The sequence below is a fragment of the Dromiciops gliroides genome, chromosome 4 (genome assembly GCF_019393635.1).
Source record: "Dromiciops gliroides isolate mDroGli1 chromosome 4, mDroGli1.pri, whole genome shotgun sequence".
NCBI classification, from domain to species: Eukaryota; Metazoa; Chordata; class Mammalia; order Microbiotheria; family Microbiotheriidae; genus Dromiciops; species Dromiciops gliroides.
The window spans coordinates 180,738,374-180,860,269 of record NC_057864.1 but is presented as its reverse complement, the minus strand read 5'-3'; the positions used below and the strand labels follow the sequence as shown (position 1 = coordinate 180,860,269).

The 121,896-nt window shown below is 43.5% G+C and overlaps 3 protein-coding genes and 1 pseudogene across 5 annotated transcripts in view; 2 read left to right on the top strand and 2 right to left on the bottom strand.

The window, feature by feature from the left end:
* Window positions 1-4,434: 4,434 nt before the first annotated feature.
* Window positions 4,435-74,608, top strand: ODAD4 (outer dynein arm docking complex subunit 4). 3 transcript variants are annotated; one of them, XM_043964538.1, is made up of 13 exons: window positions 4,435-4,632; window positions 6,777-6,908; window positions 7,120-7,270; window positions 8,218-8,279; window positions 8,616-8,778; window positions 9,990-10,214; window positions 10,472-10,679; window positions 21,607-21,693; window positions 59,598-59,794; window positions 61,057-61,157; window positions 64,416-64,500; window positions 70,047-70,147; window positions 74,056-74,608. In XM_043964538.1, exons 1-13 carry the CDS (start codon window positions 4,519-4,521, stop codon window positions 74,059-74,061), a joined length of 1,632 nt encoding a protein of 543 aa, XP_043820473.1. In that variant the 5' UTR covers window positions 4,435-4,518; the 3' UTR covers window positions 74,062-74,608. The 3 variants fall into 3 exon arrangements, with proteins under 3 accessions (XP_043820473.1, XP_043820472.1, XP_043820474.1); XM_043964537.1 differs by lacking the exon at window positions 74,056-74,608 and having other exon boundaries at window positions 70,047-74,041; XM_043964539.1 differs by lacking the exons at window positions 7,120-7,270; window positions 8,218-8,279; window positions 74,056-74,608 and having other exon boundaries at window positions 70,047-74,041.
* LOC122726681 lies at window positions 38,441-38,963 on the bottom strand (annotated as a pseudogene).
* A 4,132-nt stretch (window positions 74,609-78,740) lies between the features above and the next one.
* Window positions 78,741-88,097, top strand: LOC122755508 (2',3'-cyclic nucleotide 3' phosphodiesterase). Its single transcript, XM_044004065.1, is given in 5 exon segments — window positions 78,741-78,899; window positions 82,098-82,767; window positions 85,726-85,838; window positions 85,840-85,866; window positions 86,552-88,097. Coding segments are annotated over 5 exon segments (1,263 nt in total). The 5' UTR covers window positions 78,741-78,896; the 3' UTR covers window positions 87,002-88,097.
* A 1,658-nt stretch (window positions 88,098-89,755) lies between these two features.
* DNAJC7 (DnaJ heat shock protein family (Hsp40) member C7) overlaps window positions 89,756-121,896 on the bottom strand; it is a 32,998-nt gene continuing 857 nt past the window's right edge. The window contains exons 2-14 of the mRNA XM_043963219.1: window positions 107,431-107,519; window positions 106,373-106,497; window positions 106,082-106,195; window positions 105,345-105,419; window positions 101,726-101,844; window positions 100,993-101,146; window positions 99,635-99,799; window positions 97,785-97,876; window positions 91,978-92,051; window positions 91,379-91,525; window positions 91,061-91,213; window positions 90,423-90,485; window positions 89,756-89,984 (exon numbers count right to left, since the gene is read on the bottom strand). Of these exons, the coding sequence (XP_043819154.1) occupies window positions 89,947-89,984; window positions 90,423-90,485; window positions 91,061-91,213; window positions 91,379-91,525; window positions 91,978-92,051; window positions 97,785-97,876; window positions 99,635-99,799; window positions 100,993-101,146; window positions 101,726-101,844; window positions 105,345-105,419; window positions 106,082-106,195; window positions 106,373-106,497; window positions 107,431-107,519 (1,408 nt within the window). The 3' untranslated portion in view covers window positions 89,756-89,946. The remainder of the gene's footprint in view (window positions 89,985-90,422; window positions 90,486-91,060; window positions 91,214-91,378; window positions 91,526-91,977; window positions 92,052-97,784; window positions 97,877-99,634; window positions 99,800-100,992; window positions 101,147-101,725; window positions 101,845-105,344; window positions 105,420-106,081; window positions 106,196-106,372; window positions 106,498-107,430; window positions 107,520-121,896) is intronic.

The following is a 121,896-nucleotide window of genomic DNA, read 5'->3' as shown; positions in this document are numbered from 1 at the left end:
AAAGAAGATAGAGTAAATGTCATGGGAAGGGAGTGGGATGGAGGGAAATAGTTATGATGATTGATTATAATGGCAAAATGTATGGTACCTACTTTGCTGGGCTTTTATGAAAAAAATTCTCTGTCAAGCTTTAAGGTACCATATACAGGTTATAATGAACAGGATACTATCAGAAAAACCTGGAAAGACCTACATGAACTGAAGCAGAGTGTAATGTACTGTATACAAAATAACAGCAATAGTGGGGGATGATCTGCTGGGAAGCATGTGGTTATTTTCAGCAAGGCAATGATCCAATATAACCCTGAAGGACTTATGGAGATTGCAGCCCATCTGCAAAGAAAGAACTGATAGTATCTGAAAACAGATGGAAACACATTTAAAAAAATTTTTTTTTTCCTTTTCCTCTTTGACAATTCCTTAATCTGAAGTTTTGTTTTTTCTGACTGTTTTCTCTCACAACTAGCTAACTTTAAAGATCAGCTAATTCAACCTGTCCATTTTACAGATGAGAACACTGAGTCCCAGAAAGGTTATGATTGGTTTAAAATCACACAGCTAGCTAAAAGAGGTTTAGAAGGAAGATACTAGTTTTAAGCATGCAGGGTTTGAAGTAGCAATTGTTGGCAACCAGGTTGACTCTCAGTTCTATAAATCCAGGCCCCTCAGTTCTATAAATCCTCTCCTGTAAATAGTTAAGAGATGCAGCCATTTCCCAGAGGGAATCCACTCACACAACCCCCACCACAGTCCCAGGCTCTTATAATTTCCTCCCTTGAATTACTGCAGTAACTGGTGTCTTTCTCAGATCTTTCTGCTCCAATCAATCCTCTCCACCAAGAGGTGTTAGACACAACAGTGGTCCACAATGCTCTGGAGTGCTGCCCAAACCAGAATAAAATGTAATTGGGGAAATATTTAACAAAATAATATATTAAAGTATAGATAATGTTAATATGTGGTTTTCTAAGTCAACATGTGGCTTGTATGAATCCCTACATACAGTTTGGTGGACCCCATTTCTATTTGAGTTCGACACCACTCGACACTGCTGCTCAAAGTACGTTACTTCCCATGGGATCAATGACAAACTCCTCTATTTGGCATGAAAAGCTCTTCATGACCTGGCTCTAACCTTGCTTTCCTATTTTATTAAATATTCCTCTCCCCCACAACTCTGCTTTGAACAAACTCATTTCACAGACAATACTTGGTTTCCTTTCTCTAGGCCTTTGTATGGGCTCTGTGTGTCCCATACTTGGCATGCATTCTATCCTCTCCTTTAACCTTTTAGACTTCTACTTCCCTTCAAAGTGCAGCTTGAACATCAGCTTCTCTCTGAGGCTACTTACTTCCCATAAATTACTTTGTATTTTTTTTTATCCATCTTGTATATACTTATAGATGTGCATATTCTCTCCCCCAATAGACTGTAAGCTCCTTGAGGGCACCAAATGTTTCAGTTTTTCTTTGCATCCTGGTTCCTAGGATGTACATAGTAGGTACTTAATAAGTGCTTGTTAAGGCAGCTAGGTGGATAGAGTAGGGGGCCTGGAATCAACTCTGGCCTCAGCTACTTGCTAACTGTGTGACAATGGGCAAGTCACTTAACCCTGTTTGTCTCAGTTTTCTCATCGGTAAAATGAGCTGGAGAAGGAAATGGAAAACCATTTCAGTATCTTTACCAAGAAAGCCCCAAATGGGGTTACCAAGGGTTGGATACAACTGAAAATGACTCAACAACAATAAGTACTTGTTAACTGATAGAGTGTGTATTGCCCTCTGCTTCTGTATGTCTTTTTTTTTTTAATTTAATTTTTTTGCTTCTGTATGTCTGGCTCCCTTAAACTATCTCCCACTATTTGCCTTCTTTGTTCTTACTCTACTGCTTCTGAAGGAAAGTAGGCAACTGTGCAGAAGGGGTCCACTGCAAATCCGTATTATCTAATCTTACCCGAGCCCTTAATGATACACAGAAATCTTTTTATTTTTCCCTGATTGACCATGACATTTCCTAATGTGACTGGTCCAAGCCTTCTGTTCTTTCTTCTTGTCTTCTCCCACCCACCCCCTAGCCCCTTGGCAGATAACCTCACCTGCCACTTTACTGAGAAAACCGAAGTCATCTCTTATGAGCTCCTTTATCCTCTACTTTCAGGCTCTCCTGCTATGAACCTGTATCCAAAGGAGAGGTGACCCTTCATTTTGTCAAGACCAAACACTCTATTGGTGTCCCTGGACCTATCCATTCCTATAAATTGGACCGTAGAGACATAATGCTTTCATTTTACAGATGAAGAAACTGATGGTCAGGGAGGTCAAATTTCTTGACAAAGGTCATCCAGGTACTCCAGAGCCAGTGCTCTGAAATTTGTCTCATCAACAATGGCCTCTTCTCTCATCTTTAATCTTTCCCTGGCTCCTTCCCTGTTGCCTACAAACATGATCTTTCTCTTCTGTCCATAAAACATCTTCACTTCATCTTGCCATCCCCTCAAACTGTCCTTTTATATTTCTCCTTCCTTTCCCAAGCTCCTAGAAAGAACCATTTTCTTACTGCCTTCACTATCTCCACTTTTCTACCCTTAGAATCAAGCTCCTGATTCTAGCACTCTGTGAAAACTAGTTTCTCCAAGGCCATCGATATCTCTTAACTTTAATGGGCTCTTTTTAGTTCTCATACTCCCTGACCTCTCTGCAGCTTGTGTCACTCTTGATCCTGTCCTTCTCCTAGATACCTACCCTTGAAGTGACACTACCTTCTCCTGATTCTCCTCTTTTATGTATGATGGCTCCTTTTCCATTTCCTTCCCTTGTTCTCCCAATCCCTAAGCATTGGCCTGTCTTCAGGCTTAGCTTGGGACAGCTACTCAGTTCCCATGGATTCAAATTGTTGTCTTTAAACAGATGGCTAACAAATCTATATCTAGTCCTAATCTCTTTCAAAAATGCTGGCATAGGGGCAGCTAGGTAGCGCAATGGATAGAGCACCGGCCCTGGAGTCAGGAGTACCTGAGTTAAAATTCAGCATCAGACATTTAACACTTACTAGCTGTGTGACCCCGGGTAAGTCACTTGACCCCAATTGCCTCACTAAAACAAAACAAAACAAAAATTCTGGCATAACCAACTGCCTACTAGACATCTCTACAAACAAAAGGATATCTCACTGGTATCTCAAACTAACTGTGTTCAAACAGAATTCATCATCTTTCCCCCTAAATTGATCTCTTTCCCAAAATTTCCTCTTTCTTTTGAGTGTGCCACCACTGCCCTAATCATACAGTTTGGTAACTTCAGCAGTCATCTTTATTATTTTTTTTTTTAGTGAGGCAATTGGGGTTAAGTGACTTGCCCAGGGTCACACAGCTAGTAAGTGTTAGGTGTCTGAGGCCGAATTTGAACTCAGGTACTCCTGACTCCAGGGCCGGTGCTCTATCCACTGCGCCACCTAGCTGCCCCGCCAGTTATTATTATGAGCTATTTTCACACTCTACAATCAAGCCAAATTGAGAGGCAATATTTTGGACCTAGAGTCAGGAAGACCTGGGTTGAACTGCTCTTCAGATACTTTGACCCAGTGCAAATCACTTAATCTCTTTGGGCCTCTTTCCTCATTTGTTTTTAAAAAAAAAAAGTGAAAGTTGGAGTCTATGACATCTAAAGCCCCTTCTTAAGGTCTTTAAATCTATGATACTCCCTACCAACTCCATTTCCTGAACGTGACATTCCATCTCCGGATTTCTTGAATTTGACCAAGCATGTTTACCCTATGGCTGGAATGAAAGCATCCGTTTCTAGGTTTATTTTCCTTCAAGGCTTAGATCAGGTGCCATCTCCTTCCTGAAGCTCTCCCTAATCCCCAGTAGTTAGAACATTCTACCATCTCCCGTTTTTTTTGTTGTTTTGTTTGGGTTTTTTTTGCGAGGCTACGAGGGTTAAGTGTCTTGTCCAGGGTCACACAGATAGTAAGTGTTTTTTTTCTATTTGTAACCGCAGCAGTCAACAAAGTGCTTTGCAAATTAAATGCAGCATTCATTCATTACTTTGTTCATATGTTAACCTTTCTTTCCCCACCCCCCTCACATCCTTTCCCACTTCCTCCCCCTCCCCGGAGAACGTAACCTCGGGGAGGACAAAGGGCGTTTTCTTTTTGGGTTTCCACCTCCATATTCTACAACCCGGAGAGAGAATAAATCTCCCGCTGCTGGCACAGAAGACCAAAAGCTCCCCGACTTCTACGCCTCCCGGGGAACACGCCCCCGAGAGCAGTCAGGGAGCACGTGGGAAGCACGCAAGCAGCACGTCCAGGCCCACCTCCTCGCATGCGCATCTCTCAGGAGACTGAACGGGGAGAGGGAGGGAGGGAGGAAGGGCGGAATCGGAAGTGATGTTACGCCTCTCGGTTGCTAGGAGACGGATGTTACACAAGCTGGCTGGTTCCCTAAAGGTTCCTGAACTCTCCATTCTTCCCTTCCCTTCCCACTGAGGGTGCTTGATACTGAAAAGCGGGTTAACATGTCGGACTTTGAGCTTGAAGATCTTCGGAGCACCTTCCCCTCCTATATGGCGGAGGGCGAGCGCCTCTACTTATGCGGGGAATACCAGAAGGCGGCTCTCAGCTTCACTAAAGTGAGTCCCCACTCCAGACGATCGATCGATCGCGGATCAACCATCGTGGAAAACACGGGTTTTTAATCGATTCCCGATATGCCCGATTCCGCGTGGATTAGTTTCTGTCAAGTGATCTCTGATAATCCCCCTCCATGCCGGTAGAGTGATCCCCTTCCCCAGGATTGATCGTTCATCATCCCCCTCAATCCATACCCTTTACAATCCTAGAGGAACTGACCCCAATCATCTTCCATTAACTCTCTCTCTCCCTGAGAGACTGCTGTTAATTTGATTACCAATCATCTGTCTCTGAGGCAGAATAATTAAAAAAAAATTTAAATGCTTTAAAATACTTAATATTTACACTCTGAGTAAAGGCCCAGCTTCAGTGTCACTTTCTCCCTGATGGCTTCCAAAATGGCTATGTGCTTTTAGCACCTATTTATTTATTATATGAACTCAGGTCTTCCTGTCTCCTGTCCACTGCACCACCTCGCTGCCACTTGCTTAATACTTGATAAGCAATTTGTTGAATGGTAGAGTACCAGGCCTGAAGTCAAGAAGACTCATCTTCCTGAGTTCAAATCTGGCCTCAGACACTTACCCGCTGTGTGACCTTGGGCAAGCCACTGAACCCTGTTTACCTCAGTTTCCTCATATGTAAAATGAGCTGGAGAAGGAAATGGCAAGCCATTCCAGTATTTTTGCCAAGAAACCCCCAAATGGGATCAGGAAGAGCAGGACAAGACAGAAACGACTGAACAATAAAACACCTGTAACCTCTTTCCCATCCCATTTTAACCATCCACAAGATTCCTAGGAACCTTCTTCTTCCCTCTTCTGTTCAAAAGTAGCCTTAGCATAAATTGCCCCTTCCTTTCAAGTACTGGTTCTTCAGAAGACACAGGAAGTATGGGATTAGATATGTTTTTAAGATAGCATTTGCTACAAAGAATACATTCTTAGGGGCAGCTATGTGATGTAGTGGATAGAATGCTGGCCTGGAGTCAGATAGATCTGAGTTCAAATCAATTGTTGGGTGTCATTGACACCCAAACCCTTTCTTGTACCTCCCAGGCAGATACCACACTCTGAACTTGTAGCTAGGGAGAAACTAGTTTGGTTGAAAATGGTACCCAAGACCCTTGGCTTCTACTCCTCTTAAACCATGAATTCCAGACAGAGGATAAAGGATGCTCAAAGGGGAGGTCGCCTGGGGCTCACCCCAGAATGGCATCTTTCTAAGAAATAGTCATCTTTTGTACTTCTTAGAAATACTTTAAGGAGAGAAGTCAAAGGCCAATAAAAAATATGCTATAGTTTTTGGTCTTGGTATCACTTGTAGAGAGATAGAGGAAGTGATAAGAGGGGCGTGTGTATGTATGAATTTTTTTTATAACTACTTTGTATGTGCAAAAACAATTTCAATCTCTAAAGCCTTTTAATAGACCACTGAACTGTATAGTGAATTCTCAAATATCTATCTAAATGGAGATGCTATGGCTAATCAAAACAGCATTTTGCCTGAAATTCCATTTTGGAATTTATTTCTGTCATAGAAAAAAAATAGCCAGTTAATTTCTTTGTTGAGATTGCTATAACAGAAAATTAGCATGAATTTCTGTTTTCTAAGCATACACCAAGCAGTTAGAAGGGAGAGATGTTTTTGGAACACCTCTGAGACTGGATAAAAAATCAGTGGGAGGGGACAGCGAGGTGGCATAGTGGATAGAGCACCGGCCCTAGAGTCAGGAGGACCTGATTTCAAGTCCAACCTCAGACACTTAACACTTACTAGCTGTGTGACCATGGGCAAGTCACTTAACCCCAATTGCCTCACCAAAATAAAAAAAAAAGCAGTGGGACAACCACATAGAATAGTATTATATTAATGAAGCTTAAATCAGTATGTAGATCGAACTGCTGGTCCATAATTCCAAATTCAGTGAAATAATCCATGTGTAGGTAATCAACAATTTCCTATTCAAAGATCAATCCCGGGTGTTATGCCAATAAGACTCAATTGCCCCTCTTTGTCTCTGGTGAGCTTCCTTGATATTTTTTCAATGCTATTAGAGTTGGGGCATCCCTGCTTCAACTTACAATTTGCTGGGAGAGCCTTGGCCTGTCCTTATCCCAACTGACTGTGCTTTGTCCTCTAGGCTCTTCGCCTTCAGATGGGTGACCGGAACTGCCTGGTTGCTCGATCTAAGTGCTATCTGAAGTTGGGAGATTTGGAGAATTCCCTGAAGGACGTTGAAGAATCTCTCAAAAATGACCAGACTTTCTGCAAGGTAACCATGTGGTAGGACTTGATATCTAGCCTGGAATTCACCCATGTCATTGTTTATGCAGGACCTGGTGTCTGACCCCCTTTCTTTCTCTTCTCAAATTACCTGCTCTATCCCCTTACCTCTACACCCAAAGCATGATTCTCTACCCTGAAGCCACCTATGCCTTGTCCTGTGACCCCTACCATTTTGGTTTGACCTTCTTTCATTCCAGGGAATTTTCCAAAAGGCTGAAACCCTGTATACTATGGGAGACTTTGAGTTTGCCTTGGTGTACTATCACAGAGGCTACAAGCTTCGTCCTGAGCGGGAATTCAAAGTCGGGATTCAGAAAGCTCAGGAAGCCATTAACAACTCAGTAGGAAGTAAGTGGCAGATATCTAAGAAAGTATCTTGGGAACGGAACAGCCCCCATTTCCTCATAACTCCATGGGCCTCTGGTGCTGGAAAGGGGCCAAGCCCAAGAGGTGAATGACCCCATCAAGTCCAGTGGCAATGCTAAAACAAGCAGCTCTGGATTGGGTAACTTCTGATTTGCCATGTGATTGAACCTCCTACACAAGAGGCTCCAGTCTCTGAGCCTTCCTGCTGAGCAGAGTAGTCTTTGATTTATTTTTTTCTTCAAAGACAAGTGATTGGGGGCAGCTAGATGGTGCAGTGGATAGAGCACCGGCCCTGGAGTCAGGAGGACCTGAGTTCAAATCCGGCCTCAGACACTTAACACTTACTAGCTGTGTGACCCTGGGCAAGTCACTTAACCCCAATTGCCTCACTAAAAAAAACACAAAAAAACAAAAACAAAGACAAGTGATTGGCAAAGGCTCCCCAAACAGGTTTACATCTGAGAAGCTACTATAGGGATGGAATGGAGTTAGACTAGGTCTTCAGCCCCTAGAGATGGACCTTTTTAGTTTTTAGCTGCTTTCCTCAGGAAATGAGGTCCTGAGTTGCTGACCCAGCCCTGTGGTCTACTTACTACCCAGACGCAGGAGGAGTGTGTGGAGTTTTTGTGTCTTTAGTTTCTGTAGGAGACAGAGTGTAGAAATGGCACAGGGCTTAGACAACAGCTCTGTATCATTGGCTCCCACCTGCTTGTGTGGAAATAAAGCTGCCATGACCCTGGGCAAGCTAATGGAGGAACTGGAGCGAATCAAACAGCCAACATTCCTGACCCCCAGATTGGCTTGGATTAGCCGAACTACAGCCCCCGGCCTTCCTCTGCCAAAGGCAACCCCTGCTATGCTGGCAACACAATGTCATAGGTCATGGTCAAGGGCCCAGCTAACCCGTGAGTCTGTTTCTATCCTTTCAGGTCCTTCCTCGATTAAGTTGGAGAACAAAGGGGACCTCTTCTTTTTAAGCAAACAGGCAGAGGTAAGGGCCCGAGTATTGTGCCCACTGCCATCAGTGGGAGGAATCCATGTGTGCTTGGGAATCTTATTGAAAGTATTTCGTTCTCTCCCATCATGGGTGCATGCTTAGACCCTTCAACAGTCCCAGATGTTAGAGCACAGCACTCTTGGGGGTCTGGCCATTCCCTAGCCCTGTTCTTGAATAAGCAGCAGTCATGTTCTCTGCCATGGGCTATAGTTTTCAGAACTATAAGGAGATCACAGAGGAGGAGGAGGAGGAGGAGAAGCTCAGGTGTGATGGGAAGCCAAGGCCTGGGGGTTTTCTGCTTCCTGATGAGTCTGTGCTTTGTTCTTCCAGAGTATGAAAGCTCAACAGAAGACTCCCACGAGGCAACTCTGGAAAGACAGTAAGGCAGAAAGTAAACGGAAGAGCACACTGAAGAGTGAGAAGACTGTTCGACAGCTGCTAGGGGAGCTATATGTGGACAAGGAATATCTGGAAAAGCTCCTGAAGGACGAAGGTCTTGTTCATGACAGTTATGGAGATTTGGGATGTGGGGTAGATGTCCCTCCATGAATGTGGGGCCACCGAAGAGAGAAAAGAATCTAGGACCAGAATCAGAAGGTGTGGGCCGCTGCCATTGCTTTCTGCGACCTCCCTTTGTCTGCACAGTGAGGAGAACAATCTTAGCCAGTATTCTAGGAGAAGAAAAAAAACGAGATAGGAATGTGTCATGGTGTAAATGCTCAGACATAAGCCCAGGGATGATTACTGCCATTCAATAATTTGACTGCTCAAATTTGGACAATCTAACCAAGTCCCTTTTCTTTAGAATTGGCTTTCCTGTGATAGAGTAAGATTCCCCCAGGGTCACTTACCTCTCAAGGGTAGCTGTTCTGACACAGATGTGACTTCTTGGTTACGGTGCTGGATGCTCCTGCTCCTAGAAGATATGCCTGTGGGCAGCTAGGTGGCGCAGTGGATAGAGCACCGGCCCTGGAGTCAGGAGGACCTGAGTTCAAATCCGGCCTCAGACACTTAACACTTACTAGCTGTCTGACCCTAGGCAAGTCACTTAACCCCAATTGCCTCACTAAAAAAAAAAAGAAGAAGAAGATATGCCTGTAATGTTGACTCTGCGAAGGGGGGATGGCAAGAAAAGGCTCAGAGCCTGATACAGTCTCCCCAGAGCCTTACTCTTAGCTTTGACCACAATTCTGGGCCAGTTCCCAGAATGTACCATTCCATTTGGAGTTAAGGCCAAGTTGGGATCTCAGATCCAGTGCCCCTGTTTTTCCTACCTGTACCTCAAAGCTCCAGGGACAGGGAAAGAAGTAGCCATTCAAGGGGTCTTGGCTTTGGATTTTAACTGACTATAATAGGAGCCCAGACCATAGTGAGAGCCTGGAAAGGACCCAAGGTTTCCTGGGGCTTCTCTTTCAATTGATTAAGTACCTATTATGTATAATTCACTAGGATACTCCTTTTACTTCTCTGCATAGCTTCAGGTTTCTCCACTCTGGCGATGACTGGAGGTCAGTTTTGACTTAACTCTTGCCCTGAATGGTTTTTCCTTATTTCAGATTTTCTACAATTCTGGCACAGGGAGAACCCCAAAGTATGGGTCTCTGACCGAGAGCTCTACTTTTATAGCCCTGCCCTGGGCAATGTGACTCTCACTGACTGCTGTTCTTTTTGGCTCTTTCCTTCTGCTGCTTCTCATTCCCAAAGACCTGATCAAAGGCACTATCAAGCGTGGAATGACTGTGGAGGACTTGATCATGACTGGCATCAATTACCTAGACACTCGGACTGACTTCTGGAGGCAGCAGAAGCCAATCTATGCTCGGGAGCGGGACCGGAAGCTTATGCAAGAGAAGTGGGTCCGAGATCGGAAGCGCCGCCCCTCTGAGACTGCCCGCTATATTCTCAAGAGCCTGGAGGAAATTGACATGTGTAAGTGGAACAGGTACCCAGGTGTGGGACAGGATCAGATTCTCTCCTCCCTCCTCAGTCACTTGGACTATAAGGGAGGTGGGGAGCAAGGTCTGGACAAAAGGCCTGTGGCTGGAGGTCCTGAGATGCAACCTTTTCTACACGAGGAGGAATCTGTTCATAGTATCATGAACCCCTAGACCTTCTGCCTGGCTGCCTGGCTGCCTGGCTCCAGGGGGACATACCTGATGTCCTACCCTGGCCTCTTTCCTTCCCAGTACTTACCAGTGGGAGTGCTGAGGGGAGCTGCCAGAAAGCGGAGAAGGTGCTGAAGAAGGTGATGGAGTGGGACAAGGAAGAAGTGCCCAACAAAGATGAACTGCTTGGAAATTTATATAGCTGCATTGGGAACGCGCAGATTGAGATGGGGCACATGGCAGCCGCGCTGCAGAGCCATCAGAAAGATTTGGAGATCGCCCGCAAATTGTGAGTGTCCCGCAGAAGTCTGGGAAGCTCCATTGACTGGAGCCTGGATTTGACCTGGGTACAGAACTATTCTTCTAAAATGTAGCATGGACATCTCTGCTCACCACAAGCAGATAATTCTATTTCTTAGCTTCTTCCCTTGGCTTTTACTCTTCGTTTTGCTTTTTAGGGGCAGATGGAATCATAAAATCTCAAAGTTGGAAAGAACCTCAGAGATCATCTAATCCAAATTATGCCTGAACCAGTATCTCATCCACAACACATCTGACAGACAGTCTTTTAGGTTTTGCCCAGTGACCTCTAGTAAGGGAGAACCCATTTCCTCTAAGGTCAGGCTATTCCACTTTGAGATAGCTCTGATTGTTGGAATTTTTCTGCTTTTATCAAGTCTAAATGGCCTCTGCAGCTTCTATGTGTTCATTCTGCTCTTTCCCTTGAGGGCAAACAGAACAAGCTGTCTCTTCCATGTGACAGCTAGCCCTTCAGAGGCAGCTACGTTGGCCCCTTGAACTCTTCTCTAAGCTAAACATGCTAATTCTTTTATGGATCCTCTATTGGCACAAACTTAAGACCCTTGGCCATTCTGACTGTCCTCTTTGACCCCTCTCCATTAATCAATATTCTTTCTAAATAGTGGCATCCAGAAGTAGACACAATACCCTGGATGTGGCCTTCTTCAGGGAGAACACAGCGTGACCATCACCTCCCCAGGCCTTGTGCTTTTCTCAATAGAGTCTAAGATTATGTGATCACAGGGGTGAGACTTTATCCTTATTAAATGTCATCCAGTAGTCGGCTCAATGTTCTTGTAGTTCACATATTTTTGAATCCTGACTGTCACCCTGTGAGTTAGCTGGCCCTCTGGTCTGCATATTTGAGAGGCCGGCCATTTCTGCCTTTATCCTAATTCATTGACAGAAATGATGACCAGGACAGTTCCCTGGGACATGCCAGTAGAGGCTATCTTCCATTCAAGATGACTCTTTGGGTCTAGCTGTTAAGACCATTTAACCCAAATCTCTCCATTTGTTTTACAAGGATAGCATGAAGCACTGTTAAACGCTTTGCTAAAATCTAGGGAAATTATATCTACTGCATTCTTTTGATCCCCCAGGCTAGAAATCCTTTCCAAAAAAGGAAATAAGTGTAATGAGGGGATTGGCCAATGACTGCCCAATAGTAGTTTGGAATAACCTGTTTTTGACGAAGCCATGTTAGCTCTTATGATTGTCACTCCCTTTTCTAGATATTCCCTAACCGTCACTTTAATTCTAGAACTTTACTAAGAATCCAATTCAAGCTCACTGGCCTATAGTTTCCTGATTTCATTCTTTTCACTTTTTGAGGACAATATTTGCCTTTCTCCAGTCTGGTGATATCTCTCTTTCTCCATGATCTTTCAAAGATTAACCACGTTGGCTCAGCCACCATGGCTGCCAATTCTTCTGGTTTAATAATGACTCTGAAATATCATTCATCTGACTGGGTGACTTGCACTCTTACCACCTCCTTACTTATCTTGGCTTTTGATTCCCTTTTAGTTATTTGTGTTCTGTACATTTTGGGGTTTTTTTTGTTTTTTTTTTTTTCTGGGCAATGAGGGTTAAGTGACTTGCCCAGGGTCACATAGCTAGTAAGTGTATAAAGTGTCTGAGGCCGGATTTGAACTCAGGTCCTCCTGAATCCAGGGCCGGTGCTCTATCCACTGCACTACCTAGCTGCCCCGTTCTGTACTTTTTAATACAAAGATAATTTTCCTTGGCAAAGAAGACAAATGAAGTCAATGTTAAATAGCTCTACTTTCTGTCTGTTGAATATATCATTATTCCTTCTAACCCAAGGAACAAGTCTGAACTTTCATTGATCCTCCTGTTTTCTCCAATAGAAACATAGCTTTATGGAGGCACTTTTGGCCATGCTTAACTTTGCTGTCAGCCACAGCTCATTCTGACATTCTTGCAGATCTATGTTTTTGTCTCTTCTCGGTTATCTGCCATCCTTTGTATACATCTTTTAAAAATTTAAATTGCAGATCCTTAGGCATCCACCTCAGTCTCATTGGACAACCCCCTAGCCCAATCTGATTAGTGCCCAGGACCTTGAAGACTAAGCTGGACTGTTGACCTTCTGTCAGAAAGGGGTGAGAACCATTCTGGTCTAAGCTTTCAAAACTGAAAGGCAGGGGCTTTGGAGATGTCGTCTTGTTATCTTCCATACTTAAAGTCCACGGTTATCCTGAAGAAAAATGAATATCAGAGCCCTTGGTCTGAAGAGAATTCAGAGAAAGGGGGTGAAGCATATATGCATGCATCCCCCTGTAGAACATTAACATGCAGCACATTGAGAAGATCTGTTGTCTATTGTCAAGCCCTGCAGTATGAGCTTTACTGCACTACTGAATCCCTATAACCTAGGCCCATGGCTGTGACTGTGGTCCTGACCCTTCCTCCACCTTGATTGCCCCTTCCTTAGCTAAAGTCTTTCACCTCCACAGCTCCCTGACCTAGGGTAGTTGGCACCCATGACAGTTCTGCCACTTGCCTGTGTAAGAACTTCGAGCTCTCAAAACTTGGAAGGTGTCAGTCAGCAGTGTGAAGGAAGCCATCTTGCCAACTTACCGGTACAGCTGTTCTAACTCCAGCCTACTAGGAACAAGGCTGGAGGGCAACAGAAGAGAGATGAACCCAAACAGGGTTTCCAGTTGAGTCTATTGATCTTGATTTGAGAAGGGAAATCCACAATGATCCAGAAGCAGTGTTGTAATACAATGGAAAATATACTATGCTTAGAGGTTTGGGTTTTTTTGTTTTGTTTTGTTGGGCAATGAGGGTTAAATGACTTGCCCAGGGTCACATAGCTAGTAAGCGTCAAGTGTCCAGGGTCGGATTTGAACTCAGGTCCTCCTGAATCCAGGACTGGTGCTTTATCCATTGCGCCACCTAGCAGCCCAATTATGCTTAGAGTTAAAGGACTCAGGTTCATAATCTGGCTCTGCCAATTACCCCCTGTGTGACCTTGGGCAAAGGTTTACTCATTTAAAATAAGGGGGTATGGGGCAGCTAGGTGGCACAGTGGATAGAGCACTGGCCCTAGATTCAGGAGGACCTGAGTTCAAATCTGGCCTCAGACACTTGACACACTTGCTAGCTGTGTGACCCTGGGCAAGTCACTTAACACCAATTGCCTCGGGAAAAAAAATATATATATAAAATAAGGGGGTTGAACTGGATAATCTCTAAAGTTCTTTATAGCTCAGTATTATATGACCCAAGATGGGTACATTGATCTTTCTCTGGCAAAGAGCAGTGGTCTTAGTCTCTTCTGTACACTCTCCCTCATTCTGGGAGTAGGGTATTGACCACTACTGAGCAAAAGAAGTACATTGGGGCTTGAGAACTGGTTGAATGACTAATCAAAGGGTGTTGATTAATGGATTGCTGTCCGACTTGAGGTAGATCTCTACTACAGGACTCCAGGGGTCTGTCTTGGTGGTGGTGGTGGTGGGTGTTTTCCACATTTTTGTCAGTGTAGTCAAAATTCAAGAATGACATAAGGCAGGAAGGGAGAGATGCACAATCAGGATTCTAAAAGATGTTAAAAGATTTTGAGTCAGAGCTAACAAAGTGAAATTCCATAGGAATGAATGTAAAGTCCCAAATTTGATTCAAAAAATCAATTATACGAAGTATAAAATGGAATTAGTGTGTCTAGATAGTCATGCAAGTGAAAAAAAACCCAAAACCTGGAGGTTCCAGTGAATGACAAACTCCATGGGAGTGCACATTGTGATATAGCAGCCAAAAGACCGCATTAATAGAAGTGTGATAGATCCCTTGAACCCTGCCTCAGTCATATCACTGGAGTACTGTGTCCATTTCTGGGATTCATGGTTGTTGGTGGTTTTTGTTGTTGATGCCTTTGTTTTTATATCATAGTAATTGTCTGCCACCTCGGTGTTTCTGCATAGGCTTGCTCTACTTCCCCCATGCCTGGAATGCTCTCACTCTTCTTACTGTTGACCCTTAGAATATGCCTTGCTCCCTGTGGAACTTAGCTCCTATACTACCACCCGCCCTTAAAAGGCCTTGTCTCAGGGCAACTAGGTGGCACAGTGGATAAAGCACTGGCCCTGGATTCAGGAGGACCTGAGTTCACATCTGACCTCAGATACTTGACACTTATTAGATGTGTGACCTTGGGCAAGTCACTTAACCCTCATTGTGCCCCCCCCCCCCAAAAGGCCTTGTCTCATTTTGTCAACTGCTAGTTCCTTTCCTTCCTAACTACCTTATATTTATTCTGTACATTACATATATGTAATATATGTGTACACACATGAATATATGTGCGAATGTAGACAGAAAGAGAAAGCAAGAGCAAGAAAGAAGAGAGAGAAAGAGATATACTGGTTACATTGGCCATGTCCAAAAAAATGTCTCAAATCTACACTCTTTACAATATTGCTGTTTTGTATAAATTTTTTTTTATTTTACTCACATCACTGTATCACTTCATACAAGTGTTCTTATATTTCTCTAATCCCATCCCATTTATCATTTTTTACAACTTAATAGCATTCTGTCATTCATATGTGATAATCGATCAGCCATTCCCCAGTTGATGAGCACTTACTCAGTTTAACATCACAAAAAGGGCTACTATAAATATTTTTGTATGTCCTTAAGAGTTTATTTTGCTTAGGACTGATCCCTCTTTTAATCTACTTTTCCCCTTATTCCCCTTCTCACATCTTTCTGTTGTGAAGTGTATTTCTGTACCCAATTATACATGTGTATATTCTTCCCTCCTGTTACCAGTTCAGATGAGAATGAGGTTCAAGTGTCACCCACTCTCCACATCCTTTCCTCCTTTTTTTCTATAGACTTCTACTTGCTCACCTTAATTATATGAGGTAATTTTCTGCATTCTTCCTCTCCATTTTCCCCTCTTAGCATATTTCTCTTCCCCTTCTTTTCTATTTTATCATTGAAACATAAGAACCATTTTCAGGCCCTCTCTCTAACCTGACTCCCCTCTATGTCCATGAACAATGATAGGGTTTTGAGAGAACACATGCATCCTCTTCCCATATTAGAATGTAAACAGTTTATCCTTGTTTAGTTTTAGTTCCCTTATAATTGTTCATCTTTACCTTTTTTTTTTGGCAATTGGGGTTAAGTGACTTGCCCAGGGTCACACAGCTAGTTAGTGTTAAGTGTCTGAGGCCGGATTTGAATTCAGGTCCTCCTGAATCCAGGGCCAGTGCTCTATCCACTGTGCCACCTAGCTACTCCTCATCTTTACATTTTTAAGTTTCTCTTGACTCCTGTGTTTGCATTTCCAAGTATCTCTGCACTTCTGGTCTTTTCTTCAGGACAGCTTATAAGTCCTCTATTTCATTAAGGAAGGATCCATGGTTTCAAAACTCTGTAGGATTATACTGAGTTTTTCTGGGCAAGTTGTTCTTGGTTGTAAGCCTACAGTTTTTGCCTTCTGGAAGTTTTCTGTTCCTTTAATGGAGTGGCTGCTAAATCATGTGTGATCTGATTATGGCTCCATAGTATTTAAATTCTTTCTTGCTGGCTGTTTGCATTATTTTTTTTCTTTGACCTGGAAGCTCTAGATTTTGACAATAATAATCCTAGGAGTTTTCATTTTGGAGTTTCTTTTAGGAGGTGATTAGTGGATTCTTTCTATTTCTGCTTTGATCTCTGGTTCCAAGATAACTGGGCAATTTTCTGTTATGATTTTTTTTTTTTTTTGCGGGGCAATGAGGGTTAAATGACTTGCCAAGGGTCACACAGCTGGTAAGTGTCAAGTGTCTGAGGCTATATTTGAACTCAGGTCCTCCTGAATCCAGGGCCAGTGTTTTATCCACTGCACTACCTAGTTGCCCTATGATTTCTTAAAATATGATATTTAGGCTCCTTTCATGGTTACAGCTTTCAGATAGTCAAATGATTCTTAAGTTTTCTTCTATTCTTTTTCCAGTCTTTTGAATTTGTTTTTAATATTTCTTGTCTCATGTGGGGTCATTATCTCTTATTTGGTCCATTCTAATTTTCAGGGAGTTTGTTGCTTGAGAAAGGTTGTATACCTCTTGTGCCATACTGCTTATTCCCTTTCTGTTTCTTCACTAGCTTTCATTTCTTCTCCATTTTTTTTTCTAGCATTCTCATTTGACTTTTTTTTTTAATTCACTCTAAAAAAAATCTTGCTTCATCTCTTTTAGGAATTCTAGTTGAATTTGTGCCCAAGTGATGTTTCTCTGTGAGGCTTTGCTTATAGATATGTTGGAGTCATTTTCTTCTTCTGGGTTTAAGTATTGAGTATCCCTGTTACCATAATTGCTTTTTGTAGTGGGATTTTTGGGGGATGGGAGTTATTTGTTCATTCTTCCATCTTCTTTACTTTGGATTTTATGTTAAGGCCAGTTTTGCACATTTCTGGAAGGAATGTCTGGGTGGACTCTATATCCACTAGATTCTTGCTTCTGCTCTCTTGGGGTATTGTGTTATTCCAAGAGCTTAGGGACAGTTTAGGCAAGATTTCAATGCTCCCAAAGTATTCAAATCTAGGGACAGTCTGATCTCTGACCCCCTTGTCTGAGCGCTGTAAGTTCCCAACCTGGGTTTGTGTCTAAGCAAAACACTTGTGTGCTTGCCCTTGCATAGACTTCCAGTAGACTGCCCCTGGACACAGCTGCTCTGTACCTGCTAGAAAGCTCTGCTGATTCAGAGCAACAGAACTTTAGGTAGCCCTCTGTTCTAGGATGTCAGATGAGGATGGAATCTGGAACCGAGACCCTGTTCCACTTGTGGGGTCAGCACCCACCCAATGGATGCTGCTTGCTTCTGAACTTGCTCCTTGCTCAGCACACAGCCCAGGGACCTGGGACTATTCATCATCCTGGAACTGTACTCCTAGGTGCAGTTCTGGCCATCAGTCCTTCCTGGATCTGTGATCTGGAACTAGGTAGTAAATAACAGCTGCTTGGAGGCACCTGTTCCTGTACCCTGCACAAGATTAGGCCCCTCTATATTGGAACTGGTGTCTCTTTTTGCCCTGGTACACAGCTTCTTGTGCTGGAATGTTCTGCATAGTAGCCCTTCCTGGCTAGACCCCACCTCTCCAATGTCCAGAGAACTCTCTGTCTCCCTGTGTTAACCTGGCCTGGGAAAATGATCCTCTGATTTTTCATGGATTTCCTGCTCAGAATTCTAACTTTTGTGTTGAAGAGGTATGCAGGAAAGCTCAGTTCATCTTCTTGTTACTCCCATCTCGGCATCATTTCTTGCTTCTTACCAAGTTTCTCTGAATTCCTCATACTCATTTTTTTTTTTTTAGTGAGGCAATTGGGGTTAAGTGACTTGCCCAGGGTCACACAGCTAGTAAGTGTTAAGTGTCCGAGGCCGGATTTGAACTCAGGCACTCCTGACTCCAGGGCCGGTGCTCCATCCACTGCACCACCCAGCTGCCTCCTCATATTCATTTTTTCTTAAAGTACAATAATATCCCCTTACATTCATACACTGAAATTTGTTTAGCCTTTTTCCAGTCCATAGCCACTTACTTTCCTTCTAGAGTCTTGCTACTATAAAAGATGCTGCCATAAATATTTTTCTATGTATGGGAGCATTCCCTCTGTCTTTGATCTCTGTGGGGTTTATACCTAGTAGGGATACTAATGTGTCAAAGGATATGTGAAGTTGAGTGACTTTTCTAGAATAATTCCAAATCAAATCGATGCTTAAAAGGTGTTTCTTGATTATTTCCCCAAATGGTCTGATCAGTTTAGAGCTCTACCAACATTGTGTGCCTGTCTCCTAACAGCCCCTCTAACTTTTGCCATTTTTGTTTTTCTCATCTTTGCCAACCTGGCAGGTATGCGGTGAAACCTCATAGTCATTCCAATTTATGTTTCTCATATTAGTAGGGATTTGGACCATTTTATCTCAAGGGTAGAGTTTGTTGGTTTTTTTAAACTGACTATTCTTATTCATTTGCTATTCATCTAGTAGGGAATGGGCCTTGTTTTTATATATGAAGTGATGGACAGGACATCTCTCAAGATAAGGAGATCTGTTTGGTCAGCAGCCCCAGTTCTTCCTAAAAAGGAAACTGTATGTCAGAGTTCCTCATCACATAAAGGAACCTGTCTCCCCTGTGACTGATTAAGCTTCTGTTACAGATCTACGCCTTTCTTCTGGTTCCCCATTTCTCAGGCTAGGTCAGACTGGCTCTGCAGTCTTTGCTTTTTTCTGGCATTGCTGGTTTTCTCTCAAAGTCTGGTCTGGCTCTGTTTTTATTCTGCTTCTATTTTGATTCCCACTCCAGGCCTCTCCTGTGCTCTCAGCTTTGGCATTTCATGCCTTCTTCATCTGTCATTAGAAGACATTGTGGGGCAATGGGGGTTAAGTGACTTGCCTAGGGTCACACAGCTAGTAAGTGTCAAGTGTCTGAGTCTGAATTTGAACTCAGGCCCTCCTGAATCCAGGACCAGTGCTTTATCCACTGCGCCACCTAGCTGCCCCTTTCTCATCCAGTATTAACCACCACCTCCTGCCCTGTCCCAGGCCTCAGGCCTGGTCGGCTGACAAATAAGCTTTTGTCTGTTACAGCAGGGTTAGAGAGGCTTTAACATTGTTACTCCCCTTCCCTCCCCCCATCACATTCTCTATATACTCTAATCCATTCTGTATACCCCTACCTCTTTGGTCCAGTGGATGGAATGCTGGGCCTGGAGTCAGGAGGTTCTGAGTTCAAATGTGGCCTTACATACTTGGTAACTCTGTGATTCTGGGGGCAAGTCACTTCACCTCTTCATGCCTCAGTTTCCCCAACAGTAAAATGGGGATAACAATAGCGCTTATTTCACAGGGTTGTTGTGGGAATCAAATGAGATATTTGTAAAAAGTGCTTAGCACAGTGCCTGGCAGGCCCAAAGTATTGTTGTTCAGCTGTTCAGTCATGTCTAATTTTAAGTGACCCCATGGACCACAGCGCACCAGACCTTTCTGGTCGATGGGGTTTTCTTGGTGAAGGTACTGGAGTGGTTTTCCGTTTCCTTCTCCAGTGGACCACCTTTTGTCAGAACTCTTCACTATGACCTGTCCATCTTGGGGAACCCTGCAGGGCATGGATCATAGTTTCACTGAGCTATGAAAGCCCCTCTGCCACAACAAAGCAGTGATCCATGAGGGGTGGCACATAGTAGGCTCTATATAAATGCTTATTCTCTTCCCTACCAGAATGGTTTTCCTCAAATTGTTTGCACGTCATTCCTTTGCTTAAAAAATTTCAGTGGCTCCCTGTACCTTGTGCATCAAGTTCTAACTACTCTACCTAGTTTTTAAGTGCTCTGCACTCAGGCCTTGTACAAGCTATCTAACCCCATGACCTACTTTGGTGTTGCTCCTCACTGCCCTCCCATCCTCACCAAGGTAGTATCCTTCCTTACTATGTGTCCTGTGACCACCATGCTCTTACTCCCTCGTTGCTTTTCCTTTTGTCATATCTCCTCGCCTGGAATACTCCGCATCTTTCCCATTTTTTGAGGTCTGGCTCAAGTCCCAAGTCCTCCATCAGTCTTCCCTAATTACTTTTCCTTCCTCCCTCCCCAATCTCTTCCTTATTATTTCTATCACACAATTAATTGACTTCAGTATCTCAAAAGAGATGCGTGTGGGTGCTACCTTCACCCACACAGACCACATTCTTGTACCTGTAAGTTTCATCCTTGACATGAACAACCAGGTGATTCACTTCTCCAAACTTCTTTAGTAGTCCTTACATGACAATGTATTACCTGACTTACAGTCAAAGCCTTTCTGGACTGATGAGACCTACCAGCACTTGAGATGTCCTGGGATGGGAAGAACCCAAGAATCATCTCCCAACTATGGGGAGGTCACACAATTTAGCACTTAATCATTTACTGTTTGATGTCTCTCATCATTTTGTAATATCGTTTTTGCCTCCCCGGCAAGGTCCTGAGTTTTTTCAGATTAGAAATCATGCCTTCTCACAGGGGCTAGAACAATGCTGGGCAATGCATATATACTGTTAAATGGATAAGGTTGTATACAAAGGGTAAAATCAAATTATGGAGTGCTCTGAAAGCTATTCCAATGAATTTGGACTTCAACCAAAGAGAAATGTGGAGCAATTGGTTTTGAGCAGGAGGGAGATGTGATGAATGTGTTTTAAAAAGTTCAGTCTAGGGGGCAGCTAGGTGGTGCAGTGGTAAAGTACCGGCCCTAGAGTCAGGAGTACCTGAGTTCAGATCTGGCTTCAGACACTTGACACTTACTAGCTGTGTGACCCTGGGCAAGTCACTTAACCCCCATAGCCCTGCAAAAACAAAAACAAAAAGTTCAGTCTAGGGGCAGCTAGGTGGTGCAGTGGATAAAGCACCGGCCCTGGATTCAGGAAGACCTGAGTTCAAATCCGGATTCAGACACTTGGTATTTACTAGCTGTGTGACCCTGGGCAAGTCACTTTACCCCTCATTGCCCTGCCAAAAAAAAAAAAAAATTCAGTCTGGTAGAGGCAGTGATTCAGAGAGAAGAAATCCTGGAAGTAAGGAGACCATTGTTAGGGGACTGCTACTGTAATCCAGGCACAAGATTTTGATCCTTGTCCACCCTAAACATGGTGAGAAGCAACATGGTCCAACGCAAAGAACTCTGGTTCAAATCCTACTGCTGGCATTTATGACCTGTGTGACCTTAGGCAAGTTACCCAACTCACCTGTAAAATGAGATGGTTGGACTATCTTACTTCTGAGGTCCCTCTTACCTCCAGGTGTATGATCCTATCCTACAGGCTGTTAGTGGTGAAAATGGGAGATGGAATGAGAAATCCTTAGGCAGGGCCTGGTTTAGAAAAGTCATATTCCTCAGCATTTTCATCTCCTTCCCCACAGTGAACTGCCTGATGCCAAATCTCGAGCCCTGGATAACATTGGCAGGGTCTTTGCAAGAGTTGGGAAATTCCAGCAAGCCATTGACACGTAAGTAAACAGGCACCCCCAGCCCTGGGCTCCCCACCCTCCCATAGTGCTGTGCTGATCACAGGAACCAGACTGAAAGGAGGAACAGCAGCAGTAAATACAAAGCTCTGCTCATTTTGTTCTATTGTAGGCAGCAAGGGGCCTCAGTGAATACAGTGCTGGACCAGGAGTTAGGAAGACACAGACAAGCTGTGTGACCCTGGGCAAGCCATGGGACCTCTCAACCTGAGTTTCCACATCTATAAAATATGGGTGATAATAATAGCACCTACCTCCCAGAGTTATTATGAAGATCACATGAACTAACATACATAGAATGCTTTGCAAACCTGTAAGCTTTGTGTAAATGCTAGCTATTAACTATTATTATTCTCCAAAAACAGACGTTTATTTCTCAGTATTAGCTCTAGTTTTATGTGAATTTGTTTCAGACACACTATAGTTACTAGAAAAAAAGGCACTAGTGAGGCACAACAGTCCCAGAAGGGCCTATATACAGGAGCCCAATTTCTTAATATCTGATGATTGCCCAAGGGTTAATAAGTACCTATAATGGGATGGCCTCCAGTTCAGTGTGCTGAGTACTAGTCCATGCAGAGCACTAAGCTGGGTACTGAGGGGGACAGGAATAGAATGGTGAATGCCACATGGCCTCTGTCCTCATGGACAATAGAAAATGGGGAAGGAGACATTTCCAGAGGGAAATGGTGAGGAAGTATAGTAGCCAGGAAATAAGCACAGGGAGAATTGAGAGATGCCTGATCACAGCAGCGGTGAGGGAGGTGTAAAAGGCACCTCCATTTGGAAAGGTCACAGGGAAGATCACTCTTCTTCCTCAAACTCAACCACACCAGTGATTTTACAGGACAGATATGCCAAGCCAGAACTGACCCATAAACCACTGGTAAATTGACCAGAAAGATAAAATACAGCTCAAATGCTGGCAAGACCAGAGTCTAAGGCCAGTTATCTCAACAGTGGTGATTGCCAAACCTCCCACCAAAGTCCAGGGTGATTAAATTGTGACAAAAGCCCAAGAATAGGAGCAGAAAACTCAGTGCTTATTTCAAGGCCTAGACCCGGGAGTGGCCAAGCTCTTCTAACACCTGAGGAGGTGGGGTCAGGCAGAGATGGGGTGACCACAGAAGCCTCAACCTTATCATCTAATGTTCAGAATGGTGGTGGGAAAGTCAATCATCAGGTATTGATGGAGTATGCCCTGTGTGCTCCAGATAAGTTCAGGCTGGGAGGTACCTTGTAATTTGCTTGTGTTATTATTATTATAATATCTGAATTGTATATAGTGCTCTAAAGATTGCACAGCACTTTGCTATATGCATGGCACAATCAGAAACTACCAAGACAATATATCCTGATGTGGCAAATTATCCAAAGGTGGTCTTCGACCAGAAGCTTTCTTCATTTCTCCCTCAGGAGAGACCAGTGTTCTAATTTCACCTTTAGAAGACTGCCTCCACCCTGGCCCTTTTCCTTTGTCTATGGTAGGGCTTTGTTTTGCCCATAAGAAATTGAAATACCCAGTCACTTTGTGACTCTGGATAAGCATTGATTGAGGGTCACCGTGTCTGTGAGGGTTTGGAAGTTTATTTGGTTGAACACAGAAAAGGGTTCAGCTATTGAACTGCTACAGAAAAGGGAGGAATAGTCACTTCCTCTCTTCTGTCCCCAACCCTTGGAATATGGACCCTGCCAGTTTTGCCCAGTCATCCCCTTTCTCCTCCCACTAGGTATGACCTATTTTCTAGTTGCCTCTCTTGGTCCCACCCGTACAGAGGGATTTCTTTGCATAAAGCAAACAATGGAGAAGTCAATTGTGACCCCATACAAAGCCTGACACCTTTTAATCTCCCCCAATTAGACTGCCCAAGTGCTTTTTTTTTAAGCCATAAGTTTTAGCACAGGAGAAAAAAAAAAGGACCAGATAGATATGATTTCATCTTTCTCTGCTTTTGGAAAGTTTATAAAATATCATAATATGATTCCATCTCATATAGCTCAGGAGCCCCCAGGTGGGATGTAATTGGTGTCATTTCACTATTCCCAACCTCTATCCACCCCCCCTTCCCTTTACATCTATTTAGTATGTAGATAAAAAACCGTTAAGATTGACCAAATACAGCTGCCATTAATGCTAATTAAGCAGAATCTGTGAATCCTCTTTAAAGCAGGGCTCCTTAAACTTTTTCCACTTGTGACCCCTTTTTGTCCAAGAAATTTTTATGCCACCCCAGGTATATAGGTATATAAAATAAGTATACAAATTAAACATTTATTGCTAAATTTCTCATGACCTCCACATTCAGTTATATGATCCAGTATGGGGTCATGACCCACAGTTTAAGAAGCTTTGCTTTGAAGAACAGGAAAATTTTGGATTTCACATGTATCCTCTTGGAATAACAAGAGAGGGGAAGCAGGCAGGCAAAAAGACTCATAGGTATCTCTTCCCTTTAATAGAAAATCAGCAAACCCTAGTAACTCAGACCTCCTCTGTGGGGGGCCTCTGACTGTCCCAGGGGCTGGCCACCGAAGGTAGAGGGGGTTGTAGCTCACAGAGCACTGGCTGTGGTTCCCCAGCTACTTCCACAGCCAGGCTTTCCACCATTGGTCTCCTTACTCAGATCTGGAACTGAAATCAAAACGGAATGCCTATCTTGCTATGAAGGTTCTCAGGTTCTCCATCAACCCTTTGTGTACTTGCTCACTTCTTGCTCCTCCTCAGGAAATGGTCCCTCTTCTCTTGCTTGAGGATAGTTTTTTCCAGTGGCCCCAAGAGCCCTTCTCTTTCTAAAGACTCTCAGGTGCTGAAGACTTGACTTGCACAGGCCCAAACTGGCCTCCCAATGCCCAGTTAAAATAAGTGTTGTTCTGTTCTTTTTTGGGGGGGGGCAGGGCAATTGGGGTTAAGTGACTTGCCCAAGGTCACACAGCTAGTAAGTGTCAAGGGTCTGAGGCCGAATTTGAACTCAAGTCCTCCTGACTCCAGGGCCAGTGCTCTATCCACCACACCTAGCTACCTTGTTGTTCCGTTCTTAAGGAAACCTCATTCTGGCAGCCTTTGAGTTAAAGGAGGCAGTGTTAGAGGGGAGGGCCATATCTTTTTTCATCCTTACTCATGAATGGAAAGTATAAGCTTCTTGAGGGAAAGGATTGTTTTTTTGTTTTTTCTTTACCTCCTCATGGACTAGCTGAGTGCCTTGCACGTGGTAGGACTTAACAAATGCTTGTAGAATGAATTAGTGAATTAATGAATGGTAGGCACTTAAAGCTTCTTGTTAGGGGGCAGCTAGGTGGCGCAGTGGATAAAGCACCAGCCCTGGATTCAGGAGGACCTGAGTTCAAATCGGGCCTCAGACACTTGACACTTACTAGCTGTGTGACCCTGGGCAAGTCACTTAACCCTCACTGCCCCACCCCCCCAAAAATTTTTTTTAATTTTTAAAAAAAGCTTCTTGTTAAATTGTAATAAATTAGAGAATAATTACATACTAAAGCCTATCATACTACAAGTGCAGTAGGAATTCAGAGAGGGCCGGGACCAAATATTTTAAGTACAATTTTTACTATCTTTTGCCCAGTTCACAGATTAGATTTATACATGTGTGGGATCCTAGATTTAGAGCAGGAAGAAACCTCAGAGGCCATCAAATCCAACCCTCTCATTTTACAGGTGAGGAAACTGAGGCTGAGAGAAAGTGACTTGTCCGTGGTCACATAGATATCAAATAGAATGGGACTTCAATGAAGACTGGGATTTGAACAAGTTTCTAACTCCAAATCCAGGGTCCCTTTCCTCTGTTCTAGAAACTTTCTTCTTATACAGAGATGAAGGGAGCCATAGGGTCTAACACAGGAGGGAAGGAGTCATTAACCTTCTCGTAAAGATGGCAGGGGCAATGCTTCTAGCTAATAGAGGGCAATGAACTCACAAAAGAGCATCTGGGAGCCCCATGCACGAGGAAGAGGCTAACCGTGTAACTTTTTTTTTTTTTTTGCAGGCAATGGGGGTTAAGTGACTTGCCCAGGGTCACACAGCTAGTAAGTGTCAAGTGTCTGAGGCCGGATTTGAACTCAGGTACTCCTGAATTCAGGGCCGGTGCTTTAACCACTGCGCCATCTAGCTGCCCCCACCGTGTAACTTCTTAAAAATTGCTTTTTAAAAAAAATGAATAAGCGGGGTTGGGGGGGGGGACCACTTTTGTAACAAATATACAGACTCAAGCAAAACCAATTCCCTCACTGGCCACGTCCAAACCCTATATGGTACCTTAAGTTCAGTACCTTCTTGTGAGTCCTCTGGTGTCAAAGTTGGTTGTTTTATTGCTCAGAGTTCTCAAGTCTTTCAAAGCTGTTGGTCTTTCTAGTGTTGTGTGAACTGTTCTCCTGGTTCTGTTCACCTCCCTGTGCCTCAGTTCATAAGAGTCTTCTCAGGTTGCTCCACGACCATCCATCCCCTTTGTCATTTTTTATAGCACAGTAGGGTAAAGTGACTATATGCCTGGGAGCAAAGCACAGGTGGTTTGATGACCTTGAAAAACCCAACAAATTCAGTTGTTTAACATATATTGATTAGGCATAAGCATTTATGAAGCATCCTAAAGCACAAGAGGCATAGTTCGAGACCTTGGAGAAACAAAGGCAAGAATGAAACAGTCCCTGCCCAGAAGTTTGTATATGGGAGGAGGGCAGAAAAACACAAATAAATTAGTACAATGCATGATAGAATGGTGTGTGTGTGTGGGGAGGTGCTCAGGAGGAAATATTAGACCTGGAGCTCTAGGATAACTTGAGGAGGGAGAGAATACTAATAAGTGAGATCTCAGGGTAGACCTCATGAAAGAGAGGGCCTTTGATCTGAGCCAATAGGGAAGGGAAGGATTCTGAAAGTCAGAGATGAGGCTGGACTGGATTCCAAGCATAGGGGGAAGTGAATACAGGGGGGCAGGAGATAGAACATCAGGTTGGGCACAGCACGTAGCTGCCACCAAGATTTTCCTTTCGATGTGAGCCTTTGGGAACCATGGGGATTTTCATGTGTTTGTACCTAAAAAGACAGAACTTCTTCCTTTTATTTATTTTTGTTTTCTTTTTTTTTTCCGGGGCAAATAGGGTTAAGTGACTTGCCCAGGCTCTCACAGCTAGTAAGTGTCAAGTGTCTGAGACCGGATTTGAACTCAGGTCCTCCTGAATCCAGGGCCGGTGCTTTATCCACTTTGCCACCTAGCTGCCCCCATTTCTTCCCTTTATCCTGGAGGTTGAGGGAGGGGAGCTTCTATCATTTCCATCAGCTTTGATAGCAGTTAGGTGGCTTAGTAGATAGAACCCTGGGCCTAGAGTCAGGAAAACCTGAGTTCAAATATAACCTCAGACCTTTATTAGCAGTGTGACCTTGGGTAAGTCAATTAACCTTCTCAGCTTGTTTCCTCAGCTGTAAAATAGTAATAATATTAGCACCTTCCCAAGGTTGTTGTGAGGATCAAGTGAGATAATAATCATAAAACACTTTATACCATGCCTGGCACTGTGTAAATATATAATATATGGTAATATAATAAATGTTATATAAATGCTATCATTATCACCTTCTTCTTCATCATCATTATCATATTCTCCAGTATCTCTTTCTTTCTCTGTTACTATTCTATTACAGATATCACTAAGGCTTACATAATTCTGGACTAGTTAACTCGTATCCACTTCTTTTCTAGCCAGGTTTCCCAGCCTCTCACAGCACACAGATGTCCCTCTCCCTCCTTCCCACCATCTGTCTCAGCCAATTGTCCCCATTCTAGTCAAATGTTTTTGTGCTTGGACAGGACATACCCCTCTTTCAGGTGTACTTCCCACCAAGTCTTCTTAGGGCTGAGAAGAACATTTAGGTTGCTTTCCACTTGTTTGTCCATCTCTCAACACATTCCCAGCTCCCCAACTAAGGCTAGACCAGACACACAATTTGCCCTGAGGCTTACAACAATATCAAGAAACAACATGGGATAGGGATAGGACCAAGCTGGTGACTGCTCTGACACAATGGCAAAGACTCCTGTTCCAAAGATATAAAGCTGGAGCACCTTAGAGATCATCTAATCCCAAACATTCTTTTTTGTAGATGAGGAAATTGAAACCCAGACATACTGAGTCACTGTCACCCGACAGTATGTACAAAGCCTGAATTTAAACCCAGAATTTCATAATTGGAAGGGACCTTAGAGACCATCCATTCCCACCAGTATCTGAACAATATTCCCCCCTGCAACATACCACACAAGTCACATCTACTTGTGAGGAAGTTTTTCCTTATTTCACACCTAAGTCTGGCTCCCTCTAACTTCCACCCATTGCTCCTTAGTTTCACCTTCTGGGGCCATTCAGAATAAAAACAATTCCTCTCTAAATCTTGCGTTCATCGTTATCGTAGTAATTGTCCCTGTGGGGAAACTGAGATAGAATGGAGATGAAGGTCATGGGAGTTGGCTTTTGATGAACTAAGAAGCTGAGACATTTGAATGTGAATATTGAAGTCCCCAAAGAAAAGGAGAGTAAGGGTTGGGATAGAGAGGACGAATATCAGTCAGATACTGACATTTTTGGAAAAGGAGACACAGTGACCTGTAGGTTAGAATAGAAGATATAGCATCCTGGTTGCCCTCCTCTGCACACACTCTAGCTTATCACCATGACACAAGCTTGTGCCAGAGGCAGACTTTCAGTGGATTACAATGAAGTAACTGCTCTGCTGCATAGGAAATCCAAACCCAGAAGAGCCAGGCTACACCCAAATGTGTGGTAAGCCCCTTCTGCTTCTGCTCTCCAGCCACTGGGGCCAATGGTCCTCTGCACCAGGCCTGGCTCCTGGAACCACCTTCGATGAGGCACAAAGCCCACCATCTGCAGGTCCAGGGTGCAGAGCTGGTGCCCAGCTCTCTGAAACAAACCAAAGCTCCTCATTACTGTGGTATTATCCTGCATAGGGGGACATTCTTACTAGAGGCCTTCAGTCAAAATTCCACATATGGTTATGTCAAAGGGAAAAAAAATATTACTACTGTACGCAGTAGTACTCTAGTCTTTCAGAAACAATTGAATCAAATCAATTCTGTCTGAGAGAGATCCAAACTACCATAGTCTCCCAAGTCCTCTGACATGACTTCCTTTTTTTTTTTCTTTTTTGCAGGGCAGTGAGGGTTAAGTGACTTACCCAGGGTCACACTGACATGACTTTTTTGGGGGGAGGGGAGGCAATTGGGGTTAAGTGACTTGCCCAGGGTCACACAGCTAGTAAGTGTTAAGTGTCTGAGGCTGGATTTGAACTCAGGTCCTCCTGAATCCAGGGCCAGTGCTCTATCCACTGCGCCACCTAGCTGCCCTGAAATAACTTTCTAAAGACAATTTGAGGTAATATTTATAGTAATATTAAACTAACTCTCTCTCTCTCTTTTCCGTCCAGAGTAAACAAAGGAACCTCCTCCCTTCAATGGGTATCTTAATCCTCAGAGAAGGGTAGGCCCTATCTCCAGGCAATTGCTCTTAGATGGGTATCTTCTGGGATGGGGAAGGCAAGGATAGATACTAGACAAGTGAGACTCTTTATTCAAAGGTTGGTAATCCAACCTTGATCCATTTGCCTAAGAAAAGCCTTTTTGTCCTCAAACTATCAATCTCCTTTACCAGGTATTTTCCCTACCAATCTGGAAAAGGCTTTAAGAGAGAAGTATTGTTATTCATATCTTCAGTTTTACTAAAAAGGAGGTTTTGTAATATGCTTCCACAGTTGTTTTGCTCCATTGGCTCCTCAGCCAAGGACATATACCAAATGTCTAAGCGTCTTCAAGCAGGATTACTATAGAGATATCTCATCATCAGTAAAGTAAAACCAGCTTGTCTCATGACAGTTTAAGCCCAGCTCACATTCTCTATTAGTAAGGGAACAATCCAATTCTTGATGAGTCATGCTTCATAATAATGGGAAGAGCCAATACTGAAGAATCAGAAAGCAATGTCTCTGTGAATGCATGGCTGTCTCAAGCCAGTTATCTCTATGGTAACTTTTCTGAGTGTTCCTGCTTAAAATCCCAAAGATCAGAAGAATCTGCTTTTATAATCTATATTCACCCTGAGAATCCAAGATCAAGGCAGCTTTTGCCCTCTGTTCCATGGGAAGTTTCTGTCTTCCCTGACCCTGCCTTAGGACCCCTGGCTCAGTGTGACAGGCATGCTTACTAGCTGATGCTGCCCTTGGAATGGGTCGTACCCAATGTTACTATGATGGGTACTTAGCACCAGAAGGCAAAATCCTTCTGGACTCCTTTCCTGCTTACCTGGGTGAAGGAAAAAAATTATCAAAACGCCTGTAGCCTCTCTCTCTACTGCTTCCTACAAACACAGAAGAAGCCAGTTTGTTTTTGAGAACTGAGAAGTCAACAGACTATTTAAAAGAAACAAGGAGGGGGCAGCTAGGTGGTGCAGTGGATAAAGCACCAGTTCTGGATTCAGGATGACCTGAGTTCAAATTGGCCTCAGACACTTGACACTTACTACCTGTGTGACCCTTGGCAAGTCACTTAACCCTCATTGTCCCCCCCCTAAGCCCCCTCCCCCCCAAAAAAACCAAGAATAAAGTGAAGAAAGAAAAATCACTTTCATATTGGGGGCAGCTAGGTGGCACAGTGGATAAAGCACCAGCCCTGAATTCAGGAGGACCTGAGTTCAAATCCAGCCTGAGACACTTGACACTTATTAGATGTGTGACCCTGGGCAAGTCACTTAACCCTCATTGCAAAAAAAAAAAAGAAACAAGGAATGGAAAAAAACCAATACAAGGTAGGAGATAGGAGGGTGGAATTTTCATCATGTGATTCATAGCAGACAGGGAACACTAGTCACTAGAGCAGCAAACTCTTGTTCTCATCTTTCTCACTTATTCAGTGGCAGTGGCTATGGCAGCAATGGTGGAATGGCTGTGACACTCTAAGTGATGGGTCTCTTCTCCCTTCTCCCTTCCCTTCCCATGCTCCCTTATGCCCCATGTTCTCCTGAGTACCTTCTGGCTCCCTCCTTTTAGGATGAGAGAAAGGAATTCTATATGGTCAATTCATCAAGTATTTATTAAGTATCTACTATGTGCTTAGTACTACACTGTGCAAATTGATGGGGATACAAAGAAAGGAAAACAAGCCCCTGTTCTCTAGTAGTTCACATATAAAGGGAGAGACAGCATGCAATTGGCTGAGTGAAAGATGAACCAAAATGGGGAGAAACTTGAGAAAGGAAGACTATAGCTCAGAGAGCTATAGCTCTAGTCCAGGTGTAAAGTGATGGGAGCTTGTACCAGGGTGGTAGCAATGTCAGAGGAGAGAAAGTGTCTTCTTAGCAATAGATTGAATATGGCAGGGGGGCAAAGGGTAAGAGAGAGTTAGGGATCAAGAATGACACCTAAATTGTAAGCCTCGGTGACTAGTTGGGGGAGTGGTACCCTGGAGAGCAACAGGGAAGTTAGGAAGAGGGGAAGGTTCAAATGGAAATGAGTTTGGTTTTAGACTTGTTGAATTCAAAATGTCCCCAGGACATCTAGTTTGAGACAGGAGAAAGGTTAGGGCTAGATAAGCAGATTTTAAAATCATTCACATAGGGGCAGCTAGGTGGCGCAGTGGATAAAGCACTGGCCTTGGATTCAGGAGGACCTGAGTTCAAATCCAGCCTCAGACACTTGACACTTAACTAGCTGTGTGACCCTGGGCAAGTCACTTAACCCTCATTGCCCTTCAAAAAAACAAAAAAACAAACAAACAAAAATCATCCATATAGAGATGACAATTAAATCCATGGGAGCTGATGAAATCTTCAAGTGAAATAGTATAAACAAGAGAAAAAAGAGGCCCCAGGACAGAGCCCCAGAACACCAAAGATTAGTGTCCATGACCGGGATGAGATATACTGAAGGACACTGAGGAGTAGTCAGACAGGTAGGAAATGAACCAGGAGAGAGGAGAGTCACAGAAACCTAGAGAGAAAAGAGAGGGTCTAGGAGAAGAGAGAAATCAGCTGTGTCAAAGCCTCTCTTGTGTCTTGACATCTGTGAGAGAAAGCATTTGAATTGGTAATTTTATCATTGGTCACTTTGGAGAAAGCAGTGTCATTGAATGATGGATGAGGTTAGAAGCTAGGCTTCAGACACTTAAAAACTCAGGAAAAGGAAAGGAAATGGACACACTGATTATAGGTGGCTTTTTTTTTAATCATAAAAGCATTTTACTATTTAGATGGCCTTCTCAAAGAATCGGTGCTAGCCAATGGGTGCTGGTTTTTAGAGGATGGGAATGACACGGGCCTATTTGTAAGCACTAAGGAAGCAGGCAGGGAGAGACTGGAGATTAGTGAGGATGATAGAGGGTGCCCTCTGCTGGAGAGTATGGGATGGAATGGGATCACTTGTATACCTGGAGAGGTTTGCTTTGGTAAGGAGAAGGACTATCTCTGCATTTGAGACAGATATGAAGGGAGACATGGTGATAGAAGGCATTTGAATGATATGAAGTGACTAGGAGGAGAGAAGAAAGGGCTGGGGTAGGGTGAGCCATGGGAGGTTTGAGAAGAGATGAAAAGGTTTGGAAAAGCCGATGTGGTGTGTGGTATGGTAGTATGATTAGGGAGATATAAAAGGATTATCTTGCTGCAATGACAGCCCGGTTGAGATCATACATTATTAATTTGAAGTGAACACATTCAGCATAGTCCTCCTTGACTTCTTAATCTTTCCAGCTCTAGTTCTTGAATCAGAGCTTTGTTTTTGTTTGTTTGTTTGTTTTGTCTTTTGTGAAGCAATTGGGTTTAAGTGACTTGCCTAGGGCCACACAGATATTAAGTGTTAAGTGTCTGAGGCCAAATTCGAACTGGGGTCCTCTTGAATCCAGGGCCAATACTCAATCCACTGCTCCACCTAGCTGCCCCTTGAATCAGAGCTTTGTGCCAGGGGCAGCATCTAACCCTGTTGCACTTTTGGGTGAACCGGTCAGCTCGGCTTCATCTCATCCTGAGCCAACAGGCTTCCTGTGTCAGCTTCCACCTCCCAGGGTTGGTCTTCCTGGCTATTTTGAGGCTCAAAGTGTTGGATCTTTAGACCTTCTCTGGTGTCACAAGGCAGAGCCCCTGACTGAGCTTTCCTGGGCACTACCAGGTTGCACTGGTCACTACCTCTTTTGGTGTCTTCAAGTCTTGAGGGCTGCACATATCCCTAGCCTCAATCTGGTCACACACACACACACACACAGGTGCTGACTTTGCTAGCAGCCTCCTTTCCCCAGTTATTGCCTGTGGGCTTCTGGCAGTAGGTCAGGGTAGAAGAAGTCACTTAACCATGGCTTCTCTTTGCTTTTCTTGATCATCATTTGGTGTGGTACAAATTTCAGGGTTTTTTCCAGAGTCAGCTTGTGGGAGCTGTGTGGTCTGTCATCATGCAGGCAGCCAACTTAGCCAGAAATCTCTAGGGTCCTCTCTGGACCTATGTGTCCAAGGTTTTCATATAAAGCTTTCAAGGCCATAAAGCAGTATACTCTGGGTAGCACCAGCTGATTCCTGGTACCATGGATGGGATCAGGGACAATCTAGAATAGTACTTGTTGGACAGCTTTAACTTCCATTTAAAAAATAATAAACTTTTTTATTTATAGTTTTGAGATCCAAATTTTATCCCTCCTTCCCTCCTTCCCCTCCGCCTTCCTTGAAGCAGTAAGCAATCAGATATGGATCATACATGTGCTATTATGTAAAATATTACCATGTTAGTCATTTTGTACAAGAAAACTTGAATAAAAGGAAAAATGAAAGTGTGAAAAAGAACATGCTTCAGTCTGTGGTCCATCAATATCAGTTCTGTGGAGGTGGATAGTGTGCTTCCTCATTAATCTTTTGGGATTGTCATGGATCATTGTATTGCTGAGAATAGTTGTCTTTCACAGTTCTTCATCAAACAGTATTGCTAAAAAAACAACAATATTGCTGTCTCTGCACAACATGGTTCTGCTCACTTCACTATACATCAGTCCATACAAGTCTTTCTGAAATCATCCTGCTTGTCATTTCCTATAGTACAACAATACTACATCACCATCATATACCATAGCTTGTTTAGCCATTCCACAATCGAAGGGCATTCCTTTGCTTTCCAATTCTTATTCTGCCATTTTCCCCCCCAACAGTAAAGTGCAGACTTGACTCATTTGCCATCTGTCATTTCCTGGTTTGTATCACTTCTCACAGTCCTTCCTCAACCATCTGCTAATGCCACCAGTCCCCCACAGACAACTCCAGCAGAGGACATTGGTTTAATGAATCAAGGTTCACATAGAATAGCATGCTGTCTGGAAGTCCCATACTTTTCAGCTGTCTTCCCACTTGCATGTAACCCGACTGCCTGGGTGTCACATCTAGCCTTGACTCTTTTAGGTATCACTATGGCTTCAGTGTTATATGACTTTCAGGATGGGACATCTGAATCTACATTGGTCTTCTCTGGCCGGTAGTGCATGCTTAATTCATAGCAGGCCAGTGTAGCTATCTGTTTCTGGAAAGCAGCATCCCACTTGACACCAGTCAGAGTATATCGGTGGATTGTTGTCAGTCTACACTTGGAATTTCACTGCAAAGACATAGTCCTTGAATTCTCAATGGAAACCCCATTATAAAACCAAGAATTCCAATTTATTTATTGGGATAGTGAGTCTTACTATAACTCAAGCAGGCAAATGCAACGAGTGTCTGATGAACTTGCTCCCTCGATACAGTACATACAGCTGGCATCTATATGCAGGACAAAGGACTTGCTTGAGTTTACATAGGCTGTCACCTATGTGTAAGGCAGCTGACCAAGTCTTTGAAAGTTTGTTCATATATATCCATACATTGGTCTTTGGAAGGCCTAGTAGGTTTTTGTGTGTGTCTGTTTTTGTTTTGTGAGGCAATGAGGGTTAAGTGACTTACCCAGGGTCACACAGCTAGTAAGTGTCAAGTGTCTGAGGTCAGATTTGAACTCAGGTCCTCCTGAATCCAGGGCCGGTGCTTTATCTACTGTGCCACCTAGCTGCCCTCTGGCCTAGTAGGTTTTGAAACAACTTTGTATTTCTTATTTTTCTGTTTCTGGATCTTTTCAATGATACATGAATGAGGGAGGTGATTCAGTTTAGCAATAGCACCATAGTTTTCAACCACTTTATTATAGTAATTGCCAAATCCTTGAAAAGTCTTGGCCAAACCTGAAATACTCCTGTCTTCTCTGGGTCCATGCTGACATTTTGCTGAGACACTATGTGACCTACTTACTTGACAGAGGCCTTACAAATTGTCTGTCAATTGAAAGCTTTAGGCCATTTTCTTTCAGCTGATCTAACATTTTTTTAAAATCAGCGTCTTTATACATACTTGGGAAGATTTAGAATGTCACCATCTGATACAGAGGAAATTGACATTCTCCCTTATCTTGCCTGGGAAAAAAGCCTGAGGGGTGCACAGGGCAGGGCCCCTTGTCACAGCCCGGGTATGGGGGGAAGGGAAGGAAGAGGAGCACCTGCTGCCACAGTGTGTGCAGGGTTCCCATTCCAGCCCTTGTGTTCAATATTCAAGTCAAAAACTCAGGATGTAGGCGTGGCTGCTGAACTCATCCTGGATACCTGTGCTAGACAAGAGCCAGTAGAGTACCAGCAGACAACTTGTAGCACAAGGCAAGAACAGAAGTCGAGACAGTGAAAAGAGCAAGCTTTATTGAGGGAAGATACCAAATGAAGGAGTGCAGAGGGGGGATGGGTACAGGGCATGGGATCTTGGACGAAGTGAGACTCCCAACATGGGCGAAGCAAGTTGTCATAGGGTTCTTGTTGGGGTCAAATAGTACTGGAATGGAGGGCAGGGAGCTTAGACCTGTGAGGTTCAGGACTGGTGCTAACTCCTGCTTGGGGGGAATGTTGGGGAAGTTGGTAGTAATAGATAGTCACCGTCCCTGTCAGCAGAGAAAGGGGGCTCCTGAGGTTACTGATGAGTTGACTCAGAAAGCTTTGAGCTTCCCTGGAGCTGCTTGAGGAAATCACTGTATTCCTTACAATTAGCTTCTCATGTCCTTTGGGAGTCTTCCCAAAGACCATTTTGTTATCAAGGAACATTTACTACCTGCAGGTAGTTCATATCTCCCAACTATTTTCTCCGTAAGTCTCTGGAAAGTGGCAGGTGCCCCTGAAACACCTTGGGACATAAAGTCAAACTCAAAATCCAGCTAGACCCTTGAAAGCAGTTCTCTCTCTGTTATAGGAATCTGCTCAAAGCCCCTGGATGAGTCTAACACTGAGAACCCAAACTAACTAACCAGGAAGCTAGGGCACCTGGGGCATAGTCTATATTAACCCAGTTTGGGTCTATTATTCATAGTCTGGTGGTCTACATAGAAACTGGTTTTTCCATTCTTTTCCATTGCCACCAATATAGGTGATGCATATAGGCTGCTGAACTCTATAATGATACCATTGACCAGCATCATTTATCACAGACAAGGGAATTTTTTTAGATCATTCCTGGAATGGTTGGAAAACAGTGGTTTGGGTTTGTTTTGGGCTACATCCTACATCTCACTCTTGCAGTGACAACATGTCTGTCTTCTTTCTTGCTTAGCTTCTTCCTCAACTGCTCCTTCCATTCTCCTAGTCCTGGGGAGTCAACCAAAGTGACATTTCTTAGGATTCAGCAATCCTCTGATGTTCATTGTGACCACTTGCCTCTGTTCTCCTTTAAGCATCTACACAAGGGGCAGCTAGGTGGCGCAGTGGATAGAGCACCAGCCCTGGAGTCAGGAGTACCTGAGTTCAAATCTGGCTTCAGACACTTAACACTTACTAGCTGTGTGACCCTGGGCAAGTCACTTAACCCCAATTGCCTCACTTAAAAACAAACAAACAAACAAAAAAAACAAAAGCATCTACACAAGCTACATAGATAGTGAAAGTCTTTGGGTGGTGAGCCCCAGCTTATAGTTTGCAGTATCCTGCAACAATCCTGAATAGGTTGGAATTAGTTCTAATTAATGCTATTGCTCCATTGGTATTGGATCTGGACATATCAGAGCCAAAGTGTCCACTACCCTGTTGATACGCTCAGTTTCCTTAGGAAATTCCGAATTCACTTTGATATATCCTAGAAATGGGGAGTTTTTATCACTCACTCCTCCAAGTTCAAGCCTAGTCAAAGGCTAAGTAGGTATTTTCTCAAATGTCTCTCATAGAGTGACCAGAATACAATGGTAACTTTCACCCCATTGTGAAGTCTGTTCCACAAATTCAGATGGAATAGATTCATAAGGAATTGATGATGAATTCATGCGCACTACTTTTAGGGTCCAGGGTGACCTCCTTCCCTGGCCTTGCCTCCTTTCCCCAGTTCTGGTCCTATAGCTCTCAGCTTCTGTACCTCCAAAGCCACATTCTTTTTTCTTTTCTTTTCAAATCTGGATCTCCCTGCCTTGTTCATCTATAATTCAGGAACTGCTCACAAGTCAGGTCCCACTACTGATCATCAGAGGAGCTTTGACCTGCTCCATTTCCAAACTAGGCCAGTTGACTTCCTTAGTCAACCTGGTGGCGATGACCTCCCAAGATGTCATCATACTGATTGCAAACTGGAATTCAGGACTCCTGAGTACAAGCCTCAGGCTCCTCAGTAGCTGGGATTATAGACACCGTCAAAGCTACATTCTCCTGAGTGTGTATGACTTTCTTCTCTACATTATAACAGAAGGTAGTTCTGCCTTTTCAGTTTACTGCTGGTTGCCAGTGTTCCTGTATCAGTCTGTCATGATGATGTTCCTTCATCCCTTTATCTTTATTCTTTTTTTTTTTTGTGGGGCAATGGGGGTTAAGTGACTTGCCCAGGGTCACACAGCTAGTAAGTGTCAAGTGTCTGAGGCTGGATTTGAACTCAGGGAGTCCTGAATCCAGGGCTACTGCACCACCTAGCTGCCCCATCCCTTTATCTTTAAAGAAGAGTTTTTCCTAGGTCTACCTCTCACTAGATTTTCTGTTGTATTTCAGAGGTCAAATTTGCATCTGTAGGGTCACTCTCCTGCTTAGTTTCATGGTCCATAGAGGAGAAGATGATCTTCTGGTGACTGGAATTAAGTTTTTGTGATGTAAGTTATCTACAATTGCTTAAATGCTTTCACAAGGCCCATTAACTTGTCACAAGTCAAGGACTATTTCAATGCTTTAGTGGTCTTTAGGAATAACCTTAAGTCAGGTGAACTCTGTAGTCCTTTTGCTCCTTAGACTAACCTGAGGGGTCATCAGCCTTCACTTGGCTCTGAATTACCTTGCAGTAATCTAGAAAACCTAGAGGCTCTTCTTGTTCAGTCGTTTCTGACCCTTCCTGACCCCATTTGGGATTTTGTTGGCAAAGATACTAGAGTGATTTGCCTTTTTCTTTTTTCTTTTCTTTCTTTCTTTCTTTCTTTTTTCTTGGGGGGTCAGCAGCGAGTCAGCTTTATTCTTTTTTTTTTTTTTTTTAGTGAGGCAATTGGGGTTAAGTGACTTGCCCAGGGTCACACAGCTAGTAAGTGTCAAGTGTCTGAGGTCAGATTTGAACTCAGGTACTCCTGACTCCAGGGCCAGTGCTCTATCCACTGCGCCACCTAGCTGCCCCAGCTTTATTCTTTATTCTTTATTGTGGGCCTGTTGGCCTTCCTGTGGGCTTGCTCTTCCTAGTTGTGCTTCAGGTGCAGCCTCTCCAACAGGTGTTCTCCCAGCCGGGGCTGGGGGTCAGCAGGGTAGTCAGGTGGTCGCCCAGGTGCTTCAGCCTTTCACTTCTTCGCCCAGTTAGTGCCTCTCCAGGAAGTCGCAGAGTTGTGGATCCCCTTGGCTGGAGCCCAGGGCGTGCAGCTTCAGGAGGGCCTGGTTCAGGCCCTTCTCCAGTCTCAGGGCAGCCTCCATGCCATCCAAGCTGCAGCCCCACTCGTCATGGGCAGGTTTCTGCACAGCCTGGAGGAGGAACCGGCCCCCACGTTGGTTCTGGAACCACATAAGGTGCTCGGCGCCCTCGTGTTTGTCCTTCGCCAGGTCCCAGAAAAAATGCGACACCCTAGGCAGAGAGACATCATCCCTGTCGAAATAGAAACCTAGGGACAGGTAGGAGTAGGAGGCCTGCAGGTAGAGGTTGGCCAGGTGGTTGACTGTGGCCTCGGCCTCGGAGGAGAAGTTTTGGCGGATCTGGGAGGTGGAGCTCATGGCACTGACGACAAAGGGAGGAGGCAGCTGGTCCGAAAGTGGGGGTCAAGTGGTCCCTTGGGCTGGTGGGCTGCAGAAGGGCAAAGATCTAGTGTGAGGGGAGCTGGGGGAACCCTGGGACTGTTCTGTCCAAACACTGTTGAAGCAAGAATCAGAGCCAGGCCACAAGGTCTGAGATTTGCCATTTTCTTCTCCGACTCATTATATAGATGAGGAAACTGAGGCAAAACAGGGTTAAGTGACTTGCCCAGGGTCACACAGCTTGTAAGTGTCAAGTATCTGAGGCCTGATTTGCACTCAGGTCTTCCTGAATCCAGGGCCAGTGCTCTATCCACTGCACCACCTACCTGCTCCCCTGTGTTTCTAATTTTTAAAAATCACAATACTTTTCAGCTAACACCCCCATCTGGCCAGTGCTGTGTTCTGTGATGTCCAGAATTCAAAAAGCCAACCATAAAACAAGGTAAAGGGGATGTGCAGCATCATAAACCAGTACAAGAAACAAAGTTCTGAAGTCAGTGGCAGTTAGCAGATAATGGCAGTGTTGGTATGCAAATTAACATGAACACAAAAACAACATTCCATTTATATTTCAATAGGAACTAGATCACAACTAGGGTTTCAACTTAAACCCTTAAATAACAACCCTTCGTATGCAAGGCTGCTGTGGGCTGGAGGCATCTACCCAGAAAGAGGCCAAATGCAAAGCAAAACTAGAGCAAAACAGAAAGGTCAAAAATAGAGACATGATTAAAAAGAAAATCAAGCTGAAAACTTCTGAGAGAGAAAAAGAAAGTAAAATACATTGAAGGAAATAAAAGTATACCTCAAAAGGACACAAAGATATGTCAAAATTATAAAAAGGCAGCATATTTTTCTAGTAAGAGTGAGCTAAATTATTTTTTAAAAATTCAATTTTATCTTGTTTTTCAGTTTCAGATTCTCTCACTCTTCCCTCTCCTTTCCTCAGCTGTTGAAAAAGCAAGAAAAACATAATCTGTTATAAATATGTATAGTGAAGCAAAACAAATTCCCTCATTAGCCATGTCTAAAAAGAACTATACTTCAATCTGCACGCTTAGTCTGTCACCACTCTATCTGGAGGTGGGACAGTGTGTTTCATCGTGAGTCCTTTTTTTTTTTGCAGGGCAATGGGGGTTAAGTGACTTGCCCAGGGTCACACAGCTAGTAAGTGTCAAATGTCTGAGGCCAGATTTGAACTCAGCTACTTCTGAATCCAGGGCCAGTGCTTTATCCACTGTGCCACCTAGCCGCCCCCCATCATGAGTCCCATGAAACTGTGATTGGTCCTCGTGTTGATCAGAGTTCCTAAGCCTTTCAAAGTTGTTTGTCTTTACAATGTTGTTATTGTGTAAATTGTTCTCCTGGTTCTGTTCACTTCACTTTGTATCAGTTCATACAAGTCTTCCCAGGGTTCTCTGAAACCATCCCCTTTATCATTTGTTCTGGCACATTACATCACATTCATATAACCATAACTTGTTTAGCCATTTCCCAATTGATGGGAATCCCCTCAGTTTCCAATTCTTTGTCATCACAAAAAGAACTGCAATTAATATTTTTGTACATATGGATTCTTTTTCTCTTAAAAAAATATTTTTGAGGTATAGACCTCAAATATAGACACAGTTTAATAGCTTTGGGGGCACAGTTCCAAAATGCTTTATTGAATTGTTGGACTAGTTTATGGTTCCATCACAATGCATTAATGTGCCTGTTTTCCCACAGCTGCACCAACATTTATCACTTTCCCTTTTTGTCAACTTTGCCAACCTGATGGGTGTGGTAGTACCTCAGAGCTATTTTAATTCGCATTTCTCTAGTTATTAGTGATTTAGAGCACCTTTTCATCTGGCTATTGATTGCTTGGATTTCTTCTGCCCAGTCTATCTGCCTAGTCATCTCATTGGACAATTTACCAAGTAGGGAATGGCAGTGAGCTAAATTCAACTCTGAACTATAATCATCAAAGGAAAAATGGGGGCAGGGGAAGAGACATGGCTTAAAAGATGAATTTTTTTAAATCACAATTTTAATTTTTGTACTACAGGTATCCTATTTAGTTATAGTAGTAATGCTAGAAAGTTCTACTTTTAAAAAAGCAGGAGGAAAGAATTAAAACCGTATTTAAATACTAAAAGCAGAGAGGGAAAAAAAATCCCATTATAAACCTCCACATATAACATGTAGCATATGTAGCATGGGTTGGTGGTGCTTTGGCTCTCACTGTCTTGTGCAGAGACATGGTTATATACTCTAATCTTCAGGTGTGATTTTTTTTTTTTTTGTATTGTCATGAGCCCTCAGCTCCCTCTGCTAGAGTGAGGGTTCTTTTTTTTTTTTTTTTTGGTGAGGCAATCGGGGTTAAGTGACTTGCCCAGGGTCACACAGCTAGTAAGTGTCAAGGGTCTGAGGCCGGATTGGAACTTAGGTCCTCCCGAATCCAGGGCTGGTGCTCTATCCACTGTGCCACCTAGCTGCCCCTAGAGTGAGGGTTCTTTAAACGTGTGTGGGAAGAACAAAAGGACATCCTAGGTGCCCAAGGCAACTGGCTCTGGGGGAAGGCCTCCTCCTCCTTATTTGCTAAGCCTCTTTTCCCCTAACACCACAGTTTAGTTCCATGGTGCCTAGGAAAATCCATGCGGTCCAGAGTAGCCTTTTTCCTTTTTTCCAGTACTTTGGGAGATATCATACCACTTATCAATCAGATCTTGTTGGTTCTTGCCAAAGCCCCAGCCAGACATCCAGCAATTTGGAAAGAGTGTTTCCTTCTCCGTGTATATATTTCAGACAGACCAAACTCTAGCCTTTCAATCTGCTGCTTCCTTTAATTCCTCCAATGACACTCCTCCCCCCCTTCCCTCCCCCGATACAGAATGTTATCTTAGAGAAACCAGTTTTTTTTCTTGAGTACACTTGGCCAACACAGAGCAAACACACTGTTGAAATAAGGAAGGTGAAAGTCCATTCTGTAAGAGTCAGGCAGCACAATGGGAGACCGACAGTGATAAGAGTTTCCCCAGGGTGCTGACCCACAGGGAGCAGCTGTAGTCTCTTGCTTTCTCCACTCTTTCTGTCCTGCAGGTTTGTGGTTATGGAAAGTTTTGGCAGTGGGTGGGGGGGCGGCGGGGAGGGGGGCTTTGAGACATCTGGCTCTCCAACTGCTTCTTTATACCTTATGTTGGATCAGTCAGGAAACAATTTTTATGTCTTGTTACATATCTGCCACGTCTGCCCTCTGAGAAATGAAATTTGCATCCTTGAGATTATTACCCTACCCTCACCCCCTTTCTTGGCCTGGACTCTTCCTCATAAACCTTCACTGTGCAGTTACTCATTCTCCAAGGACCAGTAGGGAACAACACCAATGACAGATCCACAGATATATGTTCTTTAATGGCACACTCACTAATAGAAGTCCCAAATATTCAGCTATGCGCTCTCTCTCTCTCTCTCTCTTTGTGGGGCATTGAGGATTAAGTGTCTTGCCCAAGGTCACACAGCTAGTAAGTGTCAAGTGGCTGAGGTCATTTTTGAATTCAGGTCTTCCTGAATCCAGGGCTGGTGCTTTATCCACTGCGCCACCTAGCTGCCCCCCAATGCTCTTTTAAAAATTTTGTTATTGATATCTTTTGTTTTTATATCATCTTCATTTCTGACTGTATCCCTCCAGAGATCCCTCTCTAGTGAATCATCCCTTGTGACAAATAATTTTAAAAAGGAAAAAAGGGGCAGCTAAGTGGCACAGTGGATAAAGCACAGGCCCTGGATTCAGGAGGACCTGAGTTCAAATTCAACCTCAGACACTTGACACTTACCAGCTGTGTAACCCTAGGCAAGTCACTTAACCCTCACTGCCCCACAAAAAAGAGAGAGAGAAAGCAATTTAACAAAGCCAACCAATATCGACTGGGTCTTAGAGTACATGTGACTTCCACATCTATAGTTCTCAACCTCTGAAAGGAGGGAAATATGTTTTCTCAGCTCTCCTCCAAGGCCAAGTTTCTTGATAATTGTGGTTTTGGATACACCGGATTTTTGTGTGGTGGTCCAACACAGCTACAGGAGACAATATGGTATTAAGGAAAGAGCATTGGCACCGAAGCCAGAGGAACTGGGTTTAAATCCTGTCTCTGAGGCTTACTGCCCCTTTGACCTTGAGCAGACCTCTCCACTTTCCAGGACTTTAGTTTCCTCTTCTATAAAATCAGGACAAAGTTGAACTAGAGGAACTTCTAAGGTTTTATCCAACTCTAGATCCATAAGCTCCCTCCCTGTCTGTTGCAGGTCATTTTCATGCCTTCTATGGGCATCATTACCAGGCTGATGGGATAACCCACATTCTTTTTTTTTTTTTTTTTTGGTGGGGCAGTGAGGGTTAAGTGACTTGCCCAGGGTCACACAGCTAGTAAGTATCAACTGTCTGAGGCTGGATTTGAACTCAGGTCCTCTTGAATCCAGGGCCAGTGCTTTATCCACTGCACCACCTAGCTGCCCCCCCCCATTATTCTTCACTTAGTGAAGCACACTGGCTAATTCCTCCATCCATCTCTGATGGGCAGCATCCAACTGAACATTCCTTGAGATATGTTAGTGGGTCGTTTGTCTGCCCAAACTGAAACTTGATTGAGCATCATATTTATGTAGCTTAGAAACTAAAGCCTTCTTCAGAGCCCAGACCTGAATGCAGACCTGGGATAATGAGTTACTGAATTCAGTGTTAGGGCTTAAAGGGACCTTAGAGGCCATCAAGAGTCACCCATCAGATGAGGAGGAACTTGAGGACTAGGGAGATGAGTGATTTGCCCAGCGTCACACAGCTAATACACAGCAGAGACAGGCTTTGAACTCGGGACTTTTGACTTTGGTTTTGTTTTTGCAGGGCAATGAGGGTTAAGTGACTTGCCCAGGGTCACACAGCTAGTTAAGTGCCGAGTGTCTGAGGCTGGATTTGAACTTAGGTCCTCCTGAATCCAAGGCCAGTGCTTTATCTACTGCGCCATCTAGCTGCCCTGATAACCACTATTCTGAAAGAAATGTTCCCAGGCTGTAACATAAAGGGCTTTTTTTGATCTTGGAAAAAAAAAATGGTGTGAGGGCTCATTACCTCATGCCTGGACTATTACAGTGGCCTGTTAGTGGTCCTCACTGTGGTCTATCCTCCATTCAGCTGTCAAAGTAATCTACCTAAAGCACAGATCTGACCACATCAAATCTTCCCCCCACCCCCCACTTAACTCCCGTGGCTTTCTCTTGGCTTCAGGGTCAAATGTAAAGTCCTCTGACATTCAGAGCCCTTAATAACCTGCCCCACCCACCCTGGCCAAGACATCTCCAGTGTTTGTACATTGTGCTCATCCCGCCATACTTTGGCCTCCTTGCTGTCCCTCACACTAAACACTCCATTTCCTGGCTCTGGGCATTTTTTCTGGGTGCCCCTCATTCCTGGAATGCTCTGCCTCCTCATCCCCACTCCTTCAAGTGCCAGATAAAATCCCACCTTCTACAAGAAGCCTTTCCCAACCCCCTGTTGGCTAGTGCCTTCTCTCGGTTGATCATCTCTAATGTATCCTGAAGATATCTTGATTTTTGTATATAATAGCTTGCATGTGTTCTCCCTAGTTAGACAGTGAGCTTCTTAGAGCAGGGACTGTTTTTTATCTTTCTTTGTATCCCCAGCCCTCAGCATAGTACCCAGCACTACGCTTGATACATCTTTACTGATTGACTAAGTCCTTGGAAGCCTACTAGCCTTTCTTATCCCAGCAACCCCAAAATGGTGCTAGAGGGTTTGAACTGGCTTGCTCCTTTCTGTCCTTCTGCTTCCAGTTCTCATCCATTTGCCCAGATACTCAGTGATGATGACCTACTTCTTCACAAATTTCTGATAGTAGCCACCAAATTCTAGAGAAGTCTTTGGCTCTGGGTCTTTTTCCCAAAGAGATCATAAAAAAGGGGAAAGGACCCATATGTACAAAAATATTTATAGCTGCTCTTTTTGTGGTGGCAAGGAATTGGAAATTGAGGGGTTGCCCATCAATTGGGGAATGGCTGAACAAGTTGTGGTATATGAATGTAATGGAATTCTATTGCGCTGTAAGAAACGATGAGCAGGAGGAGTTCAGAGAAACCTGGAGGGTCTTGGGTGGGCTGATGATGAGTGAGATGAGCAGAACCAGAAGAACATTGTACACAGTATCATCAACATTGTGTGTTGATCTACTGTGATGGACTATATTCTTCTCACCAATGCAATGGTACAGAAGAGTTCCAGGGAACTCATGATAGAAAAGGATCTCCAAATCCAGGGAAAAAAATAAAAAGAAAAAAAGAACTGTAGAATATGGATACTGATTGAACCATACTATTTCTTTTGTTTTTGGTGCTGTTGTTTTTCTTTTTTGAGGTTTTTCCTTTTTTGATCTGATTCTTCTCTTATAACATGACTAATGCAGAAAAAAAAGAAGTCGTTGGCTCTCTAAGATTTTTCAGATATGGTCAGGTGACTCGTGCTTTCTTTAACTCTTGAGATTGGTACTTTGTTCTGTCCTAAGATGCTGGGTGACCCACATATTTATTATGAGATATTGGATACTTTTCCCCATTTTTTTCAGCCTATTGACTTTGTTTTAATATTTCTTATTGCCTTATGAAGTTATTGGTTTCTATTTGGTCCATTATAATCCTCAGGGAGTTTGTTGCTTGGACAAGGTTTTGTACCTCTTATGACAAACTGTTAATTCCTTTTCCAATTCCTTCTTCCCTGGTTCTCATTTCTTTTCCAATTTTTCCCTCATTTGTTCTCATTCCATTTAGAAAAAACACTTTAACATTCTTAAATGCTTACCTCATGTCTTTTAGGAATTCTAATTGAGTTTGTTCCCAGGCCTGGACCTTATGTATTCTCCTAGGCACTATTAGGCTAAACAGTGGTATTAGGGGACAAGAGGCTTAGCAAGTAAGGAGGAGGAACCACTTCCTCCAGTCAGTTGCCTTTTTCTTTGAGGCTTTGCTTGTAGATGTTTTTCAGTCATTCTCTTCTGATTGTGTCTTGAGCATCCCTGTCACCATAATTGCATTTTATGGTGGGATTCTTGACTTAGGACTTGATGTTAGGCCTGGGCTCTGCCATACTTCTCGAGGAAAAGTCTGGCCTGATCCTGTTGTTGCTTTCTTGGGGTTTTGAGTGCCCGGAATGTCAAGGACAGACTGAGAACCTGCATGCTTTCAGTGCTTCCATTCCCAGAGTGGTATGATCCAGTGCAAAGTCTGATTGCTGCCCCCTGGTCTGAGCTCTGTAAGTTCCTGACTTGGGTTTGGGTTCTTGCCAGTCTATTGCTGCTGGATTCTGCCCCTGTTAACCAACTCAAAAGCTCTAGTGATTCAAGGTAGCAGAATCCTAAGTGACGCCCCCTCCCCCCCACTTTGTTCTGGAATTCCTGCCTTGGTTATTTCTCTGCAGGCTATTCCTTGGGCTAGATGCTGGAAGTAAGACCCTCCTCTGGGCTTGGGGTCTGAGAAGCTGTGCTGCTGCTGCTGCTGGCTTCTGAACTTTCTCCTTTCTTGCAACACTGCCCAAAGGTCTTCTTCTCACTCTGCCCTAGATCTGTAACCCGGAACTGGGGAGTGACAAAGCCGCCAGTTGGCACCTGCCCCCATTGCAGTACTTCAGTATGGATGTAGTAGAGTCATGGTATGGTCTGGAACCTCCTCTTAGCCTGGAGCACAGAATCTCCCAGGCTGCTGAAGTGCTCCATTAGCATGCTCCTGCCCCAGCCCTGTCCCCAGTGTCCAGAGAGAGACCTCCCTGTCTGTTTCCTTATCCTGAACTGGGCCAGACAAATGACTCACAGAGACTTTTTCTAAACTTCCCCATCAGGATTTGGTATGGTACATTTTCTAGATCTGATTAGAGGATTTTGTGGAAGGGAGCTTGCTATACTATTTCCTACCACTGCTATCTTGGCCCCCCTACCTCTCTCTCCCCATACTTAGAAAGGTTCTGCATCACTGGCATTTGTCAATGGATAGCTTTAGACTAGGGCTGCCTTGCCTACCTAACACTTTCCTTATGCTCTTCCATTGTCTCCCAAATATAATGAGAACATCCAAAAATACCCACACCTCCAGTAATTCATGTCATCATCTACCTTCTCCATGAACTATTAGAAGGTGACATGAATCCCAGAGGTTTCTTGGAGCATGTGTTCAAAATGGTAGAATCTCACTAGATCTTTTTCCTTATCTCTCTGCCATGGGTATCTGTTGGTACCCACAGAGTAAGTCCAACACTGAAAATTCCTGATGACCTAGTAGATATGCCAGGCATTTTGAACTTATGGTATGGTGTACTGATCCACATTAATTCCCTTGTTCAAAGTCTGATAGTCTGAATCTTCCTGGGCTTTGAAAGGACCACTACTCTGGGTGAGGTATCCCCACTATAAGACTCGCTGATGATCTTACAGAACAATTCCTGCAGAGAGTTTCTGAGGGCTTTGGTCTCAAAGAGAGCAATTTTCCGAGTCAAAAAGATTAGGTGCCTATCTCTTCCTCTTGTTTCTCATTCTCCCCTCTCTTTCCATCCTGTTGCCCTATGGAGTGAAGTGTGTGTGTGTGTGTGTGTGTGTGTGTGTGTGTGTGTGTGTGTGTGCGCGCGCGCATGTGTGTGCATTCTTCCTTCCTTCAATTAGTTCAGATGAGAGTGATTCAAGTTTCAGCCACTCTTCCTCCTAGTTTGTGTAAACTTCTAATTGTTTACCCCAATTATCTGAGATAATTTCCCCATTCTTCCTCTCCATTTTCCCCTCCTAGTGCATTCCTCTTCCCCTCCCTTTCCATTCTTCTTTTAAGATCATCAAGATATAACAGAACTTAAGACCCTTCGTCTAACTTGGCTTTCTCTGTGACCTTAGATGAGGATAACCATCTCTCTATATTAGAATATAAACAGGGACAGCTAGATGGTGCAGTGGATAGAGCACTGGCCCTGGAGTCAGGAGTACCTGAGTTCAAATCTGGCCTCAGACACTTAACACTTACTAGCTGTGTGACCCTGGGCAAGTCACTTAACCCCAATTGCCTCACTAAAAAAAAAAATAAAAAGAATATAAACAGTTTATACTTGTGTTTAGTCCCTTATGATTCATGTTTACTTTATGTTTCTCTTGATTTTTGTGTTTGCACTTCAGAGTTTCTTTTCAGCTCTGGTCTTTTCATTAGGAATGTTTGGAAGTCTCCCATTTCATTAAAAATCCATTTTTTTTTCCTCTGTAGGATTTTACTGAGTTTTTCTGGGTAAGTTCTTGTTGTAAGCCTATAGTTTTTGCCTTCTGGAATATCATATTCCCAGCTCTTTTTCTTTTTTGAGGTGGCAGCTAAATCATGTGTGATCCTGACTCTGGCTCCACGGTACTTGAACTCTTTCTTTCTTTTTTTTTTTTAAATTTTTTGAGAGACAATGGGGGTTAAGTGACTTGCCCAGGGTCACACAGCTAGTAAGTGTTAAGTGTCTGAGGCTGGCTTTGAACTCATGTCCTCCTGAGTCCAGGGCTGGTGCTTTATCCACTGCACCACCTAGCTGCCCCTACTTGAACTCTTTCTTGCTGGCTGTTTGTAATATTTTTTCTTTGACTTGGAAGCTGTGGAGTTTCTATTTTTGATGTTTCTGTCAGGAGGTGACTGATGGATTCTTTCTATTTCTATTTTGCCCTCTGGTTCTAAGACATCTGGGTAGATTTTTTTTAAAGGATTTCTTAAAATATGATGTTTAGGATCATAGTTATAGATTTCAGGTACTCCAATGATTTTTTTTTTAAGTGGGGCAGTGAGGGTTAAGTGACTTGCCCAGGGTCACACAGCTAGTGTCAAATGTCTGAGGTCTAATTTGAACTCAGGTCCTCCTGAATCCAGGGCCGGTGCTTTATCCACTGCGCCACCTAGCTGCCCCCTAGTCCAATGATTCTTAAATTTTCTCTCAATCTATTTTCCAGGTCAGTTTTTTCCTTTTTTTTTTTTTTTTAGCGTTTTGACCGTGTTTTATTATTTCTTATCATGTTGTAGAGTCATTATTTTCTACTGTATCTGGTCCATTCTAATTTCAGGGAGTTTATTGCTTATATAATGTTTTACTCTTGTGTCATGCTATTAATTTTCTTTCCAATTATTTCTTCCACAGCTCTCATTTCGTCTTCCCTTCCCCCCTCTAGCATTCTCATTTCAGTTATAAAAACATTTTTTTGTTTGTTTTGTTTTGGGTTTTTTTGTGGGGCAATGGGGGTTAAGTGACTTGCCCAGAGTCACACAGCTAGTAAGTGTCAAGTGTCTGAGGCCGGATTTGAACTCAGGTACTCCTGAATCCAGAGCCAGTGCTTTATCCACTGCGCCACCTAGCTGCCCCAGTTATAAAAACATTTTAAACTTTTAAAAAATTCTTGATTCTAATGTATAACCTATATCAGATTACTTACCATCTCAGGGAGGGGCAAGGGGAGGAAAGGAAAGGAAATTTGTAACTCAAAATTTAAAAAAAAAGAATGTTAAAAATTGTTTTTATATGTATCTGGGGGGAAATATTATTTTAGCAATTCTTGCTTTATGTCTTCCAGAAATTCTAGTTGAATTTGTGACCAAGCTGTGTTTTTCTATTACTTATAGATATTTTGGAGTCATTCTTATCTTCTATGTTTATGTCTTGAGGGTCCCTTTCACTATAATTGCTTTTCATGTTAGGATTCTTTTTTTGTTTGTTGGCTCATTCTCCCAGCCAACTACTTCCTTTTTGACTTTGGACTTTATGTTAAAGCCAGGCTCTGCACACTTCTAGAAGAAATGACTGGGCTAGTCCTACTTCTGATTTCTTGGGGTATTGAGTATTATGGCATTTCAAGACCTCAGGTTAGGCTAGGGATCTGGATGTTTTCGGTGCCACCAAACTGGTTCATCCAGGGCAAAGACTTATCACTACCCTCCTCTTCTAAGCTCTGCAAATTCTTGACCTCTGTTTGTGGGCCTACCCCCGGTTAGACTGCTATCAGACTTGGCCACTATCAGCCAGCTGGAAAGCTCTGCTGTTTCAAAGTGACAGAATCATAAGTGTTCCTTTGATGTGGGATTCCTGCCCTGATTATTTTTCTGTAGGCTTTAGCTTAGGCTAGAAGCTGGAACTGAGATCCTGCCCCACTCCTGGGGTCAGAGCCACACAGGTGTTGCTTGCTTCTTGCTTCTGAATTCACTTCTTGCTCAGAATACTAGTCTAGGGCATTGTAACTACTTCTCACCTCTGGGCTCCACCCCTGGGCACAGGTCCCCTCACCAGTCTTTCTTGGATTGAGGGACAGACAGCCTGGAGGCACCTGTTTTTGCACAAGTTTAGGCCTCTCTATGCTGGATCCAGGGCCTCTTTTTGCCCTGGTGCACAGTCTCTCCTTGTACTGGAATGCTCCAGTGCACTCCTGGCTGAACCCCATTGCTAATGTCCATAGATCTCTTTGCCCATCTCCCTATGCCAAGAAATAAGTCAGTGGAAAAATAAGTTGGAAAAATAAGTCAGGGTGACTTTGTTTTGGACTTCCTGTTTAGGCCTGGTGTATTTTCTAGATCTGCTTTGAGGAGTTGGGGTGGGATAAACCTTGTTAAACTTCTTCCTGGTCCTCCACCATCTTGGCTTCTGCCACTGGTGTTTATTTTCTTTCAAGCTTCCATATTAGAGGCATGGATTGTCAGGGTGTTCAGATACTGAGCCCTAATTTACTTCCTAGAACATGTTGCCAGTTCTTTGAACAGCCTGGAATTGGTCCCAATCAATGCTGATAATCCAGTGATGTTTATTTTCTAGCTTTTGGCATAGCAGGGTTGCCTTCTTGTTGACACCCACAGCTTCCCTAGTGAACTTTAAGTTCACTTTGATACAGCAGAAGTAGACTGACCTGAGGTTACTGCAGGTCAAGGTAAAAGTAGTTATCAGGTAAAGTACCACATACAAATCCAACCCATGGGTTTAATCAGAGTTACATGTGGAGGCCTTGACATGAGTCCCAACTGAGCTCACAAGAATAAGAAGAGGCTCCTCACCCAGCCAAGAGGGGCCCAACCTCATGTAGGGTGCAGGAGGGGAGCCAGCTGGTCACAGAATCGGGCCTGACTGAAGAGCAGCCCTGTGTCTGGGGGGTGGGGGGTGGAATCCAAAGCAAGGAGCAAATTCAGAAGCAAGAAACAGCTTGGGGCTCTGACCCCTGGGAGTAGAGCAGGGTCTCAGGTCCAGCTTCTAGCCCCATCTAAAGCCTGCAAAAGAATAACCAGGGCAGGGATCCCAGACCAAAGGAGCTCTGAGCTAACAGAATTTCCCTTCTGCCTATAGTGGCTGAATTCAATTGCCATCTAGTACAAGTAGAATGAAAATGGGCAGGTTGTGAAGGATCTTTAATGACAAACAGATCCTAGAGACAATAGGGAGTCACTGGATTTTATAATGTGGTGAAGTCCAAACTTTAAGAAAATCACTTTGGTGGCTGGCTTGGTGGAAGACAAGATTGAAGAGGGGAAAGAGACATGGGGCGGGGTGTCGGGGGGAACTCTACTCTCTCTAACTCTGCTGCCTTAACAGGAAAAAATAAATAAATAAAGCTCTTCCTTGTAACAAATCATGCAAAACAGATCCACATATTGGCTGTGCCCCAAAAGATTTGTCTCATTCTGAGCCTCTAGTCTGTCATTGCTCTGCCAGGAAGTGAGAAGCAACACGGTTCATCCTTAGGCTTCTGAGGTCAGGATTAGTCACTGCAATTATTAGGCTTCATATGTTTTCCACAGTTGTTTTTCTTTATGTTGTAGTCACCATACAAGCTATTCTCCTGATTGTGTTCACTTCATGCTGCACCAATTCACACAAATCCTCTCAGGTTTCTCTGAATCCCTCCCTTTGCTAGTTTCTTATGGCATAATACTATCCCATTGTATTCATATGTCATAATTTGTATAGCCATGCCCCACTTGGTGGTCATCCACTCTGTTTTCAGTCTTGCTGTTTGTCCTTTGTTCTCAAAGAGGACCTTGACACTGGGCTGATGTTATGACTTGTAGTGAACTGGATTTAAGTGAGGGAGGGCTGTGCAAGGTCACCAACCTCACTCTCTCCTTCAGAGATATCTATGTCCAGTGGTAAGATATATATCAGGATGATTGGAGATGGCCCCGGATGTTTAAGGCAATTGGGGTTAAGTGATTTGCCAGGGTCACACAGCTAATAATTGTCTGAGGTGAGATTTAAACTCAGGTCCTCCCAACTTCAGGGCCAGTGCTCTTTCCACTGCATCACCTAGCTGTCCCCTTTCGGTCCTGTAAAGTTGGCTCAGAGCGTATACATAGTTTATTGAGTTTTGGGGGGTATTGTTCCAAATGGCTTCCCAAAATGGTTGAATTACTTCACTATTCCTCCCACAGTCTGTTTATCAGTACAGTGCTCCTCTCTAACAGTTATTGTTTTTCTTTCTTTCCATTTTTCCCCCCATGGCTAATCCGATAGTTATGAGGGAGAAACTCAAGACTTTTTCTTACTACTAGTGATTTGGAGCATTTTTCACATGGTTATTGACAGCTTTCTTCTTTTGTGAACTTCTTGTCCATAGCTTTTGACCTTTTACATTTTGAGGACTTGCTATTGTTCTTATATGTTTGTAACAATTCCCAATTTATCCTCAGACCTTTATTAGAGAAATTTACTACAAAGATTTCCCTCTAGATAACATTTTCCTTTTCCATTTTAATTCTCTTCCAATTCTTCATTTATATAATCAAAATTGTCCATTTTTTAATCTCCTCTGATACCCTCTATCCCTTATCTGGTTAAGAATTCTTCAGCTTGGGACAGCTAGGTGGTGCAGTGGATAAAGCACCAGCTTTGGATTCAGGAGGACCTGAGTTCAAATTCGACCGTAGACACTTGACAAGTATTAGCTGAGTGACCCTGGGCAAGTCACTTAACCCTCATTGCCCTGCAAAAACAAAAAACTAAAAAACAAACAAACAAACAACAAAAAGAATTCTTCAGCTTCCCATAGCTATGAAAAGTAACTTTTAACTTGTTCCTCCAGTTTGTTTACATGTTTTATATTTACGTCATATGTCCATGTGGAACTTAATTGTGACAGTGTGAGATGTTGTTTTAAACCTAATGTCTGCTAGACTATTTTCCAACTTTGCCAATAATTTTTTTTTAGTTTTTTTAAAATAAAAGTATTTTATTATTTTCAAGTTACATGTAAAGATAGCTTTCAGCATTTGTTTACATAAGATTTCCAATTTCAAATTTTTCTCCCTCCCTCCCCCCGCTCCTCCAGACAGCAGGCAATCTGATATAGGTTATATTTATATATATATTTATATATACACTAAAGGAATTGACAGTTGTTTTTGTTTGTTTGTTTGTTTTGCAGGGCAATGAGGGTTAAGTGACCTGTCCAGGGTCACACAGCTAGTAAGTGTCAAGTGTCTGAGGCCGGATTTGAACTCAAGTCCTCCTGAATCCAGGGCTGGTGCTTTATCTACTGCACCACCTAGCTGCCCTTTGCCAATAATTTTTAGCAATTAATAAGGCCTCACACCTTTACTATAGTTGATTGCATCTGGGTCTTATGTAGCTTTCTGTTTTTTTTTCAACCAGTTGTAAAGAATCTGATAATCACTATTTGTAATATAGTTTGAGATCTGGTACTGATAGGCTTTCTTCCTTCCCACTTTCTCCCCATTGTTTCTTTTGGAATTTGTGGCCTTTTGTTCCTCCAGATGAATCTTATTTTTTCTAGTTTTGTAATATAAACCACTGGTAGTTTGATTGATATAGCATTGAATCTTCAAATTAATCTAGGTAGAATTGTCATTTTTATTATATTGGCATGACGGAACCATGAGTAGTTAATGTCTCTCCAATTATTTAGGTCACTTTATTTCTGTAAAAGAGTGTTTTGTACTTATAAGTCTGTCATTATTTTTTTTAAAGAATGTTTTGGATTTGCACGTATTTTATATATTCTCTAATTTTTTTTTGGTGAGGCAATTGGGGTTAAGTGACTTGCGTAGGATCACACAGCTAGTAAGTGTTAAGTGTCTGAGGCTGGATTTGAACTCAGGTCCTCCTGACTCCAGGGCTGGTGCTCTATCCACTGTGCCACCTAGCTGCCCCTCTCTAATTATTTTGGGTTTGCTTTTGTTTGGTTTGGGTTTTTTTTTTTTTTGCCAGGCAATAAGGGTTAAGTGACTTGCCCAGGGTCACACAGCTAGCAAGTGTCAAGTGTCTGAGGTAGGATTTGAACTCAGGTCCTCCTGAATCCAGGGCTGGTGCTTTATCCACTGTGCCACCTAGCTGCCCTTCTCTAATTATTTTGAGCAGAATTTCTTTTCCTTTTTGGGGGGTGTTAAAGATTGATTATTTTTTTGTGGGCTTATTTTCTATCCTGTACTTTACTCATGTTTGTAATTGTTTTAATTAATTTTTGGTTGGTTTTATTGTTATTACTAGAATTTCTGGAACTACGTTAAATTACAGTGGTAGTGGGGGCAGCTAGATGGCGCAGTGGATAAAGCACTGGCCCAGGATTCAGGAGGACCTGAGTTCAAATTTGGCTTCAGACACTTGACACTTACTAGCTGTGTGACCCTGGGCAAGTCAATTAACCCTCATTACGCCACCAAAAAAAAAAATTCAAAAATAAAATAAATTATAATGGTGGCAATGGACATCCTTGCTTTACTGTTGAACTTACTAAAAGGCCAGTAGCATGTCTTCATTATAGTTATTTCTTTTTGTTGATCAGTTCTTTGTTTCAGTCATAGCCAACTCTTCATGACCTCATTTTGGGGTTTTCTTGGCAGAGATACTGGAGTGGTTTATCATTCCTTCTCCAGCTCATTCTACAGATGAACAACTGAGGCAAACAGGGTGAAGGGACTTGCCCAGGGTCACAGGGCCAGCTGAGTGTCTGAAGCCACATTTGAACTCAGGAAGATGATGGGTCTTCCTGATTCCAAGTCCAAATTCTGATTCCAAGTTGTCATCCACTATGCCACCTAGCTGCTCCAACAATAACAACAAAATTTACCATATTAAGCCTGGCTCCAGAATGGATGAGGTCATTTATGTGTGGGAGTTTTTTCAAGGCAATGAGGGTTCAGTGACTTGCCCAGGGTCATACAGCTAGTAAGTGTCAAGTGTCTGATGTCGGATTTGAACTCATATCCTCCTGAATTCAGGGCTGTTGCTTTATCCACTTAGCTGTCCCCAGAATGACCTTTTAAATATGTTGAGGTAGATGTTTTACTAAAATTTTATTAAATGGTTTTGTGTCAATTTTCATTAGAGATATTGGCCTGTGATTTACTTTCTTTCTTTCTTTCTTTTTTTGGTGAGGCAGTTGGGGTTAAATGACTTGTCCAAGGTCACACAGCTAGTAAGTATCAAGTGGCTGAGGTCACATTTGAATTCAGGTCCTCCTGAATCCAGGGCTGGTGCTCTATCCACTGTGCCACCTAGCTGTCCCCTGTGATTTATTTTCTCTTCATTACCTTCTCCTGGCTTAGGAATCAAGGACCATATTTGTCTCATAGAAAGGAATTGTAGCATCCCGTCTTTACCTGTGTTTTTTCCCCCCCAAATATTTTGTGCAATATTGATATTAATTGTTCTTTGAATGTGTGATAGCATTCACTTGTAAATCCATCTGGTCCTAAGGTTTTTCCTTTGGAATTCCTCCATTAATTGATCAATTTCTTTTTCTGAGATTGGGGTTACTTAAATTCCCTATTTCTCACTTTGTTAATCTGAAGTTTATATTTTACAAGGTTTTTTATTTAAAGTTTATATTTTTACAGATATTCATTTTATTTATTATTCTGTTGGCATATAATTAAACTAGTTTCTAATATTTTGTTATCTCTTAATGTATTGTGAATTTTCCTGTTTCATTTTTTATATTGGCAATTTGGTTTTAAGTTTTTTTATGGTTTACATATTTAATTAGTTTTTTCTCTCAGAAAACCAGTTCCTACTTTTATTTATCCATTCAATGGATAACAATTAGTTGCATGCTCAGCCAATTGAATTATTTCTCTAATTTTCTGGTGAAAGTATTTAGAGATATAAATTTTCCCTCAAGGACTGCTTTGGGTGCATCCTGAAACTTTTGGTATGTTGCCCCAATGTTGTCATTTTCTTTTTTTGTTGTTGTCATTTTCTTTAAAGAATTCTCTTTTCCCAGTGAGAGAGAGCTTCAGTAGATTTCCAGATAATTGAAATCCTCTATCAGTACAATATAATTTCTCCAGGTTATACTAATGACCTGTTTCCCAACTTCTGTCTCTTTTTTTTTATCCAGGGGGTCTCTGATATACTCCAGTGACAACATTGTTTTTGTTTTTACCACAGTTAATCTCCATAGATCCAAATCCTTTCTATTCTGCTTCCTTTAGCTGGTTACTGCATTGCCTCAAGTAATTTTATTCTACTCTCCTACTCCCACCCCTTTTATCTATCTTGCTGCTTGAATAAAGGACTCCTCCAGAGCCATCTTCATGGGTTTTATTCCCCCAAATCTCATTCTCTCTCTGTCTCTCTGTCTCTCTTGTCTCCCCAACCCTCCACTGGCAATCAGGGTTAAATGACTTGCCCAGGGTCACAAAGCTAGTCAGTGTCAAATGTCCGAGGCCAGATTCAAACTTAGATCCTCCTGACTCCAGAGCCTGTGCTCCATCTCAGGGCTTCTTGAACTTTTTCCATTTGCAACTCCTTTTTGCCTGAGAAATTTTTATGCAACCCCAGTTATATAGGTATATAAAATAGGTATACATAAGCTTTTACCCTTGCCAAGTTTTTTGTGACCCCCATTGTTCCTCAACCCCATTTGGGGTTGCAGCCCACAGTTTAAGAAGCTTTGCTCTATCCATGGAGCCACCTAGCTGCCCTCCCTCCACTTTTTTCTTTTTGAGGCAATTGGGGTCCCAAATCTTAATGATACTTATAGGTCAATTTAAACAATTTACATTAAGATCATTTGTCCACTTTGGTCAGTATTTACACTTTGTGCATTTTTGTATTGGCCAATACAAAGGTCTAGGCTGATACTGGGGCCTCCTTTCCTAGGTTTTAGTTCCAGTGATTTTCTAGATGTTTATATTGCTATTCTTCTTCCTACATTGTATCTACCCTGTATGGTAAGACCATGAAATCATAGATTTCTAAGGAGAAGGGACCTGTGAGATCATTTAGCCCGTTTTACATTTGTAGAAGCAGAAGCCCAGCAAGGTTAAGTGACTTTCCAGAGATTATATAGGTTAGTGGGAAGAAGGAGAATTTGAGCCTAGTTTCTTTGACTCCCAAATCCAGCACTCTTTATGCTATACTAGACACCTAGTTGGGGGACTCTAAGTGAGATTGCACTGGCGTCTTATGAAGAATGAGCTCCTTTCAGATTTGAAAGGTACCTCACCAAGGATCTGAGCAGCTCATTTGCTTATGAGAAAGCCAGGAAAGCTGCTAAGCAGTCCCCAGGGATAGAGAACTTGTCCCCAGTGCAACCATTGCTTGGACCAACTGGAGAGATGAAGATTTGGGAATGTCCTGGATGGACACCATAAGTTAGGGTGAAGTTTCTCACTTAGGTGACTCAGCTGTCAGTGGAAGAAAAAGGAAAGACTAATCCTCATAGGGCACTAGTTTATTGGGATGACCCTGCTCTTTTACTTGTATGGACGATTTTTTGGGGGGGGCGGGGCAATGAGGGTTAAGTGACTTGCCCAGGGTCACACAGCTAGTAAGTGTCAAGTGTCTGAAGCTGGATTTGAACTGAGGTATTCCTGAATCCAGGGCCGGTGCTTTATCCACTGTGCCACCTAGCTGCCTGGGATTCTTTTTCTAAGGGTGTAAAACATACATACAAATAAAATGCTCCAAGGGACAAAAAAATAAAAACAAACAACCTAATTAATTAATTAGCTAGTAAATAAGGGCATAGGGAAAGTCCATTTGCTTTTCTCTGTTTTAAATGTATACTATAGCTTAATAACAGTTTTAACCACAAGTCTGGGTGCATTTATTGGAAATAAATAAATATTGAAGGAAGACGATTGAGGAGGGTGCAGCCTCAAAGAAGAATGAGAGATATAGAACACTGAGTGTTTTACCAGAGCACTATCTTTGGCTGGAGGCACAGAGCTGAGAAAAAGAGAGACAGAGACAGAGAGAGATGGAGAAAGAGAAAAAAGAAAGAAAGAGGAGGTGGAGGGAGAGAGAGAATTATACTTTCTTTATACAGCTCTCTAGAGCAGAAAAAAGGTGTTTAAAATGGAAAACCCATCTAGATCAGGACTTCTTAAACTTTTTCCACTCATACCCCATTTTTGCCCCAGAAATTTTTATGCAAATCTAGGTATATAAGCATATAAAATAGGTATACGTAACCTTTTACTGTTGCCAAATTTTTCGTGACCTCCACATTCAGTTGTGACCCCATATGGGGTCTCAACCTACAATTTAAGAAGGTAGGATATAGACAATGGATCAGTAATAGGGTGAGACAGGACAAATAGAAATGGCTGAAACAATCCCACTCACCACACCAGACCACTTCTGCTACATAGGTAAGCAGGTTTCTTTCTCTGCCTTCTTTTTCAGAGATCTAAGTCTGAATTCTGGTTCTAACACTCACTATTTGTGTTATCTTGGGCAAGTCACTTAACCTGACTGAGCAGATGGGGGCAAATCACACTTAAAATCCCAATCTCACTGTGAGGAAGGCACTTGGCAAACCTTCAAGTAGTGTCTAAATGTGAGCTGCTCTTGTCTCAGTGTCCAGGGATTCTGGCCCGGAGCAGAGAGAAGCTAGAAGCAGGAAAGCCAGTCAGGCTGCTATTGCATTGATTCAGTCCAAAGACTTCAGGAGGTTCTGTACCTGGGCGGTATCAGAACAATTAGGAAGGGTGTGGGTGGCAGATTTGAGTGGCATTTTTGATGTAGAATTAGCCAGAGTTCACAACTAGTTGGACTTGGGAGTGAGGGAGGGGGAAGAGTCAAAGATAAGCACCAGGAGGATGAAGGATTGTTTTCACATTTGTAAAAGGAGCGTCTTCAGAGTATTCTTTCTTCTTTGGAGGATAGACTATGCAAAAGGGGGTATTGGGGGCAGCTAGGTGGCACAGTGGATAGAGCACCAGCCCTGGAGTCAGGAGGACCTGAGTTCAAATCCGGCCTCAGTCACTTAACCCCAATTGCCTCACCAAAAAATAAAAAATTAAAAAAAAAGGGGGGGGTATGTACTATGGCAGGAGTGTAGGTTAGATTTCAGAAAGAACTTCCTAAACAAGAAGTATAAGATAATAGGACAGGTGAGCAAGGAATCTAGATTATCTTTTTTTAAAAAAAGGGGAGAGGTTCCCACCTACAAGGATAAATTTTGTTTTACCTTGAGGGCAAGAGGCTAAAAAAAGATCACTTTCCCTATGATAACTTTGTGGTACTTAATGAGTATTCACTCAGCTTCTGGGACATAACATGGCTCCAGGGTCCTGTGGATGTGGGAGAGGGCTAGGGGTCAGAAGCTCACCCCCCTCACCCTGGCTTTGTCTTAGGTGGGAGGAGAAGATCCCGCTTGCAAAAACCAGTCTGGAGAAGACTTGGCTGTTCCATGAGATCGGCCGTTGCTACCTGGAACTAAACCGGCCTTGGGAAGCTCAGGAGTATGGGGAGAAGTCCCAGGTGTGCGCTGAAGAGGAGGGTGATGTCGAGTGGCAGCTCAATGCCAGTGTTCTGGTGGCCCAGGCACAAGGTACAGGCAGATACCCCAACTCACCCTTCCCCCCCCCCAACACAAGCCACAATTCCTGCATACGCCATCCAACCGTCCGGACCAGGCTGAAGATTCACTGGGCCATCTCATGGTGTTGTCCAGTCTGACTCTGACTGTGAGGACACTGTCCCATGGCCTTGTGTCTCTGGCTGGAATGATCCAAACTTAGTCAACTCATCATTGAGCAGCTACTATGTACTGGGTATGATGGGCTTGGGGGAGGGGGAGGGAAGAGGGCAAGAAAGGGTCCCTGTCCTCATGAAGCTTATACTGGGAGGATTTAACTTGGATAAGAAGAAGCAGGTAAAACAAGTGATTCAGCAATGAAGAGTAAGTGCCAAGTCTCATAAACACACCGCACCACCCCTCCCTCCCCACTGCCTTTTTTGTTTGGTGTCTGTTTTCAGGTTCCCCAGAACCCCTCCTCAGTGTGCCCATCCCTGTTCAGGAGGCTCACCCAGTGTCATGAAACAGCTCCTGCACTCAGGGACTCATGGTCAGGCAGGGAACTAGGAGGGAGGGACACACAGACATAGCTGAAGAACACTTCATGGGCCACATGTAAGTGCTGAGGAACACGGGGTGATGAGTCTGCACGTGCTGAAGGGATGCAGAGCAACGGGAGACTTGGGGTGAGGTGAGGAGGCAGCACTGCCCTCCTCTCAGCATGCACTGAGTCCTGAGCCAGTGGGGAGCCTGGTTATTTTCAGAAAGCCTCTTTTCTGATCGGTGGATTTGCTCCTTGTCAGCTTTGGTTTGCCAGGTCGGGGCAGGGATGGAGATGGGAAGTGGCACGGAGCGGGGGGAAAGTACACTGGCTTTGGGCACCTGGGTTCAATTGCCAGCTTTGCCTCTCATTCGTTCAGTGATTCTAGGAAGGTCACTTTGCCTTTGTTCCCTCAGATCTGTAAAACGAGGTAGCTGGATGGAATCGTCTCTAAGGCTTCTCCAGCACTATGGTTCCTAAGATCAAAGACTTGGGAAAAGATGGGATGCAGTTGAAAAGGAGGGTGCCAGCTAGCTCATTGTGCCTGGAGGCCAACTAGATTAATCCAGTTAGCTTGAAGGCAGTGCTATGTGGTCCCCTGCTTTTTTTGGCCCCCAGTCTTGGTGCAACATGCTAAGTCCTTAGTACCCAGCCCTGGATGACCTGACCTGCACATCAAATCTGAGGAGCCACAGGGCCTTCATGGTGCTGTCTGTTGTTAATAACTACTTCCCTTTCTCCCCTTTTTTTACAGTTAAGCTGAAGGACTACGAGGCTGCAGTGAGCAACTTTGAAAAAGCCTTGGAGAGGGCAAAGCTTGTCCACAACAATGAGGCCCAAAATGCCATCATCAGTGTAAGCCTGCCCCTCCTGTTTCTAGCATCCAGAAGGGAGACAAAGGGGTTGCCAGCAGACCAGCCTTGCATTTTCCCACTCTTCTTGTCTCTGCACTCCCACTTCCTAGCACATAGTAGGCACTTAAGAAATACCTGTTGGTTGATTCCTTGATTGATCCATCTCAAGCAATCAACTGTTCTATTCCTTTCCTATCGTTCAAGCCTTGTCTCTTTGGTGTCCCATTCAGGATTTTATTGGCAAAGATCCTGGAGTGGTTTGTCATTTCCTTCTCCAGCTCATTTTATAGAAGAGGAAATGGAGGCAAACAGTGTTAAGTGACTTGTCCAGGGTCCCACAGCTTGTAAATTTGAGAAGGCGAAAGGAAATCCAGATTTGTGGAGCAGCAAGGGGGAGTGGGGAGTAGAAGGAGTAGGGTTGTAGAAGCAGGATAGAGTCCAGAGAGCCTTGAAAGCAAGGCCCAGGGGAGTCAGTCAATGAAAGTTGAGGCAGGATGATTGGGCAGCTAGATGGTGCCATATTGCACAGAGTGCTGGGCCTGGAGTCAGGAAGACTCATCTTCCTGAGTTCAAATCTGGCCTCAGACACTTACTTGCTGGGTGACCTGGGCCAGTCACTTAACCCTGTTTACCTCAGTTTCTTCATCTGTCAAATGAGCTGGAGAAGGAAATGGCAAACCACTGCAAGATGTTTGCCAAGAAAACCCCAAATGGGCTCACAAAGAGTTGGACACAACTGAAATGACTGAACAACAACTACAAAAACAGGAAGATTAGTCTGGTATCTGCCTGAATCTATTTGTGGGATAAATGGGGGTGGGGAGATGCAAAGAGAGCTCAGTCTAATGGGGAAGACAATTCATAGCAGTGGGTATTTTATAGTATAGTTGAGTTCATAGGACCATACAGTTATTTCTGGGGCAACATTTTGAATTTCAACCAACCTCCCCCCATTACTTTGTAAATTTCTGGGTCATTCAGGTCCTTCTATCATCAGATGATGTGTGCTTAAAGACTGTAAATTTCATTTTCGTGATGTCAGCCTGAGACAAGCAGCATTAGAAGAGAAATATTTTATAGTGGCCGAAATACCCCAACAAAGAACAATACTTACCTAAACAAATGTAATTTGGTTTTGGATTATATTGTTTGATATTTTGGGGCAGCTAGGTGGCGCAGTGGATAAAGCACCGTCCCTGGATTCAGGAGAACCTGAGTTCAAATCCGACTTCAGACACTTAACAATTACTAGCTGTGTGACCCTGGGCAAGTCACTTAACCCCAATTGCCTCACCAAAAATAAAAAATAAATTTAAAAAATATGTGTTTTATAATTCTATCTCAATATATGTCAGTGGACCCATGATCTCACTGTTATTAGTACTTCCTGCATGAGTGCAGACCACGACCTATCTGTGCCTTCTTCCTGTGCAAGTTTTTCCTATGATCTTTCACAAATCTAGAAGTTCTGTACATTGTACTGGGGACCTTCTTCTAGGGCTTTAAATATTTCACGGCTACCTTCACTTGTTTTGCTATTTCATTTCATCCTTCCTGCCTGCTATATAACCAACCTACCTCTTTTTTCCCCTAATATGTGTCTTGGATCTTATCTTTTATGCCATATTTTGTATGGAAGTTATTGTTAATGTGTTATAGCCAGGGCTATACCGGTAAACGTTTAACAAATGACTCTGGAAAAAAGATGTACTCAGGACACACTGTTTTTTGGGATTTTTTTGGGTGCCGAAACCCTGAACGAACCAAGGACACACTTTTAAGCTTAATCTGCATTATTATTTCCTCCATCACTTTCTTAAGTCTAGACAATTAGCAAAGCAATAAACCAAGCCCTGATTGTAGCATATGCTGATTTCTGAGGTGTGAATACTCACACTGAAAACAGTTGGCTCCCCTTGAGCCTGTAGGAGCTAGCTCCAGCACATCCCTGGTCAGAACCCACTACTTGTACCCACCATAGTTCTCCCCAGTACTCTTTAGTGGTCAAAGTGTTTGATAATTCCTAGTCTTATAACATCTCTGGGAGAATACTGATATTGTGTTAGCAAGCTATTTGACATCATATCAATGAAAGAGCTGTGTAATTTCCCAGACTTCCATCTAGTCTGATCTTCAGTTATTCATGGCCAGGTCCAGCACATTGCCCATTTGGAGTACCCATCCAAGATGCAGTGTTAGGGGTGACACCCTCTCCCCTTCCACATACACACAGATCCTATCTTATTTACTTGTTTTACCCCTACCTGGAGTTACCTCCAGGAAATCTTAGAAAATAGCTCAAATACAGTTTGTGTCTAGGTCTCCAGAGATGTGAGTAAAAGGGTCCCCTCTTCTTATAGCACAAGCACTCAAAGAAACAATGCATAGCAGGAACTTTCAGCCCATAGACGATACATAAATTATTTTCAGTTGCCCTTAAACTAACAAGGCAATCATCTTTCTCTGGTAAGTCTCACTTTTCCCCAGGGTCCTACATAGTTTCCCAGATTCACAGAATCAGCCTCTTAGGGAGAGCATGACTCGGGTTCAATGTTGGGAAGAAATGAGGTACTCATAGGTCACTGAACAGTTAACAAAAAGAGGCTTACTTAGCCCTAACATAGAAAGCAGGGTCAACAAGGATAGAGCAACAGTTAGCCTGGGCATATTTGACACCCCTGTCTCCAAATGGAAATATGTTTGGTCATCAGGGCAGAGGATGGGGATAATTGTCCTATCACATGCCCTGTGGTTTAGTCTCCCCTTAGAATGGAAACAAGCTTGATGCTGCTAAAAAAAAAAGGAACTTTCTGACATTCCAGAGACCCACATACACCTATAGGCCATGTAGAAATTCTCTGAAAGCTTTGACTTCCCCCAGTACTTGAGGTTGCTAGAAAGGCAACCCTGCCCCCTCCCATCACCCATCACACCTGTACTGTCTGAAGAATACATGGTAATAGTTGGGGGGGGGTGTGCAAAGCTTTGGTCTTTAACTCCCCTATATTTTCCTTAGTCCTCTACTACTATTCAAAATCTGAAAAGCACATATTCTTCTTTCTCTCTCTCTCTTTTTTTTTTTGTAAGGCAATTGGGGTTAAGTGACTTGTCCAGGATCACACAGCCAGTAAGTGTTAAGTGTCTGAGGCCGGATTTGAACTCAGGTCCTCCTGACTCCAGGGCCGTTGCTCTATCCACTGTGCTATCTAGCTGCCCCTGAAAAGCACATATTCTTACCAGTTACTTCTGCCACCTCTAGGCTTTGGACGACGCCAACAAGGGCATCATTGAAGAACTGAGAGCGACACGAAACTCTGAGAATGTCAAAGACAAGAAAGACAAAGGTGGGAGTTCCTGGAAGCCAAAAGAGAGCTCTTGGGGACGAAGGAAGTGGGGAGAAGAGGAGAGAAGGCTTTATTTCTGGTCCCTAACCAATTCTTTTCTGTTCACTTTCCCCAAAAAGGTGCTTTGTTGTGTTCTTCTGCTTTCATTCCTGTTAGGCCTGGGCTGGTATTTTAGCGGCTTTAGCCAAAGTGTTTTCTTCTGGCCCTTCTGGGCTTTGGCGGCCTAGCCAGGGAGGGGCCCTCCAATTCTTCCCCTGCTTTCAGAGCATAGAACTAGAGAATCAGAGCTGAAAAAGATCCCAGAAACAATCTGGCTCAACTTCATTTTCTAGGAGAGGAAACTGAGGGCTGGAGAGGTGTGTGAATTGGCCGGGCTAGTAAGTGACAAAGTCAGTATCTGGAGCCAGGTCTAATGACACCAAAAACCAGCTCTAACTGTGAAACCAAATCATGTGTCAAAAGTGCTTTATAACGGGAAAGCACGATACAAATGGGAAATCTTATTCTCTGTGTCCTAGGCTGGCTCCATGCAACCTCACTTCTGCAGGTCATGGAAGAGGCCAGGACTTGGGGGGGGGGTGGACTCGTCAGAGATGGTTCATTCCCTGGCCATGTGTGGGCTACGATGAAATCCATTCAGTGAGAGCCATGAGAGCAGCCCCTCGGGCATTCTCTTATCCTGCCTTTTATTCCTACCAAATTGCAGCTCACGAGGGGCAGAGGTGGCATTTATATCCTCAAGGATAGAATCTGTGTGGGAGGTGTGGATGTGCCCAGCCTGGGTGCCCAAAGACCCTGATGTGATTATTCTGTCATACAACAACGTTCTTTCAAGAAGCATTTATTTGTGCCCTCTCTGTGCCAGGGAATCATGACCAGCAACCCCTCAAACATCGGGGAGAACCAGTGGAGGGTAAAAAGCGTTTGAAGAAAACTTGGCAATATAGTCACTGAGCAAAGTCAAAAATGGCATTCAGGGATGACTATGTAAAGAGGACTAGAAACAGAAGAAAAAGGGAAAAGATTTGGAAAAAAACCATCTCAACAAAGTTTTCTCCATCAAGGATGGTGTAGCCATCACACCTGGACCCACCGTGGTAGTCCCTGAGGGTACTAAGAGAGAACAAAGACAGGAAAAATAGCCAGCTTAGATCAGGATTTCTTAAACTTTTACCACTTGAGGCCTCTTTTCTCCCAAGGAATGTTTCCTTGACCCCAGGCATATAGGTATATTTAAAAAATATATATATATAAGGGGCAGCTAGGTGGCGCAGTGGATAAAGCACCGGCCCTGGAGTCAGAAGGACCTGAGTTCAAATCCAGCATCAGATACTTAATACTTACCAGCTGTGTGACCCTGGGCAAGTCACTTAACCCCAATTGCCTCACTAAAAAACAAAAACAAACAAACAAACAAACAAACAAAATATATATATATAATTAATATATTATATATATACATATATAAAAATATATATTACTGTTGCCAAATTTTTCATGACCCCCACATTCAGTTACTCACAGTTTAAGCAGCTTTGGGTTAGATCAAGTGCAGTGTACATAGAAAAGTTCTGTGCTGGAGGAGATATATTTGTGAGGTCATTGAAAGACACCATACAGGAGATCTGAAGGGATGGGAAGATACCAAAAGTAGGCGGGAGGGCAGCTAGGTGGCGCAGTGGATAGAGCACTGGCCCTGGAGTCAGGAGTACCTGAGTTCAAAATCCGGCCTCAGACACTTAATACTTACTAGCTGTGTGATCCTGGGCAAGTCACTTAACCCCCAAAAAAAAGTAGGGGGGAAAAAATCTCAGACTTGTATTAGTACCAAAAAATAAATTCCTTGAGAGATAAGTATTGGCATATTTTTCTACTCGTCTGTGTGTGTGTGTGTGTGTGTGTGTGTGTGTGTGTGTGTGTGTGTGTGTGTGTGAAGGCAGCAATGGCAGTGGGTAGAGAGTTGACATCAAAACCAAGAAATTCAAGTTGCACCTCTGACACAAAACATGGAGATGGACAGATGCTCTGAAGGTATTTGCCACCATGATGCAGGTAAGCTACGGCCTTGGCTCTGCTGAGGAAGGACTGATTCCCTGGGAGTGCTGTGGTCCTCCAGACACTCCTGTGTGCAGATAACATTAGGCCAATAGTATCAAGCCTCAAGATAGTGCAAAGCCTCTTAGAAGAGATATGAAATCCCAAGGACTTTGTCTGGTCCATACATAGAGGAAAGACCAAGAAGAGGAAGAACGTCCATTGCGCAGATTTCAACATAAACATGGATACCCTAGAAAATCTGTCCATTGGTATGTGTACCTGGGACTACAGTCCAGAAGTCAGTGTGCTGGGCTCAGCCTGGAAAGGCAAGAAGACAGGGCAGATGGCTTTCAACACTTTGCAAAGCTCTTTTACGGAACTCAGGTTTCATCCATCTTTTCTTTTTTTTTCTTTTTTCTTTTTTTTTTTTTTTTGTGGGGCAATGAGGGTTAAGTGACTTGCCCAAGGTCACACAGCTAGTAAGTGTCAAGTGTCTGAGGCTGGATTTGAACTCAGGTCCTCCTGAATCCAGGACCGGTACTTTATCCACTGCGCCACCTAGCTGCCCCCCATCCATCTTTTCAATACTAACATTTTATCAGTGTTTCCTGGCAATGAGATGTTGCATACCACTGTTTCAGAAGAACTGAGGATGATTGTCATACAGAGGGCAGTGGAGAGGTCTACGTGTCAGGTGGTGACGTGATCAATGAGGATATCATCAAAGAATCATATCACTGGAAGAGAAGACAAGAGGCAAGAACCAGAGGTGACAGGAGATATAGTGTCCCAGTGGTCCCTTTGAGATGTTGAGAAAGAGCCAGGAAGGCCCCCAGCACACAGGGTGGACCCCTCATGGAGAGCTTTTGGAAAGTTGATGAACAAGTATGGATAGGTTTTGATTTGCTTCATTGGTAAGAACTGAATCAATGAAGTCATGAATCTGTTCGACCATGTGCCAGGCATTGTGCTATGTGCTGGGAAACAAAAACAAAAGTGAAGCCATTCTTGTCCTCAAGTTGCTTACATTCTATCTGAAAACAACATGTATACAGTGGCTTGTAAGAATAAAACATGGAGTAAATATGGAATAATTTGAATATGTGGATGGGAAAGGGCATTGACCATGGGGAGGCTTGTAGAAGCCTCACCGCCCATGAGCTGGGCCTTGAAGCACTCTAGAAGTACCCAGGGGGCAGCCTGTGCAAAGGCACCAGGGTGGGAGGTGGAAGCTTATGATGGTGGGCAGCAGAAAGGCCAGTTTGGCTGAAGAATGAGGATAGGGAGGAGAGCACAGAGGCTGGAGCCAGACAGGGAAGGGCTTTAAATGCCAAATGGGAGTTTCTCTTTATCCTAGACACAGTAGGGAGACTCGGGAGCTTCTTGAGTGAGGGAGTGACGGTCAGACCTATGCTTTAAGAACATCATTGGCAACTGAGTGAAAGACTTAGAGAGAGAGGTGAAAGACTGGAAGTAGGGAGACCAATTAGTGGGCTCCTGCAGCACTTTAGCCAAGAGGTGGCCTAGGAGTTGAACTAGAATAGAAGCTGTGGGAGCAGAGGGAAAAGGACAAATGGGAGTGATGTTGTAGAGGTAGAACTGACAAGACTTGGCAGCTGAAGAGATGTGAAGCACGGCCGGCCCTGAGGCTGTGGAGCTGGGTGACGATGATGATGGTGGTAGCATTTATGGTGCTTTATATATGTGTTTTTTTTCCCATTGGATCCTTACAGTAACCTTGTGGGTAGGTGTTATGATCCCAATCTTATAGATGAAGAAACCACGGCAGCCAGAGGTTAAGTGACTTTCCCAGGGTCACACATGTAGCAAATGTTTGGGGTGTGACCAAACCCGAAGTTTTTGTGATGTAGATGCCTTCAGATATGATTGGAATATATTATACGATTGGAAGATGATATATCTGATTGGCAGAGCAGTGATGTCCTCAACAGATTAGGGACGTTAAGGAGAGAGATCAGTTTAGGGGGAAACCGCATTCATGGTTTTGGACCCAAGTTTGAGTTGGCAACGGGACATCCAGCTAAACCTGTTTATTAGGCAATGTTCTCATTGGCCAAGTTGTAACAGAGTGTAATTCTACAGGGCCATTGAGGGTGTGGGTCAGCCAGAACCTGCTGTTAATTCCTCCCACTGTTCTAGCAGATAAGCTTAGAGGACGGACAGGAGGACAGGACGTCGTGTGTCTTGTCACACAAGGAATCAAAGACACCACCTAGAAGCTCGGTCTAATTGGGAACAAATAGCTTCGTTGCCAAGGTGCCTGAGACTGGAGTAGGGTCCCCACTGCTCTCTCCTAGGCAGATTCAGCACATTCATTGAGAAATGTAGTGGACCCCACAAAAAAGGGGGTTCTTGGTGTTGCCTTTCTTGTTGGACAGTTTCCCTGCCTTCTCTTATGAGACTGGACAGGGGTGAGCATAATGAAACCACAGTTTGCATTAGCCTTCTTTCTGGTGAGAGTTTTTGTTTTGTTTTAGTGAGGCAGTTGGGGTTAAGTGACTTACCCAGGGTCACACAGCTAGTAAGTGTTAAGTGTCTGAGGCCGGAATTGAACTCAGGTCCTCCTGACTCCAGGGCCGGTGCTCTATCGATTGCGCCACCTAGCTGCCCCTGGTGAGAGCTTTTTAAAGAATCCATGAGCAATAAAGTCAGCAGCTCCTTCCTCTCTGTCATACGGGGTGTTTGTCCTGCGCTTCCTGCTTGGGACTGAAGGTGGCAGCAGTAGCCTGTGTTTTAGTCTTCCTTGGGGCCATGGGAGGACCGGACTCCCGAGTTATCCCCATTGAAATCCCTGGGAGCCTGTGGCCAGTGTACCAGGGAAGGTCTGCCCAGAAACAGAAGGTGCACGGGCTTTCTGGCAAAGGATCTCTTGGGATTTACCACGTGCCAGTAAGATTTACTTGTTCCACTCCTTTCTTGGCTGGTAGCTCTTGTTCCACCCAAGGCTTCCCACTCAATAATCTACATGTGTCCTAGGGATTGCTCTCATTCAGAGAAGTTACAGAATACAGCATATGAAATTCAACAACCCGGGAACATGCTGGAAGAGCGGGAGGTGACCTAGTACAATGGAAAGGGGATGGGACTTGAAGCCAAAGGACCTGAGTTTGAATCACAGCTTTTGAATCACACATTTACTAGCAAATCACTTCTCTAGGCCTTATTTGCTTCATCCTTAAACTTAAACTGGCCCTTAAGGTCCCTTCCAGCTCTGGGGCAATGAATCTTATCCCTTCCTCCTCCTAGACCCTGGATCCTGCCCCTCCCCCACACCAACACTTGTCCTCTCATATGCACATAGGCCTTAAGTTCTTAGACAAGAAGTATGGACGAATCTTGGAGAAAGAGGTCTAATAAAACATCTGTTTTTCTGGGTATCTCTTCTGTCTCATAAGATGACTCTCAGCAGTATTAACCCTGAGGTTACAGATTGATTTTCTCTGCCGACAACTGAGCTTAATGAATCTTTTATTTTCTTTTCCTTTCAGATGAACTATATGAAGAACACGAGGTTGGAAAAAATGAGAAGAAAGAAAAGGGGGACATGGATGACTCAGAAAGAGAGAGGGGTGGGAGAGATGGAAAGAAGGTAAAAATGGCAGAGGAAACAAAAAGAGAGATTGAGAAACAGGGCAGGGAAAGGCAAGGGATGAAGAGGGAGGAAATTGAACAAGAGGAGGATGAAGAGGAAGAAGAGGATTATGATGAGGAAGACAGGGAAGAAGAAACTGAAGGTGAAAATGCTGAATAAGATGAATAGTATGCACTTGAGTGTTGGGGGTTGGAAGGAAACATTTTAGATCCTAGGGACTCCCTTTTTAATGGATTCTAATTTGAAGATGAGCATTTCAAAGGAAAAGGAGGGTTATGTGAAGCTGAGGATTGCTTTCCACTGATTAGGCTCTTCTCCTGCCCTTCATTTATTACTCTTCAAATACATATTTTCCCTCTTACTTTGGATTTTTAATCACGTTTTTTCCTACTTTCATTCCCAGAAGAGACCCTGGGAATGAAATTACTAGCATTGGTTTAGGGTACTGCAATGCTCATCCTGGTCAGTGGAGTGTTAGGAACCTCAAAATGAACGGAGAGACCCTGCCCAAAAGCTAAGGGGAGTAACCCAAGGGGGATCCTGAGGGCTTGGTCTTTTATAGTCATCAATTCTGCCACCAAACACTTATGTATCTATTGTGTATAAAGCACTGTGCTTGGCACAAGAGATGCAAATACAAACATGAACTAGCTTCCTTTTCCTCTCTACTGGAGGAAATATCATATGGACTAGAGAAGGAAATACCAGGTAACAACTTTGGAGGTCCAGGAAGGCTTCAGAGAGTAGGTACCTGGTATCTGGGCTGAGCCTTTAAGAAATGAGTGTCAGGGGTGAGGAGGGACTCCATGAGGGGAATGCTGAACATACAGTTTATTTCAATTTTAGCAAACCATTTGACAGAGTCTCCTATGCTATTCTTGTGAAGAAAATAGAGAGCTAGGGCAGTTAGCTGTGGAAATGTTTGGATGGCCAGACCCAAAGACACATTCAAAGCTGGGCCTTGGGGATTTGTGCTAGGCCAGTGCTGTCTAAAATGTTTATAAGTGGCTTGGATAAAGATATTGGTGGCATGTTTACCAAATGGGCAGAGAGTCCAAAGCTTGAAGATAAAGTTGACCCACTGCATAACAGAGTCACAATCCAAAAAGATCTTGACTGGGTAGGACACTGGGTTGGATATGATAAGATAAAATATAATAGAGATGACCATAAAGACATATATTTGTGTATTAAAAAAATCCCCTTCACAAGTACAAGATGGGGGTGGGGAGAGGAATTGAGGAGGCAAGGCTAGATAGCAATTCACTTGAAAAAGAAATGGGAATGTTAGTGGATTGTAAGTTCAAAATGTCAAAATGTGCTATGGTAGCCTAAAACCAAGTTAATTCTTATACTGCCTTAAGAGAGGCATAGCGATCATCCACACTGGGGCAGAACCCACTTTACTCAGCTTTTGTCCTCAGACACCTGGAGTGATATGTTCAGTTTTGGGGACCACAGTTTAGAAAGGACATTGATAAGCTAGAGGGTGTCTAGAGGAGAGCAGTAAAGATGATGAGTCTGAGATCATGGCAAGAGAGGATTAATTGAAGGAAATAAGGAAGTTTACTGTGAAGAGAAGACAGGGTAGACTGACTGCTTTCAAGCCTTTGCTAGACTGGCATATGAAAGAGGGCTTAGACATTGCTTGACCCCTGAGGACAGATATAGCAGCAATAGATAGAAGTTGGAAAGAACTGAGTTTAGGCTTGAGATGATTAAAAAAACCACCTGCCTTAAAATCAGAATGATACAAAAGTAGAATGGACTGCCTCAAAGATGTGGTAGGTTTCCCCTCACTAGAGGTCTTCAGGCAAAGGCTGATGGGCTACTTTGGGGGTATGTTGTAGGAGGGGTTCCAGATCACATAGAACTTGGACTTTGGTAACCTGAAAATTTTTGAGCATGAGAAGAAAACGGTCAGACTTGTGCCTTAGGAAAATAATTCTGGCAGCTTTGTGGAGGATAAATCAAAAAAGGGGAGAGGCTAAAGATGAGGGGGAAAATTGGGGGCTAATGATGAATGCCTAAAAAAGAATAGTGGCTTTGTGCTTGCAGAGAGAGGCGTGGATGGGAGACGTGGATAAGATCTGGCAAATGACTGGATCTGAGTAGTAAGGGAAAGGAAAGAATCAAGGATGGGTAATCAGAAGGAGGGCAGGGCCTTCTATGAAAATTGGACATCGTGGAGGGGAGGCAAATTTAGAGGGGAGAGTAATGAACTGTACTTTGGATATTTGAATTTAAGATGCTGATGAGATATCCAGATAAAGATGTCCATCGAGCATTTGGAGACACAAGCCTGGAGTTCAGGAGACAGGGATGTGTGTGTGTGTGTGTGTGTGTGTGTATCTTTATATATATATATATATATATGTACATATGTGCATATATTATGTATATGTATACATATGAGGCACAATTGTGTAGATATGAAAATTTGACTTTTGAGTGTGATTGACATCACATAGAATACATAGAGAGAAGAGCAAAGATGGAGCCTTGAGGAACACTCATGCTTTAGGGATAGGAGCTGGATGATCTAGAAAGTAAGATGGAAAGAAGAGCAGCTAGACAAGAGAAGAACAGTGTCCTAGAAGCTATGGGAAGAGAGAATATCCAGAGATAGTTGTAGACAGTGTCAGAAGCTTCAAAGGGGAAAAAAACCTCCAAACCCCAAAGCAAACAAAAACTAAAAAAGGTCCCTGCAAGACCTAGCACCCCTTGCTTTGGTCACCAAAAAATGTATTATTACACACTAAGGTTAATCCTTTCTACTTGTGCCCTTGATTTCATTTCCTCTGGCCATTTCCATGACCCTTGCTCCAGCAATTATTCTTGCTAATAAAACTGCAACCTTTCCCTTGCCACTGAGTCGGTCCCATCTACCAACAAACACTCTCTGGTTTTCCTAGTTCTAAAACAACTCCTCCTATTTCCCCCCCACCAAAAAAAAAGCCAACTTCAAAAACAATTCAGCAAACCTTCCTTTAACCCAGGTTTCATCTGGGGTCAGTGAATTTACATTAATATCTATACCAACCTCTCTAGATACATATACATCTATGTATAGTATGTATATTAAATACATGTATATATAATTTTATTACTGGTTTCCCTTTGTAATCCTATGTATTTTATGCATTTAAAAACATGATTCTGAGAATGAAGCATTAGACTTCGCCAGCCTGCCAAAGGGGTCCGAAACACAAAAATGGTTAAGAATTCCTTCTTTGACCCTTCTAGCCCATTCAGTTACAGTCCTGTGTCTCACTTCCCCTTCACTGTTAAACTCTTGGAAACAGTTATTTATGCCCCACACCACTACTTCCTTTAATCACTTGCCTTCTGCCTCCCAGAATTCATTCCCCTCAACAGCACTCTGATGAACCTGCTCTCTCACCTATTGGAAATTGACTGGATATGAGTAGAGAGGGAAAGGGATTTATTGATCTCTGCATTTTTGGTGTCTGAGGCTGGATTTGAACTCAGGTCCTCCTGAATCCAGGGCTGGTGCATTATCCACTGTGCCACCTAGCTGCCCTCAATCTCTGCCTTTTTAAAGGTAGTTGTTCATGCCTCTTAATCGATATTCTTGCCTCACCATGATAATAGCTAGTGTTTATTTATTTATTTATTTATTTTGCTGGGCAATTGGGGTTAAGTGATTTGCCCAGGGTCACACAGCTAGTAAGTGTTAAGTGTCTGAGGCCGGATTTGAACTCAGGTCCTCCTGAATCCAGGGCCGGTGCTCTATCCACTACGCCACCTAGCTGCCCCCAATAGCTAGCGTTTATATTGCCCATTAAGGTTTGCCCAAAGCTTTACACATTATCTCATTTTATCCTCACAACAACCATGTGAGGTATGCGCTATTATTATTATTGCCATTTTCTTTTTTACAGATATAGAAACGGAGGCAGACAGAGGTTAAGTAATTTGCCCAAGGTCACACAGCCAGTGTCTGAAGAAGGATTGGAACACAGGTCTTGCTGACCTGTCCACGATCTCTTCATTTTGCCATCTAGCTTCATATCTTTGTTCTCCTGTCTTTCAGAGCAGAGTGGTCCTGTACTGACTCCTTTGCTGGCTAATCATCCTTTTCCAGGCTGCTTTATGTAGGTGTTCCTTAGGGGTCTGACCTTAGCTCAGGATCATTGGTTTTAAAATGAAGATGTTAAAGATCATCTAATCTTAAACCCTCATTTTATTTTATTTTTCACTTAATAGTATTTTATTTTTCCCAATTACTCATAAAGATAGTTTCCAGTATTCATTTTTGCAAGATTTTGACTTTCAAGTTTTTCTCCCTTTCTCCCTCCCTAATACTGAAAGCAATCTGATATAGGGTATGTATGTACAGTCAGTCATGTTAAACACTTCCACATTAGTCATATTGTGAAAGAAGAATCAACAAAAGGGAAAGCTTCCAGAAAAAAAAAAAGTGAAAATAGCACACCTCCATCTGCATTCAAACTCCATAGTTCTTTCTCCAGATGTGGAGAGCATTTTCCATCATGAGTCCTTTGGAATTGTCTTGGATCACTGTATTGCTCAGAAGAGCTAAGTCTATAGTAGCTGATCATTGCTCAATGTTGCTATTACTGTGTACAATGTTCTCCTGGTTCTGCTGACTTCACTCATCATCATTTCATGTAAGTCTTTCCAGGTTTTTCTGAAATCTGTCAGCTCATTATTTCTTATACCACAATAGTATTGCATTATATTCATATTCTACAACTTGTTCAGCCGTTCCCCAATTGATGGGTGTCCCTTCAATTTCCAATTCTTTGCCACCACAAAAATAGCTGCTATAAATTTTTGTATATGTGGGTCCTTTCCCCTTTTTTATGATCTCTTTGGGATACAGACCTAGTAGTTGTATTGCTGAGTCAAAGGTTATGTACAGCCCCATAGCCCTTTGGGCATAGTTCCAAATTGCTCTCTAGAATGGCTGGATCAGTTCACAACTCTACCAACAATGTATTTAGTGTTCCGATTTTCCCACATCTTCAACATTTATCATTTTCCTTTTTTGTCATATTAGCCAATCTAATAGGTTCACACCTATCAGAGGTGGTTCCTCAGAGTTGTTTTAATTTGCATTTCTCTAATCAGTGGTGATTTGGAGCATTTTTTCCATATGATTATAGATAGCTTTAATTTCTTCATCTGAAAACTGCCTGTTCATATCCTTTGATTATTTATCAATTGGGGAATGCCTTGTATTCTTATAAATTTGACTCAGTTCTCTATGTATTTGAGAAGTGAAACCTTTATCAGAAACAGTGGTGTAAAAATTGTTACCCACCTTTCTGCTTTCCTTCTAATCTTGCTTGCTAAACCCTCATTTTATAAATGAGAAAGTGGCCCTATTCTCTCTTTACACTCTTTAGTTTGGGGATCTTCTAAATTTATTTATTTAGAATTTTCCCCAAGTTACATGTATAAAGAAATTTTCACGTTGATTTTTTTTTTTTTTGGTGAGGCAAATGGGGTTAAGTGACTTGCCCAGGGTCACATAGCTAGTAAGTGTCAAGGGCACATTGATTTTTAAAACTTTGTGTTTCAAATTCTCTTCCTCCCTCAATCCCTACCCCCTTTAAGAACTCAAGCAATTCAGTATAAGTTATACATATGCAGTCATGCAAAAAAACATTTCCACATGTTTGGGGATCTTCTAAACCACCATATCTTTAACTACCATCCTTATTCCTTTTTTTTTTTTTTTGGTAAGGCAATTGGGGTTAAGTGACTTGCCCAGGGTCACACAGCTAGTAAGTGTCAAGCGTCTGAGGTCACATTTGAACTCAGGTCCTCCTGAATCCAGAGCCGGTGCTCTATCCACTGTGCCACCTAGCTGCCCCTTATTCCTTTTACTCAATTCAGCAATAGATAAGTACTTGCTGAAGGGACTGTGCTAGGTGTTAAGGATACAAAGTTAAAAAAAAAAGTCCCTACCCTCAGTGAGCTGAGAGGGAAAGATGTAAACACAGATAAATGTATGCTAGGTAATTTGAGATGGAGAGAATGCACCAGGGAGCTCAGGAAAGGCCTAGAGTAGGAGGTGGCAGCTGCCTCAGCCTGGGAGGGGTATGTGGGTTCCTAGGTAGCAGAAGTGAGGAGGAAGTGGGTGCTGGGCAGAAGAGACAGCCTCTACAAAGGCCTAGAGTCAGGAGATGGGGTATCATGGACAGGGGATGGAAAGGAGAGCCAGAAGCAAGGGAGAGTCTTGAATGAGCCAGAGGCAGATTGTAATGAACTTTCTTATCTCAGCATTCCATCTCAGAGGCAAGAGGCGGACCTACTGGAACTTCTTTAGCAGGAGAGTGACGGGACCAGCCTGTTACTTGAGGAATATCAATTTGACAGTTGTGTGGAGGATGCTTTGAAGAGGACAGAGACTTAGAGCAGGGCAATCCATCTATTAGCATCAGTTAGGAGGTGATAAGAATAGTCCAAGGGAGAGGTGATAGGGGCCTGAACCAGAGCGGTGGACATGAGAGTAGAGAGGTAATGGACCCCAAAGATATTGATTGTAGGAGGCGAGGGCAAGAAAAGAGTCAAGGATGACTTGGTTTGTGATCCTGGGTGACTGGAATGGTCATGCTCTCAGTAGAATTAGGAAAATTGGGAGGCAAGATGGATTGGGGGGAATGCTAATGATTCTGCTTTGGATGTGGGGTCAAAATTTATGTCTATAACTTGTTCCTCCTTCTGACTTCACTTTCTGTATATGATGCCATTATCTGGACACCTCTGTTTGTTCTATCTGTGAGACTCTTCTTTCTCCCTGATCCGCTCACATCCACTTGTATCAGGGGATTGGTTGGAGCATTTCCCATGTAGGCTTTAGCTCCATGGAGAGGGATACCAACTCTAGCCCTTTGTTAAAGGACATGAAGGACTAGAATCTCTTGGTTGGTTCTTTGGTCCCTGTGAAGGATTGGGGAGGGGAGAAGGAGGAAGACTGCCAAACAGGATTGGTTACTGAGCCAGAAACAGCTGCTCACTCTGTTGGCTCTAAGGAGCAAGGTGAGATTGTTCTAGTTTGGCGGGACACAGACAACATCATTTCTCCCTTGGAATTCCAGCAAGGGAAGGAAAGAAATCCAATCCTCCCTACCATTCTCCCTCCCCCTCCTCCACTAGTGACAGCTTGCATATGGCAACCAGGACTTACACTTACCTAGGCAAGCCTGAGACTGGAGCTCAAAACCCTGGATACCTCCTTCCATGTTGTTTCTTTCCTTGAGCTTTGATCATCAAACAGCAATGCTGAGAAATGGACATTACTAGCCTTAACAACTGCCTCATAAATTCTAGTCCCCAAATCTGTACCAGTTACCCAGAGGCAGGAGCTTTTTGCAGCCACATTCTTCTCAGAGAAGATGACCACCCCATGGAGGCCCATACAGTTGAGAGAGCTAAAATAGCTTAAGCTTCGTCTAGCTGGGGCCACCTCCTTGGAAAAGGGTATGGTTGCAGGAAGTACCTCCCTCTGGGCAACTAGCACTGACTCAGGGATTTTGAATTGTCACTACCCTACGGGTAGGTCTCTCAACCCTAAATACGCCATGTGCTGTGGTTCCTGCCCTATCTTTTGTGTAAGCCCTTCTCTATGCCAGAAATGACCTCATTTCACTTACTGGATTCCTAAGCGTTCTTTATAAAATCCAACTCCTTTAGGAAGCCTTCCCAGATCCCATTCACCAATAGGGGCCTTTTGCTTCCAGCAACACCTCTCATTTTATAACTTATTATCACATAATATTATGCATTGTGTCTGTTTCTAATCCCCCTCCAAGGCTGTAAGCTCCCTGAGGGCAGGGATCCCTTTTATTTAAACTTTGTATCCGCTCAGAACAGTATACACTTAATAAACGTTTGTTTAAAGAAGGAATAAATGGATCTTTACAACTGAGTTGAGACTGTGTAATAGCAGGCCATCTTGATGGGGAGAATAAGGGGAACAGATCCCGAGGGAACCCGGGTGGGGTGGGGGTGGGGGTGGGGAAGCAGAAAGGCCAGGCACAGGCTTGCAGAGGCCTGTCCCACTGCTTATGAAACCTCGGGGCCACTGATTGAGATGACCTGCTTTCATCATTTTGTTGCTCTAACCAGTTCACTTTTTTTGGACAATGGACATCCTCTGGTAATCCGGGGAAGCCTATGGACCCCTTCTCAGCATAATGTCAACGCATAAAATAAAATACGAGGATTACAACGGAAACCAATCCTCTCGCGGTAATTATACAAACGTTTTTCTCAAGGACCCCCAGCCTAAGAGCCTCTCCCCGCACCCCCAAGCCTAGCCAGGTGACTTCCGGAGAGTTCGCTGCAGACGCGGCTCTTGCTGGCGCACCTGGCGTTTTCTGATTGCTTCTCTAGGTTATGCCTTAGTAGTTAAAGACAAAAGTGTTAGCCTTGGAGATCGCTCCGCCCCCGCCCAACGATTCTTGGGGGACAGGGCCCAACAGGTGCGGGGCTGTGCCACCGAGCATACTCGCAGTCCCAGTGAGTGGTGCTTAAGTTAGTTTCGATTCTCTGGGCGGGTAGGTGGAAGAGGCCTGTGCGCAGGCGCGCAAGGGGCCTGGCGGGATTGCGTGGCCTAAGGCCACATGGCTCCGCCCTCCCACCCCAGACTATGTAAAACCCCCCGGGGTCGGGGGGCGCCGCGTTTCACTCTGCTCCTGGGGCCGCGGATAGAGCCCTTGTAGAGGCGGAGCTGCTTCCCCTCCTCATCATGGTGAGTGGGGTAGGGCTCTAGGGGTGGGGAAGGTGCTGGCTTAGGGTGCACACCCAGAAACAAAGTAGATGAAGACCTGTTGTTTTAGAGCCTGGGGGGAGGTGAGGGGCGATGGGGCACTCTCCTCCCCAATACATACAGTCCGTTCCCCCCCTCCCCGATGGATGATTCACTTCTGGAGTTTAGAGTGGAAGTGCTGGAAACGTGCCGGACCCAGTTGTCAGAAACCTGGGTTCTGAACCCGTTTGCCCATCTGCCAAATGGACACGATGATGCTTGTAGTACCCGCTTCACAGACATCTGAAGCGTGCGCTTGTCGTGTTGGGAGCGGGCACAAATTCGAATCAGCCTGGGCCAGAGCAGGGTGCAGGGCGGGCCGGGATAGGGCAAGCAGGAGCCGTATCCAGGCTGTGTGCTCTGCCCATAGGCCGAATGGGAAAGATGCTCCTTCCCAGGAGCGTTTAGGGAGGAGCTTGCCAGCAACTGTTATTGCCCAGGATTGAAGACCTTCCAGAGTATCCCTTCCCGCATGGTTTGGGCAGGAGCAGCCCCGCATGCTTGGCAAATCACTTCCTCTCTCTCGGCCTCTGACAACTGGCAAATTAGTCTTTGGTGAGGGGAGGAGGAGGAGCTGGAGCAGCGTGGGTCGGTTTGGGTTTCTGCAGCTTTCGTTCTCATACCTACGATTTAGCAGCTGAGGAAAACAAGAACTCCAGAGGTGCAAACCGCAAAGCGAAATTCAAATGCGAGGCTGGACCCAGAACCCTAGGTGCCCTGCGCCACCCGTTCTAGGGCAGGCGCACAGACCATGACTTTGTCGGGGAAAGAGGGCAGAGGAGGAGGAGGAGGCCGCTGTAGTGTCAGTGAAAGGAGCCAATTGTCCAAGCCACTCATGTTCCCCCTCCCCTCCCTCCCCACCAGCTCCTCTGTGGGGCTATTGTGCCCCCCCCCATTCTAAACAAGAGAGTATTATCTTCTCCTGACTGATTGTTCCAAGGGGTGGGGGGGCTTTTTACAAACACTTCTCCCCACTCTGGTTTTGCCACACACACACACAAAAAACAGAGACCCCAAAGGTGAACTCTTTAATTGGGTGGGATGGAGAACTTTTAAAAAGTTTTACTGATAGCTTGTTTTTACATAAATCATTTCAGGAAATCCCCATTTCAACGAAATGTCCCTTTTGATCAAAACAGTAAAAAAAAAAAATCCAAACCCAAAGGATACAGTTTCTGTGTGACTTTGTATCAAACATTTCACCCTAGTAGAGGAGGCTTAAGAGGTCAGAGGATGAGCCCTGGGAGAGGGAGATGGGAGAACAGGTAAGAGGCCAACAAAGAACCGGGAACCCCAGATCCTTGTAATGCCTTTTCTTTGCCCTAAGTCCCAGCAGTCCATTTCTTAGAGGACTCCCTCAAGTGCCACCTCCTCCATGAAGATTTCTCTGATCTCCCCCAGGTGATGGTGATTTCTTAGATTTTAGCTTTTTGCCCGGATGGCTCCACTGCCTAGCCATCATCCTCCCTGGCATGCGGATTATTCGTGTGTCTTCTTCCCCCTATTGTATTATTAGTAAGCTCCTTTGAAGGTAGATATTATAAATTCGTAGTAAAAGCATGAACTGGAAGATAAAGGCGTTTATTCTGCCCCTGAACTGTCTGAGCAGGGCTGACCTTTCCCTGTGCTCTGTCTACCCAAGGGGAAATAGGGTGAGATCAGTCTCACCTGGGGGTCAGTTGGGCCAGCCTCAAAGCAAAAGACAAGGGGAGAGCTGGGTGAGACCTTTCACACTCCTCCCCAAGCCAGCCACATAAAAAGTGGGTATCCAGAAGTCTTGAGGAAGAGATGGTGCTTGTGCTTTAGAGTGATCACTGCTCCTCCCACCAAACCGCCCCCCCCCCCAAAAGCCCCCACAAAACCAGTGCCTTCCATGTATCAGAAACTGTGCTAGGTACTGCAGATATGCAGACAAAAGTGAGACATTCTCTCTCCTCAAGGAACTTACAGCCTACTGGGATGACACAACATATTTTCAGATAAATACAGGTGTGTGTGTGTGTGTGTGTGTGTGTGTTATATATCCATCCCCAGGGCAATGAGGGCTAAGTGACTTGCCCAGCATCACACAGTAAATGTCAAGTGTCTGAGGTCAGATTTGGACTCAGGTCCTCCTGAATCCAGGGCTGGTGCTTTATCCACTGTGCTACCTAGCTGCCCCCCCCCCCAGGATATATATATATATATAAAAGAATTAAATTTTTTTGTACATTATTTTACAGTGATGGGTGGGATGTGGGCAGTATTACCAACTGGGGAAAAAAGGAAAGGACGTGGCCCTGAAATGGCACTTAAGCTGAGCCTTGAAAGGTACCAGGGATTCCAAGAGGTGGAAGGGAGGAGGGAGAACATTCTAGATATGGGGCCCAGCCTGTGCCAAAGCCCAGAGGCAGGAGATTAATTCCTGTCTGTGGGCTACAGCAAGGAGGCCATTTCAGCTAGAGTTAGATATATGGGAAGTGGACAAAGGTAAGGCTAGAGTCAGAAGGGGACAACACAACGGAGGAGGAGTCTGTATTTTGCTTCTAAAGGTAATGAGGGTGACCCTGGTCAAGTCACTTAACCCCAAATGCCTCACCAAAAAAAAAAAAAAAGTAATGAGGAACAGTATGTTAGGAGACAGGAATGAGGTAGCTTGCCAAGGCACAAGGAGCTGTTCCAGACTTGGTCTTGTGGTCTGGGTTCGGGCTTATCTTTGCCCATGCAGTATGTGTGCTTGCTCCTCTTGTTCACGGGCAGGCTGGTTACAGTAGCAGACGTCAGAGGTAAAAAGGGCCTTAGGAGGTGTAGAGAAGGAAGTAGTTCCCTAAAGCTCAGTAAAGGGGGAAGGAACCTGACTTAGGAATTCCAGGATTATGGGGAGGGCATTTGGGGATTTGATCATGGGGGAAGAGTGCCAAGGGAGGCTTCTTCAATGGGGGCTGTCATTGCTGCCGAGAGGGAGAGGAGATTAGGGCAGTTGGGATAACCAGCCTGCAGAACTTTGGTGGTCGATGGAAAGAGGTGGGGAATGAGAGCGAGCAGTACGATTTGGTGAGGACTGTTCACTGACCTGATGTAATCAGTGACGTCATCAGCTCTGGGATCTGCCAAGGTTGAATCATCCTGATTCCTCCCTTGTCTTTTTCCCTGGTCCCGCAGAACAGAGGTTTCTCTCGGAAAAGTCACACGTTCTTGCCTAAGATTTTCTTCCGCAAGATGTCGTCCTCAGCTGCCAAGGACAAGCCTGAACTACAGTTCCCATTCCTGGTTGATGAGGAGACCGTGAACACGATTCGTGAGTGCAAGACTCTCTTCGTCCTACGGGGGCTACCAGGCAGTGGGAAGTCCACGGTGGCCCGGGCCATCATGGATAGGTATCGTGATGGCACCAAGATGGTGTCTGCCGATGCCTACAAGATAATTCCAGGCTCCCGGGCTGCCTTCCATGAGGAATACAAGCATCTCGATGAAGACCTGGATGCCTACTGCCGCCGTGATATCGGTGTCCTAGTACTGGACGACACCCACCATGAGCGTGATCGCCTGGAGAAGATCTTTGACCTTGCCGACCAGTACCAGTACCTGGTAGTGCTGGTGGAGCCTAAGACATCATGGCGGCTGGACTGCGCTCAGCTTAAGGAGAAGAACCAATGGCAGCTCTCTGCTGAAGATCTGAAGAAGCTGAAACCTGGAGTGGAGAAGGACTTTCTGCCACTCTACTTTGGCTGGTTCCTGAACAAGAAGGGCTCTGAGAGCTTGCAGAAGGTTGGACAGGCCTTCTTGGATGAGCTGAGCAGCCACAAGGCCTTCAAGAAGGAGATGAAGCACTGTACGTAGGAGAGGGCTTGGGGTGGGGGCGGTGGGGAAGCTCATCGGCAAAGCTGACATCCATACAATCAGTTCTCCTCTTATCCACAAGGTGGACGACAGGGCAGCAAACAGTGAAATCCAGGGCAACCTTCTACTGTTACCCTCACCCTTCCATCCCCACCCCAGCATGTATTTGGACTGCTTCTCCAGCATCCTAAAAAGCGACCAAACTCTTGTTAACTTATTGAGGCAGCTAGGTGGTACAGTGGGTCCAGAATCAGGAAGATTCAATTGAGTTCAAATATGGCCTCAGGCATCAATTTTGAGAGGCAGGCTAGGTGCCACTGGGCCTCGAGTCAGCAAGACTCATCTTCTTGAGTTCAAATTTGGCCTCAGACACTTAATAGCTGTGTGACCCTGAGCAAATGACTTAACCTGTTTGCCTCAGTTTCCTCATCTGGAAAATGAGGATAATAATAATACCAACCTCCCAAGGGTTCTGAGGATCAAATGAGATAATTGTCAAGTGGTGAGCACAGTGCCTGGCACACAGTGTTTTATAAATGTTAGCTGTTATCACTAAGCTGGAAGCACAGCATTGTTGGGGGCATTAGAGACCATGTCGTCCGAGTTCTTCTTGTTGCAAATGAGAAGCCTGAGGTCTGGGGAGGGAAAATGTCCAAGGCTCAGAAGGGGGCCCAGAAGCCAGGTGTCCCGATTCTTCAGTCCGGAGCCCTTCTATTGGGCACCCACATGCTGGCTCTGACTAGGAATACCTCTGTGCTCTTGTAACCTCAGACTCAGGAAGTTAAGGATGGTGGCTCCCAGCACCTCTGATTTCTCAGCCATTTGTTAGTGACCCTGTCATTCACTCATCTACCAAACACTTGTTCTTCCCAAAAGAATCCTGTAAGCCAAAGCCAGATGAGACTTGGCATGTAAATACTTTCCCTACACCAAAGGCTCATGATTCATCCTGAAGGCAACTAGAAACAAGTTGGGATTGGCAACTCCCTGGCTGACCTGGGAGTGATTTAGAGCAGTCATTCTTCTTGGATTAGGAGGCTGCTGGGAGAGGAGGAGGAAGAACAGGAAGAGCAGCAAAGCCCAGAGCTAGAGCCCCTGCAGGTAGAGCATCTCCTTACCTCTGACTTGGCAGGGTGGCCTCTGGTGGCTTATGTTACTTTTTTTTTTTGGCGAGGCAATTGGGGTTAAGTGACTTGCCCAGGGTCACACAGCTAGTGTTAAGTGTCTGAGGCCGGATTTGAACTCAGGTCCTCCTGACTCCAGGGCCTGTGATCTATCCACTACACCACCTAGCTGCCCTGCTTATGTCACGTCTGAGCCTGCTTTTTGGGTCTACACAAGGGAAACATTGACTCCCTTCCTGAAATATGGAAAGGAGGAATCAGTGGTGGGGGGGTCAAGACCATGAGGGGGTCACCCTCAGAGGGGATGGAAACATCTCTCCTTTAGAGAAAAAGTTTATGGCTCTAGAGTAAGACAGCCCGATTCCCAGGACAGCCAGCGTCATTGGGGGAGAATAATGAACCTAGATGGTCCAAACACAAAATCATAGAATTAGAGCTGGAAGGGACTTTGGAGTAATGTAGTCCACCCCCCCCCCATTTTATAGATGGAAAAACTGAGGCCCAGTGAGAACTGACTTGCCCCTACACTCAGATAGTAAGGGGTAGGATTGGAATCCATGTCCTGTATGTACTACACTGAGTTTTGGAAAAACTTCTTTCCTTGCTTCTCCCTTCTGTTCCTAGATACTTAGGACTTGGGGTGGGGCAGTGTCCTGACTTAAGTTTGCAATGGGGTAGCTGAAACAAGGGTAAGCCTTTGCACTAAGGGCAAGGGGCGTAGGAATGAGAACACAAGCCAGGGAGCTGCCCAGATTGAGGAATCAAAGGTGGGACCAGATCTACGTTGCGCCTGGGGAGCAACCAAATCCCAAGAGAAGGGACCCCCCCCCCAGATTGATGGAAATGCCAACTCTGCATCACAGCAACTAGCTCTCATCATGATTTTAAATGAATGAATGGGAAAAAGTAATTTATTAAGTGGTTACTGAATTGCTTCTACCTTTGTGAGGACTGAGGTTTAGAAGTCATTCATCTATTTCCTATAGTTTGTACACTTGAGGGAAAGCACTTAGGATAAGAAGTAGCAACAGCCAAGATGCCCAGGTGCAATACACAGTCCACAGTGCCCATTGCCAGACTACCATTCGTATAGCCCTTTGAAGTTTGCAAAATGCTTCACATATAGTGTCACTGATTTCTGACAGCACTTTGAGATAATCCCCATTTTACAGATGAGGAAACTGAGGCTCAAGAAGTGGTTTGTGGGGCAGCTAGGTGGCACAGTGGATAAAGCACTGGCCTTGGATTCAGGAGGGCCTGAGTTCAAATCCAGCCTCAGACACTTGACACTTATTAGCTGTGTGACCCTGGGCAAGTCACTTAACCCTCATTGCCCCGCCAAAAAAAAAAAAAAAAAAAGAAGTGGTTTGCTCAGGGTCCCACACCTAATCAGCAAAATGGGATTTGAACTTGGGCCTTCCAAAATCCAGTTCTGGGGCCACAACTCCACACTCCCTCACTTCTGACAATTTTACGGTCTTTGGTAGAGGGCCCAAATTATAGACATGCAAGGTTGTTTCTGCATATCCGCATTTGGGAGAAAGGTTGAAATATTCAACTGGTGCCCTTTAAAAGTATCAGAAACACTTGGATTAGGAACGTAAAACCTCACTTTTATTGAATCATGCCTAAGGTAGGTAGGTATGATGGCTCAAAAAAAGAACAGCATAAAGCTTCAGTCCCAGGGAATTAAAAAATAAATGAATAAAGCCCATTTCCCTTATTAGTCCTTTCTCCTTTAAAAGCTCTAAGACAGAGGAGCTTTGTATAAGCCAGGGCCCTGTAACCTCCTCTCCTGATGCACCCCTTCCTCCCTCTCCCCATAGTTGGGTCTGGGGATGAACCTAAGGAGAAGATTTCCTTGGCTTCCTACTTTGTGAAGAGGCCTCCAGGGGTGCTGCACTGTACCACCAAGTTCTGTGACTATGGGAAGGCTGATGGGGGCCAATGATTACGCCCAGCAGGATGTGAGTGCTGGGCTGGCCGGGAGGGGTTGGGGAGTGGGAGTGAGAGGGGGTGGGGTGGGGGGGAAGGGCTTCTCCTGAAGTCCAAAGATAACTACCAACCCAAAGCTGAAAGGAAATGAATCCTTAGGAAATCTAAGGGAAATCGGGAGAAAGGTTTTTTAAAAAAGTATCTCCTCTTCCCTATTCCATTTTTGGTGGCTATTTACATCCAAGGAAACTGGCTGGATAAGACTATATGGAGGGGACCCCCCTCCCACCCCCATACCAGGACCTCCTAAAAACCAAGTTCTAGGAACAGATATTCTGAGCCTAGATTTCCTGAAGCCACTAAGAATCCCTTTCATCCAACAGGGTTATTTAGAAATAACAGAACCCATGGTACTAAAATGCCAACTGAAGAAGTGTCCCTTCCACACATCTTACTGTTCCTGCCTCACCAGTTAAATACTTGTGGCAGATGTTCCAACTCCGACCTTCTCACCCTCAGATCCCAAACATTACATAGGATATCAGCTTTATCCCCAGCAAATTCTCTATCTCCAGTTGGCTCCCACTCCCTCTCACATGCTCCCAGACTGCCTTAACATTCCCCCACTTCCTACAAAGCCTTTTTTCTCCCTTTCCTATGGTCCTGATGTAGTAACCCACTGTCAAACCACCTATCCTTCTCTACCCTCTACCCCAGGTGGTGAAGAAATCCTACTCTAAGGCCTTCACCCTGACTGTCTCCGCACTGTTTGTTACGCCTAAGACAGTGGGTGCCCGGGTGGAGCTGGGTGAGCAGGAGCTGCTGCTGTGGCCCTCTGATGTGGACAAGTTGACACCTGCTGACAACCTGCCTCGAGGCAGCCGTGCCCATATCACACTGGGCTGTGCGGCAGGTATAGAGCCTGTTCAGACCGGTATCGACCTGCTGGAGATGCTTCGGCAAGAGAAGGGGGGAAGTCAAGGAGAGGAGGTGAGCGAGCTCAGTCGAGGCAAGCTCTACTCCTTGGGCAATGGGCAGTGGATGCTGCGTCTGACCAAAAAGTTAGAGTTTAGGGCCATCTTCACAGGATACTATGGGAAAGGCCATACTGTGCCTGTGCACAGCAGCCGAAAGGGGGGTGCCTTTCCATCTTGTACCATCATCTAGACAATGGGTTACTCCTTTAAACTCTTCATCCCCCTGCTTCCTTCTGTGGGGGTAAGTAGGAGACACTGCCCTCCACTTGACTTTTTTATGCTATTAACTCACTGGTAACTTTTCAAAACTTGTAAAATAACTGCCCCCTTCCAACCTAACACCTTATGCTCTAAATCAGAAGGAATATTTGAGAGACTGGACCAAAGTCCTAGGAATTAGGACATTTTACCCCCCACTCCCACCCCAGCATTACACACACCCAATCTTTAGCAGTAGCACTTCTTGGTTCTTTTAGTCCCAAGGTGCTCCACTTTCTTTGGTGTACTTTACAGAGAAGGCATGTAGCACTTCCACAAGAGATGTGTTTAGATGGGTGGGAAGAGCAGAAAGGGGTCTCTTTCTCTCCCCGCCCTCTCCCCCAACACAAGCTTTTACCTTCTTTGTTAATTACTACAGTTCTGGGAAGCCTGGAGCTGGCTGGAAGGTTTTGGAAGTGTTTACTCTTCCCTTCCTATGGGTCTAATTCTTTACTCTCCCATTCCCCTCTACCTTTTTTTTTTTTTGTGGGGGGGGAGAGGAAGAAATCTTCATGATGAAACTAATGGGGGAAAATAGGCGGAGCCTAGAAGGATTGTACTGATGACTGACTAGGAAGCGCACAACAGTAAAACAGCTGCCTTCCTGATAGTATCATTGCCCCATCTAGGAGGGAGGGGCCTTAGGCAGAGATTCACCCCATTCTAGTGATGTATCTCCCTGTATAAATGGGGTTGGGAAGCCTACCCAGGACTGCTGTATGTTGATGGGGAAGGCTAGGGCTTGCCTTCTCAGCCAGGCTCCCCTGCTGCTAGGCTGGTAATGGCCTACTTTCACCTGCCTTCCTCCCTAAGGGGGTTTTTAACACTGCTTTGCATACTTCATTTCCTTTCATATAACCACTTGGGTGCCATACTTTGACTCAGGCCTGCCTCCTCTGCAATACGGGGCCTTACCCATCATGTTGTTTCTCAATACAAGTGCTTGGGATTTGAGTTAAACATCCTGGTTTTGCCCCTTCCCTCAAAATTGTTAAGACCGATAATGAAATAAATCTCAATAATCTTAATCGTGTGCCAATTTTGTCTTTTTTGCCCTCTCTTCCACAGTGAGGGACTCGGGCAGCTGTCTGCCCACTAGCACTTTATCAGGGCTGGCTTTGTCCTGTAGTCTGTGGGGCCATCCGTCCTGTCTCTGGGCTGGCCAGCCACAGCTGCAAGGAAGCTGGGCAGCTGAACAGTGCCTGCTTTCATTAAGAGGGCAGGAGCTGGCCCAGGCAAGAGAGATGGACAGACACAGAGACCACCCCTTTATGCCTTGCCTATCTAGACCCCTGAGGGCCTCTGGCCTGAGCCTTCCAGAGAGCTTGTCACTCAAGGACACCTTTCCATTTCCCTTAGAAACCCTTCATTGACCACACCAAAGTCAATACCATTTCAGACACCAGAAGAATGAAGACTCAAGATCTTCAAAACCTAACTAAAACAAGGGCCAGAAAGCTGCCCATTGGGCTCCTATTCTTCCTGCCCCCAATTCCTTGGTATTTATGCCTTCCCCACCTCCCACCACCAGGGGTGGATGAAGGGCACAGCATCTACAAGAAGACAAAATATTGTGGTGTGAGACATCAAGCACATCATGTCCCTTCATAGAAGTCCCATGCCATTTCTCAGCCTAGTGGATAATGACAAAAATTATTTGTAGTCAATGATTTACACCTAAACCAAAACACTAGTCACGAGGAAGCCTATCAAGTGCTGAGTAGACTGACACCATCTCAGTCAAGCATTCCACAGGAGAATCCCAGGGACCAGGATGACTCACTCAGATGGTCAAACCAACCTTCTCTCTTCTCCCAAACCAAATCAAACGTGGCCGCTGATGGCCGTGAGAAACAAGTGCATAGGGGCTTCCCCTGATAGTGTTCTCTCTGACCTAAGAAGGGGCACGTATGGGATACCAGGACCTCTAGAAATCAATCATCAGCAATCTTTGTGCTGGCTCCTCAATTGGCAGTGGAGGCCAACGGGGTCCAATCAAGTCACTCAGGCTAAAATGTTTAGCCTTTTCGGGGTAATGCAGACCCAGTGACTTAGGACCTCTAGCTGCTCCCCAAATGGCTGAGTGGATCTTGGAGCTAACACTATAAGGGACCCTTGAGGTTCTCCAGTCCAACCCTCTCATTTTACAGGAAAGGAAACTGAGGCTCAGGAAGGTTAAGTCCCACAGGGAGTGTCAGAGATAGGATTTGAACCCAGGTTCTCTTGACTCCAGAGCCAGTGTTCTTTCTACTCTGCCACTGTACTGCATCAACTGGAAGGGCCAGGAGAAACCATGCCCTCCATAGCTAGCCCAGCTACATCTAGACACTTGCTAAGCACATGTATGGCCTGGAAGATGAAGGCAATGTGTTCACAGAATAAAAACAACAACTGTCATTTAGATTGATTCATTTACAGGCCACCATGAGATTAATGGGGAATTCAGGAGCAGCCTGCTGTCCCTACCTAGAGGTCAGGAGAAGAGCTACTGGGTAGGGACAGGGGTCAGTTCTGGTTCCCGACTTTGCAACAACAGACAATGCAGCTGCCAGCTTGAGGGACCAGAAAGGGTCAAATCATTTTATTCTTCTCATGTGTTTTTTAATTTTTTAATAAAGTTAAACAGTAAAACAAAAATTCACAAGCTTCCTCCCCTCCTCCCACCCCTATCCCTACCCCACCCCCATCTTCAGCGCTGGCTCCCCTTCCTCCACCCCCACTCACAGACATAGAGGTATCCAACTGAGAAAATGAAACTGCTCTAAGTACAAGGAGACATGATGAAGGGAGGAGTCTAATTATGTCCGTATTCAAAATTAAAACGAGCACATCTGCATTCTCTGGGTTCTGAGTTGGTTGGTTTTATTCCCCCTTCTTTTAGCCAAACTGGAAAAAGAAATTCCCTGGACCTGATGCTGGAAGGGAAAAGGAACATTGCTTTGTTAATTCTCTGCTTGGGGCTCAGATCAGCTCCTCAGCTAGGGCACAGTCCCCTGGAGTGATGTGGGGGAGTGCCCCTCTAACTCTGAACAGAGGTTATCATCTGGGACAGCCACCACCACCAGGGTTCTATGGGTCCGAGGAAGAGGATCTCCTTCCCTAGAAGTGTTCTTGCAGAAGTGCTGTGGGCACTGGGGCAGAGGTGGTCCTAACAGCCTTGAGACCTGAAATAGGCCTCCTAACTTAGCTACAACGGGAGCAATGTCAGCCAGGAAGGAGTCTGCTCTATTTGCCCCACACCCACTGACTCCAAACCCACAAATAAAGTGGGAGATGTGACAATTACTTAAATCAAGGGAGAAGGCAGCCCTTTACCCTAACCCCCCTTCCCCAGTAGCTGCAGTCAGACTCACCTTCAAAGCTGAAACCCCCTGGACCACCAAAGAATGCCTTGAAGATGTTGTTGGCATCAAAATCTGGAAGGACAGGACAAATTATATTGAAATAGGAAGGCGAGGAGGAGTCAAAAAAGCTTAGAGAGGGTTCTCTGTATCTCCTAGTATCATCTCTCTTCACCCCCAAACACACCACAACACAACAAAGACAGAGACACAGAGAGATGCAAGCTAAACTGCCATCCCCGCCCCCTCCCCTACACAAGACTGCTTCCTGCCTCTGCCTCTCTCCCCCATCTTGCTCCTCCTGTCCCATACAAGCTGCCTCCGTAAGGGGAAAAGAGATCAAGAGGGGATTTGGGACGAGGGCCCAGGAGGGGGACATATATGTATGGGTTTGGAACAAGATGGAGGAGAGAGGCATATATGTATTATGCATTCGTTTACATGAAGATAAATATTCACTCACTGAAGGCCTTGCCCATGAGCTTCATCTCACTAGAAAACCCCAGAAATTGCTTCCTCTGATTCCCTTTGCTTTCCTGTTGTAAGTACGGGGTTCACTCCGTGTGTGTACACACAGATGCATGCACGTGCACACGCCCTCTTCTAACTGCACAAGAGACCCTGGCAATCTTGGTGAAGCACAGACTCACCGCCCATGTTCATGCCCTCCTCATCGAGGTCTTGCCCACTGTCATATCGAGTCTTTTTCTTGGGGTCAGAGAGGATAGTGAAGGCTTCGCCAACTTCTTTGAACTTCTTCTCTTCCTCCTTTTGGACTTCAGCACTGGCCCCGCTGTGTCGATCTAAGATGGGGAGCAGGAATAAGAGCTTTATTGGAATAAGGTCTGCTTTTAGAATCTGAGGTTGGACTAAATGGAAAGGCCACAAGTTGTGGTCTGTGAAGGTCACAGGCCAACTACCTTCCTTTGGCTCCACATGGGCCCCGACCAGCCCTCTCCATTCCCTACCTGGATGGTGCATTAAGGCCCTCTTCCTATAGGCTTTTTTGATTTCATCCTCAGATGCATTCTTGTCCACACCCAGGATTTTATAGTAATCTTTCCTTTTGCTCTTCTTTAGTTCCAGCTGTGCATTTTTCAGGAGCTGCTTATGTTCTGGAAAGAGACAAACAGAATCAGCGGCTAACCCTGTCTCTGGTTCACGCCACTGGAACCCACCCAGCTTGCCTGGAATCAGTTACAATAACGACGCCAAGGGCTTTTATGGGACTTTCTTCCAAAGAGCTCAGAGTACATTCATACCTATTATTATTTGTCTACATACCATCCCGCCATCCCTGGGAAAGAGGGGTTGACATTATCTTTTTCACTGTGCATATGTGGAAGCTGAGGCCCAGAAAGATAAGGCAACTTCCCAAGTCAGAGTGGTGCCACCAGGGTTAGGATACGGGTGCCCTGCCTCCCAGTCTAACGCTTCAGCATGATCCCAGGGCTGGTGCCCACATGCACCATCACTCGCCCTGAAACAAGCTTTGGATACGTCTAGATGACAACGAAAGTCATGCAACTGTTCCCTTCCCCCCAAGCAACCACCCAAGTTCCTTTACCTTTCGTTTTCTCTGTCTGATATACTTTTTCATAGTCCCGTACTGCTTCCTCATATTGTTCTGTATCCATGTAACTGAAGAGGAAACAGAGGTCATTATGGTGCTGTAGACAGAATGTAGTACATATTCAACACCAGCTATGACTGTCAGGAAACTTAAAAGGGAAAACCTGGTGCAGTCTAGGGCATACACTTAGGTAGGAAGTTTTATATTATAAAATAAAAACCCAAAATCTATTCCCCAGGGACAGAATTACCTGCCATTCTCCTGGAACACAATTCAGACAGGTCTCATGGCACCTGGGCTCCCCAGGCTAAGACCCACAAGCAAGGAGATGCCTGTTCCTAGGGAAGGGAAAGGAAGGGAAGCTCCTTTACTGGAGACATAGCGCCTCCAAAGAGGCAGCTACAGGGGCTAACTTAGGAGTAACAGCACAAATGCTCCTGTTTAAGGAGGGAGGGGGAAGAGAGAGAGAGAGGAGGGAGGGAGGGAGAGAGAGAGGGGAGAGAGATCAAAGAACCCTAGAATCCTTTCCTTTTGGTTTTCTAGGTTTGGCTCAAGTTTTAAAGAGCCAGGCAAGTCCCAGGAGGTCAGAAGATTCTGATCTCAGTATAGCCATGTATAACATCTTTATTGTTTTTTTATTGTTTTCTTTTTTGGTGAGGCAATTAGGGTTAAGTGACTTGCCCAGGGTCACACAGCTAGTAAGTGTTAAGTGTCTGAGGCCAGATTTGAACTCAGGTCCTCCTGACTCCAGGGCCGGTGCTCTATCCACTACACCACCTAGCTGCCCCCACCTTTATTTAAAAATTTTTTTTTTTGTGGGCAATGGGGGTTAAGTGATTTGCCCAGGGTCACACAGCTAGTAAGTGTCAAGTGGCTGAGGCCAGATTTGAACTCAGGTCCTCCTGACTCCAGGGCTGGTGCTCTATCCACTGTGCCACCTAGCTGCCCCCATCTTTATTGTTAAACCCAAATTAGGGCCAGTGAGCAAATAGATAAATTCAACAAGCCAACTCAGTTTACAACTGCTCCCGTTGGGCGAGTCAATCCTGAAAGACAAATGTGCCAAGACATGAAGGATGAGATTTACTCTCCCAAACATGGAGGGGTGTCAAAGCTAAGGTCCTTTCCCTATCTCATGGGTACCTATGAAAGAAAGGCAAAGGTGGATGGGATTTTCCATGACCTAAGAAGATTGCTGGCAAAAAAGGGTAGCATCAATGACCCAGGAGAATGCAGCATAGGAATTACAACCAAAATGACCCTGCAGCAAGGCACAGCTCCTGCCGTGATTCAGTTCAGAATACTACCATGATTTACATCTTAGCCTTTCAAGGAAGGCTCAAACTGTCCCACCAAACTAAGTGTGGGGAAGGTATTAACTGATAAAAAAGACTGGAATTTGAAATACCTCAATTTTTATTAAGCGGTGACCAAACTGTACAAGAAACTAGTAGGAAAGTTATAGGGCAACAATTGTGAAGACACAAAGTACAACTCCTGAACTGAGGAGCATCTAGGAGCATAATTAGATTTGGAGATTATAAATGAAACGACATTAAGTAAACCGAGGAGGTATCAAGCAAGCAAGGAGATAATTCTGATCACAGCACCAAACTTTCTTCCTGTTAGGGACAAGAAACAGATTTCTAAGCCAGAAGAGGAGAGGAGAGGAGAGGAGAGGAGGGAAGAGAACTCAGCTAACTGTGTCAACAAGGGTTAATTTCTGCTTATTTGGATGGATCTGAAAGGTAAAGCCATGATGAGAACAAGATGATTTTGCTCCTACCTCAAAGACAATTATTTATGCAAAAGCAATGTCCTCAAGCATTCCTTGAATTGGTATATATAAATAGGTATCAAAATGTGGCCTTATGGTCTTCAATAATCCTTGGGATGGTTATTTGTTGATAATATGACCATACTTTGGGAACTTAATTTAAAATAAAACCAAAAGATCCTCATTACTGTCCAGCACTCTATTGTTCAGTCAAACGGGCCTTCCTGTTCCTCACAGAGGGCACTTCATTTCCTATCTCCATGCCTTGAATATACTACTCTCCTCTTTACCTCTGCTTGTTAGAATTGCTATCTTTTTTCTTTCTTTTCTTTTTTTTTTGCAGGGCAATGAGGGTTAAGTGACTTGCCCAGGGTGACACAGCTAGTTAAGTGTCAAGTGTCTGAGGCCGGATTTGAACTCAGGGAGTCCTGAATCCAGGGCTAGTGCTTTATCCACTGCGCCACCTAGCTGCTCCTGCTATCTTCTTTCAATACTCAGCTCAAGTACAACCTTCTACAGGAATCCTTTCTCAAATTTCCCTAGCTATCCTAATTCTAATTCTAATTCCTCATTCCAGAGGTGCCCTCCTCTTGTTCTAATCACTTTAGATCTATTTTGTATATGGGCATGTTTGTTTCCCCTGACAGAATGTAAGCTCCTTGAAGACAGGACTGTTTCATTTTTGTCTTTATGTCAGGACTTAGCAGAGTGCCTCGTACAGAGTAGGTGCTTAATGCCTGTTCACTGAATAGCTAAACAAATGTCTACCTCACTAGTATCTCATCAACATTCCCAATAACTCTAACAAGAACACTTGTACCATCCTTTTCCTCTTGCTAGGAAAGAAAAATAATCACCCTGTATGTAAGGAGTCATCACTACCACCATCCCCCCTTGGCTCTGCACCAGTTACATCAGAATAGAGAATGAATCAAGTGACTGATGGTGGTGTGGAAATGCCTTCCTCTGGAATATTTTAAAATAAGAGGTTCCCAACTAGGAAAAAATGGGTGTGATCCTATCTACAAGGGACAGGAATGGACGAAATAGATGCCCCAAACTCTAGAATTGTCTTTTTACTGATTTGAAAATAGTAAATTGTTAGGTTCAGGTATAAATTCATGACCTCTAGAATCAAAGTGCTACTTTTTCTCACCCAAGACAGGGTAGATATCAGCATAGTTCTCATTTATCTCCAGTTTCTGGGAATGAAGAGAGAGGGGGAGGAAGGGAAAGAAGAGAAAAAAAGGAAAGGAAGGAAGGACAAGAAGAAGGGAGGGAAAAAAGGAAGCAAACCAGCATTTATTAAGTGACTACTATATACCAGGCACTGTGCTAAGCACTTTAAAATTATTATCTCATTTAATTCTAACAACTCTGGGAGGTAGGTCCTATTACTTCCATTTACAGTTTGGGAAACTATGGCAAATAGACTTGCTCAGGATCACACAGCTACTAAGTGGCTGAGGCTAGATTCAAATTTAAGTCTTCCTGAATCCAGGCCTAATGCTCTATCCATTGTGTCCCCTAGCTACTTCAAAGTCATCATGGTAGAGAAAAAACAAGTAAAATACAAAGACAAATCTCCAAAGGAAATTATTTTAGATGCAACAAAAAGGATCTGAGTCAGGTATCAAAGGAGACTTACTATGTGAACATTCTGAAGCTATTTACTTCATTTTTTACATTAAACAAATATTTATAAAGCCCTTACCATATGCTAGGCAATAAGCTAATGCACTGGAAATATGAAGATAAAAACAAACCAGCCCCTGCTCTCAAGAAGTTCACACTGTGCCGGAGATAGAGTAGGGACACATGTATAGGGTACAAGTAAATATATGCAAAGGAAATACAAAGATATTTCCAAGAGGAGTGCACTAGCAATTAAGGGAATCAAGGTGGGCTTGTTGTAGGAGGTGTCACTTGAGCTGACCTTTGAAGGAAGCCGGGGATTGTATGCAGTGGAGGTGAAGGAATGCATTCCAGGCATGGGGGACAGCCTATGCAAAGGAAAAGAAGAGAGAAGAAATGTTATGTACAGGGAACAAGAAAGCTAGTTTGGTTAGACCACAGAGCACATAAAGGGGAATAATGTGCAAAAGCCCTGAAAGATAGGGCAAAGCCAGATCGGAAAGGGTTTTAAAAGCCAGAGAAATTAGTATTTTATCTCAGAAGGAACAGAAAACTGTTGAAGCTTCATGGGCAAGGGAATAAGATAATCAATCACATCTGTGCTCAAGGAACATCACTTTGACAGCTATGTGGAAGATGGATTGGACAGAGAAGAGACTGGAGACAGGGAGTTTAACTACAAGGCTACTGAAAGTCCAGGAAAGAGGTGATGAAAGTCTGAACTATGGTGGTAACTGCATCACAGAGAATTGTGAAAGATACTGTGGAGGACTTGGCAAATGAATAAGGGGTGAAAAGGAAGTGAAGTGTGGAGAAAGACTCCAAGCTTGTGAACCTGAGTGACCAGAAGGCTGGTGGTGCCCTCAACAGAAGAACGGAGCTTAGGAAAAGGGTTAATGTTTTGGTGGAAAAGAGTTCCGTTTTAGATGTGTTAGTGTGACATGCTCTTTAGGTCATCCAGTTGGAGAGGTACAATAGGCAGTTGGTGATGTAGGAGTGGCATTTAGGAGAGACTAGAGATGAATACAGAAATCTGGAAGTCATCTGTATAAAAGTGATCACTGACTCCATGAGAGCTAAACAGAGTTTGGGTGGCAGACAGGAGAACCAGGATAGAGAAGTGGCATGAAAATGCTGGGAAAAGAGTGCCTGAATAGAGGGTCATCAAGGTCAAATGCTGGAGATGTCAAGGAGAAGAACTGAGAAAAAACTCTTGGATCTGATAATCAACATTTAATTGGTCACTTTGGAGATAAAAGATTCAACTGAGTGATGAGGGTCAAAACCAGGTTATAAAGGAATGAGATATGATTAGGAGATAAGAAAGCAGGAGCAAGGAGTGCTGCTAGTTTTTTCTAAGAGTTTGACAGTGATAGAAAATAGGATATAGGATCATAGCTGAAGGAATGGTAAGGTCAAGTGAAGATTTCTTGAGTATGTGGGAAGGCTTATACATGGTTTTTTGGTTTTGTAAGGCAATGAGAATTAAGTGACTTGCCCAGGGTCACACAGCTAGTTAAATGTCGAGTGTCTGAGGTCCTCCTGAATCCAGGGCTAGTACTTTATCCACTGCGCCACCTAGCTGCCCCCTACACATGTTTTTAAACAGTAGGAAAGAACCAAGAACCAATGGATAAGGAGAAATTGAAAACAGGGAGAGAGGAGGTGATCAAAGAAGAAAACTCATGGAAGGTATAGGGTCATGGGAACAACTCTCTACTGAATTGGGCATTTATATGGAGAATGGACAGCTCCTTCAAAATTGGAGCAAATGAGTAGAGAGCATGTTATGACACTGAAGCCATCTGAACCACAGCATCAGAAAGGAGCTCTTACAAAATGTTCACTGAAGTATGAGAAAAGGTCTCTACTGAGGGCTGGGGATGAGGCACAGGAGATCCAGGGAGCTTGTGCAGTGTCCTCCACTGAAAATCTATAAATACACTGTAGTTACCCAACAATCCCACCTACAGGCAGAAGAAGAACCACATGAACTCAATAAGGTCTAATTAATCATCTAAAATGCAACTGTCATGAACCTGAACGCTCTAACCAAGCTTGGCCCTCCAAGAAGAAAGGAGAAAACACCCTCTTCTCTACCTCCACTGGCTTTGGTGGGGACTGTGAGTGTGGAGCACTGCATATACCATCAGACTTGGCTGATGCCTTGGTTAGAAAGCCTGAAAGCTTTCTTTTCCTCCCTTTTTTCTTCCTAAAGGACACCTTGCCAGGTGGGGAGAGGAGGCATATATATTCAACAATGAAGGTAATGTAAAACCAAAACATATTATCAAGATTTTAGAATAACAACCCATCTCTACCAAGAATAGCATGCAGCTTGACTGAGGGGCTGCTGTTGGCTCCCATCAGAAGAGGGCTCTTTACTCACCATTGTGCTCTTCTCAGGTAGGCTTTGATGTATGTGTCATCCAGCTTTACAGCATTTGTACAGTCTTCTATTGCATCATCTAGTTTCCTAAGCTTCAGGAAAAAGAGAGCAGTCACATCTCACTTTCTTGGTCAGTTGGGGCCAACCATGCTCTCAGAATACCGGCTAAGAGGAATAGGTACACTCAGCCTCTAATGATCACATTTGCTTTCGGTGATTAGAAAAGCCAACCACAACATTTCCTTCTTTTCCAGGATTAGTCTGGGGGCCAAAGACAACCAAGGACTGGATCCTAGGCATCCAACATAAGGCCCAGGGGCCAAATTGAGCCTGTTTGACCCTGGGGCATAACCTGCCTGAAACTTTTAGATGAATTTGTCTTTCACCTAATAAGTTAGCACACATGAAGTAGTAGGCTGGTAGGGTACCTCCAACCCTCTGTCAGTGATTATGCTAGCAGGTCTGTATTAATGAATGATTGTAATTAAAGCTGAATGTAATCAAAGTGAACATGAGCCACTCCTGCCAAACTTGTGTGGTCCTATCGCTCTTATTCTATGACTGGACTCTGTTACGGTACCAATGCCTGAGAAAGACAAAAACATTGGGCCTATTAGAATTAGCTCTCTCCTCCACACTCTTCTAGAGGAACACCACTCCAAGCACATGATCTTGGAGAGTGTAAGTTCCCACATGAAAGTTCTCATCTGCTCTTTATGGTACACAAGGCATGGTAGACATTCAATCCACTGTAAATAGCTAGCACTGTGGGTATGTGATATGCAAAGGAAAATAAGATGAGAACACCTGAAGCTCCAATCCCCTCAAATGGTATCTGGAAAGGAGACAACAACTCTTAATAAAAGTCTCGTGTGTGTGTGTGTGTGTGTGTGTGTGTGTGTGTGTGTGTGTGTGTGTGTGTGTGTGTGTGTGTGTGTGTGAGAGAGAGAGAGAGAGAGAGAGAGAGAGAGAGAGAGAGAGAGGCAATTGGGGTTAAGTGACTTGCCCTGGGTCACATAGCTAGTAAGTGTTAAGTGTCTGAAGCCAGATTTGAACTCAGGTACTCCTGAATCCAGGGCCAGTGCTCTATCCACTGTGCCACCTAGCTGCCCTGACAACAACTCTTCACATTTATGGTAGGCACTTGATTGATAAAGCAATTTCTTACCAATAGCTATGGGAAGTCAACAGTGCAAGGATTCTCATCAAAATCACTGAACACAGAAGGAGACTGAGATTCAGAGAGCTCAAGGAGCCCATGACGAAAAAGCCAGCTAGTGAGTGCTGCAACTAAGGGGGAAACTCAGGTTTCTGAACTCTTTCCACTACATCACCAGGCCTCTCTCAAGGACACATAAAAAGCAGCAATAAATGTCTTTCTTTTTTGGGGGGGGGCCCACAGGGCAATGAGGGTTAAGTGACTTGCCCAGGGTCATACAGTAACTGTCAAGTGTCTGAAGCTGGAATTTGAAACCAGGTCCTTCTGAATCCAGGGCTGGTGCTTTTATCCACTGTGCCACCTAGCTGCCCCCTAAATATCTTAAAAAACCTTCAACCATTCTTTACCAGATGCTCAAAGAGAGACAGAGACCTGAGAAGGCCTGACCAGGAGGTGGCTTCCTCTGGGGGACTTAGCTATTTCCCTAAACTTCCCCACAGGCCTCCCACCTCCCAAAGTGGGGCAAGCAAGGAAAAACCTGCCACCTCTTGACCACAGGAAACCTCCCAACAGACTACATGAGTGCGCTCTCCAAGACAGCTCCCTCCTCAGCATGGGCAGGCAGGGAGTCAGAGTAGCCATCAACCCCCAGCATATCTCTACGACCCCATGGCCTAAGTTCAGTGCTTACCTTGGCGTTAACGGTTCCCCGATTACAGTAGAGTTTGGCGTTTGTCTTTATGTTGTTAGGGTCAATCCCTAGGGCCTCTGTGTAGAGTTCATACGCTAGTTTGTAATTCCCGTCTTTAAATGCTTTGTTGCCGTCCTCTTTTTTTGCTTTGAGTGCTTTGGCATTCTAAAGGAAGAAGCAGGGGATGAGTCAGCTGCGCCTGTGGGAGCACGGCTGGCTGGAGTGCTAGCTACATTAGAGGATATCTCCTGCCCCTGGTATTTATTTAAGGCTCTCCACACACTGGCCAGCCGGCTGTTTATTTCTCATTTCTATTGGAAAGTTCTATGTTCCGACCAAATGGGATTCATTAATTTCTGTCCACTTTTCTTGTCCTGTCATTATCTTCAGCTTTGTTTCTGACATCTCTCACACCTGAACTGGACTCTTCTCCCTCCCGCTCTGTTGAATCCTTTCCTTACTTCATCCCCACTCACATGTTGCTTCCTCCATGAAAAATGCCACCTATCACCAGATGAAGCTTCTATCTCCCCCATCACCTTCTGCATTGGATCATCCTTGACTATGTGTCAGGGCTGAGGGGGTGTACTCCCACCCACTCCCATCCCCACATCCAAGGTTAGATGGCAAGATTTTCCATTCTGATTCATTTGATATCCAATGCCCAGCACAATACCTTGAACATAGTGGGTATTAATATTTGTTGAATCAAAAAAAACCAAACTGTTCCAAGTCTCATAATTTAAGGTCCCCCCCCCACACTCCTTGCTTTTTATTTCCCCAATCATTTCTCCTCTTTAAGCCATCTCATTTTTCACTAGTACTTCCTACACGAATTTGGGGATAGGAAAAAAAAAAAGATATAAATTCACAGTTATCTATCTAGCTATTTATGCCACACTGCAGAAGAGAAGACTAAAATGAAGCTTTGGGGCTAACTGCAGATTTCAGTTCTGTATTTGTGCCCTCTTCCCTCAGCACCATTAAACATCTTTTGCCACCCTTGGAAGCCCAGGAGCTGAAGTCCCCATGGCGAACCCATGTAACTGTTTTTTAGTTTAGAAAAGAATCGCTTATATTCTATAGGGACCCAGACAGTAATCAGTCCCTAGCAAATTTTTTTCTAATTGTTTTTTTTTTTTTTGGGGGGGGGGTGGGAGGTTGGGGGGTAAGTAAAAAAAAGTCCAAACTATTATAACCAAAAGGCCAAGTCCCTCAGCAGAGCAGGGTAAAGGGTCAATATATCCCACTTAAGTTCTAATCAATGTCCTCTTAATTCAAGTGCTCCCCAATTCTGACTAGTTTGGTTATCAAAGAATCTACCTTTCCCACCCTGAGCTATGTGCCCTGGGACTTACTCTGCAGGCAAGACAAGCCTTCTCATGGTCTGGGGCCATCCTGAGGGCCTGCACAAAAAACTGAACTGCTTTCTCGATACAGTCTTCATAATAAAGGCACAGGCCTCGCACGTACAGTGCATCTGCATTGGTGGAATCCATCCGTAAAATGTCACTGTAATGGCCAAAAAGGGGCAAATTCAGATTTGGTTTAATGTGACCTACCTCAGCTACAGATTTCAGCTAGAGCCTCCACGAAAACTGGACATGGCCAACTTTTTCAAGTAACTCACACTCAGTACTGAAAATGCTCGAGAGGACAGACAGCTGCTCCAGTAGGATTCCCTAGAACTATTGCTAAAAAAATTATTAAAAAACTCCAAAGTAACCCCTTACTCCAAGTCACCAACCTGCCAGCACAGCTCAACTCACTCTTTAGTCAGTGCATTTAAGTATAAGTATAATGCACCCCCCCTTCTCTCTCTCTCTCTCTCTCTCTCTCTCTCTCTCTCTCTCTCTCTCTCCCCCCCTCCCCTTCCCTCCCTCCCTCTCTCTCTCCCTGCTCCTCCCCTCCTTATGGGCATTTAAACATTGACCTCTGCCTGTAAGTGCCAGTAAGCCCCAAATCAGTCCTGATTATACTGTCCCTGGCCTAACAGGAACCATACTGTCCAACATAGCAACTCGGTTCCAGGGAGCCCAGTATTTAAGGCAACCCAAGGTATTCCAGAGTGGAATCTGCTTGGTGCTATACCTGGCTACAGACTGTGCTTCTGGATAGCGACCCAATAATGCTAAACACTCTGCTTTGAGGATTTTGAAGCGATGACAAGCAGGGGCAAATTCCAAGGCTCGGTCCATGCAAAATACAACCTGTAAGGAAGAAGAAGAGATGAAGTCCTTCAGCTCAGGTTTCCAAGGAACTTTCAGCTTGGTCACAGATATTGGATTAAAGCCAAAGGGGAGAAGAAACCACAAAATAAGTTTCTTTAGCCTAATTATCAGAGAGGGGGAAAAAGAAATCCAATTCTATGCATAGGAACCCCACTCTTGGCACATGAAAAAACAATGGAACTGGGAAGGTAGGATACTAGATAATTAAGCAACTTATCCAAATATGGTACGGAAGTCACACCTACCCATTGCAGGTGCCATGGTTATCTTATTACGGCTGTGCTTTCCCTGTAATTTCAAAGGGATTCCACCCTAAATGGACACTTTCAATTCTACTTCAAGACACAAACACCAACCAAATCACAGCTCATTTTGACATGGATCTGAACAAACTATATATGAGATCACATTTCCAAACTGCAACTACGTATAATAGAATGAAGCTTCCTATTTTATAAGCACCTAAGTATGTGCTTATAAAATAGGCACTGTGCTAGGTTCTGATGACAAAAAGACAAAATTCTAAGTCCTTGTCCTCAAGGAGCTTGTAATCTACATGGGGAAAAAACATGTATGTGGTTATATAAACACAAAATCAAGTTGGAGAGGGAGAGAGACATGGGAAGTATACAGTAAAAACCTGCCAGTTGGTTGGTCAAGTTCTTTCAAACCTGTGCAAAGGCACAGATTTGGGAGACAGAATATCACATACAGGAAACAATAACTGAGTCAGTTTGGCCTACAGAAGATATAAAAGGGAATAATCACGTGAAATATGTCTGGAAAAGTGGGTTAGAGTCAGATTGTGATGGGCTTTAAATGCCCAATTAAGGCGTTTGTATCTGATCTGTGCAGCAAAAGGAATCCACTGGAGGCTCTTGAGCAAGGCAGTAACATAATACCTATGCTTTAGAAATATCTCTTTGATAACTGTGTGAAGGATAGACTGGATAAGGGAGAGACTGTTAGCAGGGAGACCAATTAGAATGCTGCTGAAATAGTTCAGGTGAGAGGTGATGAGGGCCCAACTAAACTAGAGGCTAAGTGAGTAGAGAAAGAAGGAGAGAGATGGGAAATATGGAGATAAAATTGACAACATGATTAGATGTGTAGGATGAGGAACAGTGAAGGGTCAAGGATAACTCTAAGGCTGCAAAGCTGGTGACTGGAAGAAGGAACCCTCAATAGATATAGGGAAGTTAGGAAGAAGGGGAAGTTTGGGGGGAAAGACACTTGAGTTTTGTTTTGGACATGCTGAGTTTGAGATAATAATGGGGCATCTAGTGTAACAGACAGTTGGTGATACAGGCCTGGAGCCCAGGATAGAAACTAGGGCTGGATAACACAGATATCAGTCCTAATTCCCAGCATCATCATTATAAAGGGATATAGCTATATTTTTGTTCTTTTTCTAGAAACCTACTAGAAACATTTTCTTTCTACTTTTATCTTTGCCAGGTCAAGGTCACACTCCTAATCTGTTGGGAGGCATTTAAAGAGATTTACTTGCAAAATAAATTTCTCCCCAAGGATAACTGACACAAAAGGAATTGAGAGCAGACAACTCTAGCTCCCTAAAAGTATCTAGTTACAGGGACCACATATATGATACAGAACTTAAGTTTTAGAACCTGGAAACAGGGAGACAGTGTAAACTTCAGTCTTGCCTGTTCGGAAGAAGTTGATAATTAAGGACAAGGCTGTACTCAGCAAGGTCAACCAATAAGATACAAATTACACATTTTAAGATTCAGGGTCATAAATTATCACCCCGAGGGCAAACTTCATGTTTCAGATTTTTGATCATACAAGGAGTCATGATGTCACGTTTTTCCCCCTCAAATGGGAAAAGAATGTAACAAAATGAAGGAAAAAAGGCAGCCATGCTAATGAATACCTTGAAGAGAAGTCTGGAAGACCTTAGGTAGGAAACAATTCTGCTAACAGTGGTGACTGCGGAGTATCAGTCAGAGGCTCTGCATTTCTCTTCCCACCCCCCATGACCAGAGACAGCTGCAGGCAAAGAAGATCTTTGTTTCTTTCAAGGTCATCTGTTCCCCCTGCCAGGATCATAATTCCTCATTTGTGACATCACCATGAGATACAGTGGGGAGGGCTGGGATGTCACAAACAGGGGATTCTGGCTCCAGGGTGGGCAAGAACAAGCAGAAATCCAAGCAAACCCCCTTCAGAGACAAAGCTCTTGTATATCTGCTCTGCCGGAGAAGGGAGCAAATCTCAGAAAGCATTGACAAGAGGTTGAATCCTTTCCCAAATAAGTGATGAATCACACCAAAGAGAGATAGCAGCTCTTTAAATCAACAGGCAGAGAAGAAGCTCCAGTGTATTGGTGCCTAAGCTCTACATACAGCGACCAGATGTTTTTTCCTCAAAGACATGCCCTTGGTACTAAATGACACATGGGGCTGACATCAGCAGCCATGTTCTCCATTTCAGGCATGGTGCAAACTCCAACATGGTTCTTCAGGTCTGGGGGAATGAGGAGAAACAGTCGTCTCAACCCTCCCCACCCCCTTTTTGAGATAAACACTTGGTAACATTCTTTCATTCAACTTGGAAACATCTTATACCCTATTAGTAATAGTCCATACCAGTCACTCTTCTTAGAAACACTGAATGAATGGCAAGACAGAATAGGGCTGTCATTACAGTCATCTCCTCTGGTTAATTTCATGGCAAGAACCAACACATGGTGGGCTCCATAAAGGGACAGAAGCATACTTCTGTGAATAAAGCCTAAGATCAACTAAATGGTCACAAGCCATAAATTTAAGGTATAAAAGAATTCTTTCCCGGGGCAGCTAGGTGGTGCAGTGGATAGAGCACCGGCCCTGGATTCAGGAGGTCCTGAGTTCAAATGCAGCCTCAGACACTTGACACTTACTAGCTGTGTGATCCTAGGCAAGTCACTTAACCCCAATTGCCTCACAAAAAGAAAAAAAAATATTTCTTTCCCAACTTCTGGACAGCAACACCCCCCCCCCCAAGTGTGGATTATTTAAGGCACATTTTTGTTTTGTTTTGGTTTTTTTAGCGAGGCAATTGGGGTTAAGTGACTTGCCCAGGGTCACATAGCTAGTAAGTGTTAAGTGTCTGAGGCTGGATTTGAACTCAGGTACTCCTGACTCCAGGGCCAGTGCTTTATCCACCGCGCCACCTAGCCGCCCCAAGGCACATTTTTTTCAAGCCTAGTCTGGCTTCCCCTCTGCTTTTAAGACATCTTGCCCTATCAGTAGATGGAATACTTCAGGTAATACAAAAATCTTTTAATTAGTAAACTAAAGAAAATGTAATTGAAAAAGAATAACATGTTTTCCCAAAGTTATATAAAAATGATTTTTGAATTATCCACATCACTATTCCTTTCAACCAGCATGAACAATAGGGAATTAATGAATGGCACCTGCCCCGGGAGAAAGGGCAAGATTGGATCTTACATTTGGACTCTTGTACTTTACCTTCCGATAGTCCCGTTTCTCAAAATCCATTTCAGCTATCTTCTCATATTCTAGAACAGCAGTAGCATTCTTGAACTAAAAGAAAATCAGAAAGGTGAAGCTTGTATGAGGCCATGCAATGAAACAATCACAAAACAAGGCCAAAATAAGTTCCTTCTTTTCCAAACCAAGTGTCATGGCCTTTTTGCAACTCATGATATACCTTGAAGCTTCATACTCATGAAGGTACAGAAGAAAGTCTCTATCAGGATAACCAAGGGCCAAATCCCATCCTCTATTTCAATTTATGTCAGGAATGGAAAAATCAAGGGCCCAACCAAATATATATATATATATATATATATATATGCTGGTATATACAGCATATGGGAGGTACTGCTTTTACAACAATGAGTTAAAAGTTTCTAGATCCTTTCCAGTTAAATAGCATCTAAACTGGTAGGGAGCAACTTTCAGTCTCCCTTAATCTAAATTTGTTTTAAGTTGTTTCTTGGCATAAAACTTAAGTAGAATACAACTTCCAACTTCCTGGAACTCCCTATCAATCTTCTTGCTTTTTCAGAAAACAATGCCCCTTTGTTTTCACTGAATATTGGACCTCTGGTGTCTAGGCCAACTCCCTCATTTTACAAATGAGGAAACTGAGCACTAGGAAAATAGAAACGAGGTGTCCCAGCCTAACTCTTTCTACTTGCCACTATTCTGTCTCTTCTGAATGATACAGAACTAGACTCTACCTCCTGTTGTGCCTGAGTATTTCTGTGATCCAGTTCTAGAGCTTTCTGGAAGCAGCGACAGGCAGCCATAGCATTGCCCAGAGAAAGGTGACATTTGCCTTCTCGTAGATGACCCTAGAGGAAGAAAAGAGGTAATTAGGAAAAGAGAAAGGGGCAGAGTACAGATCAGGCAGGCGGAAATTAAAACCAACCAAACAAACAACAACAACAACAAAATAACAAGAGAAGACAAAGGCAAAATGTCCTCAAACCCAAGCAACCCCAGCCTTCCCAAATGATCCCATCACATACCCGGACAAAAGAGTCATCCAGCCTCACTGACTGCTGGGCATCTCCCAACGCTTCCCGGAACCTCCCCAGCATCATCAATGTGGCAGCTCGGTTACCATAATAGCTAGCATTTTTAGGGCACATGTCTAAAGGGGGGATGAATATAAAACAAAGTACAGCACGGGTCATTGTTTCTGAAGCTCAGAGGGCTCCCCGACTCAGTACTGTTTTTTTGCTTCCTGTTAAACCAAAACAGCAATGCTGATAAAATCTTTTGACCATCCATGTTAATGGCCAAGAGTCATGCCACAAACAGTGCAAAAAATAAGGTGGGTTATTAAAGAGTCTTGATACCTGACATGAGCACATGAATTTTTTCTTGGCGAGGGGGGGGGGGGAGGAGAGTTAACCTTCCTAATTATATGTTGCTTAAGTGAATACTAAAATGAATTTGTATTCATTGAGTACACATTAAATAGCACTGAGGAAAGGAGTCTCAACAACATGCTGAATAAGAAGGAAAAAAATTCCAATACAAGAGTGAACATTTGCTGGTAAAAGCTTAGACATGAATAACTGGGAGTTGATAGTATTCACAGAAGGGGGCAGCTAGGTGGCACAGTGGATAGAGCACTGGCCCTGGAGTCAGGAGGACCTGAGTTCAAATGTGGCCTCAGACACTTGACACTAGCTGTGTGACTCTGGGCAAGTCACTTAACCCCAATTGCCTCACCAAAGGGGAAAAAAAAAAAAAAGATAGTATTCACAGAAAGTATTTTCTAAGACTGGAAATAAAGTGACATTTTTGTCAGAGATGCATTTAGGAAAAGACCAGTCTCCATTTCTATCCTCTCCCAATAACAGCAGCACATGAAGTTATCAGTCATTGGTCAAGATCAAGGAACCACCTGCCTGGGTACTGATCTCTTCTGGACACTCAACTACAAAGATCTCACAAAATAACGTGATCAATGCACAAGGCAAATGCTATGGCTACATTACCGGGATGCTTTTACCACTTTTTGGGTTATTTTTGCCCCCCATTTTGGGATGTAGGAACCAAGTACAGTCTTTCTCACCTATGGCTTTTGTATAATAGTTATAAGCTTCATTGTAGTCTTTCTTGGCATAATACGCGTTTCCTTGTTCTTTGAAAGATTCTGCTTCCCTGAAATGGAAAAGGAGAAAAAAAGGGAAAAAAAGACGGAGAATAAGAACCATACCAAGTGTTTGACCTCTGTGATCTGGAAGGGATAATAAGCCAATCACAGATCTGAAAATTGGTATGAAGACTTGAAATTTCTTATGGAGAAGCTATGATGTACTTGGGCATTATTTTCTGTAACTTAGCTACACTCAAGCTAAATTAAGTAATCCTCCCCACTTCCAAGCTGAAGGGCTTCAGCATTCAGTGTTCTCCTAAAATCATCTTCCCTTGTATTAGACAAATTTAGAAATTCCCTTACAGCAAGAGAATGTTGGAGTTTATGCCTGCCTGCTCCCAATGAGTCACAGCTGCCCTCCCTTTAAGATGCTTTAAAAAAAATCAATTAGTTGATCCCCAAATTCAACTTTAGGTCTACTGATTTTCCAGTGTGAAAAGGAAGGAAATATTTGTGGAATTTTAGTAAATTCCCCTTTTAATTTCGCTCCTTTGTTGATGGTCAGTAATAAAAAGAAACTATTACAGGATTCCCTTTTGACCAAAAACAGTATAAAACTGGATTGTGTATTTTTTATTTTTTACTCAATCTTAATAGTATTTTGTTTTTTCCAGTAACATGTAAAGATAGTTTTCAGCATTTGTTTTTATAAGATTTTGAATTTCAAATTTTTCTCTCTCCCTCCCTTGCCTCCTCCCTCCCCAAGATAGAAAGTAATCACATTAAACATATTTCCGAATTAGTCATGTTGTGAAAGAAGAATCAGAACAAAAAGGAAAAACCTCAAAAAACCAAAAAAGTAGAAATAGTAATGGTTCAATCTCATTCAGATTCCACAGTTCTTTTTTCTGGATGTGGAGAGCATTTTCCATCACGAGTCCTTTAGAATTGTCTTGGATCACTGTATTGCTGAGAAGAGCTAAGTCTATCACAGTCGATCATCACACAAAGTTGCTGTTACTGTGTGCAGTGTTCTCCTGGTTCTACTCACTTCACTCAGTATCAGTCCACTTAAGTCTTTCCAGGTTTTTCTGAAATCTACCTGCTCATCATGTTTTATAGCACAATAGTATTCCATTACATTCACATACCACAACTTATTTAGTCATTCCCCAACTGATGGGCATCCCCTCAATTTCCAATTCTTCGCCACCACAAAGAGAGCTGCTATAAATATTTTTGTACATGTGGGTTCCTTTCCCCTTTTTTATGATCTCTTTGGTATACAGACCTAGTACTAATATTACTAGGTCAAAGATTATGCACAGCCCCATCCATATCCCTTTGGGCATAGTCACATATTGCTCTCCAGAATGGCTGGATCAGTTCACAAATTTTAGTAAAATTCTCCTTTTAATTTCGCTCCTTTGTTGATGGTCAGTAGTAAAAAAAAAAAATATTTAGGGGGAGCAGCTAGGTGGTGCAGTAGATAAAGTACCGGCCCTGGATTCAGGAGGACCTAGTTCAAATCCGGCCTCAGACACTTGACAATTGCTAGCTGTGTGGCCCTGGGCAAGTCACTTAACCCTCATTGCCCCACCCCACCCCCTCAAAAAACTATTAAAGGATTCCCCTTTGACCAAACAGTATAAAACTGAACTGTATATTTATCAGTAAAAGTGCAAATGGAACTGGGGAAACAGTAAACATTTATTAAATGTCTACTATATGTGTCTAGCAAAGGGAAAGGGAGGATCATAAGCAAAGCTAAGACAGTCTGGCCCTCTAAAGTGCTTTTAGTTTAATTGGTGAATTAAGCACACCAAAGCTTCATCCAGTCAAACCATCCCTTCCTTCATACTAAGCTGTTCCCACAATCTCTTCAAAGGACCCAGAGCTAACAGAGTGTCTCCACAATAACTTGGGCTTACCTTGGAGTTAATTTATCCAATTACAATAGATTATGGATTTTTTTTTTAATTGGTGGGTGGGAAGTAGGAGGAAAGGTCTTTTGTTCAAGGGTTCTATGTAGAGTTTATATGCTAGTTTGTAATTTTCTTTACAAATGAGAGTAAATGCTTACTTGCATATATTAAGGGAAAAAATAATCATGGCTGAAGGATCCTTTTTTTTTTTTAAGTATCAACCAGCAAGGCACCTGTCTTTGCTGACAAAGGCACTAACATGAAAAAAGTGAGCTGTCCCATGTCCAAATCTTTCTCCAGTGGGTAACACTGTGTGCAATATCACAATACCCAAACGAGCGAGGGTCTTTACTAGCTAAGATTTCAGTTTCCAAAGGAGCAGCAGCACTCACACTCACATCAGGAAGGGGGGACAAAATGTAGTACACAGAGGGGTCTGTTTTTTAGGAGGTAAAAGGGCTGGGCAACAATTTCAGAAGCAGAGCCAATAACGCACTTTGATAAAGAAACAACTGACAAACGCCAAAGCAGTTATTTGTGTGTTGTCATAAGCTACTCTAGTTACTAGGCACAGAAACCAATGGGAGAGAAGCAGCTTTGGCCTCCTGTCATTCATTTGGCTGAGAACGTGCCTTTCTTAGGCAAAACCAAAACCAGAACTCAAAGATGCGGACGGGTGGACAGGTGCACAGACACACACATACACTCCCCCCTAATAAGGCAACCCCAGAAGTTGAGCATAGGGCTCTTTCTGCCTTACTGAGAACTAGTCTCACAGGAATTGCTGAATCTAGCATGGGCTTTTTGGGGAGAAAACTCAAAAGGTCCTGGAGAAAGGTAAACGCCCCACATTGCAAAATGCCATTATATCTAATACCATTACATCTACCGAAAGAGGAACAGAACACAGATTACTGTGAGTGAGATAGTGTGGAGAATCAAATCTAGAACACAAAACTATGTTATCATATTGAGCCAAATAACAATTAGAGCTCCCCACCTAGACACTTCCACCCATTCTCTCATATGATCTTCACAACAACCATGTGAGGTAGGTAGTACAAGTGCTATCCTCATTTTACAAAGAAGGAAACTGAAGCTCAGAAAAGTTCACAAATTTGTCCAAGGTTTTGAGAATGACTGAACCACATCCTATTTCCATAAAAAAGGAACTTGGGGGGCAGCTAGGTGGCGAAGTGGATAGAGCACCGGCCCTGGAGTCAGGAGTACCTGAGTTCAAATCCGACCTCAGTCACTTAACACTAGCTGTGTGACCCTGGGCAAGTCACTTAACCCCAACTGCCTCACTTAAAAAAAAAAAAAGGAACTTGGGCAAAGAAGGCTAAAGACTCAAATCTGAATTCGATAATGTCTCTGTGACAAAATCAGCACAGCATATGTCAGGAATGCTCTCTATTAATACAGTCCTTTCTCTTTAAAATGCAAGATCTAGTGAACTGGCCTTACCTCCCCCGGGGAAATGCATGTCATTTTAGTAAATGGTGAGTAGATTCCATTCTAGAACAAAGCGAGTAATGTGGAGTCAGCCCACAGCAGAAAGAACAAGAGGAATTCTGTTGTGACAAGTTAACATGTTTTTAACCCCACTCTCAAGTCGGGCCATAATTAGCTATTCCCACACAACTGCCTCATGAAAAAGAATTGTTTTCACTGAAACCTTGTTGATCAACAGCTGCCCAAACAACAGGCACTTGGTACTTTTACACCAAGTGATTATATTGGGGTTTTTTGCTTCTATGTTGTTCCCCCCAAATAGTCTAACTTTAATTTTTAATTTTCCCATCAAATACACATTCAGCTTTAGCTTGACCCCACATCACAATAAAGGAGTACATCCCCTGAATTCAGCATGGCAGCAGCACCAAGATCTGTATGATGCTTCACTGGGAACTACCCAAAGGTCAAATCCATTCAAGTCATGACTTAAGAGACCAGGAAAGTAATTTTTAAAATTTGTTTTTTAATTCTGAATTTAGAAGACAGTAAAATTGAACAACATTTCCATATACTAAACAGAATAACAGAAAGAGTATTGACTGGGAAAATGTGCTACTGAAGCTTGATTTTAAAAATATATGTAAAAATTCAACATTACTTTCAAAGCTATCCTTTTCATCTGTGTTTCCTCCTGAACTTCCTTCTGTTCTCTTCTGTATATTTAAAAAGATGTTCAATAATCCTTTTTTGGCAACTCTATTGCTAGCTACTTTCTTCACCTTGAATAACCCTTCTCCCCAAATAAAAATGAAAAACTAATTCTAATGACAATGTATAATCAAGCAAAACAAATCCATACATTTGCCATGCCCAAAAGTATTTGCCTCTAATTCTGTACACCGAGTCCATCACCCTTCTGTCAAGAGATGGGCAGCACCCTTCCTTGATAGTCCTTTAGAGTCACTGATGGTTCTGGCACTTATCAATATTCTAAGTCTTTAATGTTAACTGTATAAAATGTTCTCCTGATTCTGCTTACTTCACTCAACATCTGTTCATACAAGCATTTCCAAGTTTCTCTGAAACCATGTCTGTCACAATTTCTTTTTTTGTTTTCGGTGGGGCAATGAGGGTTAAGTGACTTGCCCAGGGTCACACAGCTAGTAAGTGTTAAGTGTCTGAGGCCAGATTTGAACTCAGGTCCTCCTGAATCCAGGGCTGGTGCTTTATCCACTGCACCACCTAGCTGCCCCCTGTCACAATTTCTTATGATGCAATAATATTCCATCACATTTGTCTATTTGTTCAGCCATTCCCCAATCAATGAACACTCCTTTTGTTTCCAGTTCTTTGTTACAACAAAAAATGCTTCTCTCTCTATTTTTTGCGGGGTGGGGCAATGAGGGTTAAGTGACTTGCCCAGGGCCACTCAGCTAGTAAGTGTCAAGTGTCTGAGGCCAGATTTTAACTCAGGTCCTCCTGAATCCAGGGCTGGTGCTTTATCCACTGCGCCACCTAGCTGCCTCTATATATATTTTCCTTATTCACAGTTCAGTGTCTTTGGGAGCAGAGTTCCAAAACGATGTCCAGATCAGATCAATTCACAGTGCTTTTAATTTTTGCATCCTATTTTAAAAGTTGTATTACCATCTTCTGTTTTCATATCACAGTCATTTTCAGATACACTTCCTCCATCCAATGAATCTTCCAACAAAGAAGCAGTTAAGTAAAATTGATAAGACTTCACCATGTTCACATACATATTATGTGAACTTGACCATATGCTCACACTTGATTATATTTCTAGCCTTAGGGTGGTTACACATCTTTTTCCTTTAAATATCATAATGGTTCGCTTTTATCTAGGCATTAAGATTTACAATGCACCCTCCCCACAACAACCTATGAAGGTGGTAAAATATTTTGTCCATTTTACAGATGAAGAAATTAACTTGCCCAGGTCACAGAACTTGTTTCAAATGCTGACTGACAACAGATCTCTTCTCATGACAAATCTGGCACTACATTTCTAGGAGATGTTGGGTATCATTATCCCCATTTCAAAGAAGAGATAGGGGCAGCTAGGTGGCGCAGTGGATAAAGCACAGGTTCTGGATTCAAGAGGACGTGAGTTCAAATGCTACCTCAGACACGTGACACTTACTAGCTGTGTGACCTTGGACAAGTCATTTAACCCTCACTGCCCCGCCAAAAAGAAAAGAAAGAAGAGATAACTGAAACACAAGGACTTGCCTAAAGTTATACAGCTAGGTAGTGACAGAACCAGGACTACATCCCCAAATTCCTAATCTCTGTGCTCCACTGGGCCCTACATATTAAAGAAAGCATCTTCCCCAACTGCATAATATTACTTCAGGTGGAAAATGAATTAAGGTTTTGGTGCATATTCCTGAAAGAGCTTCAAAGTTTAGTCAGCTGAGCAGGCTGAGAACAAATTTACTTCCAGCTCCCAATCTAATATCCAATAGTGAATAACTGAATTCAGAGCTATCATCTTTTGTTGTTTATGACTAAGAAGATCAATCAATGGTGGCCACTGTGAGAGACTGGCAGGCACTACTCAAGAGTTCCTCTGGGGGCCTGATTTACCTCTTAAACAAGATCAAAATTTAAACTATGTAAAATAGAAACAAGAAACTTTTGTATGAGTAAAACAAATGAAGATCCAATTAGGAAGAGAAAGGGTGTAATGGGGAAAAATATTTGTATTAAATATCCTTATGAATCTGATAACCAAACTATAGGGCTTTGACACAAATGTATAAACGTCAAGGGCTATTCCCTAATAGTGATCAAAGGATATGAACAGGTTTAAAAAAAAATACTATAAATGACCACATGAAAATAGTCTCCAAATCACCATCTGTAAGAGAAATGAAAATGAAATAGATCCTGATGTTTCACCTCAACACTGTACACATTGCCAAAACTGGAAATTTCCAGTTAATGATGGTGGGACTGAGTGTGAAGAACTCTGAAGTGGTCCCACAGCTCTGTATTTTAATTTGGAATTTTTAAAGAAAAGTAACAAAACTGCTCATACCTTTTGACCTAGCATTTCCACTACTGGAAATCAAAGACAGAAACAAAGGTCTAATATACATGAAAATATTCATAGAACCACTGTGTTAATAAAGAATTGGAAACAAAGTAAATCCCCATCAACTGGGGAATGGATTAAAAAACTGATCATTTCTCTCCTATGGTATAATGAATAAAATGTAATGTTGTTATGAATGGGGAATTCAGAGAAATATGGGAAAGACCTGTATGAACTAATACAGTGAAATAAGCAGAACCAAAAGAAAAACAATGATCACAATGTAAATGAACAAAAAAATCTAAAAGAAAAATCGGTTTGAAAAGATAGTGAAGCATAGTTCCTCATTGTGGCAGAGGTGCAGAATTATCAAGGCAGAATATTATATACAGTGTTTGGTGTGATCTCTCAAATGTTTTTGTTTAACTGTTTTTCTTACAGGGAAGAATTCAGTCTGGAGGGGGTGAGATGGAAAATGATTGGTGTAAAGACCAAAGGTATTAATGTAACAGTTTTTTGTTTTTAAAAGAAACCATACCTTACCCTGAGTGTTTTGATTTCATAGGATCATGGGATTTCAAACTGGAAGAGGTCTTTGAGATAATCTAGTCCAATTCCCTCATTTTACTGAGGAGGGAACTGAGGCCCAGATGGGTTAAACAACTTGTCCCAAGTTCATTCAAGCACCACTGATGCAGTTACTATATAAAGAGGTAGGGGCAGCTAAGTGGTGGGGTAGATAGAGCACTGGCCCTAGAGTCAGGAGGACCTGAATTCAAAACTCACCTCAGATGCTTACTAGCAGCTGAGTCACTTAACCCCAATTACCTTAAAAAATCCGGGGCCATCTCCAGTCGTCCTGATACATATATATATCTTGCCACTAGACCCAGATGGCTCTGGAGGAGAGAGGGTTGGTGAACCTTGCACAGCCCCATCTCACTTAAAATCCAATTCAGTGCAAGTTATAACATGATGTCATGCTCTTCTTCGAGAATGAAAGACAAACAACAACAATATGAAGAGGTGTTCTACTACACACACACACACACACACACACACACACACACACACACACACACACACGCACACACGCATGTATATATATATATATATAAATTATTTATCCAGTCAGTAGACTTGTTAGGAACACACTCCTCTATTTCATGTGGCTAAAACATAGTATTTTCTAATTATACTGCTAAGTTCCCTCTCCCATTTTAGGAATCATTCACCTGCTGGTAATATTTACACAAAGGCTGCCAAGGGAATCCTTTAATATCATCAAGTCTTAGGGTTCAGTATCTGCACTAGGAGCATGTTTTGGTAGCTACTTTGCGACTGCTACAATTAGTCCCATATTTGATTTGTGGATGCTACAACTCTTTCCATAATGTGTATATGTGTGTGTAGGTGTATGTATATGGATATCTGTATAGATAGAGCCATCTTCCTTTATGTATGTGAACAAATACTGTTTACTCTTAGGAAATACACATACACACACAACTATGGAGTCATGCTGCCATATACCTTATTTTAGACTTCATATTTATGTATCCACTGCATCAGGGCCATGTCCAGTTGTCCTGATATGTATCTTGTTACTGGACCCGAATGGCTCCAGAGGAGAGAGTGAGGCTGGTGACTCTGCCCAGCCCCGCCTCACTTAAACCCAATTCACTTGCAAGTCATGACATCACCTCCCCATGTCATGGTCCTCTTCAAGAACAAAGGACATACAACAGCAGCAAATTATTATGATCCCACAATTTTTATGTTCCTTTCTTCCTGCCTCCAAATATGAGGACTTTATAAATAATACTTATGGTAGATGGAAATAAAGGAATCTTTGACCATACCTTGACTTCTGAGGCCTAGATGACCAGTTTTTACATCACTTTTTCACATTCCTTTGTGAAGAGGCTTTGAACAGAGAATAAGAAACATACATTCCAATCCAATGCACTGCTATGCTGGCTTAGCCAATCACTGCCTCAGGATCCCAACTAGGAAACTGAGAAATCACTTCCACTGGTTAGAAATGGATTTTATTACGTATTTAAAGAAGAAATCGGAGAACTATCCTTTGAGCTATTACATCCTATTAACTAACCCAAGAAATAGTCAATTGTAAAAACAGGCTATCTATCTACAGACCTAAAGCCAGAGATAAATTACCTAGATGTGCCTAGAAAGGCAGCACCTTTAGCACCTTGGTGTTTTGGCCCATAGAACTTCAGATGCCTGAAAAGAATGTCTGCATTAGAATACATACTTGAGGGGCAGGGTCAGCCATTGGCTTACTAAAGAATCACACAATTATAGAGCAACTGCTGTTGAATTGTGGGGAAACTAGCCAGGAAAGTCTAAACACTTTTCTTGTCCCTCCCCCAACTAAACTAAGTCAGCATCAAATGCTGAAGTCAAACTAGGGTTTATATTCATAAGCCAATTTGTACATTTACAACTGAGGTAGATTAAAAACATTCGAAATCCTTGGTTCACCTTACAATATACCCATAGTTACATGCTCTATGAAAGATTTCATTTTCTTTTGAATATTTTAAATAATCCTTTGCCACAGGTTAGCTAAACCTATCGTGATTTAAAGAGATATCTGGACATTTTAATTAGTTACCATTCATACAGGATTCTTTATTTGGTGGGGTTCCTGACATTGCTGGGGAATCTCTCTGAAATGATATTGAATAGTTAAAATTATACTGAATAGCTCAATTTATATTTTACAAAGCATTGTCTACACAATAACTCTGTAAAGCAGGTACTATGAGTAATAATCTTTCCTTCTCTTAATTATACCCTACTTATCCTGTATACAGCTTGCTTGCGTATATTTGTTTGCTTGTTGTCTCCTCCATTAGATTTTGAGCTCCTTGAGGTCAGGGTCTGTCTTCTGCCTCTTCTTCTATCCCAAGTACTTAGCTCAATGCCTGGAACATTGTAGGCATTTAACAAATGTTTGCTAACAAAACCCCCATTTTAGAGATGAGAAACTGAAGCTCAGAGAGGTCAATGCATAGCCCAAGTCCACAAAGCTAATAAACAGAACAATCTGAATCCAAACTCATAATCATTGTACTTTTGGTAGGTTATTAAAAAAATCTGCATTATTTGTGCTTTTCTAACTTAAGATTTATTCTACTCTGGTGTGCTAAAAATAATAGGGCAATTTCAGTTTCTTTTTTGGAACCACGATATGCTGACTTTTGGGGGGGTGTTTAGAAAAAAGACAACACTCTCTTTATTCCAAGACATTGGTTTAATGATATATTAAAAAGTTCATCTCTTCTGATATCATTAGTAACTGTTCCAATTAGAACAGATGTAGAGGCCTGAATGAGGTCATTTTGCATTTTATCACTGACATCTCCCAGACTGCTACTTGAGAAGCTGAGAAGCTAAGGAAGGAAAAAAAAAAAAAAAACAGACTTGGCTGGAAAAAAAAAATCACGTGGTGTTCTTTTGTTGGAAGAGTTTGGTGTTTTGAGTGGTTTTTTTCTTACTTCAGGGAACATTAGAACAGTAGCAAGGAAGTGACTAAAATGCATCTTTCTTCCATCAGTCAATGTCTTTAATAAGCACACTATCAAATAAGGAAAAGACAATAATGACAATGAAGACAATAATGGTGGCAGGTGTTTTATATACTCCTAATTCTTATAAATAGCACTTCCAAAGAGCCCTATCATTTTATAACTCTTACATGTTCCCTTTTTTAGTCCCATTTACTATGATGAACAAAATTCTCACACTCTTCAACAAAATGTATGGGATCCTAGATGATATCCAAGTAAAAATTTTGATTCCATAGCCAAAGTCTTCTGTCTCCAAAGGCTCAGTAAGGAGGTTGTTCCAAGTTCTACTGCCTCGACGCCTCACAAGAGGGTGGAGCAGAGACTAGAAATCAAAGTTCTACTCTAAAGCATGTCAATGATTTACATCTTACCATTATTAAGTCATATCCTTGTCACAACTTCTTTCCTTGAGGTCTTTCCTAAATTTAGGAGTCATACTAGTGAACCTGGAGATGCTAAGCAATTTTAAATGGAGATTTTAAATGACTTAGACCCTTGAGGATTTCTGAGATTTTATATTTTATAGGTACACCCAACCCCAGCCCCACACCCACACCCACCATTCCAGGCTAGACAAGAGGTTGGAGAGGTGGGGAAAGGACAAAGAAAGGAAAGCTATCTATCCTAGTGTTTTGACATCAGTCACTTACAATAAGAAAAGGGTGTTTGTGTGTTGGGAAGTAGGAAGCAGTCATTGAGCAAGAACACCCTCCAACCTCTAAATAAAATTAGTCAAGTGATTGTTGTTTTTCTCAGGCGGCTGTCTCAGTAGGGCTCAGAAGAAAAAGGAACCAATGTTGCAACAAGAACTAGGGAAAGATCCCACTGGGCAGCAGCACTCCCTACTGTCTGTAGAAAGGAGGAGCACCTGCAGCAAGTTGCTGCAGACAGCTACAGCTCAGCTGATTAAATAAAAGCAAACTGGCTTCTTCTCCAGTTTCTGAAGAAGCCTGCTGCTGTGTGTGCAGACAGGTGTACTACATCAACTGAGGATGCGAACATTTTTTTCCTTAGAAGAGCACTCACTCTGAGTATATGAGGCAGGTCACAGGCTCAAGAGGGAGTGAGGGTGAAGGTCTGTGATACTAGCTGATATTCATGTGAAGACAACTTTTTGGTGAATTTTACCAACTTTTCTAGCATCAATTGAAGGCAGAAACATGCTGCTTCAGGATGATTTTCCTAAGAACCAATGGCTTCCCAAATAGCCCAGAAAGACTGACCAACATTCCAAAGCCATGTCCGTGCCTTACTCTCACCAAGAATCAGGATAAGTTCAACACTTTCTGAGAAAGAGAAAGACAAGACAGTAGAAATTGAAACTGTTGGAGCTGATAACTGCCAAAGCAGAACCGCTGACCCAAGAGCTGGAGCTGCTCTTCTCTGTTTCTCATGTTTTCCTCATAGATTTAACCTATGTTCTCCCTTAGGATTAGGAGGGACAGTTACCCTCTTTGACAGTTAGACTGAAACCGTCAATTACAGGAGTAACACATCCAGAAGGTAATAAACTCCAACCCCCAGAACTGTTAGAGTCACATCACCAAAACCAAATACCCCTCATTGAGTCATTGTTCTTGCAAGCCATCCAGACACCCCATTGCCATGTGTCGAACTAGGAAAAAAAATTTTTTGACCTAGTTAGGGTAGGAAAGATATCATCCAAAAAATGACAAGGCCAGTGGGAAAACTACACAGGTCAGTAGTCTCTGAACCTGCCTCTTTTGGTTTAGACTCTTATAATTTAAAAGAATACCTGGAATGACCTCTAAGTAACTTCCACATCATTCAGCTCTGGAGAGGGGGGCCAAACATTAGGAGAAATAAGCTCTTAGAGGTACCCTGCACCAAGCAACAGGGCTACTGGGCAGCTGACCATTATTCTCCAAACCAAAGTCCAGGAACAGGAAAACCAGCTGATTCCCCAAGTGCCCAGTACTCAGATCTACTTTTAAAAAACGGTCCCTTCTACGAATAAACTGGTTTCTGATTGGTCAGAACACACAATAGGGTTGGGCTTTAAGCCAATCGGAGTGCTGGTGGTTGGGAATGAACCTGAGCAACTGCCAGTCAACTGGCCCAACATTCATTAAAAATCACTTGATTTATCCCATGTGTGGGTCTATGACTGAGGTGATGTGGAGAGGGAGGAGGAGACCTTCAGTTTGTGTTCTATTTTTTTTATTCTAATCATTTTTAGCACTTCTGGAACTTTAAAGTAGGTATGTTCAAATAATTTGCTGCTATTCAGGGTTCAGGACTCCTGGCTCTATCCCTCCCACAAACCTTACTGATGTTCCCTTTAGCTCTTATTCACTAATCTTTGGTCCCAGTGTCACTACACAAATAGAAATGGAGTCTGGGAATACTCTTTATAAATATGTACTCCAGGAGGTGGGAGTGGGGTGTCACAGACAACACCCTATCTGAAGCCAGCATGAGATGCCTTACAACCTTACAATAAATTGAACAGATGCTGTTTATTTTTATATATGTACGTATACATATATGCACATATACACACATAATATGTAAAATGCATGTGTGTATATGTGTCTATATGTATACACATTGGACTGCTCCTGTCCAATTTATTGCTGTGGAGTAACTCTTTCATGACTGCTTTTGAGGCAGTTAAATGATTTATTTGCTCGAAGTAAGATGAAGTCACTACTACTGTGGTGACTGGCTTAGTGAACCAAATCCAGGTATCCTGATTCTTAAGGAGATAACTCTCTTCATTTCTCCCTCGCTTAGGATCACAGACAACATCAAAGAGTTGGACCTGGGACTCTTGAGGCCCTGTAGGTCGGAGCCCATCATTTTATAGTTAAGGAAGCTGTTTGAATGACCACTTGCTTCCAGATGTGTGTAAACAAGAATTTATTCCCTAATAAGGAAAAGAAGGAACAGCTCAAAGCCCAAACTTACCCTTATGAAACCTCATATGGAGGCCAATCATCAAACAACAGCTATGCTGCTTGACCAGAGAGCCCTCAAGGTAGACTGGATGCCCACTCAAGTAGTCCCGAAGATAATACTTGGATTCTACAGGAAAATGCGAATCTGAGAGCATGAACTACTAGAATTTTAAGCTATGTATCAGTTCCTTGGTGAGGCAAGAGATCTCCCTGCACAGAGCCTTGGTCCATTCTGTAGTGCATAGTGGCCTGTAGGACTAAAAGAGCTTTCATTTCAGCTGCTTCAGGGGAAAAAAAAAACCAAAACCATTGCCAGAGGGACAGAGCAAAAAATAAGTAGTTTTGTTTCCCTTGGCAACACTCAGCTAAGAAAATGAAACCTACTGCCCATTTTAAACATGACAACTACTGATGCCTAGACACCAGAGAGCTCTAGAAAACTCTTCTTACTTTGCCCCCTGCTGGGACAGTGACAGTTCAGCAGCAGCAGTGCGGGCTGGGGCTTTAATCTTTTCCTTGAGCCAAAGGAGAGCCTGCCCCTGGGGACAATACAGAGCACATCCGGATACACAAACACAGCCTTACAAAATCAGCCCAAGGAATGGGTTTCCTACTTTGTTCCCAGGTGAACTGACACTGGACCTAGAGCTAAACGGCCAAGAGCCTAACTGTCCATGTCAGGGTGGAAAAGGGAACCTTGCCCTCCGATGTGGATAAGTGGGAGATACGGGTGGATGAGAGGAGGCAGCTTGTACAAGACAAAGACAACCTCCTAAGATGCTCGACTCTTCATCCCCACCTCATATTCAGCACCAAATCTTCAAAGCTTTTCCACTCTAACTTGGTTGGACTTACTTAGCCAAGGAAGAAGGCTGGGCTGTCCTACATCTCACCTAGGGCTAGGAAGGACTACTGCTTCCCATTTTTCGATTCCTGCTGTAACTTATCTTTCTTTCTTTCTTTCTTTTTTTTTGTAGGCAATTGGGGTTAAATGACTTGCCCAGAGTCACACAGCTAGTAAGTGTCAAGTGTCTGAGGTCACATTTGAACTCAGGTCCTCCTGACTCCAGGCCAGTGCTCTATCCACTCCACCACCTGGCTGCCTCTTGCTGTAACTTATCAAATGATTAAAGGACCAATGTTTACATCCACACCAAGAAACTGAGTCCCCCTTTTCAACTATCGTTTCTGAGCCCCCAGTAAAGTATACTGCTAGCAAATGCTGCTGAGCGAAAATTTACAAAATTTCCAAATGTTAAACTGACCACCCAGAGGGTGTGGGACAGCTAGGGAGGGACTGGATCACTGCCAGAGTCACCTGAGTCCCATAATCCTATATCTCCACCCCACAAAATCCAGAAGCATCCAAAATGGGGCTATGATGGGAGTCACAGAAGGGGAAAGGCAGTTAAAATGAACAATCATAAAATAATGTGGGAACAATCCAGGTCTTTTCGGAAAAACCTCCCACTGGGCCC

Bases quoted from the DNA above. Each gene is read 5' to 3' on its own strand.
- ODAD4 (XM_043964537.1), top strand. From the start codon at position 4,519: ATGTCGGACTTTGAGCTTGAAGATCTTCGGAGCACCTTCCCCTCCTAT. The intron at 6,909-7,119 runs GTAACCATGTGG...CTTTCATTCCAG, and splicing joins ATGACCAGACTTTCTGCAAG to GGAATTTTCCAAAAGGCTGA. The intron at 59,795-61,056 runs GTACAGGCAGAT...CTTTTTTTACAG, and splicing joins TCTGGTGGCCCAGGCACAAG to TTAAGCTGAAGGACTACGAG.